Below are 144,179 nucleotides of genomic sequence, written 5' to 3' on the forward strand. Positions count from 1 at the left end.
ACAGAACAAGGAAAGTCCAGTAGCCCAGGGCCTAGCCGAGCTCCATGATTGTTCCGCAACTACGCCTGCTATGGAGGTGTCAGGGCAGGAACGATGGAATGGGCAGGCAGGCCTATGGTACGGTCACGCTGCGACTGACGACAACCACTACCCACAGACCAGAGTCCCTCAGGGCGCGGAGTCTAAGCCCCAGGCTACCCTTCACCAGGGCCCCTGATGGTGGGGATGGACTTGACGCAGCCTGAGACCAGGTCGCGGCCCCCGAGTGACCCCAGCTGCGATAACGACTGCCGCCAATGGCGTACAGCTGGTGGGAGCTAGATGGGATCACGAGTAGAGTAGTCAGACAAGCCGGGTCAATAACAATGGAGCAGACAGTACTAGACGGTAGGCAAAGAAGACTCAGGTCACGGGCCGGGTTCAACAACGGGAGGTCAGATAAAGGGTTAACGCAGAGAGTAGTCTTGTCCAAGCCGAGTCGGTTACCAGGAGAGCAATGAGAACAACACAAGAGCTTGCAACAGGGCAACATACAGGACACAAGTGCAGAGCACACTTGCAGACAGCAGGTTTAAATGTGCTCAACCACACCCTTCTGAGGAGGAGCCGCAGAAGCCTGAAGGCATAAAGGTTCCCACCATGCTTTGCAGAAACCCAAGATGGAGGCCAGCTCATGGAGATGCACAAGCTCTGAAGAAAGGTAGGACCTTGACAGGAGGCCCCGGACACTGACTTTTTGGAAGAACAACTGTTCTCTCCCTACAAGGTTTATGATGAAGAATACTGTAAACAGCTGCCGTGTGTATATGTAGATGGTTGTGCTTTTCATCATAAGGATGGGGAACAGCTCCAACTAGTGGCAGGTATTGGAATCGTTTGGACCCAAGGTGTCACCCCAATTTCTGTGGGATACAAACTTGGACCAAAAAGCAGTCAGGTTGCTGAACTCACTGCAATCCTTAGAGCAGTTGAGATGGCTATAGAGTTCAACATTAAAGAATGTGCCATCATAACCGATTCCAATTATGTCAGGAATAGTTTTGTGGAGTATTTCCCTAGGTGGAAGCGAAACAACATGACCAAGAGTAATCACAAACCCGTGAAACATGGTAAGCTCTTTTGTCACATCGATGAACTGGTAAGGTCCAATGATATCACCCTACACTTCAAGAAGACCAAAGGCCACTCCAAGGTTCTAGGTGCCGAGAAAGAAAGGAATGATCTGGCCGATTCTTTAGCCAAGGAAGGGGCAATCACCGGTAAATTGTTAGACATCGATCAATTTTTAGGTACCGTACAGGTTGAAGCCATCACCAGGCAACAGGCCAGAACAGCTGGTGATCCAAATACATTACAGTGGAGTCACGAATCTCCTAGTGAGGATTTAATTACTGCCCAAAAAGAAGACCCAATAATTGGCTTGTTTTATAGTCATATAGAAGATCCCAACCAAAATCCCATAAATAAGGAAGTATGTAGTGGGAAGGAGGATTTACGTATCTTAATGAAATCCAAATCCCAATTCACTTTGTACCAGGGATTGTTGATACGAACCTCAAAGGGTGGCGTACAACAATGGGTCGTCCCACTTAAATTTAGAGGTTTAATGCTACAGCATGCCCATGATGCTCCTACTTCCGGGCATCGTGGAGAGAAAATCACGTATGAGATCCTGCGGGATTATGCCTACTGGCCTCATATGTTACGTGATGTGAAGGAGTACTGCCAAGGTTGCCTAATATGTCCCCAATTTCAACCTACCAAACCAACTCACAGAGCACCTCTCCAGAAAAGGGGGATATGTATGCCTTGGTCAGACCTTCAAATGGATTTTATTGGGCCTGTAACAAAATCTTCACGAGGAAATCGGTATATGTGAACAGTTACATGTTTATTCACCAAGTATGTCGAATGTATACCAGCACCGAATAATAGCTCCGAGACATGTGCTGCATTATTAATAAATCATGTCTTTTCACGTTTTGGTCTCCCACAGAGGATAGAGTCTGACAGAGGATCACACTTCACTAGCGAAGTGATGGCCAAATTGTGGAAAATTTTGGGGGTTAAAAGGAAATTGCATATCGCCTATCGGCCAGCCTCTAGTGGTGGTGTAGAATGATACAATCAGACCATCGTTAACGTCCTTAAGAAATTTGTTAAGGAAACAGGCAAGGATTGGGATGTCAAACTTCCGCTGGTCCTGATGGCGTTGAGGGCTACTCCGAATACAGTTACAAAAATGTCATCCTTTGAACTGATGACAGGTAGACGGATGGTACTGCCCCAGCACTTATTGTATCACACTACAGATCAAAATTTGATCAATGCCACCACCACACACCAGTACATAGAGGATTTACGTAAACATTTGCAATATGCTTTTGCTTTTGCCCAGCGAAATTTGGAAAGAGCTGCAACTAGTGCTAAGACATACTATGATCTCAAAACCTCTAAGAAGGAATATGAGATTGGTGACAAGGTCTATCTATACAACTTCGCAAGAGACCAGATCAAGGAACGGAAATTCCTTCCATCTTGGAAAGGTCCGTTCTCTATCATTGATAAAATCTCTCCGGTCGCATATAAATTACAGATTCCCCGGTATGGTGAAATCAGTGATAGATGGGTGCACATCAATCAATTACGTGCTTGCCATCCGAAGTCTCAATTGCAGTTGTTGGAAGACTAACCCACCAGTTCCTATCTGGAGATATTGAGATCATTATTAAATTTCTTTTGAACATATATTATTTATCTTTTGCCTTACAGGATCCAGTAATATAATTTTATATATATCCAATACTTAAACTGTTCATTTTAATAATTTAGAAATGAAGGCCCAGACGATGACCAGACCGGCGATCGGAGGTGTCAATGACCAGACCCTAGAAGGAAGCTATAATGTCCTGTGGGAAAGACCAGATGCCAGAGATCGATCCGGAGACGATAACCTGATGTCCCAGGCCACCAAGGGCCAGTCCAGAGGAAAGGACCCGCCTAGGAGACCGTCTAAGAGACCTGTCGTGCGGAGGACCCATGGATCCCAAGGTGGATGTGCCAGGCCAGGCCGGCCTCATCGCAAAACCAGGATCGTGATCAGAAGTGTCCGTCTGAGAACGCCGAGTCAAGTTGAGGACCAAACCAGCATCACCGCTGCCACTTTTTCTATTAAAAATTCTTTATTTTCATTCACCCCATATGAGAAGACGAACGGTCACCCTAGTCAAAAGTCCCACTCATGGTTTGCAATACAGACACCCATCTATACGTGCCTGTACCCCAAAAAAGGGGGATTTTGTAGTGACTTTTGAAATTATGTATCAAAAACATAACTTTATTTCAAAAACAAACCAGCCTAGCTGCCCGTTAAGGGTTAACTCTTTTTGGTTGAAAATTCAAAGGACCCTCCAACTAAGACATGCAAATAATGGGTGAAGTGAGCTTTTTCCAAGACAATAGACTGTTTGACTATCCACAGGTGGTCTAAGACTAGGTTTATAAAAAGTTTAAATTGGAGACTATGAGAATAGCTAAAGTGTGGATATGTCAACAAATACTGTTTATATATTGGGGTTGAGTTGAAGACGTCTACAAAAGTTAAATAGACAGTCAAATAGGACTTAGACCTTCAAACATTAAGTCATAACAAGTGAACAATAATGAGACGGAAACTCAACTGGTTGAAAGTTTACCCAAAACCTTGCAGAGTGTGATGAACCAACAAACTTCTCGAACTGTCACAATATGCTATTATCCACTAAGGTTGAAAGTATAAATGGTTGTTTACTCTGACTCCAACACAATAGACAGGTAAACAGAGGGTCTTTTCTCCTCATGGGAATTTTGGTTCTAAAACAAAAAGGTTAAATTCAGGACATATAAGGCTAAGAACTGGATATATCTACCCACAGAGATATTACCAAAAAAGCATATTATCAATGGATGTTATAAAGAATATGTTTCACACACCACAAAATATTCAGCAGAATGGGGATTGTATATCACTAAATTGAGTATTGAGATGAGGAAAAGGAAGATATATTGTGAATTAGCAGCAGTTGTATGTCTTACCAGGAAACAAATGCTTTCACACAAGTTTGTATATCAGGGAGATGAATAACTGAATATACACATATATTCCATGGTTCCTATTTAGAACATTATAGCTATGATCACCTATATATATCTGGATAAGACGTATATTTAATACCTGAAATCACCTTGAGTTCCACCCGAGGTATGAGTCATCATAAATACTCAAATTGTTCTATGAGCTCTGACTGCCACTTAGTGGACAGGTGAGAGATAGCTTAAATACATACATTTCTCAACCAGCCAATCAAAAAGCCTGGTGGGAGGGTCTCTTAGAACAATAGTTTAGATGGTATAAAAACCCATGCACCTGATTTGAAGAAAAAACCTCATTGAAAAAAAACTCACTGAAGAACCTCACTGAAAAACAGCAAAGAGAGACAAGCTGAAGGAAATCTGACGAGGCTGAAATCCATCTGAAGAGCTACCGATTAACTCTTTTCAAACTTCTAAAACTTTACTAAATTTCTAAATCTCTGTACCTCTAACTTCCTACATTTTCCTACACTATTGAACTATATCTCACTTCCCCCTGTGGTCATCCCTGAAGGCGTTCCATTGCCAGCTGAATCCATTGGGAAAGTGTCATAGTCTGAATTCCGGGTGTGGTGAGACTGTCCATTTAATTTTGCATTGCATATTTTCTCTGTTGTGTAGAGTAATAAGAATTACCTTAGAGTGATCACAACTGTATTGGGTGGTTATATATAAATATAGAGAGATCCCGTATTATTGTTAGATATTGTCGGTGTCATATTACAAATTTTTCACATTTCATAAATTATTAAATATTAGTAATTAGAGTATAATTTATCAGGGAATATCTTCTTCCATTGCTATGGCCACGTGATGAGAGAAAATAACCTCTGAAATACTCTAAAATTATTAGTTATTACTAGATTTAAATTTTTATAATCATTATCATCTAGAAGATTGTTATATTGTTTCCCATTATTTAGAAACATTATATTGTGTATGATATTGGTATAGTATATCTTTGACCGTGTGTATCAGTATTCATTCATCACCAGTCTTTTGCGTTTTGTGTTAATATATATATAATTTTTGTACATAAATAAATTTTTATATTTATCTATTATAAGGCAAATTTTGTGTGTATGGTACGAAATCATACTGACTAAAAGAATTCAAGGTCTAATAATAAGTGGTGATCAAATTATCAAGGTGTCCAAATTATTGGTTTACTAAATATTTGCCGTATTTTAACGGCTGGAGGCACTATAATATTTCATCTAAGGGAAAGGGACACCGCCCTTTACAAGTAGAATAAATCCTTACATAAACCACCACAGTACAGTGAGCGGGGAAGGGGGGGGGGAGTCTTGCTGCTCCTCCTTCACTGTCCAATCACAGGCCAAGGGAAAAGACCATATGTACAGTGTACAGTCTGGCAGGTCTGTTTAAAGCTCAGGAATGGATGGACAGAATCCAAACCCGTCATATATGACTCTCATATACAATATCTCACAGACGTGAGTGCACCCCTTACATTTTTGTAAATATTTTATTATCTTTTCATGTGACAACACTGAAGAAATTACACTTTGCTACAATGTAATGTAATGAGTGTACAGCTTGTATAACAGTGTAAATTTGCTGTCTCCTCAAAATAATTCAACACACAGCCATTAATGTCTAAACCGCTGGCAACAAAAGTGAGTACACCCCTAAGTGAAAATGTCCAAATTTGTCCCAAAGTGTCAATATTTTGTGTGGCCACCATTATTTTCCAGCACCGACTTAACCCTCTTGGGCATGGAGTTCACCAGAGCGTCACAGGTTGCCACTGGAGTCCTCTTCCACTCCTCCATGATGACATCACGGAGCTGGTGGATGTTAGAGACCTTGCGCTCCTCCACCTTCTGTTTGAGGATGCCGCACAAATGCTTTAATAGGGTTTAGGTCTGGAGACATGCTTGGCCAGTCCATCTCCTTTACCCTCAGCTTCTTTAGCAAGGCAGTGGTTGTCTTGAAGGTGTGTTTGGGATCATTATGTTGGAATACTGCCCTGTGGCCCAGTCTCCGAAGGGAGGGGATCATGCTCTGCTTCAGTATGTCACAGTATATGTTGGCATTCATGGTTCCCTCAATGAACTGTAGCTCCCCAGTGCCGGCAGCCCCTGACCATGACACTCCCACCACCATGCTTGTCTGTAGGCAAGACACTTGTCTTTGTACTCCTCACCTGGTTGCCGCCACACACACTTGACACCATCTAAACCAAATAAGTTGATCTTGGTGTCATCAGACCACAGGACATGGTTCCAGTAATCCATATCCTTAGTCTGCTTGTCTTCAGCAAACTGTTTGCAGGCTTTCTTGTGCATCATCTTTAGAAGAGGCTTCCTTCTGGGACGACAGCCATGCAGACCAATTGATGCAGTGTGCGGCGTATGATCTGAGCACTGACAGGCTGATCCCCCTCCCCTTCAAACTCTGCAGCAATGCTGGCAGCACTCATATGCAGAGGCATCCCTAGGGTTGGTGTCACCTGGTGCGGTAACACATGGTGTCACCCCTCCAGAGGTGGGCGGTCCCTTTCATGCACAAACAGCCTGGCTGGGCTCTTCCCCTCCCTGTGTCCCCGTTGCACCTCCTGGAGTCCCAATCCAGTAGTTGCAACTTGCAAAATCAGTTAACACTTCCTAACATCCTTCCTAACAGCATTTAAGAACTGCAATAAAATAATGTTATTTTTTATTTTTCTATAAATCTTCAGTGAAGCTGATTGGCTCTGACTCTGAGCCTCCAAGGCTCCGACTCATGACATGCGTAGTTTGGAACTGCCAGTTCCTTACCGTTCCTTAATCCCGGCGCCAGCACATGCTCTTATTATTCGTTTGAAATTAATTTGGTGCCATTGCCTTGCAAAAGCTCACGGAGAGGGCCAAAATATAATTTCTGCTATTTTTTTAATTTTGGTGTCAGTAAAACCGTGGGTGTCACCCCGTGCGATTGGTGTCACCCAGTGCGGCTCGCAGCCCCCGCACCCACCTAGAAACACCACTGCTCATATGTTTATTTTCCAAAGACAACCTCTGGATATGACTCTGAGCACGTGCACTCAACTTCTTTGGTCGACCTTGGCGAGGCCTGTTATGAGTGAAACCTGTCTTGTTAAACTGCTGTATGGTCTTGATCACAGTGCTGCAGCTCAGTTTCAGGGTCTTGGCAAACTTCTTATAGCCTAGGCCATTTTTATGTAGAGCAGCATTACTTTTTTTCAGATCCTCAGAGAGTTCTTTGCCATGAGGTGCCATGTTGAACTTCCAGTGACCAGTATGACAGAGTGAGAGCGATAACACCAAATTTAACACACCTGCTCCCCATTCACACCTGAGACCTTGTAACACTTACGAGTCAAATGACACCTGGGAGGGAAAATGGCTAATTGGGCCCAATTTGGACATTGTCACTTAGGGGAGTACTCACTTTTGTTTCCAGCGGTTTAGACATTAATGGCTGTGTGTTGAGTTATTTTGAGAGGACAGCAAATTTACAGTTATACAAGCTGTACACTGACTACTTTCCATTGTAGCAAAGTGTCATTTCTTCAGTGTTGTCACATGAAAAGATATAATAAAATATTTATAAAAATGTGAGGGGTGTACTCACTTCTGTGAGATACTGTATGTATTTCAAATGTGTGGTTAGCTGTTTGCCAAGAGCAGAGCTGTAATATGTCAACTAACATCGTGCATAGAGATCAATAGCAAATGCCTCATTGTTTATGTTAAAAAGATTTAATCATAGATGAAAATGATTCGTCTTTTGACCCCTCTGTGTAAAAAGATAAAGCAAATTCTACTCCCGCAAATATTTATTTTTCCAGTTAGGTGCTAAGCCATAATTACAATTTTACCTTTAGCACCACCTACTGGTAAAATCTGGGACTATTACTAGTTTGGTCAGATGAAAATATGTCCTAAGAACATATTATATAGGATAGGGACACATTTTTGAGCACTGGGTTGAGAGTTTTACTTTCTTAGAAATAGGCTGATGGAAATGTGTATTTATGTTCCCTATATGGAAGGGACCTTTAGCAAAAGAAATATTACAAAAAATAATTTGATTGTTTCCTTTAGAACTCAATTGAGCCTTTGGTTTAAATCCACTAAATACATTCCAGGTGAATCAAAACAGAAGATCTTTAAAGTCTTACAGTTCATTTTCCTTGGGAGTAGCCACAGCTTGAGTAGTAAAGCCAGTCCCTTGCCAGCATGCTGCAGAAGAAGGACCCTTGATCTCTGCGTGGAAGCAATGATCTCTCTGCAGAGTTCCAACACATCCCCTTACATAGTCACACCGAGAGCCCTCCAGGTAGCAAGTCTTATGAACCTTGCTGACTGGACAGCTCTAGGTCTAACTTAGAAGGGGATGTGTTAGACCTCTGCAGAGAGACCTCTGCTTCCACACAGAGGACAGACTTTTCTTCTAAGGTTGTTCCTGCTTTGTAAAGAAAATTGCTTTGTAAAGCAAAACAAAACCCTCCTATCCTTTACAGCCAAGAAAGTTGATTCTGTTTGATCTGCAAATGCCGTGATGCTGCACATGTGATCAGTTATGACACCAGCCATTTGATGGTTTGACAGTTTGGTTGGGAGCAGAAGCAAATTTGGCATTCCTGGTATGCCTTGAATGTAACTGTTAAATGGATGGGTTTAGTTCCACTTTTACCGTAAGACTCTGCGCACCATTTTTTACATACTTGGAATATACAGTATTTAGCTGATTTTAACTGAAAGTTCAGTTGAGCTTTAAACATGGCAGAAAGTTCTATTCAAAATCTAATTCAAGAGGAAGGTTTCAATTCAGTCCATGACTGCTAAAAGAAATACACAAAATACAAGCATCACCAAAATCTTACCTGCCCTCACTGTCATTCCTAGTCATATTGTGAAACAAATGAAACAGAAAAAAATAAATGAAGTTAATAATTAGATATTCGTTTGTATTCTCATCCTGCTTCTATAGAACATCTCAGTACAAAAGTGGAATGACTATGAATGTAATGAATTTAGCATTTGTACATGAACAATACTACTGAATTCAAATGATACTGTTTTAACAAATTTTAGACACATAATAAGGGCTCGGTTCACCCTATTGCGAGCTGTGTTTTGTGCGTAAGCAGCCCCTTCAATGCAGTGGTGTAAAGCACGCTGCCACTTAACTCTAGAGCAGTGGAGACATGTTCTCTGGAGTGACAAATCACGTCTCTCTGTCTGGCAATCTGATGGACCAAGTGGAAAGTTTGGTGGAGGGGGGATTATAGTGTGGGGTTGTTTTTCAGGGGTTGGGCTTGGCCCCTTAGTTCCAGTGAAGGGAACACTTAAGGCGGCAGCATACCAAGACATTTTAGACAATTTCATGCTCTCAACTTTGTGAGAACAGTTTGGGGATGGCCCTTTCCTGTTCCAACATGACTGCACACCAGTGAACAAAGCAAGGTCCATAAAGACATGGATGAGTGAGTTTGGGTAGAGCAGTGCTTCTCAAATAGTGGGGCGCGAGGCTCTGTCAAGGGGGGCGCGTTTGACCTCGGGGAACATACCGTATTTTCCGGCGTATAAGACGACTTTTTGACCCTTGAAAATCTTCTCAAAAGTCGGGGGTCGTCTTATACGCCGGTATACGTTAGGATGGAACTTTTTAGGGGGGCGGCACTGTGCCGCCGCCGCCCCCCCCCCCTTCCGACAGAAGGGACACTAAGTACAGGGGTGGGCAGAGGGCTGCTGTCTCTTACCTGGCTCCCACGATGATCCATCCAGGAAGCGCTGCTCCTTCCGTCACTCCGGCCACTCCCTCACTCCTGCCGCTCGGCTTTGCCTCCTCACCGGTGATTGGCTGCCAGAACTGTAGCTCAGGAAAGGTACACAAGCGGCCAATCACGGGCGAGGAGGCGGAGCCGAGCGGACCCGCGAAAATCGAGTGAGGGAAAAGCTGGTAAGTGTGCAGTGCAGAGGTGCTGCTGCAACCACATATGCTGGCTGCAGCAGCACCATACTGCAACAGGGGTCAGCAAGTGTCATTGGTGTCAGTGGGAAGAATAGTGCCGCATCATTGGTGTCACTGATACTAATGATGGGGCATTATTCCTCCCACTGACACCAACGATGGGGCACTATTCCTCCCACTGACACAAACGATGGGGCACTATTCCCCCCCCCCCACTGACACCAACAATGGGGCACTATTCCTCTCCCCACTGATAGGGTACTATTCCTCCCACTGACACCAATGTTGGGACACTATTCCTCCCACTGACACCAATGTTGGGACACTATTCCACTGACACCAATGATGGGGCGCTATTCCTCCCACTGACACCAATGATGGGGCGCTATTCCTCCCACTGACACCAATGTTGGGACACTATTCCTGCCACTGACACCAATGATGGGACGCTATTCCTCCCACTGACACCAATGTTGGGACACTATTCCTCCCACTGACACCAATAATGAGGCACTATTCCTCCCACTGACACCAATGATGGGGCGCCAATGATTAGGTCCTAAGTAAATGTTGGTGATCGGTTTGAATTCATTATTATTTATTGATTTTATGTATTTTTTCAGTATCATATGGTTTGACATGTCCAATCAAAAAATGTTTATAGTTTAATTAAGGATTTAATTTTTTTTGAATTTCTAATGCACTTTAAATCTTTTCTGCTACAGTTAATAAAGCTATTCTTTGTTGTAAATTGATCTACATTTCTTTCTTTTTTTATTCTCTTATACGTTAATAAGGATACAGTGTTATGCAGAGGTGTACTTATAACAATTTTATAGACAAATGATACTATTTACAGTCGCGCGGGGGGCGCAAAATGTTTTCTTCTTCCTAGGGGGGGCATGACAGAAAATAATTGAGAAGCACTGGGGTAGAGGAACATGACTGACCTGCACAGAGTCCTGACCTCAACCCCATAGAACTCCCTTTGGGATGAATTAGAGCGCAGACTGCGAGCCAGGCCTTCTCATCGGACATCAGTGCCTGACCTCACAAATGCATTTCTGGAAGAATGGGCAAACATTCCTATGGACACACTCCTAAACCTTGTGGACGGCCTTCCCAGAAGAGTTGAAGCTGTTATAGCTGCAAAGGGTGGGCCAACTCAATATTGAACCCTACGGACTAAGACTGGCATGGCATTAAAGTTCATGTGCGTGTAAAGGCAGGCGTCCCAATACTTTTGGCAATATAGTATATGTGAACCTAGCCTTGAGAAAACCTCAATTTTGGCTAAAAAAAACGAATTGCAACACAATCAAGTAGTTATATATTCTATTATATTTTTGGGTCCATGCACACTGGCTTACAAAAAGGCTGCTCCTAGAGGAATTTAGTGTTTTGCCTGTAGAAGCAACTAATGTGATCCTATAGGGTAGATTTACTAACACTGGTTCCCTCAGATTCTGGTATAGCTGTGCATGGCAGCCAATCAGCTTCTAACTTCAGCTTCTTCAATGAAGCTTTGGCAATAAAACCTGGAAGCTGACTGGTTTGTATGCAGAAGTGCAACTAATTTTGTACTCTCCAGCTTTAGTAAATAAACCCCTATGTGTCCATGCACGTTAGGTCGTTTTACAGGCATATTTTAAGCTCAGCGTTTAGAGGCAGAAAAAAAAACTTCTGTTTTTCGTTTTTGAGAGCAGTTTTCTGGCAGAAACAATGCTGAACGCTCCTAAACGCTAGTATAAAAAATGCTCAAAATTAGAGATTTATTTCTGCCAAGAGCACTGGCGTTTTTTTTTTAAGACAGTGTGTATGGACCCTTAATCTTTACAGACCCTAATCTACCAAGGTTGCTTCTTTGTGATACTGTAACCAAGAGATGTTCTATGCATTGTTGGTGTACACAATGGCCCCAGAACTCTCATTTCCTGCTTGTGTGATTGGCTCACTGCTTTTGCCAGAAGCCTTCACAAATTTTAGGCATCTCACACTGTAAAGAGAGGGTTTCATTTAAAAAAAAATTGCTGCCTAAATATACAGCATTTGAATAGAAGTCAAATAAAATAAAATAATAAAAATAAATATAAATTAGAAATAATGGAATTTTTTAAAAAATAAATACAAATAAATATATACTTAATATATAATAATATATTATTTAATGAAATATAAGCGAATGCATATAATGAGATCTAATAGTTAGTGTTATACCTAGTAGTCGTTAGTACTGTAAGGTATAGGTAATAATTTAGATATTCATAAATTCACACAAAAAGAGAGTATAAAAGCAAGTTCTAAAAAAATATATGTAAAATTATGTAAATAAATTAATTACGGATAAATTAAATAGCTGCTAGCAGTTAAGGTATCGGTAACTGTCCCAATGTAAACGTATATCATAAAAGTGCAGCGCTGTAAACTCATGAAACATAAATAACTTATATCATACTCGAATATATAAAGTGCAAACAAGTGTGTAAATAGTGCAATCAAATAAATAAATGAATTACTGAGAGTCCGTGACAACCACAAATATTATAGAGCAGGCAGTGAAAACTGCTAATGTCATTTATCCAAGTATGAGATAAGATGTTTATGTTTCATGAGTTTACAGCGCTGCACGTTTATGATATACAACAATATATTATTAAATATTATAAAAAATAATAATAGAATATATAATATTAAAATATATAAAATATAAATAAAAAATGACCATAAAAAAATAATAAAGGTATTACCTTTGCAAATGTTTTTCATTTATGCTATTTTTTTTTTAACTTAACTTGTCTTGTCTTTGGGCTAAAAAAAGCCTAAAACAGTAGCTACAGTTCATTTGACCAGAAGAGAAAATACCTTTTGACCGCAGCCTAAGAACATTCAAGCAGAAATGACAATACCTTAAGAACATTCGATTTTGTCTCATTTGCAGAACAGGCACAGCTTTATACATTGTACAAAAAATCCCTAAAACTAATGATCCAATGCAGGTTAATTCACACAGAACATATGTACAGTACATGCAGTTTCAATGGACTACTCTTTTTTTTGATACACGCCTTCTGAGTGATGTCCAATGCCACCCACAGGTGTCAAACTGTGTCCCTCCAGCTGTTGAGCAACTACAAATCCCATCATGCCTCTGCCTTTGGGAGTCATGGTTTCCACTGTCAGCCCTGAAATGCCTCATGGGATTTGTAGTTCTGCAAAAGCTGGAGGGCTGCAGTTTGACACCAAAACCACTAGCATGATATAGAAGAAAATGGTCTTACCAGTCTCTACAGTCTCGTACAGCTAAGGGAGAGAAGGAATTGTTACATGATGGTATGTAAGAATAACATAAAATTTATTTTATGGATTATTTTCATTATTGTCTGCCTGTGTCCCTGTTGGGGAGCTTTTCCCTCACTTCCTGGCCATACCCAGCCCAGCATTATTGCTTGCAGAAATTCTTGCAAGAATCCAACCCTTAGGAATGTTACTAGACTAGAAATAATAATACATTTGTATTTGTAATAATTGAAGGTCTACATTACCAGCATCCATAGAGGGTCCACAGCCCATGGCTGCAGAGAATAATGGTCACTCTTTGAGTCACCTCCCAGCGGCTGCTATTTCATTTAGAAGATTGGAAGATTATTTTCACAAAATAATTAATCTTCAAGGATTATGAATGGTTGGTATGATAAGAAGGCAGAAGCTGATGGTTTAGTGTTCTCATAAAAAGAAGGTTTAATTCTTGGGTCAGTCTGTCCAGAACTGATATTTCAGTTTTGTGTAGATGCTCCATACAAGATGCTTATTGTTGGAATACAGAGTTCATGTATTTTGTGCAATAACTACATCAGTATTCAGTAGAGATATGCTCTTCAACCAGCAGATGGCAGTGTTTATACATTTGTAGCTGCATCTATGGTATACTCTATGTCTTTTCTCTGAATAAAGTTTCCTGCTTCCTTGTTGCAGTGAAGCACAAAAGCACATGTGCACTGTCTGTTCTGTAGGGCTATATACAGATTTATAACACCTATACAAGGTGGAGTGATAACCAACTTGGTCCTGGAAGCTTCTTGTCTCCTCTGTATCACCAGGTATAGTACAATTAGATTGCTCAGTGAGATACCAAGGCTGTGCTGAAAACATTGCAAAAGTGCTAACGGGAGAAAGTCACTTCATCCACATTCCAGAGAGAACCTCATATGTAGGGTGGGTGGGTCTGCTGGGTGAATCAGTGCTGTGTAAGGCTCCATTCACACCTATGCAGTTTGCTTTTTGTCCATTTTGCAGTGCTTTTCGAAGCTTGTTTTGCGTTTTTCTACAAGCTTTTTTGATGTGTTTTTACAGCATTTTGCATTTTTTTTCTCTGTTTTTTTAAAGTGGATTTTTTGTTTAGCTGGGCAGAATATTTATTTATTTCAGGTACTTATATAGCGCTGTAAATTTACGCAGCGCTTTACATATATATTGTACATTCACATCAGTCCCTAACCCTCAAGGGGTGTACAATCTAAGGTCCCTAACTCACATTCATACATACACATACTAGGGCCAATTTAGACAGGAGCCAATTAACCTACTAGCATGTCTTTGGAGTGTGGGAGGAAACCAGAGTACCCGGAGGAAACCCACGCAGGCACAGGGAGAACATGCAAACTTCAGGCAGTTGGGGCCGTGGTTGGGATTCAAACCAACGACCCTAGTACTGCCAGGCAGAAGTGCTAATCATTTAGCCACTGAGCTGCCCATATAAATGCAAAATGCAAAACACAAAACGTGGCAAAAAAGCACTACCATGCATTTCAGAAGATTCTCCATTGAACTCTACTGTAGCAAAAATTCTGCATTTTGCTTTTGAAAAATTCCCTGACCCTTTCCAAAAATGCAGCAGCTCAAAAAAGCGTAGATGTGAACATGTTCCACAGGAAACTATGTTAAATGGACTGCAGTGCGTTTCTGCAAAAAGCACTAAAAAACGCATTGGTGTGAACGGAGCCTAATGCAGGCCATAGACGGGGAGAAAACCGGACTTTTTTTAACAAAAAAACAAAAAATCGGTCGTTCAATAGGCTGACGTTACCACCAACAGTAAAAAAAAATCGGCCGATTTTCGTCCCATCTACGGCTGGCATTTAATTACTTCTGTCCCTGAAGAGAGCCCCGCTATTATATTTGACATTAAAAAGTATTGTGGTTGCAACATTGTATCTATTTATATCCATTTCAGATACAGATGGGGTTTTTTTCAGATACAAATAGATACATTGTTGCAACTGCAATATTTTTTAATGTCAAATATAATAGCGGACTGGAATTCTTCTTTCTCTTCTTCTTCTTTCTCTTCTTATTTTTTTCTTATTCTTCTTTTTCTTATTCTTCTTTTTCTTCTTTCTTTATATTTTTCTTCTTCTTTTTCTTGCAGGTCACGGCTCATGATCAAATTTTTTATCGGTAAAAAGATCGGCCGATTTGCCCATCATTGCCGCGAAAATCGGCCGATCGGCAAAATTGGCCAATTTTTTTCCAAATTAACCGATCAAAAAAATCTGACAAAATCCAGAAAAACAGCCGACCAATTAACCCATTAACGGAGCGAAAATCGGCCGATTTTCAACCCATCTATGGCCTGCATATCTCTATATCTCTTACTCAATGACTGCTGTACAAAAGGAGCTGAGAATATTCGCACAACAAATCGAGTGAATTTTCTCTTCAGCATATCCCTGTTCACATATTGCACCTGATTGGACCAGCATTTCTCATCCTTTTCTCAGTCAGGGACCTTTAGATACAAGTATGCAAAATGCCGCAGCACCCCAGTCTAAAATGTAAAAAAAATAAATGTTACCAATCAAAGGGTAACCTGAGCCTGGAACAATGCACACAACCACCTCGATGAAAGTACCTTCACATCAGAAGCCCCATCATGGTGATTCACCAATCACATCAGAGCCCCCTCTCCCCCCCCCATCATATCATCAGTGTTCTCCATATGTATTAAAGTAACCCTTAAATGTTAGAGTCCCCCCCATCATATGAGAGTGCTCTGCATGTCAGAGTTCCCCCATCATGTCGGAGTACTCCCATAACGTCAGAGTCCCCCCATCTCATCAGAGTTATCCCCATATATCAGAGCCCCCCCTATAAATCAGAGTCCCGCCATCAATCCCCTCATCTCATCAGAGCTTTCCCTATTTGTCAGAGTCCCCCCTATATGTCAGCGTCCCTCCATCACGTCAGAATACCCCCATAAGTCCCCAGTCATATCAGAGTTTACCCCCATAACATAAGAGTGCCACGTCTCATCAGAGTTCTCCCTATTTGTCAGAGTCCTCCCTATATGTCCAAATCCCCCTGTATATTAGAGTACCCCCATAACACCAGAGTCTCCCCATCTCATCAGAGTCCTCTCCATTATTCAGAGTCCACCTTATACGTCAGAGTTCACCCTATACATCAGAGTCCCCCACATCATGCCGGAGTCCCCACATCTCATCAGAGTTCTCCCTATATATCAGAGTCCCCCCTATATGTTTAGAGTCCCCCATCATGTCAGAGTACCCCTATAATACTAGAGTCTCCCCATTTCATCAGAGTTCTCCCTATTTGTCAGAGTACCTCCATAAAGTCAGTGTACCCCCATCTGATTAGACTTCACCCTATAAGTCAGAGTCCCCCATCTCATCAGAGTTTTCCCTATATATCACAGTCCCCCCTATATGTTTAGAGTCCCCTATAATGTCATAGTACCCCCATAACATCTGTGTCCCCCATCTCAACAGAGTTTTTGTATACTTCAGATTTGCCCCTTCATGTCAGATTCCCCCATCACTTCTTAGTATCCCCATCACGTCAGAGTACCCCCATAGCTTCAGAGTCTTCCCATCTCATCAGAGTTCTCCCTATACGTCAGAGCCCCGCATCACATCAGATTCACCTCATCATTGAGTCTTCTCATCACATCAGAGTCCCCCCATCACAAATCCCCCCATCACACAATCCCCCCATCACACAATCCCCTCTCCCCAGCAGAGCACTACCATTTGGCTCCAGCAGGGCAAGCAGAGGGCAGAAGGTGGAACAGGTCTGGGGGAACCAGACTTCTATCCTCGCCTGAGTGCTGGGAGTTGGTCCTGTATGCCGCCTGCTCTGGATGAGTGTCATGAGTAGCCATGGAGCGGGTGGGTTGGTCACCTTAGCACCATATAACACTGTGTGTACTGTCCTAGATCATCATTGGTTGCTATGGTGCTGGTGGTGGGCCCCGTTTGCACCATGGCAACTCATTCCACTGTTCCAGGGCAAACTGCTTACGGCACCCAAGGGAACGTAAACAGCACCCCAGGGTGCCATGGCAGCCCAGTTGAGGAACACTGGATTGCATTGCATAACTCCAGAATAAGAAAATATTGTCTAAATATGAAATACATGTGTATTATTACTTGAATTGTGGTGTGTTTCGTGTATTTCTTCCGGATCTGTGCAGTAATTCAGTGTGACACTTTACCTCTGTGCAGGACCTTCCTGTAATAAAGACCAGTCACTGCTGCTCTTTCCTTGTGCAGGGTGACTGGTCTTGTCTCCGCCCCTCCTGTAGTTTTCTGCAGGCAGCCTGTAGTGGGTGGGTTGTGCTGAACCCCACCCACAGCTCTGTTCTCCGCACAAGCTATGTACAGCACAGTGATAATGTCACCGCTACATTTACAAGGTAATACCTGGGTTTGTAAAGGCATTTGGTGCACAAAAAGTATATAACCTTTATGGCTATTGATGAATTTATTTACATAGAAAGTGTTCCGGATTTCAGCTTTAAATCAAGATGATTATTGTGTGTTTTGTAAAAAGAAAAGTGCTTTTAACATATAATTGAATAAAAGGTTTTCTTTGGATATTATGAAATATTGTTATTGCATGACAGAAAAACAAAATTCTAATGCCACCTTTAACCCGCTAACAATATATGTGTAATAAACACTTGTCTTGGCTGCACACTCTGTAATATTGGTCAACATGTCCCACAAAGCTATTCTTGTAGTAGTTATTGCAGCATGAGATCCCAATCTCCAGTATGGGAAGTTACAAAAATAATAAAAAAAATTAATCATTTGCACAGTCTGTGTAGGATTCAACGCGAAAGAACAAATTCTGTGGAGGTCTTCTCTGCTCCCTGGGGCTCTAGCAGGAAGACCCTCCACCCCCTACCTATAGCACCATGATGGGCAGAAAACGTAGGCTATCTGGAAAAATGATTGTAATTATAACAAAGGCCCTGTGCATATTTTTTGCATATGAAACAAATAACCACTTGACTACCGGGCACTTCTACCCCCTTCCTGCCCAGGCCAATTTTCAGCTTTTAGCACTGTCGCACTTTGAGTGACAATTGCTTGGTCATGCAACACTGTACCCATATGAAATATTTATCATTTCTTTTCACACAAATAGAGCTTTCTTTTGGTGGTATGTACTCACCACTGGGTGTTTTATTTTTTGCACTATAAACAAAAAAAGAGCAAAAATTTTGAAAAAATAATGTTTTTCTCTTTGTTTCTATTATAAAATTTTGCAAACAGGTAATTTTTCTCCTTCACTGATGTGCGGTGATGAGGCTGCACTGATAGGCAGCACCGACGGGCACTGATAGGCGGCACTGATGAGGTGGCACTGAAAGGCGCAACTTATATTATATGGTTTTTGGTAAATCTATAGCAAAATTCTCAAGAAAATTGTATTGTCTTAGACTGGCCATACATTATACAATTTTCTTGAGATTTGTGCTATAGATTTACCAAAAACCATATAATATGAGGTCAAACCTAAACGACACTTTCAATTGTATATAATTAGGCAGGCCCTTGCATTACTAGTTGAAGGTAAATCTAAAGGAAATTGTAAGAAAATTGTATAGTGATAGAACTAAAGGTTTGTTGGGTAACGTTTGTCTTTTTGCTGATGACACAAAGGTGTGTGATAGGGTTGATATCCCTGGAGGTGTTTAACATGGAACATGATTTGGCATTGCTGGAAGATTGATCAAAAAAGTGGAAATTGCAGATGAATGTTTCTAAATGTAAAATAATGCATCTAGGGAGAAAGAATCCCTAGAGAGAGTACAACATGGGCCAGCACTACAGAGGAAAATAACTTGGGGGTACTTATTTCAGATGATTGCAAAATGAGCAAACAGTGTAGCCAGGCAGTGGGGAAAGCAAATATAATTCTAGAATTCATCACTAGAGGGGTCACCAGCAGGAGGAAAGAGGTCCTGATTCCCCTACATAGCTCTTTAATTAGACCTCATTTAGAATGCTGCGTCCAGTTCTGGAGACCTCACTTACATAAATATATTGATAAAATCAAGAGAACAAGTCCAGAGGGCAGCATTTTCACCAGGAAATCAAAATCAAGAACACGGGGACATGACCCTAAACTAACTGGAGGAAAGTTCAAAACTAATCTCAGAAAGTATTATTTTACTGAAAGAATAGTTGAGGCTTGGAATAAACTTCCAGCAGATGGAGTGAGCCAGTCAACAGTAAATAGCTTCAAACATGCTTGGGACAAACATATGTTTCTATCTAATCCTCACTGTGGTGGTGGGTGACAATGATGTTAGCGGATGAAGAGAGATGTTGTGGAGAACTAATACTTTTGATTCACTCAATGTGGACTAAATTTGTTTATAATAGTTTATAATACTATATTTGTTTTTTTTCAGAGGAGGCTTACATCCTTTTCATTTTCTGTGGACTTTCCTTTATGCACAATTTTTTTTAAATATTTCTGTTAACAATTATTGATCATTTTATTAGTTTTATCAGCGCAAAACGTATTATTGTATTGCATGTAATTAGAGAGGATATGCTCTTATGTGTTCGCTGCTGTCTTTTAATTTATGTACAGTTTTGCATAGTTTCCACCTTGTTTTATTGACTAACAAATAGTAGACCCTTTAAGATGACCCGCTTTATATAGTACAAAATAATTTGCCCTTAAACATCTGTCATTGAACTACTGCAAAGGGTCAACTGTCATTTGATTTAATTTCCCTCAATGTAAGGCTGCACAGAGTCTGCTATAACTGTCAGTTGACTTTTTTTCCTCAGCAGGGGCGGACTGACAACTCATGGGGCCCCTAGGCAATAGGGGATCATGGGGCCCCTGTGTCCTTGCCAGGGGTGTATTTACCACAAGGCAAACAAGGCAGTTGTCTAGGGTGGCATTTTTCAGGGGGGCAACAACATTTTTCAGGGGGGCAGTGGCATTTCTCAGTGGGGCAGTGCCATCCCCTGAAAGAAGGAAAGGAAGAAGGGACACGCGCAGCACGGGGACCAGGTGGGATCTGAGAGAGGCTGCGGGCTGCTTGATGGTGTCTGCAGAGCATGACTCTTGTTCCCAGGGAGCTGTGAAGGTGGGTGTCTTATCTCTTGCCAGGGTGGGGGGGGGGGGTTTGCCAGTGTATGGGGGGCGGTGGTAGTGGAAGGCTCTCTCACGTGGGGATGGGCGGGGGACTGGGGTGTTGTTGGTCAATGTCAGGCTCTCTTCGTGGGGAAGGGGGGTGTTGGCTGGTGTCAGGGTCTCTCCATGGGGGTTGTGTTGCCTAGGGCAGCACTAAACTTAAATACACCACTGGTCCTTGCCCAAACTCAAAAAAGCCTATGAAAAAGGTACCAGGGGCATCTCATGGGGCCCCCTACTGACCCCGGGCCCTCGGGCACTGCCCGAGTTTCCAAATGGTCAGTACGCCCCTGTTCCTCAGTGATCTCTTGTAAAGAGTCTGTCAGTTGAGGTTAGTGGAACTATAGGCAAATTAAAAAATGACGCATGCTGCAGTCTAGCATTAGGCTCTGTTCACAACAACGCATTTTTTAGTGCTTTTTGCAGAAACGCACTGCAGTTCATTCAACATGGTTTCCTATGGAACATGTTCACATCTATGCTTTTTTGAGCTGCTGCATTTTTGGAAAGGGTCAGGGACTTTTTTAAAAGCAAAAAGCAGCATTTTTGCTGCAATAGAGTTCAATGGAGAAGCTGCTGAAATGCATGGTAGTGCTTTTTTGCCGCATTTTGCATTTTAATTCTGCCCAGCAACAAAACAAATTCCACTTCAAAAAAAAAATAAAGAGCTGGCTTGTAAGCAAGGATTAGTACCTCTTTTAGCGAGACACCACCCCTGGGTGGGTACTGTGGATTGGGCCAGCTTATCTCTTTATAAGCAGGGTCCCGGAAGAACCATAGTGGGTTGACTGGAAGTCTGCAAAACAACACCATGTAGGTACACAGTCTGAGTGGAGCATGCCCCTCAGGGTAGGCCTAATATAGGCCCCAATGAGAACCCATCTCAGGAAACCAAAGGATGAGATAAATGGAAGCATTGTTAACTTTGAGTTTGAACTGAACAGTAATGCTAATGTCTGATGAAAAGAGGAAGTGGTGTACGTGTGTATGGGGAAGAACTGAGCATAGTAAAGCATTCAAAAGGCTGATTGTGTGGACATTCTTCTATTCCTGGAGGAGGGTATTTTGGCTGGGAGCATGTAGTTAATCAAAATGGCTGAACACATTTGTTGTACAGGTGAACGATACCCCATCTCGTTCGTGTTGCAGGAGTATGATGAGAGGTGCCCTGAGCCAACATGATTGTTGCTGGTGGCGAATCCGGTCCTTGATTATAAGCTAGGTACATTTGGCTCTGTCCTGGCTGCCTTGAGTTCTGGCCTGACTGGTTGGGCTGAGATTTGCTCTGGTTGGCTAGGATCGGCCCATCAGAGCAATATATTATTTAGTTAGGATAGCACAGCGGTCAGGAGTAAGTAATGCAGAGTGCAGAGCAGGGGCGGCTGACAACTCACGGGGCCCCCGGGCAATAGGGGATCATAGGGCCCCTGTGTCCTTGCCCACACTCAAAAAAAGCCTATAAAAGGTACCAGGGGAATTTCTTGGGCAGTGCCAGAGTACTCAAATGGTCAGTCCGCCCCTGGTGCAGAGTTGAGTAACAAGTAATGCAGAGTGCAGAGGTCAGTAGGAAGTAATACAAAGTGCAGAGGACAATAGGAAGTAATACCGTGTGCAGAGGTTTTCAAATCTGACAGATAGTACAGGGGGGACTTCTCCCCATATTATGTCAGAGAAATGGGGGGGGGGCAGCGGGCGCAGCTACACTATAGGAACATGTTACATGTTTCACCCTAAAAACAGGTGGAACATGTAACAAGTAAAAGGTGAACCTATCCATTAAGCTCAATGCTACCTTTTTAACAACTACTTTCCTTTGCTTCAGCAGGCAAAACATTTAGTATAGTGTGACCTTTTTGTTAGATAAAGTGGATGTGAACTAGGTGCAAAAGCTGGCGTCCAGGGAGACCAGATATAGTGAATGCAGGGTCTGGGGAGACCGGATATAGTGAATGCGGGGTCCGGGGAGAACGGATATAGTGAATGCAGGGTCCGGGGAGAACGGATATAGTGAATGCAGGGTCTGGGGAGACCGGATATAGTGAATGCGGGGTCCGGGGAGAACGGATATAGTGAATGCGGGGTCCGGGGAGACCGGATATAGTGAATGCGGGGTCCGGGCAGACCGGATATAGTGAATGCGGGGTCCGGGGAGACCAGATATAGTGAATGCGGGGTCCGGGGAGAACGGATATAGTGAATGCGGGGTGCGGGGAGACCGGATATAGTGAATGCGGGGTCCGGGGAGACCGGATATAGTGAATGCGGGGTCCGGGGAGACCGGATATAGTGAATGCGGGGTCCGGGGAGACCGGATATAGTGAATGCGGGGTCTGGGGAGACCGGATATAGTGAATGCGGGGTCCGGGGAGACCGGATATAGTGAATGCGGGGTCCGGGGAGACGAAGCCGACCCTGATTCCTTTTTTCCTCGTTGCTACAGACTGGGGGCTGAAGATGAGAAGAGGACTTTCATTGGTAAGGCCTTTTATCACCTCTAAGACTTTGTGTACATGGGAAGTACAAGGAGGTTATATACATGTGGATGCAGTGCTACAAAACATCTCCTCCATATGTGATATATGATGGGTATGCAAAAAAATTATAAACTATAAAATTAACGCACAAAAACAAAACAAATAAAGATAAAAATCCACATGGTGTTAAAATTACCAAAATATATGTACTATTAAATCCTAATGTTTCACCATCCTCAGAACATATTTATTCAGTGTAAATCCAACCAAATATCATTAGTCATGCAACAACAAACAGTTAATAAACACAATTTTGTGTGGAACTACAACACACCTCCCCCCATTACAATATATGACATTATAAAAGTCCTATATGGTGTTAATTAAAAGTCCAATAAAGTGCTTAATAGTGACACGTTTGTTATGTTGATCTGTTTTGTTTTTGTGGGTTTATTTTATAGCTTAGAATTTTTTGCATACCCATCATATATCACATATGGGGGAGGTGTTTTGTAGCACATCCATGTGTACATAACTTTGATTGGTTGTATCTCTTTTTGGATATGATTTTTAGGTGCTGGCAGCCACATGTTAGGAGTTTGTACACCATAGCGCTGGACCTATTGCTATTTATCAATAAAAGGGGGTGCCCAAATTCCATTCTCTATGCCCTTTGAGCGCCCCTTCTACTTCTCCATGTCATAAGGATGGATCTCAGCAATTCTTAGTAGAGTGTTACATTTTGCAGTCTTCAATGTTACCTGTAATATGTGGCCAGAGAGAGAAGTCCCTTAAATATCATGTCTACCCTATTAAAGTGTTACTAAACCAACAACAGTAAAATCAGTCTGTATATGCAGTAAAGCATGCTTGTTATACTCACTGTGGAACCCAAGGGGTTAATCCTCCGCATTGCTTACAAAGGATGTTTGATCCTGTCTTCTCTGATCCTCCCCTTCTTCTACTGTCCCCAATCCATCTGCTGATAGAGATACAGATCCTTGGGGGCATGCTGCACATGCTCAGTTTGGTGAGTTTTATTTTCTCTGGGAGAGTGCATGTGATTAGCACAGGGCCAATCAGCACTCTCCAAACAGAGGGTTAGGGGTCATGCAGCCTCATAGGACAATCAAGGGTGAACTAAAACTCCTCCTACAAGCTTTAACCAGTGCTCAGTCGGACACTGATAGAAGTCACAAGACTGCTCTAACTACTGATGAGAAAAGGTATTTAGCAGTTTATATTTATTAAAATAATTGCATTTCTATGTTGTGTGTACTGTGGGAGACCAGATATAGTGAATGCAGGGTCTGGGAAGACCAGATATAGTGAATGTAGGGTCCTGGGAGACCAGATATAGTGAATGCAGGGTCCGGGAAGACCAGATATAGTGAATGCAGGGTCCGGGTAGAGCGGATATAGTGAATGCGGGGTCCGGGGAGACCAGATATAGTGAATGCAGGGTCCGGGGAGACCAGATATAGTGAATGTAGGGTCCTGGGAGACCAGATATAGTGAATGCAGGGTCCGGGAAGACCAGATATAGTGAATGCAGGGTCTGGGGAAACCAGATATAGTAAATGCAGGTTTCGGGGGAGACCAGATATAGTGAATGTAGGGTCCTGGGAGACCAGATATAGTGAATGCAGAGTCCAGGGAGACCAGATATAGTGAATGCAGGGTCCGTGGAGAGCGGATATAGTGAATGCGGGGTCCGGGGAGACCAGATATAGTGAATGCAGGGTCCGGGGAGACCAGATATAGTGAATGTAGGGTCCTGGGAGACCAGATATAGTGAATGCAGGGTCCGGGAAGACCAGATATAGTGAATGCAGGGTCTGGGGAAACCAGATATAGTAAATGCAGGTTCCGGGGGAGACCAGATATAGTGAATGTAGGGTCCTGGGAGACCAGATATAGTGAATGCAGAGTCCGGGGGAGACCAGATATAGTGAATGCAGGGTCCGGGGAGACCAGATATAGTGAATGCAGGGTCCGGGGAGACCAGATATAGTGAATGCAGGGTCCGGGGAGAGCGGATATAGTGAATGCAGGATCCGGGGAGACAGGATATACTGAATACAGGGTCTGGGGAAACCAGATATAGTGGATGCAGGTTCCAGGGAGACCAGATATAGTGAATGCAGGGTCCGGGGAGACCAGATAAAGTGAATGCAGGTGTTGGGTTTAGTAACACTTTAAGAGAGTGTTAGAAAGCCAGGTGGAATATTTCCACAAGCCACACAAGTGTTGAGGGGTTCTTGAGTCCAGCATAAGGTCTAGTTGCTGTGATATCCATTGTCCTCTGGGATGGACACCATCAGTCAGTAAACTCTGAGACAAACCCTAAATGGGTGACCATCAAGGCCCCTTATGTATAGTCCTTCTTTTTTCTTCAGCTGTCACTCTGTTTGGTCCAAAGTCAGGATCTGTAGACGTAATGGTCTGTTCTACAGCACAATACTACAGTATATGGGAAATATTTCTGTGTAAGATTTTATAACTACCAAATTACAAATAAAATAATTATAAAATCACAACACATTCTTTCTAAAATTTCACTTTGCACAATAAATATATCCATTTCCGTGGGAATTTTAACCTTTAGAAGATTTCTGGCTTACGGCTGCTCGGAGTATTCTCAAGAGAGTGTCGGGAAGAAGAAGCATTTCGGCTACAGATACAGAGATCATCGCGTTGATCCCGGAGAATGCAACTAATCCAAAGAATGAACTAGGTAAAAACAGATCCCAACATGTTGGCATTGGACTGATGTAAAACGTACCTGTCACCAGATAAATAAAAACAGAAGAACATATAAAAATAAAGAAGATGGTGGCCAAAAACAAGTGTTTTTCCGTACATTGCCTGAGAATAGACATGTTTATCTCGAGTATGGGAACTGCTGGGCCTGTTTTGAAAATATTGGTTCCTGGTGTCATTGAAGGGTCTCATTTATCCAGGCCATGGTATAACTAGTAGTAGTCACATTGCACCTGAATTGTTCTGTAATGTTGAAGACATTTGTAGCTTCTACAAGCCACTTCTTCAGTTCTACCGGATGTTAGGAAGATAACCCAGCATCCATACGCACAGACATATTAATCCAGGTAACAAAATCAAAACAGGGCACACTCTCTTAGTGCATTGACGTAGTACACCAAGAATTTAATATAAAGCATAAAAATGCATACTCACAAACCGATGGGGGATAAAAACAGACAAGAAGAGTCCATAATAACAGTCCAAAGTGACGATAGACCCTTAGTGAGGTAAGCTAACGCATTTCAGGAGACGAACTCCCTTCATCAGAGCCAGTTACCATGAAACGTGTAGATGTTGATTGACCAAGAACAGGATGGGAGGTGAGAAAAGATGTGATACTTAACTAGAACTTGGTGGTACCACAACTTTCCCATCTCCGATCCAGTTCTTGGACAATCAACATCTATATATTTCTTGGTAATTGGATTAAGGTGTCTGTGCTACTGATGTAGGATTAAATGTTGGGGTATCTTCCTGCTAACCATTGGAGCTGAAGAAGTGGCTTGTAGACGCTACGAAATGTCTTCAACATTGAAGTTCAGCTGAATATGACTTACTACTACTAGTTGTAGTTCCCTGGCTGTACCTGGTTCTAATACCTTTGAGTCACTGACCTGCTGTATAATGTTGGAATTCCTTATCTCTTGTTCCAGATCAGTGATTCAGAAAGTATTAAAATGCTTGTAAACCACAGACATGAACTATGAACAAAGCATATCCTTCTATAGTGTGTACTCATTTCAGAGCACTAAGTGTCATTTCTGTCTTCTGCATTGTTTTCTGCTATCAGCATGAATCGCTTCTGACAAATTTTCCTGACACCAAAAGAAAAATGGTGACAGGGGAGGGACCTTCAGTTGACAGCCTCAGCTCTGTTCCTTTGAGTTTTCTGGAGGGTGGTGTCTTTTCCGTCCAATCAGTTCTACAGAGCTCTCCTCACTGAGCTCTGCAGAGTGTAACTTCAACTCTGCACCCCCTTTTTTTATTTTTTTTTTAACTCAGGCTTTAAAAAAACTGGACTTTGAACTGATACAGAGAAGAGAATACTGCAGATAAACAGGTACAACTTATGTACAACATATGTAGGAGGATTTGTATCACCAGAGGCCAGTCACTTCACTGGGTATATGGAAGGGTTTACAACCACTTTAAAGATAATGTATCAACATGACAACTATTCTCAAGGAGATAGTCAACAAGGGGAGCCCCCATACTTTTCCCCTAACGAGGTCACTTTAGATTCACTTGCAGTTCAAACTCACAATTGACCTAAACACTGCATGCATATTTCTATTATGTTGCCATTCTGAATGAGGTAATTGAATTGTACTATAAACCATGTGATGACCCAGGTGGGACTTGAACCCACAATCTCCAGCTCTGGAGGCTGATGCCTTCTCCCAGGGGCGTATATACAAGGCAAACAAGGCATTTACCTAGGGCAGCATTTTTCAGGGGGGCAGCACTGTCCCCTGGAAGAAGGGACTGAAGAAGGGACACATGCGGCATGGGGATCAGGTGGGATCTGAAAGAGGCTGCGGGCTGGTTGACAGTATATGCAAAGCCCAACTCTCATTCTCAAGGATGTCCAGAGCTGTGAAGGCGAGCGTCTTTCTCTCTCTTGCCAGGTGGGGAAGGCGGTGTATGGGGGGCAATGGTAGTAGAAGGCTCTTTCAGGTAGGGGGGGCAGGGGTGTTGTTGGTCAAGGTCTCAGGCTCTCTCCACCACGGTGGTGGGGAAGTGGTGTTGGTTGGTGTCAGGCTCTCTATACAGGGGGGGGGGCGATTTTTGTGTTGCCTAGGGCAGTACAAAACCTACATACACCACTGCCTTCTCCATTAGGCCACTGGGCCAACTATAGGGAAGCTATGTAACGCCGCAGTATCTTTCTGCAGTTTCTGTGGACCCCTTGACGTGCTATAGGTAATCTAGGTCTATTGAGATTCTTGCTGTTAGGGAGATTGCTGAAAGATACCCTCTAAAAAAAATTGGAGCAAACAAAAAAAATGTCCTTTTGCCCATAGCAGCCAGAGAGGTTTCATCTCTTTTATCGTAGATAAGAAAATGAAAAGAGGAACTTGATTGGTTATTATCTTTCACACCCCTGCCCAAGCTCTACTTGTATTTTTCTCTAATGGAGAAAGCATGAGCTCTGGAGGCTCTTTTAGGCCACTGGGCCCACTATAGGGAACCTATGTAACTCAGCAGTATCTTTCTGCAGTTTCTGTGCACCCCCTGATGTGCTATAGGTAAGCTAGGTCCATTGAGTTTCTTGCTATGAGGGAGATTGCTGAAAGATACCCTCTAGAAAATGAAAGAAGGAACTTGATTGGTTATTATCGTTCACACCACTGCCCAAGCTCTACTTGTATTTTTCTCTAATGGAGAAAGCATGAGCTCTGGAGGCTGATGCCATCTCCATTAGGCCACTGTGCCCACTATAGGGAACCTATGTAACTCCGCAGTATCTTTCTGCAGTTTCTGTGGACCCCTTGACATGCTTTAGGTAAGCTAGGTCCATTGAGATTCATGCTATTAGGGAGATTTCTGAAAGATACCCTCTAGAAAATGAAAGAAGGAACTTGATTGGTTATTATCATTCATACCACTGCCCAAGCTCTACTTGTATTTTTCTTGTTTTCTTTTTGTCTGCAGATGCCAAAAGAACAAATAAACATGGAGGACGTTTGTCAGCTCAGGTGATCAGTACCGCCATCCAGGCCTGTGAGGCCTACCTGAACAGCCTGGAACATGATGACATTGACATGGAAACATGCTCAGCTTCCATCATGACAGATACAGCGTGGGAAGAATTTCTGCGTCATTATTATCAGGTCATCCAGTAAGTGAACACCCAAGGAATCATTTATGATGTAATTTTTTTTTTTACATCCAAACATGATGTCATTTTTATATTATCAGACATCTGGCGTGAACTCAAAATTCCAGGCAGATATAAAAAAAAACATTCAAAATAAAAATTATATTATTAATGAATAATAATATTTAGTGCTGTGCTCCCGTGCTAAATTAATTATATAAAAAAATTTGCAACAGTGATTATCAGTTCATAATCAAACTATATACTCAAAAACATATTAAAATAACAAAAACAATATAATATAATAGCCTTGATGCAAACAATTTGTGTGCTAAATGAACAGTCCTCTTGATAAATCCAAAAACTCGTGTCACCAAATGGGGAAAAACACCGATGAATATTAATATATATTGCGCTCACCTCCAATTTTTCCCTGATATATAAATAGGCAAAAAACACTTTTTGTCCTGACAGGACAGATGAAAACTACTCCTGCTCCAGATCTCTCACTCAGCTGGTTGCATGTTGTTGTATGCTAATGATCCACCTGGTGTCTCTCCACAATGCTGCTTAACCTCCCTGGCGGTTTTCCCGAGTGTAGCTCGGGGTAAAATTTCAGTACCACAAGCGTTATCCCCGAGCTACACTCGGGCTTACCATGCGGCGCTGCATAGGGAGTCCGTGCAGCACTTACCTTGTCCTTCGTTCCCTCGATGTGTCCCCTGTAGCGTCCCCGGCCATCTCCTCCGGCCGATGCCGGCATCCGGCTTCTGTGTTCCGGTTCCCGTGACGTCGGGACATACGGGCGCCGCCAGCGGAGGGAAATTTAAAAAATTTAAAAAACGTCATTTTATTTTTTTCAATTTTACATAGTAAAACATTGCTGTTTCATCCCATTTCACATACATATTGTCCCTAGTGCTTTGTCCTGTGCCCTGCCTGCATTTTCTCTGTTCTTTCTGCCTGGAAACTGAGAAACGTCCATGGCGTCCAAAAAGTGTCCCTTTACGTCAAAAGCGGTTTTAGATCAGCTAGAGAACAGCGATAGTAAATCAGAACCACTTGCAGAATTGAATGATAATGATTTGTGAGGAAATTTTCCTAAAAATTACAGCCTACAATAAAAAACTATTTCCATGCGAAAAAATGGTACCGCTTTCAGCACAAAAAATCGGAAAGAATCATACCGCTAGGGAGGTTAATAAGATGGATATGGAAGGATTCCTCACTCGCACCTCCAGGGCTCTATTTGTCTATATATCCCCTCCAGAATATTCTGATCACTGGAGCTGGGTGTAAGGTGCCACCATAGCATGACTTCTGTAGTACTGAAATGGAGCTGAGTAACTTCACCAAAAAAAAAAATATCACTTGATTTTTATAAAAAAAACATTGTTTAATTCTGGGAGGTATTCATTAATAAGTTAATACATTTTTTAAAATGCAACTAGTGTAACAACCTGAATATGACTTGGTAGCGGCCTCTTGCGGTCCTTGTTCAAACCTAGAGGTAGGAATAGCCGTAGGAACACTTCAGGTGTGCTGCATGCAAATATACTAAAAGGGAACAAGATGAGAGGAAGAGCAAGCAGGAGGATGATCTCAACAGTCTGCTGCTATCTTTATCCAATCAGTGGGATAGGAGTAGAAAGAGGACATCACTGTATTTCTGAACTGTAAGTGGCATATTCACCTGGCTGTGATGTATGATGGGGCTGTGTCAATCTTTGGACTGGACAGACAGATAATAAAAATGCATCAGAATGGAAGAGCAGGTTGAAGTGTTTCTTGACTAAATAAAGTTGTTTAGGAGATGAAGGTTTGCAGTATGTTGTCTTGCCTCGTAGAATATGCTAGCAGAACAAGGTAACAAGCCCCAATGCTTGGTCATGACTGGAATGTGTAGCTTGGGGGGATGGGTGAATGGAATCATGGAACCGGAAATACCTACCGTAACATTATAATAGTACAGTATGTTCTGGCTGTTAAATAATCACTTCCTATCTCATTGCAGTGATGGAGCTGTGATAGACCAATCGTCCTCCTATGTGGACCAGTGTGATCATGTTTTAAGACGATTGGCAGACATGAACCCACAGCTGGACATTGAAGGAGACAGAAACATCTGGATTGTTAAACCGGGTGCCAAATCCAGAGGTAGAGGTGAGAGAACAAGAATCACATGGCCTTATGTCCTACCATACCTTGCCATACTGGCGTACCCAATCCATTTTGTCTGGAAGTTTCGTTTTCTCTGCCACAATTCATTACATCAAAAGAGTCAGCCCACCTAAGACTAATTTATTGGTTAGGAATGGAGAGTGGTTGATGTTGGAGTATTATATGCAGCCAATTATTATCTAGCACCTCACAGACCCTGAAGAGCTAGTAGTCAACATGTGTCAAGCGCCTATGAATCTACTTTAGAGATACACTCACCAGCTACTTTATTACGTACACCTTGCTAGAACCAGGTTGGACTCCCTTTTGCCTTCAGATCTACCTCCATTCTTTGTGGCATAGATTTAACAAGATGTTGGAAACATTCCTCAGAGATTTTGGCCCATATTGACATGATAGCATTACGCAGTTGCTGCAGATTTGGCGGCTGCCCTTCCATGATGCGAATCTCCCGGTCCACCACATCCCCAAAGGTGCTTTATTGGATTGAGATTTGGTGATTGTGGAGGTCATTGGAGTACAGTGAACTCATTTTCATGTTCAAGAAACCAGTTTGAGATGATTTGAGCTTTGTGACGCGGTGCATTATCCTGCTGGAGATAGCCATCAGAAGATGGGGACACTGTAGTCATAAAGGGATGGACATGGTCAGCAACAATACTCGGGTAGGCCATGGCTTTTAAACGATGCACAGTTGGTACTAAGGGGCCCAAAGTGTGTGAAGAATATATCCCTCACACCATTACACCACCACCAACAGCCTGAACTGTTGATACAAGGCAGGATGGATCCATACTTTCATGTTATTTACACCAAATTCTGACCCTACCATCTGAATGTCGCAGCTGAAATCGAGACTCATTAGAACAGGCAACATTTTTCCAATCTTCGTTTGTCCAATTTTGGTGAGCCTGTGCGAATTGTAACCTCCGTTTCCTGTTCTTAGTTGACAGGAGTGGCACCCGGTGTGGTCACCTGCTGCTGTAGCGCATCCGTTTTAAGGTTCAACGTATTGTGCATTCAGAGATGGTCTTCTGCATACCTTGGTTGTAACGAGTGGTTATCTTAGTTACTGTTGCCTTTCTATGATCTCAAACCCCAGTCTACCCATTCTCCTCAGACCTCTAACATCAACAAGGCATTTTCGTCCACACAACATCCGCTCACTGGATATTTTCTCTTTTTCGGACCATTCTCTGTAAACCCTAGAGATGGTTGTGCGTGATAATCCCAGTAGATCAGCAGTTATGAAATTCTCAGACCAGCTTGTCTGACACCAACAACCAGGCCACATCCAGAGTCACTTAAATCCCCTTTCTTCCCTATTCTGATGCTCGGTTTGAACTTCAGCAAATTGTCTTCACCACATCTAGATGCCTAAATGCATTGAGTTACTGCCATGTGATTGGCTGATTAGTAGTTTGTGTTACCACACAATTGAACAGGTGTACCTAATAAAGAGGCCGGTGGAGCACATGGAAGAAACACAGGAGCACATGGAAGAAAACTGTGCAAACACAGAGAGCAGATACAGACTCCATGCAGATGATTGGGACCTGATAAGAACTGCACCCTAGACCCTAGCATTGCAATACTGTACAACAAAATAGTTCTAGTTGTTCCATATGTGTTGAGATCATCCAAGTTACAGGCAGATGGATGCGGTTGGCGGAATCTCTAACATGGTTGAACTTCCTTGTCCTGTCATAATTATGAAATACCATCTTGACCTAAGGGCCAGGAACCCACCGCATGCTATGACAGAGAAAGAAAAAGCAGCCATGGAACAGGGTCCAGACCATGGCCCCTTCAGGCCTCATGCACACAGGGGCTTTTTGCAGCTACTTTTAGGGGCGTTTTCAGCCCTCCATGTTATCCTATGTATCCATGCACACAAACATTAGGAGCTTTTAGTGGCAGTAGTGTTTACCAGCAGGAAAAAAAACCCATGGCCAGTGCGTCCAGGAGCAGCAGCGTTTTGTCAGAAAAATGCTTGATGTGTCTAAACGCGTATTAATGATAGGCGCTTATAATTCTCGCCAATGAAATGGGTTATCGCCAAAGCACTTGACACCTGTAAACGCGCCTAAATGCCTGTAAAACTGTTAGACACTTTGATAAGAGTCAGGCGTTTTTTTTGCCAAAACGCAGCTGCCAAGAGGAGGAGCTTTTTTAAAACGTCCTGTGTGCATGAGGCCTTAACGTGTAATTTTAGATATACATAATGAGATGGCACCACTCCCACCCTGCTAAATTCCAGAAAGTTTTCAGGCCATCTAGGAGATTCAGTCACATACGTGAGTTTTTGGTCTTCCTCAGGATGTCATCCCCAGTGGAGTTGACTAGTAGTTACCTGATCTAGTTCCAAGAGAAACCTCCCACCTACAGTTCCTTGAAAAAGAATTCATACCCCTTGAAATTTTCCACATTTTGTCATGTTACAACCAAAAACGTAAATGTATTTTTAATTGGGATTTTATGTGATAGACCAACACAAAGTGGCACATAATTGTGAAGTGGAAGGAAAATGATAAATGGTTTTCACACTTTTTTACCTTTACTCTGATAACCCTAACTAAAATCTAGTGGAATCAATTGTCTTCAGAAGTCACCTAATTAGTAAATAGAGTCCACTTGTGTGTGATTTAATCTCAGTGTAAATACAGCTGTTCTGTGAAGCCCTCAGAAGTTTGTTAGAGAACATTAGTGAACAAACAGCATCATGAAGGCCAAGGAACACATCACACAGGTCAGGGATAAAGTTGTGGAGAAGTTTAAAGCAGGGTTAGGTTATAAAAAAATATCCCCAGCTTTGAACATCTCACGGAACACTGTTCAATCCATCATCCAAAAATGGAAAGAGTATGGCACAACTGCCAACCTACCAAGACATGGAAGTCCACCTAAACTGAAAGGCTGGGCAAGGAGAGTAATAATCATAGAAGCAGCCAAGAAGCCTATGGTAACTCTGGTGGAGCTGCAGGGATCCACAGCTCAGGTGGGAGAATCTGTCCACAGGACAACTAATAATCGTGCACTCCACAAATCTGGTCTTTATGGATGAGTGGAAAGAAGAAAGCCATTGTTGAAAGAAAGCCATAAGTCCCATTTGCTGTTTGCGAGAAGGCATGTGGGGGGGGGGGGGGCACAGCAAACATGCGGAAGAAGGTGCTCTGGTCAGATGAGAACAAAATTGAACTTTTTGGCCTAAAAGCAAAACGCTATGTGTGGCGGAAAACTAACTCCGCACATCACCCTGAACACACCACCCCCATCGTGAAACATGGTGGTGGCAGCATCATGTTGTGAGGATGCTTTTCTTCATCAGGGACAGGGAAGCTGGTCAGAGTTGATGGGAAGATGGATGAAGCTAAATGCAGAGCAATCTTGGAAGAAAACCTGTTAGAGTCTGCAAAAGACTTGTGACTGGGGCGGAGGTTCAGCTTCCAGCAGGACAACGACCCGAAACAACCAGCCAGAGCTACAATGGAATTGTTCCGATCAAAGCATATTTATTATTATTATAATACATGATTTCTATAGCGCCAATAGTTTGCACAGTGCTTTAGAAAATGAAGGTAGACTATACAGTTACAATACAATTTTATTCAAGAGGGAAACAGATGTGTTAGAATGGCCCAGTCAAAGTCCAGACCTAAATCCAATGGAGAATCTGTGGCAAGACTTGAAAATTGCTGTTCAAAGACGCTCTCCATCCAATCTGACAGAGCTTGAGCTATTTTGCAAAGAAGAACGGGCAAAAATGTTCCTTTCTGAATGTGCAAAGCTGGTAGAGACATCCTCAAAAAGACTTGCAGCTGTAATTGCAGTGATAGGTGGTCCTACAAAGTATTGACTCTGGGGGGCTGAATACAAATGCACGCCACACTTTTCACATATTTATTTGTAAAACATTTGGAAAACCATTTCTCATTTTCCTTCCACTTCACAATTACCGTATTTTTCGCTCCATAAGACGCACCTGACCATAAGACGCACCTAGGTTTTAGAGGCAGAAAACAGGAAAAAAAAATTCTGAACTAATGGACTGCAGACATAGTACAGGAGATGACCAGAGACTGCGGACACAGTACAGGAGATGACCAGAGACTGCAGACACAGTACAGGAGATGACCAGAGACTGCAGACACAGTACAGGAGATGACCAGAGACTGCAGACACAGTACAGGAGATGACCAGAGACTGCAGACACAGTACAGGAGATGACCAGAGACTGCAGACACAGTACAGGAGATGACCAGAGACTGCAAACATAGTACAGGAGATGACCAGAGACTGCGGACACAGTACAGGAGATGACCAGAGACTGCGGACACAGTACAGGAGATGACCAGAGACTGCGGACACAGTACAGGAGATGACCAGAGACTGCGGACACAGTACAGGGATGACCAGAGACTGCGGACACAGTACAGGGATAACCAGAGACTGCGGACACAGTACAGGGATGACCAGAGACTGCGGACACAGTACAGGGATGACCAGAGACTGCGGACACAGTACAGGGATGACCAGAGACTGCGGACACAGTACAGGAGATGACCAGAGACTGCGGACACAGTACAGGAGATGACCAGAGACTGCGGACAGCACAGGGGATGACCAGAGACTGCGGGCATAGTACAGGAGATGACCAGAGACTGCGGACAGCACAGGGATGACCAGAGACTGTGGATAGTACAGGGGATGACCAGAGACTGTGGACAGTACAGATGACTGCTGACCTTTGGGGAGGGGGGGAGCGGGTACCTGAATTTGACAGATACCCGCCCCCACTTCCGCGGAGTTGTTCTTTCATCTTACCTGTTTCTCTATCCAGCCGCGCGCTGTCTTCCCGGCTTCTGTAATGGTGCTCGGCATGACAGCCGGGTGCCCAGTGCGCATGAGCGAGAAGCACTTGCGCTTTGTGATTGGTCCGGCGGCTTTGGGATCTGTCATGTGTCCCAGGTGCCGCCTTACCATTCACAAAAAGCACCGCTTCTTGCGCATGCGCACTTGGCACCCGGCTGTCATGCCCACACTACAGAAGCCAGGAAGACCGCGCCGCTGGATAGAGGAACGGGTAAGATGAAAGAACAACTCCACGGAAGTGGGAGCGGGTACCTGTCAAATTCAGGTACCCGCTCCCCCTCCCTCTCCAAAGGTCAGCAGTCATCTCTATAAGGTCCCGCTGTAGAGCTGAGCGGCCGGCCCGGTATTCTGACACGGCGGCAGTGGAAATACCGAACCGGCCGCTCCATATTCGCTCCATAAGACGCACTGACATTTTCCCCCCTTTTTTGGGGGGAAAAAAGTGCGTCTTATGGAGCGAAAAATACGGTATGTGCCACTTTGTGTTGGTCTATCACATAAAATACCAATCAGACACATTTACATTTTTGGTTGGAACATAACAAAATGTGGAAAATTTCAAGAGATATGAATACTTTTTCAAGGCACTGTGTATAAGTGGACCACCACTTCTGAAAGCTATCAATAACATCAGTTACTTTTCACTTCTTGCACTATAAAAGACCAGCAATGGAGAACTGTGGTAACATCTTGATTGTGTTACAGGCTGCAGTAGACATCCCTCAATACATTGGGATAAATTTGCTGGTTGAAGGAGCCATGGTGAAAAATCCACGTGTCCCTCTTCCAAGACAACCCACTAACCTTGTCAACCCAGGCATGACTCACCTGATCAACCACCAAAGATCTCTCTCCATGGTGCAAGCCAAGGTGTCAACAGCAACAAGCTTTGTTGGGCCTCATGATACCACCAGACACCCACCCGCCATCCCATATTCAACATTCAAAGCAAATTATCGTACCAAAACACTGCACACCTTGAACAGGGCAAAAACCACAGTCATAGATAAAGAAAACAAAGCAACGACAGAAGCTCGGTGCGGATCAGAGAGCGTAGAGTTGGTCAGGCTTTCTGAGAAGTTTGGTGTTGATCACAAGAACACAAAATCGCTCATGCAAGGAGTAAGCACAGCAAAAGTCATACAGCTTCACCAACGTTTGCTTGCCACTCCTAAGCTGTGTGTTTCGGAAAAGCCTTCTTTAACAAAACACCTGATTGGGCAGAAAGATGCATCACGTTTGGATCTGAAGATTACAAGCCTTGACTCAGGAGAAATACAGCTTCTTAAGAGGGTGACGAGGGCAGGTAAAGAGATCTGTCATTTATAAAACATACACTCATAATTTGTCCAAGAAGGAGTTTAATTGGTTGATTGCTTCTAGTTTTTAAAGCGGAGCTCCACCCAAAAGGTAAGTTCCGCTTTAAGGACTGCTTCCCCGCTCCCTATTAAGGATTAGTACCTTTGGGGGGTGGGGGGGAGCGGGTACCCGAATTTGACAGGTACCCGCTCCCATTTCCGGTCCGATTGCCTAGGCGATCGAAAGCGGAAGGTGTCCTCCCTCCCTGTAGTCTTTTGGGACATGTGACAGGTCCCAGAAGACTACAGGACCATTCAGGAAGCGCAGTGCTACTCGCACATGCGCAGTGGGTACTCGGCTGTAAAGCCGCAAGCTGTCACAGCCGGGTGCCCACACTGAAGATGCCGGCCTCCTGGAATACAGGACAGCCGGTGAAACGGGCTACGGGGGACACACCGCGGGACCGAGGGACAGGTAAGTGGCTGTTTTTTATTAAAAGTCAGGAGCTACAGTTTTTGTACCTGCTGACTTTTATTTTTTGACAGGGTGAACTTTAACTGGATAGTACACTTTTAATGGCGATCGCTTTTCCATTTGACGTATAAGGGCTACCCAAGGGCTGTGGTAAAGCCAATATCTCCAACTAGACATGTATGAATCATTTCATTACAAATTGAAATTCCGACAAAATTTTTGTTATTCAGAGATTCAGATGTATCAGAATCTCTGAATCACAATAGCAAATTTCAACAAATGTGAAAGAATTATAATGAAAACAACGAATGCTTTCGTATTCATTTGTTTAACCCCTCGCCCTCCAGAGGATTTACCCCCCCTTCCTGACCAGGCCATTTTTTCCGATACGGCGCTGCATTACTTTAACTGACAATTGCGCGGTCATTCAACACTGCACCCAAATGAAATTTATGTCCTTTTTTCCCACAAATAGAGCTTTTTTCCGGTGGTATTTGATCACCTGTGCGTTTTTAGTTTTTTGCACTTTAAACAAAAAGACCAACAATTTTGAGAAAAACAATATTTTTCACTTTTAGCTATTAAACATGTCCAGTAAAAAAATAAAAAAAATCAAATTTCGTCATAAATTTAAGCCAAAATGTATTCTGCTACATGTCTGGGTGGTGATCAGCAACTTATAGCGGGACTGCAGCGAGCATTCTGGGGGGGGACTGATTAACTATAGTAAATGTAGATCACTAATTCTCCCCAACTCTTTTTAAGCACACTTCACCTCTACCCTTAGAGGTGTACAAATATAAACATAAATATGCTCAGTGAAAATTAATAAATGAAACCCTTCATTAGATAATAATTTCAAATTAAAGTCCAAAATCTATATGAAAATAATTAAAAAATTGAAAACCGAAATGTCCAAAAAAAAAAAAATATATATATCCAATATCCCAATAAAATAAATAAATAAATACGTGTAGTCCAAAAATTGATTCAAGTGTAAAAACTCTCCGCTGCTTGCAAAAACTTGATTACCTCAAAAAAAAAATATACACAGTGCATTATCCTTTATAAATCAAAAATTTACATGTGAAATCACTCCAGTAATATTCACCCAAGTGAAAACAAGTGTATATATCAAACCACATACACATGCAATATACAGTGCAAAACCATGCATGTGAAACACTCTACTGTGCTCAAAAACTCATAACACAGTGCACACTTCTATCAGGGTAAGGAGTGAATACCCTTACCAATATTCAAAACAATTTATGCTTTGATCTCAATCCACAGAAATTGCCTGATGATATAAATCCTCTTGCAGATGTCCTCAGGGTTTGCTTTGATCCTATAACACTGTATGGATCCTTCCACCCTAGCAACTCAGATATGTTTTCACCATATACGCCAGTCAGATACCCATATATAAGGAACAAATCATAGTGTAATACTGCCACATACTAAGATCCAAACTTTTAATCATACTGCTTACATTAAAAACATCTTTCCATCGCATAAAGCATATAGAAACCTTTCTGCCATCCAGGATCCAGGAGAGTCCTAATCGCAAGTACTTTAACTGACAATTGCGCGGTCATTCAACACTGCACCCAAATGAAATTTATGTCCTTTTTTCCCACAAATAGAGCTTTTTTCCGGTGGTATTTGATCACCTGTGCGTTTTTAGTTTTTTGCACTTTAAACAAAAAGACCAACAATTTTGAGAAAAACAATATTTTTCACTTTTAGCTATTAAACATGTCCAGTAAAAAAATTAAAAAAATCAAATTTCGTCATAAATTTAAGCCAAAATGTATTTTGCTACATGTCTGGGTGGTGATCAGCAACTTATAGCGGGACTGCAGCAAGCATTCTGGGGGGGAACTGATTAACTGCCACTGATATCCCCAGTGAGACTAATACAGTAGTTAGTGCTAATAAAAAAAGCACTGATACTGCACTAAAGGCACTGGGCAGGAAGGGGTCATTATATGGGGCGATCAAAGGGTTAACTGTGTGCTGTTTCATATTATGTGCTGTGTGGGTGCTTTCAACTGTAAGCACACTGCTTTGCATGGCTCTGCACAGACATTTCCCCCCATTTTTTTTTAGCTAAAAATATGGTATTTAATGAATGAATCCAACATGAAACAAAATAAAAGAAAAAATTCCTTTCTTCTGAGTACTCTACACTAAACTGAGCATGCTAGGTGAGGTTGATTATCTACCTCACGGGTGTCAAACTGGTGGCCGTCCAGCTGTTGCCAAACTACAAGTCCCATGAGGCATTGCAAGATTGACAGTTACAAGCATGACTCCCAAAGGCAGAGGCATGATGGGACTTGTAGTTTCGCAACAGCTGGAGGGCCGCCAGTTTGACACCCCTGATCTACCTATAGTGTACTGACATCTTTAACAGTCCAATCTTTAACAAACTCGTGCAGACTCCACCTCCACAACATCGCCAAAATACGCGCGTTCCTAACCCCAGAAACCACTAAACAGCTCATCCACTTCCTCATCATATCACGACTCGACTACTGCAACTCCCTCCTCACTGGCCTGCCTCGCCGCTGGCTATCCCCGCTTCAGTCCATCCTGAATACGGCTGCCAGACTCATTCACCTTTCCAACCGCTCCATTTCCGCCACCCCCCTCTGCCAATCCCTCCACTGGCTTCCGATTGCGCAATGGATCAAATTCAAAATCCTAACAGTGACGTACAAAGCTGTCCACCATACTGCCCTGAACTACATCACTGACCTAATATCCAAGTACCACCCAGCACGCACTCTCCGCTCGTCACAAGACCTCCTTCTCTCTAGTTCCCTGGTCTCCTCCTCCCATGCCCGCCTCCAGGACTTCTCCAGGGTGTCACCCATCCTCTGGAACTCCCTGCCCCAACCCATCAGATTATCACGTACTCTCCTCTCCTTTAGGTGCACCCTGAAAACCCATCTCTTCAGGGAAGCCTACCCCACCCCCTGCTAACTTGCCGACCTCCTCCACTCTTCCTACCACTCCATCCCCCACAGCTATCTCCTCCTGTACCACCATCCCCTCCCTCCTAGATTGTAAGCTCGAAAGAGCAGGGCCCTCGATCCTCTCATGTTTTGCATTGTATTGTTATTGTTCTGTCCCCCTTTGTAATGTACAGCACTGAGCGAACTATCGGCGCTTTATAAATACTGTATAATAATAATAATAATCTTGAATGTTAGTGTCCAGATCCTCCTGTAGGTGGCAGTATAGCCATAACATGGAATTTAGAGCTGTGTCCCTAATAGAACATATAGAAAATGATGCTGGTATCCCCTATATGTAAAATAGACCTTGTTACTAAACTAACCTTCTTTATCATGCAGGACTTGACTCCCATCGGATGCCCTGCCTGTTCTGTAAGGGAATCTCCTCTCTGCAAGCCACATGTAGCTGTTGTAAGAGCACCAAACTCCCCCCTAAACCAATCCGCTTCCAGCTATCCAAAGGGACGCATCTCAGCAGGTTCCACGGAGGAGCACAACAGCTCTCGGCACGAGGAACCGCCATCATCACATCCTTGCTGCTGTGATCTCACCTGTCAGTCCATGCATCGACCTTTGGTTTTAAAGAGACTCTGTCACCTTAAAAACATGAAAGCTGCAGGTATACAGTGCCTATATTTTTTTTTTTAAGGTGACAGAGTCTCTCTAAAGTCAACCTATCACCAACTCAGACCTTACCAATGCAGACTAGACAGTATTGAAAGGTATCTCTTGCATTAGAATCTGTCGCTGCGGCATGATACTGTAAAACATGCAATATGCAAACACTGACTTTTTCAAAAGTCAGCAGTTGGAATCGCTTCCTGCACCTCCCTATATACACATTGCATTGTGGGATGTTTGGGGACATTTTCAGCCTCAACATCTCCAAAGACAGAAAGTTGAATATTGTAGGCCACGGAGTTGTTGAGGCTCCTCGGGGGCCCTGCAGTGGAAGACTCATGTAACCAATCAGAACCCGGTGCTGTCTTATCTTCATTGGTAAACATAGCCATATCAGTTGGGGGAGTGGCAGGTTTGTTTTAGAGAAACATGGAGGCTGCCATTGTTGATGGGTCTATCTGAAAATGTTGGCTGCCTGGCTGTTTCTTGCTTCAATAACTTGTGACCTGGAAAAAGCACTCAGGATTTGACTCTTCTGTGACTTTCTCTACATTCTTGATCCAAGGGGTGACTCAAAGTATTGAACTAGTAGCTTCTCTGCACCAAAAAAAATTAGCACTTTAAACTGAGTCATCCAATGTCTTCTAATACTGCTGCTGTTGCTGTCTTTACAATCAGCCTCTAAGAAGCCCAGGACCCTGGGTGTTTGGGCCATTCCACAGTCTTCACTGGTGTCTTCACTGGTGCTACCTTCTCCGAGCTTCCCTCTTTAAAAACATATTCAACATATTTCTGCCATAAATGCAAATTTCACTGTTTTATCTCTTTAAAAATGCTGAAAGTACAGAAAAAAACCAATCAAATCTGCCAGAAATCCAATGAGCTCCCAACTTTCTGTAGTGAGGTGACAACGCTGCCTCTGCTGCACTGAACTCCCAAACAGTGTTGTCAGCTCTTCCAAGCTCTTCTCTGCTGGATTACAAAACACCTTCCCCTCTCCATAACCCTAGGGAAAAGTGTACTGTAGTCAAGCAGAGGAAAACTCAGACAGGACTGACAACACTGCTTGGGATTTCAGCAAAATATATCGGTATTTTGGTGTTGGAGGGGTATAGCCAAAGTAACTTAAAAGTCCAATAAAAATCCAGCGAAATGTTCAATAACAAGTCCGTAAATAAAGTCAAACTTATAGCCAGGGGAATTAAAGGGAGAGGGATTGTTGGACAGGCTGTGGTTAATCAGGGGGGGTAGTGGGCAATAAATGGTAGCATCAGCGGCAGCACCCTTAGAGTAAAGCTGAACTCTGTAAACAGGGAAAGAGAAAATGGGGGCGCCAATCTAAGTGCAGCATTAAAAGTCATTTATTGCAAGGTTAAAAATATTAGCAACTCACTAGACATAAGTTGATAAAAGGCACCCTTGTACAAGGTCCTGAAGGATCGAGAAGCCGGTATGCGGCACAGCGAGTCTGGGCGTCCCGTTGGTAGCTGAGAGCAGGTTCTCTGAGGCACAGGAAGCGTCCGACCACGATGAAGGAACGAGCCTGGAGCGGAGATGGCGCTGGAGTAGACATGACGTCAGAGCGTGATGGCGTGAAACGGGGCAGTAATGCGTTTCGAAGCGTAGCTTCTTCTTCAGACCTCCTAAAGGCCTGAAGAATAAGCTGTGCTTGGAAACGCGTTACGTCATGTCCACTTCAGTGCCATTTGTGCTCCAGGCTGGTTCCTTCATCGTGGCCGGCCGCTTCCTGAGCCTCAGAGAACCTGCTCTCAGCTACCATCCGGACGCCCAGACTCGCTGTGCTGCATATCGGCTCCTGGATCCTTCAGGACCCCGTTCGAGGGTGACATGCCTTTTAACAACTTATGTCTAGTGAGTTGCTAATATTTTTAACCTTGCAATAAAATTACTTCTAATGCTGCACTTAGATTGGCGCCCCTATTTTCTCTTTCCTTGGGATTTCAGTGCAGCAGAGGCAGCGGTGTCAGTTCACTAAAAGAAGTCATGAGCACACTGGATTTCGGACAGGTTCAACAGGTATTTTTTGGTACTTTTTTAAAGAGAAAGAAAATATAGGGAACTGTGCACATATTGAAGAGATGTACTGAATACTTTTTTTTTTATAACTTTGACCAGACATACGCCCTCAGAGACTATATGACCCGTGCTGTTTGTGAGGCCCCCTACAGGCTAAACATGGTGCATACACTGTGCTTTACTATTGCATACATGAGACTGTGATATATACTTTTTCTGTACTGATTGATGTAAAACTGTTTGGAAAATGAACAATCACTGCAGAAAAATGCACTCTTCTCTCACTATCTACCTTTATCTCCCTGGAGAAATGTGATGGTGCTGGTTGTCCCAGCTCTGTGCAAATAAAGTTTTATAACTGCTTATCATGTGTTTTCTTCTGGCTATTTCATTCATATTCCCTGTAAGGCCTCTGTCCTGGTTCAGACTTGAGTCGCACAGAATTGCATGATGATGGAAATCACATTGTTCTCAATGATGTCTATTTACATGAATGCAACTCAGCATGGAGCAATTTTGGAACTTTGATGCGATTCCAGAACAATTTTGGCCCCATAGAGTTCAAAGGAATCACATAGAAATTGCACGTATATTCGATTCTGATGCGATCTGGAAAGTGATTTCATGTTTTTTAACCTTCAACTCTCCATCCAGGTAAAGCAGCAACACCTTGACTACTAGGGATGAAACTGCATGAAATCCACAGGAGTAAAATCATGTCAAAATCACTCACAAGTTGCACTTCAAATTTATTTATTTCAGGTACTTATATAGCGCTATCAATTTACGCAGCGCTTTACATATATATTGTACATTCACATCGGTCCCTAACCCTCAAGGGGTGTACAATCTAAGGTCCCTAACTCACATTCATTCATACACATACTAGGGCGAATTTAGACAGGAGCCAATTAACCTACCAGCATGTCTTTGGAGTGTGGGAAGAAACCAGAGTACCCGGAGGAAACCCAGGCAGGCACAGGGAGAACATGCAAACTCCAGGCAGGTGGTGCCGAGGTTGGCATACGAACCAATGACCCTAGTTCTGCCAGGTGGAAGTGCTAACCATTTAGGCACAATCTCCTCAAAAACGCATTGCACTTGTTTGAACCAGGCCTTAGAGTCCAGGATCGGGATCCTTGATCCAGCTGGTTACAGTCAGATCAGGAAACTTCATGGGGTTGATTTACTAAAGGTAAAGAGGCTGTTCATTTTGCCCATCAGTTGAATCAGTGCCACCTAACAGTGCAGCCTCATCAGTGGCTCCTCATCAGTGCAGCCTATCTGTGCCAATCAGTGAAGGAGACAAATTAATTTTTTAAAAACTTTATAACAAAACTAAAAAAGCTAAAAAACTAAAACAATGTTTGGTCTTTTTTGGTTTGTTTAGCAAAAAATAAAAACCCCACTGGTGATTAAATACCACCAAAAGAAAGCTCTATTTATCTAAAAAAAAAAAAAAAAAAAAAAAAAAAAAGATAAAAATTTAGTTTGGGTACAATGTTGCATGACCGCACAATTGTCATTCAAAGTATAAGACTGCTGAAAGCTGAAAATTGGTCTGGACAGGAAGGGGGTAAAAGTGCCCGGTAGGTTAAACCGGATACAGTGAAGGAAATGCGTTCAGCAGGATTTCTGGCTACCAGATGTCTTTTATGCAGGTAGCAAGTTGAGATTAGAAGCAGTCTCTTAAAGGGAGTTCTGCTAATCTCATTTAATTACCTGTATAAAAGACACCTGTCCACAGGAGCAATCAAACAATTAGATTCCAAACTCTCCACCATGGCAAAGACCAAAGAGCAGTCCAAGGATGTCAGGGACAAGATTGTAGACCTACACAAGGCTGGACTGGGCTACCAAAGTAACACCAAGCAGTTGGTGTAATCATTTGTGAAATGGAAGAAACGCAAAACAACTGTAAGTCTCCCTAGGTCTGTTGCACCATGCAAGATCTCACCTCGTGGAGTGTCAATGATCATGAGAACAGTGAGGAATCATCCCAGAACTACATGTGAGGATCTTGTCAATGATCTTCAGCCACCAAGAAAACAATTGGTAACACACTATGCTGACAAGGATTGAAATCCTGCAGTGCCCACAAGGTCCCTCTGCTCAAGAAAGCACATGTCTGAAGTTTGCCACTAAACATCTGAATGATGCAGAGGAGGACTGGTTGAAAGTGTTGTGGTCAGATGAGACCAAAATCGAGCTCTTTGGCATCAACTCAACAAATTTGGAGGAAGAGGAATGCTGCCTATAACCCCAAGAACACCATCCCAACTGTCAAACATGGTGGTGGAAACATTCTGCTTTGGGGGTGTTTTTTTTGCTAAGGGGACAGGATAACTGCACTGCATCAAAGGGATGATGGACGGGGCAATGTACCATCAAATCTTGGGTGAGAACCTTCTTCCCTCAGCCAGGGCATTGAAAATGGGTCTTGGATTGGTGTTCCAGCATGACAATGACCCAAAACACACAGCCAAGGCAACAAAGGAGTGGCTCAAGAAGAGTGGTCTAGCCAGTCTCCACCCCTTAATCCCATTAAAAATCTGTAGAGGGAGCTGAAAGTTTGAGTTGACAAACGTCAGCCACCAAACCTTAAGGACTTGGAGAGGATCTGCCAGGAGGAGTGGGCCAAAATCCCTCCTGAGATGTGTGCAAACCTGGTGGCCAACTACAGGAAACGTCTGACCTCTGTGATTGCCAACAAGGGATTTGCCACCAAGCACTAAGTCATGTTTTGTGAAGGGGATCAAATACTTATTTCCCTCGTGAACATGCAAATCAGTGCATCATTTGTTAGCCATGCATTTCTTTCGAATTTTTTGTTACTATTCTCTCTCTCAGTGTTACAATACACCATTTGATTTTTAGACTGATCATTTCTTTGTGAGTGGGCAAACATTCAAAATCAGCAGGGGATCAAATTTCTATTTCCTTCACTGTATAACCAAAAATGATCATTTATTTTAATTATGTATAATTTATTATTTTTTAATATTTTTATTAGTTTTTTTTTTAAATATACTGCCTGATGAAGATTTTTTTTGAATACACCATAAAGGCTGTAAAAGCAATCATTTCTCCTACTGCGAGAGCTGCAATTGGTCACAGCTTGTCACATGGTACAAGGCTGTTGTGAATAGCCTTGTAGCGTGTGATCTCTGTGATCATTCACAGATTTCACTAGTAGTAAGCAATGATGTCAGGAAGTGACATCTTGCTTACTACTATTCATGTGATCACTGAGGTCCCGTACAGCGATCAGTGTTCCGCTGTGTCCGGAGGACAAAGCAGACACCAGATTGCGGTGCTGCACGCTCCCATGGAGCACAGACAGGCTCAAAATGCGGGCGCCATTTATGAACGGCAACCCGCTCCTGCACTGCTCCCGCCCGGCCGTTTATGGACATGTGCTGGACGGGAAGTGGTTAAAATGGTGACAACACTGTTCATTCTGCAGTGAAATCACACATGTAGACAGGAGATGGATATTGTCCATACCTCTGTTATTGCATGGTCCACGGTTCAGATTTTAGGTCCTTCTCAGCCCTGACAAAGGGGGACTCTTACAGCACCTGAAACACGTTGACTTTCCTATGAAGATTTTTAAATAAAATCCCATTCTGAACTTTTAGTGGAGGAGTGGTACTTCTATTACTTTATCTATATGGTATTGCACATCTTTTTATTGTATTTTGCCCACAGTCACATCAACCTATGCTTGGAGGCCAACATTAGAAAAGGTGATGTTTTATCATTACATGTGTTTATGTGTTAAAAAAACAATGAAGTCATAATTAAGAGCATGAAGTGACACTGTCATTTTAAGTTGCATTACAGTTAAAAAAAACAAAACAAAAAAACTATTTTGTAAATCCAGAAACGAGGCTACTTATTGTATGTGTTTTGGGATCACTCAAATTGTCCCCAAAAAATATATTCTGCAGGGAGCTACAGTTAAAAGTCCACAGTGAAATCATGATACAGTTGGAAATGGCTTAGACCAGGGGTGGGCAAAGTTTTTGACTTGAGGGCCGCAATGGGTTCATATATTGGACCTGGGGGCCAGACCAAGAGTAGATGAATGATGTGTATGTGTCATCCATAGTAAGTATAGTAATATTCCCCCATAGTAAGCATAGTAATTCATCCCCCATATAGTAATTCATCCCCCATATAGTAATTCATCCCCCATATAGTAATTCATTCCCCATATTAATTCATCCCCCATATTAAGTCCCCAAGTCCCCCGTGTCAATTCACTTACCTTTGCTTCGCGCGTTCCTATCGCCGTATTCTCGCGCCGTTCCGGTGTAGCATGAAAATCTGTCTCCTATGAGGATCTGTCCCCCTCAACGTATCTGCGCATGTGCCAGTTTCAGGCATTAGCAGCCGATCGGCGATCTCCGGCACATGCGCAGATACGTCGAGGGGGACAGATCCTCATAGGAGACAGATTTTCATGCTACACCGGTCTTCAGGGCAGACTGTGAGAGGAGCCTAGCGGGAGCCTAGCTCCGCGGGCCGGATTAAAAGGTCCGCCGGGCTGTATACGGCCCGCGGGCCGTAGTTTACCCATTGCTGGCTTAGACAATCCTGAAATCCATCTGCAGATGAAACCATGCTTAATGCAAGCAGGTTAATTTTGCATCCTAAGTCCCAAGAGTTCCATTGTCCGCTGGAAGAAGGGCAGGGGTGGAGCCTGGATATGTGCAGGGTACCTCCCTCGAGGATCCTTTGGCATTAACAGCTGGTGAAGGTGGAGGTGAAGAGGCATCCGATGCATCAGCTGGCTTGAAAAATGCATCTTACGAAGAATCCTCTCTTCTACCCGCTGGAGAAAACCAAGACAAACATGAATCGGTTTGTTACCACAATGTTCAGTAAACTTCTCTGGTGTTGGATAAATACAATGGATAGGTTTTCCTATTGAGATGATTTATTAGGATGGGAAATGTCTCCAATAGGGACACAAACAACAATACAATTTAAGCCGTGAAGAGGGGTTAGAACATCTGAAATGGTTTACTATCTGCGCCTTTCTGTCACGGTGATAATCCCTTTTATTTGGTGAACAGGAATTAAGGGGGAAGTCTATCAAACAGGTTCACAGGCAGAAATAAAAGCCTGACAGAAATGCAATTCTTCCTCAAGCCATCTAAAGCTAGAGATACATTTTGGTTGGAGTTTAAAGCCCAGGCTCACCCCTGCAGCCCGAGTTGTTTTGTTTACTTTTGCCCTGACTGGGTGACCATTTGCCTAGAGTTGAGCTTTCATTTTGGCTGTCTGAAGTGAAATTATGTCTCCCAATGAGTCTGGAATGCCAACAGGGTCTAAATGATTATCATCACTTTTTGCTCTTCAATGCCGTAGTATGTTATTAAATAAAAATAAATTTTCTTGTGTTTATTTTTTATTATAGGTCTCGTCATAAACATAATTTTAAACAAATATTAAAGCAGAACTCTAGGCATATACCTACAGCTACAATACAGATGAGATGGTATCAAAAGGTTTGGCGACTACCACTGTTTACAAGAAAGTACTTTATCTACGTTCACACACTTCCACCTTCAACATAGTCCCCTTGCACAGCAATACAGCGCTCCCAGTGTTCCGGTCACTTCTGGAATGTGTCCTGGAGGTCTTCTTTTCAAAGCGCATCAAGCACCTTCTGCTATTCTTGGATCTCTTCTTTACAAAGAGGGTAAAGTCTGCAGGAGCCAGATTTGGTGAGTGCAGAAGTGAGATAATTGCAGCCTGGGGTCGAACTTGGCAGCAACATGTTGTTGGGAATGCAACACAATGTACTATAATGTACTATATATAGTGTTGTATGTTAATATCACTTGACCAGTAGATGGCACTGTACACTAAGGTTATTAGTTGTGCATATGTGTAAAACTTGTTGGTTCTCTATTCTTCTCTCTCATCTCAAACCAAGATGTCTGCTGTCACAGTTTGCTGAAATGTGTTCTGTATGTTTGTAACTTAAGCCACACAAGTAAAGGCAGAGTTCTGCCTCATCACAAGCTACCAGTGTCTTCTCTAACACATAACCAACACATGTCACATGTTCAAATCACACATGAGGATAGCCTGGACTGCCTTCATGTTTCTTCAGGGGTGCCTTGGCCAAATGCCCAAAACTTGTATACAAGCCTGCCTTTTAGTTACACAAAGCCACAGGGTTTTCATTGTGCAACATTATGACCTTCTAGGTGCCAGCATCCTGACAACCAATGACATCATCAGTTGAAAAGCAGGATGTCAGCTGCCTGCACAGCATCCTAGTTTGACCCTTCCCTGCCCCCCTCCATCAGTGCTGGGGTCACATTAGCTCAGTGATGGAGAAAAACTGAGGGAGAGGAGAAACATGGGAATACTAGTCAGTACCAGTGTGCAAAAGTGTATTTGCTTTGGAAGAATGAATCCCCTCTAATGTTGGGTGTCCTACATGTGTGGATGTTGCTGCGTTATATAAAACATTTCACTTTTAGAATGGGGTGCCTCAAGACTGTCCATTTTAAAAGGGTGCCTCGGGATTGTCCATCATTTTTAAGGGTGCCTCGGGATTGTCCATTTTTAAGGGTGCCTAAACTGTAAAAAAGGTTGAGAAACGCTGCCGTATGATATACCGACAATGGCAGCAATGTTGTGGATTGTTCTCCAATGATCATCATGCACAAATTGCCGATTGGTTTCGACATTTTCGAGGGTTGAGCTTGTTGAAGGTCTTCCTGATCTCTCCTCGTCTTCCAGTGATGTTCTTCTGCTCTTGAAGCACATGTGCTACTCAAAACACTTCAACCAACTCATTGCAGCATTGCCATAAACTTTCTGAATCATGTCAAATGTCTCTGTGGCAGATTTGTCCAGTTTCAAACAGAATTTCACGTTTGCCCTTTGTTTTTTTTATTGCAGTAGTTAATACTTACAGACCTTATTCCCCTACACCCCCTGTGACTGAAAAGTGAATAGAAAAGCAGTAGGTTTGATAGGCTGAACTCTGGCACTTCACTCTCTCCTCCTATCGGGATACGCCACAGCAAAAGGAAATGCAGCAAACATTACTGCCTCCTTTATGCTGTTTCTCTTACTCCCAGTCTGAGCTCTGCTGTTTGAGGAACTACAAGATGCTGATACTGAGTCACATTCAGGCACTTACACTGCTTACATTAACCTCTTGCCGTTCACGTAATGCAAAATGAGTGGGCTTTAGAACCCACACATCTCATATATGCGTCCGTGGAAGGCAGAGCTTTATGAATTGAAGGCGTGCTCACGTCGTATACCCAGCACAGTGACCAAGCTGTCAAAGACAGCCTTTGGTCTCTATAAGGGCTCATGTACACGGGGTGTTTGGAAAACTCTTCTGAACTATGGAAACTGACTGCTGTAAAACGTAGGTTAAAAAAACATCAGTTTAGCTGCGTTTGCATACCGTGTTTATGCACGTTTGTGTTTAGAAGCATTTTTAAAAGATAACCTCAGGAGACCTTCCCAAACGCCCAGAATGCACTGAAAAACAGTAAAAAAGTGAAAACACTTTGCATGCATTTCTGATGATGAAAAAAGGCTCTGGACAGCATCTGGATATGGACCAGTTAAAAAAATGCTTCTAAACGCAAATGCTTATAAACGCAGTTAACCACGTTTACAAGCGTTTGAAACGCTGGTAAAATCTACTCCAGTTTGGTGCGTTCAAAAAAACAACTGTAAACTCAACTGCCTGTAAATGACTGTAAACGACTCTGTGTACATGGACACATAGGAAAACATAAAGGAGAGTTCAGGGGCTGCAGAAAAAAATGCTGAATGGCTCCTGAACGTCAGTTTATCAGCTGCAGTGTACATGAGCCCTTAATGATTGGAAGCTGGCAGGACTGGCTCACAATCACATAACCACTGATAGGCAATTGCAATGATCACACGATCGGCTGGTCTTTCCCACCCACCAGGCATAAAGACCCTGATACAGAGACCCTGGGCTGGGCTGGAAGGGGTTACAAAATACACGGAATGATAACAGAGCTGCATTCAATTGTGTCTTATATCTGCCTGGAGTTCACATTTCGGCAAAGAGCAGCAACGCTTCACGTTGTAAGATTTTGTATACTGGCTCTAGAACATTATTTATACTGGAAATGTGACAGGTACTCTTTAAGAAAATCAGCCAAGCATCTACCTGAGTTTGTGGAAGAGCCACATCAAAGGGGATATAGATGTCCTTTCCCAAAATCTTTACTACCCGCATGCTGTACGTGTGATCGCCAAGTACTGGACAAAACTTCAGGGTGCATTGAACCAGCAGCTGGTCTTTAAAGACTGCAAATAAAAAGTAGTAAAAAATATAAAATAATGATAAATGCAAATAATCCTCCCCAAAAGGAGCAATTCCATTTTTAGGTGACTGTAAGACAGTGGTCTCCCAACTGCGGCCCGGGGGCCAGATGTGGCCTTTTTCTTGGCTTTATCCGGCCCTTGGGACACTATTTCCCTTCACTGTCAGGAACAGTGGGGGATACTGTAGTTCCTGACAGACAACGGGACACCCACATTCTCCTCACTGACACCAATGATGGGACACTATTCTTCTCATTAACAATGACAGGGCACTACTCCTCCCGCTGACACCAATGACGGGGCACTACTCCTCCCGCTGACACCAATGACGGGGCACTACTCCTCCCGCTGGCACCAAAGACGGGGCACTACTCCTCCCGCTGGCACCAAAGACGGGGCACGACTCCTCCCGCTGGCACCAAAGACGGGGCACTACTCCTCCCGCTGGCACCAAAGACGGGGCACTACTCCTCCCGCTGGCACCAAAGACGGGGCACTACTCCTCCCGCTGGCACCAAAGACGGGGCACTACTCCTCCCGCTGACACCAATGACGGGGCACTACTCCTCCCGCTGACACCAATGACGGGGCACTACTCCTCCCGCTGACACCAATGACGGGGCACTACTCCTCCCGCTGACACCAATGACGGGGCACTACTCCTCCCGCTGACACCAATGACGGGGCACTACTCCTCCCGCTGACACCAATGACGGGGCACTACTCCTCCCGCTGACACCAATGACGGGGCACTACTCCTCCCGCTGACACCAATGACGGGGCACTACTCCTCCCGCTGACACCAATGACGGGGCACTACCCTTCCCGCTGACACCAATGACGGGGCACTACCCTTCCCGCTGACACCAAAGACGGGGCACTACTCCTCCCGCTGGCACCAAAGACGGGGCACTACTCCTCCCGCTGGCACCAAAGACGGGGCACTACTCCTCCCGCTGGCACCAAAGACGGGGCACTACTCCTCCCGCTGGCACCAAAGACGGGGCACTACTCCTCCCGCTGGCACCAAAGACGGGGCACTACTCCTCCCGCTGGCACCAATGACGGGGCACTACTCCTCCCGCTGACACCAATGACGGGGCACTACTCCTCCCGCTGACACCAATGACGGGGCACTATTCCTCCCGCTGACACCAATGACGGGGCACTATTCCTCCCGCTGACACCAATGACGGGGCACTATTCCTCCCGCTGACACCAATGACGGGGCACTATTCCTCCCGCTGACACCAATGACGGGGCACTATTCCTCCCGCTGACACCAATGACGGGGCACTATTCCTCCCGCTGACACCAATGACGGGGCACTATTCCTCCCGCTGACACCAATGACGGGGTACTATTCCTCCCGCTGACACCAATGACGGGGCACTACTCCTCCCGCTGGCACCAAAGACGGGGCACTACTCCTCCCGCTGGCACCAAAGACGGGGCACTACTCCTCCCGCTGGCACCAAAGACGGGGCACTACTCCTCCCGCTGGCACCAAAGACGGGGCACTACTCCTCCCGCTGGCACCAATGACGGGGCACTATTCCTCCCGCTGACACCAATGACGGGGCACTATTCCTCCCGCTGACACCAATGACGGGGCACTACTCCTCCCGCTGACACCAATGACGGGGCACTACTCCTCCCGCTGACACCAATGACGGGGCACTACTCCTACCGCTAACACCAATGACGGGGCACTACTCCTACCGCTGACACCAATGACGGGGCACTACTCCTCCCGCTGACACCAATGACGGGGCACTACTCCTCCCGCTGACACCAATGACGGGGCACTACTCCTCCCGCTGACACCAATGACGGGGCACTACTCCTCCCGCTGACACCAATGACGGGGCACTACTCCTCCCGCTGACACCAATGACGGGGCACCCTTCCTCTCGCTGACACCAATAACGGGGCACTATTCCTCTCGCTGACACCAATAACGGGGCACTATGCCTCCCGCTGACACCAATGACGGGGCACCCTTCCTCTCGCTGACACCAATGACGGGGCACTATTCCTCCCATTGACACCAAAGATGGGACACTATTCCTCCCATTGACACCAATGATGGGGCACTATTCCTCCCACTGATACCAATGATGGGGCACTATTCCTCCCACTGACACCAATGATGGGACACTATTCCTCTCACTGATACCAATGATGGAGCACTGTTCCCCCCACTGATACCAATGATGGGGCACTATTCCTCTCACTGATACCAATGATGGGGCACTATTCCTCCCATTGACACCAATGATGGGGCACCATTCCTCTCACTGATACCTCCGATGGGGCACTATTTCTCTTACGAATACCAATAATGAGGCACTATTGCTTCAACTGACACCAATGAAGGACCACTATTACTCTCCCAATACTAACAGTGTAGCATTTACTCCACTGACACCAGGACGCCTGTTTCTCCTACCGGCTACAGTCTAGCCCCCCTAAAGTCTGAAGGACAGTAATCTTGCCCTTTATTTAGAAATTGTGGACACCGCTGCTGTAAATTATGTTCAACACATTGGGGGGGGGAATAAAAAAAAAAAATGAAATGCACATCTTTTACCTGCTAAATAATGTGCATTTACTATTTTTTTGTAAACGTTAGTAAACTGGATAAAACAATCTTTATGTATCCTTTGTTACTTCTGATCTCCTGCAGCTTCTTCCTGTCTACATGCACTCCAGTGATGGCTGCATAACATTTCTCAGGGTGGGTTTCCTGATGACAGCAGTAGACCATGCCTGTGTGATGTGGGTTCAAACAGCCACTTGTAATCTCTGTAAGAGGTCGTGTTACAGTGTGACAACATAGGAGCACAACTGGTAGACAAAGACAGAGCGTTGTCGCCCTGTAACAGGAAGTGCCTGCACAAGTACATTCATGGCAGGATCAGCAGGAATTATTAGAATGAAAAGTTGCAGATTTGAAAAGCTTGTATGTGATTTTAGCAATTGGATTTACATTTAACCTCTTCATGCCGGCCGAACCCAAATGTCCGGCCTGCCGGCGTTTGGGCCTAGACGCCGAGCGGCCACACATTTGCGTTCTATTAAAAAAGAACATATGTGCTGAGAGTGCCCGCCCTGCACGCTCCCAGGACACATGTCTGGTACTCACGGAAATATCCCGATCTCCACTTTCGATCGAGACCTTTCCCGATCATGTGACCGCCGTGACAACGTGTCACGGCGGTCACATGATCCTAAACCCCGCCTCCCAGTTTTCTGAAACCCTTAAAAGGGCCGGGAGGCGCCAGCACCAAGAGGTTAGAGCACTACGCACTCATTGAAAATATACTGTACATGGCCTTCCACCACAGGTGCGCTGCCTTTGCCCTCTGGCCTTGTTACATAGAGCAGTACAGGGGTTCCAGGACATGCAAACGTCTCACCACTGACTATCATTGAGCCTACAGAGCATTTATGATGTACCTTTCATGGGCTGCAGCTGTAACAAAGAACAACCATCCACAGAGTCCAGAACCTTATAGAATGTACGTCTCCTTCAATTCTCTTCTCTCCAGGCTCCCTTTGGATGGGTCAGTCACTAGAATGACCTGTACAAAAATCATAAACTGCATCTACACAGAAAAATAACTCAACACATCTGCTTATTTCATACCTCCTTCCCCCAGCAACATGCTAATGACATTTTTAAATAAAATCTTTTCATTGCATACCTTATTTTAGACCCAGTGACACTATCACTGGGTGTCTGTGCTTCTCTATGCAGTGCAGGCAGATCATGGCTATTGTGAGGGGCCAACAAGGTGCTGTACATACAGTAGTTTCCTAAATACACCACAGCCCCCTGCTTTAGTACTCCTTTCAAGAGCCCTCAGTGCCTAAGAAAACAATGAGCTGGTTCTTGGGAGGAGTTATGCAAATATTAAAGTGTCTTGATTAGTGGGAGCAGTGGGCATTCCGAGTCAGGCTTTATTTGTATGCAGACCCCCCTAGGTAACACCCCCAAGTGATCCTGAGCCTGCATGATTGGAAAAAACTGAAATCCAATGAATGAAAGGGTTGGGCCAGGGACAGTCAGGCTGGGGAGGAAAGGCCTAGAGCAGTGGTTCTCAACCTTTCTAACGCCGCGACCCTTTAATACAGTTCCTCATGTTGTGGTGACCCCCAACCATAAAATTATTTTCGTTGCTACTTCATAACTGTAATTTTGCAGGAGGAATAGTGCCCCGTCATTGGTGTCAGTGGGAGGAATAGTGCCCCGTCATTGGTGTCCGTGGGAGGAACAGCGCCCCGTCCTTGGTGTCAGTGGGGGGAGGAACAGCGCCCCGTCCTTGGTGTCAGTGGGGGGAGGAACAGCGCCCCGTCCTTGGTGTCAGTGGGGGGAGGAACAGCGCCCCGTCCTTGGTGTCAGTGGGGGGAGGAACAGCGCCCCGTCCTTGGTGTCAGTGGGGGGAGGAACAGCGCCCCGTCCTTGGTGTCAGTGGGGGGAGGAACAGCGCCCCGTCCTTGGTGTCAGTGGGGGGAGGAACAGCGCCCCGTCCTTGGTGTCAGTGGGGGGAGGAACAGCGCCCCGTCCTTGGTGTCAGTGGGGGGAGGAACAGCGCCCCGTCCTTGGTGTCAGTGGGGGGAGGAACAGCGCCCCGTCCTTGGTGTCAGTGGGGGGAGGAACAGCGCCCCGTCCTTGGTGTCAGTGGGGGGAGGAACAGCGCCCCGTCCTTGGTGTCAGTGGGGGGAGGAACAGCGCCCCGTCCTTGGTGTCAGTGGGGGGAGGAACAGCGCCCCGTCCTTGGTGTCAGTGGGGGGAGGAACAGCGCCCCGTCCTTGGTGTCAGTGGGGGGAGGAACAGCGCCCCGTCCTTGGTGTCAGTGGGGGGAGGAACAGCGCCCCGTCCTTGGTGTCAGTGGGGGGAGGAACAGCGCCCCGTCCTTGGTGTCAGTGGGGGGAGGAACAGCGCCCCGTCCTTGGTGTCAGTGGGGGGAGGAACAGCGCCCCGTCCTTGGTGTCAGTGGGGGGAGGAACAGCGCCCCGTCCTTGGTGTCAGTGGGGGGAGGAACAGCGCCCCGTCCTTGGTGTCAGTGGGGGGAGGAACAGCGCCCCGTCCTTGGTGTCAGTGGGGGGAGGAACAGCGCCCCGTCCTTGGTGTCAGTGGGGGGAGGAACAGCGCCCCGTCCTTGGTGTCAGTGGGGGGAGGAACAGCGCCCCGTCCTTGGTGTCAGTGGGGGGAGGAACAGCGCCCCGTCCTTGGTGTCAGTGGGGGGAGGAACAGCGCCCCGTCCTTGGTGTCAGTGGGGGGAGGAACAGCGCCCCGTCCTTGGTGTCAGTGGGGGGAGGAACAGCGCCCCGTCCTTGGTGTCAGTGGGGGGAGGAACAGCGCCCCGTCCTTGGTGTCAGTGGGGGGAGGAACAGCGCCCCGTCCTTGGTGTCAGTGGGGGGAGGAACAGCGCCCCGTCCTTGGTGTCAGTGGGGGGAGGAACAGCGCCCCGTCCTTGGTGTCAGTGGGGGGAGGAACAGCGCCCCGTCCTTGGTGTCAGTGGGGGGAGGAACAGCGCCCCGTCCTTGGTGTCAGTGGGGGGAGGAACAGCGCCCCGTCCTTGGTGTCAGTGGGGGGAGGAACAGCGCCCCGTCCTTGGTGTCAGTGGGGGGAGGAACAGCGCCCCGTCCTTGGTGTCAGTGGGGGGAGGAACAGCGCCCCGTCCTTGGTGTCAGTGGGGGGAGGAACAGCGCCCCGTCCTTGGTGTCAGTGGGGGGAGGAACAGCGCCCCGTCCTTGGTGTCAGTGGGGGGAGGAACAGCGCCCCGTCCTTGGTGTCAGTGGGGGGAGGAACAGCGCCCCGTCCTTGGTGTCAGTGGGGGGAGGAACAGCGCCCCGTCCTTGGTGTCAGTGGGGGGAGGAACAGCGCCCCGTCCTTGGTGTCAGTGGGGGGAGGAACAGCGCCCCGTCCTTGGTGTCAGTGGGGGGAGGAACAGCGCCCCGTCCTTGGTGTCAGTGGGGGGAGGAACAGCGCCCCGTCCTTGGTGTCAGTGGGGGGAGGAACAGCGCCCCGTCCTTGGTGTCAGTGGGGGGAGGAACAGCGCCCCGTCCTTGGTGTCAGTGGGGGGAGGAACAGCGCCCCGTCCTTGGTGTCAGTGGGGGGAGGAACAGCGCCCCGTCCTTGGTGTCAGTGGGGGGAGGAACAGCGCCCCGTCCTTGGTGTCAGTGGGGGGAGGAACAGCGCCCCGTCCTTGGTGTCAGTGGGGGGAGGAACAGCGCCCCGTCCTTGGTGTCAGTGGGGGGAGGAACAGCGCCCCGTCCTTGGTGTCAGTGGGGGGAGGAACAGCGCCCCGTCCTTGGTGTCAGTGGGGGGAGGAACAGCGCCCCGTCCTTGGTGTCAGTGGGGGGAGGAACAGCGCCCCGTCCTTGGTGTCAGTGGGGGGAGGAACAGCGCCCCGTCCTTGGTGTCAGTGGGGGGAGGAACAGCGCCCCGTCCTTGGTGTCAGTGGGGGGAGGAACAGCGCCCCGTCCTTGGTGTCAGTGGGGGGAGGAACAGCGCCCCGTCCTTGGTGTCAGTGGGGGGAGGAACAGCGCCCCGTCCTTGGTGTCAGTGGGGGGAGGAACAGCGCCCCGTCCTTGGTGTCAGTGGGGGGAGGAACAGCGCCCCGTCCTTGGTGTCAGTGGGGGGAGGAACAGCGCCCCGTCCTTGGTGTCAGTGGGGGGAGGAACAGCGCCCCGTCCTTGGTGTCAGTGGGGGGAGGAACAGCGCCCCGTCCTTGGTGTCAGTGGGGGGAGGAACAGCGCCCCGTCCTTGGTGTCAGTGGGGGGAGGAACAGCGCCCCATCCTTGGTGTCAGTGGGGGGAGGAACAGCGCCCCATCCTTGGTGTCAGTGGGGGGAGGAACAGCGCCCCATCCTTGGTGTCAGTGGGGGGAGGAACAGCGCCCCATCCTTGGTGTCAGTGGGGGGAGGAACAGCGCCCCATCCTTGGTGTCAGTGGGGGGAGGAACAGCGCCCCATCCTTGGTGTCAGTGGGGGGAGGAATAGCGCCCCATCCTTGGTGTCAGTGGGGGGAGGAATAGCGCCCCATCCTTGGTGTCAGTGGGGGGAGGAATAGCGCCCCATCCTTGGTGTCAGTGGGGGGAGGAATAGCGCCCCATCCTTGGTGTCAGTGGGGGGAGGAATAGCGCCCCATCCTTGGTGTCAGTGGGGGGAGGAATAGCGCCCCATCCTTGGTGTCAGTGGGGGGAGGAATAGCGCCCCATCCTTGGTGTCAGTGGGGGGAGGAATAGCGCCCCATCCTTGGTGTCAGTGGGGGGAGGAATAGCGCCCCATCCTTGGTGTCAGTGGGGGGAGGAATAGCGCCCCATCCTTGGTGTCAGTGGGGGGAGGAATAGCGCCCCAACCTTGGTGTCAGTGGGGGGAGGAATAGCGCCCCAACCTTGGTGTCAGTGGGGGGAGGAATAGCGCCCCGTCCTTGGTGTCCAAGAGGAGAGGAATAGCGCCCCGTCCTTGGTGTCCAAGAGGAGAGGAATAGCGCCCCGTCCTTGGTGTCAGTGGGGGGAGGAATAGTGCCCCGTCCTTGGTGTCAGTGGGGGGAGGAATAGCGCCCCGTCCTTGGTGTCAGTGGGGGGAGGAATAGCGCCCCGTCATTGGTGTCCGTGGGAGGAATAGCGCCCCGTCATTGGTGTCCGTGGGAGGAATAGCGCCCCGTCATTGGTGTCCGTGGGAGGAATAGCGCCCCGTCATTGGTGTCCGTGGGAGGAATAGCGCCCCGTCATTGGTGTCCGTGGGAGGAATAGCGCCCCGTCATTGGTGTCCGTGGGAGGAATAGCGCCCCGTCATTGGTGTCCGTGGGAGGAATAGCGCCCCGTCATTGGTGTCCGTGGGAGGAATAGCGCCCCGTCATTGGTGTCCGTGGGAGGAATAGCGCCCCGTCATTGGTGTCCGTGGGAGGAATAGCGCCCCGTCATTGGTGTCCGTGGGAGGAATAGCGCCCCGTCATTGGTGTCCGTGGGAGGAATAGCGCCCCGTCATTGGTGTCCGTGGGAGGAATAGCGCCCCGTCATTGGTGTCCGTGGGAGGAATAGCGCCCCGTCATTGGTGTCAGTGGGAGGAATAGCGCCCCGTCATTGGTGTCAGTGGGAGGAATAGCGCCCCGTCATTGGTGTCAGTGGGGGGAGGAATAGCGCCCCGTCCTTGGTGTCAGTGGGGGGAGGAATAGCGCCCCATCCTTGGTGTCAGTGGGGGGAGGAATAGCGCCCCATCCTTGGTGTCAGTGGGGGGAGGAATAGCGCCCCATCCTTGGTGTCAGTGGGGGGAGGAATAGCGCCCCATCCTTGGTGTCAGTGGGGGGAGGAATAGCGCCCCATCCTTGGTGTCAGTGGGGGGAGGAATAGCGCCCCATCCTTGGTGTCAGTGGGGGGAGGAATAGCGCCCCATCCTTGGTGTCAGTGGGGGGAGGAATAGCGCCCCATCCTTGGTGTCAGTGGGGGGAGGAATAGCGCCCCATCCTTGGTGTCAGTGGGGGGAGGAATAGCGCCCCATCCTTGGTGTCAGTGGGGGGAGGAATAGCGCCCCATCCTTGGTGTCAGTGGGGGGAGGAATAGCGCCCCATCCTTGGTGTCAGTGGGGGGAGGAATAGCGCCCCATCCTTGGTGTCAGTGGGGGGAGGAATAGCGCCCCATCCTTGGTGTCAGTGGGGGGAGGAATAGCGCCCCATCCTTGGTGTCAGTGGGGGGAGGAATAGCGCCCCATCCTTGGTGTCAGTGGGGGGAGGAATAGCGCCCCATCCTTGGTGTCAGTGGGGGGAGGAATAGCGCCCCATCCTTGGTGTCAGTGGGGGGAGGAATAGCGCCCCATCCTTGGTGTCAGTGGGGGGAGGAATAGCGCCCCATCCTTGGTGTCAGTGGGGGAGGAATAGCGCCCCATCCTTGGTGTCAGTGGGGGGAGGAATAGCGCCCCATCCTTGGTGTCAGTGGGGGGAGGAATAGCGCCCCATCCTTGGTGTCAGTGGGGGGAGGAATAGTGCCCCATCCTTGGTGTCAGTGGGGGGAGGAATAGTGCCCCATCCTTGGTGTCAGTGGGGGGAGGAATAGTGCCCCATCCTTGGTGTCAGTGGGGGGAGGAATAGTGCCCCATCCTTGGTGTCCAAGAGGGGAGGAATAGTGCCCCATCCTTGGTGTCCAAGAGGGGAGGAATAGTGCCCCATCCTTGGTGTCCAAGAGGAGAGGAATAGTGCCCCATCCTTGGTGTCCAAGAGGGGAGGAATAGTGCCCCATCCTTGGTGTCAGTGGGGGGAGGAATAGTGCCCCATCCTTGGTGTCAGTGGGGGGAGGAATAGTGCCCCATCCTTGGTGTCAGTGGGGGGAGGAATAGTGCCCCATCCTTGGTGTCAGTGGGGGGAGGAATAGTGCCCCATCCTTGGTGTCAGTGGGGGGAGGAATAGTGCCCCATCCTTGGTGTCAGTGGGGGGAGGAATAGTGCCCCAACCTTGGTGTTAGTGGGGGGAGGAATAGTGCCCCATCCTTGGTGTCCAAGAGGGGAGGAATAGTGCCCCATCCTTGGTGTCCAAGAGGAGAGGAATAGTGCCCCATCCTTGGTGTCCAAGAGGGGAGGAATAGTGCCCCATCCTTGGTGTCCAAGAGGGGAGGAATAGTGCCCCATCCTTGGTGTCAGTGGGGGGAGGAATAGTGCCCCATCCTTGGTGTCAGTGGGGGGAGGAATAGTGCCCCATCCTTGGTGTCAGTGGGGGGAGGAATAGTGCCCCATCCTTGGTGTCAGTGGGGGGAAGGAATTGTGCCCCATCCTTGGTGTCAGTGGGGGGAGGAATAGTGCCCCATCCTTGGTGTCAGTGGGGGGAGGAATAGTGCCCCATCCTTGGTGTCAGTGGGGGGAGGAATAGTGCCCCATCCTTGGTGTCAGTGGGGGGAGGAATAGTGCCCCATCCTTGGTGTCAGTGGGGGGAGGAATAGTGCCCCATCCTTGGTGTCAGTGGGGGGAGGAATAGTGCCCCATCCTTGGTGTCAGTGGGGGGAGGAATAGTGCCCCATCCTTGGTGTCAGTGGGGGGAGGAATAGTGCCCCATCCTTGGTGTCAGTGGGGGGAGGAATAGTGCCCCATCCTTGGTGTCAGTGGGGGGAGGAATAGTGCCCCATCCTTGGTGTCAGTGGGGGGAGGAATAGTGCCCCATCCTTGGTGTCAGTGGGGGGAGGAATAGTGCCCCATCCTTGGTGTCAGTGGGGGGAGGAATTGTGCCCCATCCTTGGTGTCAGTGGGGGGAGGAATTGTGCCCCATCCTTGGTGTCAGTGGGGGAGGAATAGTGCCACATCATTGGTGTCAGTGGGAGGAATAGTGTCCCATCGTTGGTGTCAGTGGGAGGAATAGTGCCCCATCATTGGTATTAGTAACACCAATGATGGGGCACTATTCCCACTGACACCAATGATACTTACCTTGCTGATCCCTGCTCCAGCCTGGGCTCGCTCGCTCCCTCCCTCTCCCATGGTATCGACACTTACCTGTCAGCTGTCTTCCTTCTCCGGCCGCTCTCCTCCTCTTCACTCGCTCGATCTTCGCGGTGCCGCTTGGCTCCTCCTCTCCAAGCTCCACCTCCTCGCCGGTGATTGGCCGCCTGTGTGCCTCTCCTGAGCTATAGTTCCAGCGGCCAATCACAGACGAGGATTGATCCCGGGGTGTGTCCAGATGACAGGGGCGGCATGTCATCCCGCCCACACCTGGAGACGGCTAGAGGAGCGGTGTCTCGGTTCCTAAGACCATCGGAAATATGTGTTTTCTGATGGTCTTAGGCGACACCTGTGGAAGCGTCGTTCGTCCCCCAAAGGGGTCGCGACCCCCAGGTTGAGAACCGCTGGCCTAGAGGGTGCTGAATGTCCTCCAGCCAGAAAACGAGACAGGCCCCATGTGATCTGCTTCTAATGAACAATGGGAGAAGCCAGGGACGTCCCTAGGGTTGGTGTCACCCGGTGCGGTAACACTTGGTGAGACCCCCTCCGACGATCCCCACAGAATAGATCGGATCTGCAGATTGAGCATAATGGATCGGACTACAATCTATTATGCTCAATCCGCAGATATGATCCATCCTGCGGGGATCGTCAGCTTTCTTTACAACTTACCTTTTCTTGGAGCGGGTCCGGTACAACTGCGCATGTCCCGGTTTCAGGCACGATCAATAGATGATAGCAGTAGCCCTATCATCGATTGATCGTGCCTGAAACCAGGACATGCACAGTTGCTTTAGGGGGACATATCTACATGGGAGACACATCTTGCCAATACACCGGTGTCACACCGCAGGATCGTCCGCATGCAACCTATACGGGGTGACACCGGATCCGCTCCAAGAAAAAGTTGTAAAGAAAGCAGACAATTGTCGGCTTGTTTTACAACTTACCTTTTTGTGGAGTGGGTCCGGTGTCACCCCTTGCAGTCGGTGTCACCCGGTGCGGACCGCACCCCCCGCACCTGCCTCGGGACGCCACTAGGAGAAGCTCACAGTGTGCAGTGAAATCAGAGTAAGCAATTACAGTACAGGAGAGGAGCTGTACAACAAGACTGAAGGGAAGGCTGGAGTTCAGCTTCAATCCCCAAAGGGCCACAAGCTGCTCAAATCCAATGAGACATCAAATCAACTTACCAGCCTTAGATCTTTAATACTTTCCTCCTTTAGAGATACTTTTACATCCCCTTCCGCTGGGTCTGGCACTCCCAAAGTGATCACACTGAAAAATAAGGGGCCATTATTCATAAGAAGTCTTTATTCAAATCCCAGCCACGACACTAACTACATGGAGTATGCATGTTCCCTATTGGGGCACTATTCCTCCCCCCACTGACACCAAGGATGGGGCACTATTCCTCCCCCCACTGACACCAAGGATGGGGCACTATTCCTCCCACTGATACCAATGATGGGGCATTATTCCTCCTCCCACTGATACCAATGATGGGGCACTATTCCTCCTCCCACTGATACCAATGATGGGGCACTATTCCTCCTCCCACTGATACCAATGATGGGGCACTATACACCAGCACAATGGATTTGAAATTAAACTAACAAGATGTGCTTTATTTGCAGACTGCCAGCTTTAATTTGAGGGTATTTACATCCAAATCAGGTGAACGGTGTAGGAATTACAACAGTTTGCATATGTGCCTCCCACTTATTATGGGACCAAACGTAATGGGACAGAATAAAAATCATAAATCAAACTTTCACTTTTTAATACTTGGTTGCAAATCCTTTGCAATCAATTACAGCCTGAAGTCTGGAACGCATAGACATCACCAGACGCTGGGTTTCATCCCTGGTGATGCTCTGCCAGGCCTCTACTGCAACCGTCTTCAGTTCCTGCTTGTTCTTGGGGCATTTTCCCTTCAGTTTTGTCTTCAGCAAGTGAAATGCATGCTCAATCGGATTCAGGTCAGGTGATTGACTTGGCCATTACATAACATTCCACTTCTTTCCCTTAAAAAACTCTTTGGTTGCTTTTACAGTATGCTTTGGGTCATTGTCCATCTGCACTGTGAAGCGGCGTCCAATGAGTTGTGAAGCATTTGGCTGAATATGAGCAGATAATATTGCCCGAAACACTTCAGAATTCATCCTGCTGCTTTTGTCAGCAGTCACATCATCAATAAATACAAGAGAACCAGTTCCATTGGCAGCCATACATGCCCACGCCATGACACTACCACCACCATGCTTCACTGATGAGGTGGTATGCTTAGGATCATGAGCAGTTCCTTTCCTTCTCCATACTCTTCTCTTCCCATCACTCTGGTACAAGTTGATCTCGGTCTCATCTGTCCATAGGATGTTGTTCCAGAACTGTGAAGGCTTTTTTAGATGTCGTTTGGCAAACTCTAATCTGGCCTTCCTGTTTTTGAGGCTCACCAATGGTTTACATCTTGTGGTGAACCCTCTGTATTCAATCTGGTGAAGTTTTCTCTTGATTGTTGACTTTGACACACATACACCTACCTCCTGGAGAGTGTTCTTGATTTGGCCAACTGTTGTGAAGGGTCTTTTCTTCACCAGGGAAAGAATTCGGTCATCCACCACAGTTGTTTTCCATGGTCTTCCTGGTCTTTTTGTGTTGTTCCAAACAGTTGTTTTGGCCATGCCTAATGTTTTTGCTATCTCTCTGATGGGTTTTTTTTGTTTTTTCAGCCTAATGATGGCTTGTTTCACTGATAGTGACAGCTCTTTGGATCTCATCTTGAGAGTTGACAGCAACAGATTCCAAATGCAAATAGCACACTTGAAATGAACTCTGGACCTTTTATCTGCTCATTGTAATTGGGATAATGAGGGAATAACACACACCTGGCCGTGGAACAGCTGAGAAGCCAATTGTCCCATTACTTTTGGTCCCTTAACAAGTGGGAGGCACATATGTAAACTGTTGTAATTCCTACACCGTTCACCAGATTTGGATGTAAATACCCTCAAATTAAAGCTGACAGTCTGCAGTTAAAGCACATCTTGTTTGTTTCATTTCAAATCCATTGTGGTGGTGTATAGAGCCAAAAATGTTACAATTGTGTCGATGTCCCAATATTTATGGACCTGACTGTATATGTAAAGTGCTGCATAAATTGATGGCGCTATATAAGTACGAGCAGGATGTGTTAAACGATAACGATATTGTGAACAAAAAATGTTGTCGTTTTGCATACGAATGGCCGATTTTCTATGCGGTGGTATGACGGTCGTACGAAACAAATCAATCAAGCGCTATCACGCATGAGCGGAAACAGAAGATGACCCGGATGTTTATGTCCAAGGAATCTTCGTAAACACCAAGGAAAAATCCAAATGTTAAAAGTAGATTGTGCTAATGAGATAATGAAACCAGAATTCTGCAGATTATATATTATGTATCACTATTTATGTATGTAGGTCATGTAATAAACGATATTATACTCATTGCTGGTAATTGTTGTGTATATCGCTCGTTCTGGCCTGAAGGGAGTGGCTACAAGGTCACACGCACACCGCATCACTTGCACTTGTACAGAAGACGTCAACAGTACGCATTGCCCGATGAACGATTTTTTTTAGATAATTAATGTGGGCCACGATTTCGACCAACGAACAAACGCCTCTTGGTCGTCGGATGACCGATCGGTCGATTTTCTAATCGTGTATTCCCACCTTAAGGCTCATCCTTGCCATTAACAGCAGCGTTGTCAGCCTGCTGTGTTCACTCCTTCAGATGGTCATTGGGTTGTCTAACAGTTCTATCAGATAAGCAGCCTAATGGCCAACTAAAGCCCAGTACACATGTACCAAAAGTTGGCCAGTTCAGCAGGAACTGGTCAACTTTCAGCATGTGTATTGCTGTCTTCAACAGAATCTGGGCTAACAAGAGTACACAGCATGCTGACAATGCTTCTGCTAACTGAGGAACCAAAAAAAAAATCTAAAACCTTAAAGAGATCCCATGCAAAGCAAAGCAACAGCTTCATCTAGCTGCCCCCTCAACTGTTCTATTTGGCTGCCAGAAACAAAGAAATGAAGCCCTGTGTTAGAGTCTAAGCCCTGTATAAGCTCTAGACTCACTGTCTGCCTCCATGTCACATCATTGGTGGCTGTGCGACCAATCACCATTGCTGCAGGTCACATGCTCCCTGTATCTGGAAGTATTATTATTATAATACAGGATTTATGGTGCCAACAGTTTGCTCGGCGCTTTACAATATAAAGGGAGACAATACAGCAACAATACAGTTCAATACAAGAGGGTCCTGGGAGCAGGGGCGGACTGACCATTTGGAACCTCGGGCACTGCCCGAGGGCCCGGGGTCAGTAGGGGGCCCCATGAGATGCCCCTGGTACCTTTTTCATAGGCTTTTTTCAGTTTGCCCAAGGCCCTATGATCCCCTATTGCCCAGGGGCCCCATGAGTTGTCACTCTACCCCTGCCTGGGAGCTTACAATCTAAGAGGTAGGTGTTATTTATGCTTCTTCGCAGAACGGCAGTACAAGACGCTGAGTAGACTGGCACAAAAACCTTCATTCAAATATATTCCTCAGTAGCAATGGACTATATAAAACCACTATGTGTACTAAATGTCAGATATTACTTTGTAAAAGTAGCAGTGACATCATCACTGTGCTGTGCAATTCCTATGCATAGAGCAGAGCTGTGGGAAGGGTCCAGCAGGCTCCACCCATTACAGGCTGCCTGCAATAAACTACAGGAGGAGGCGGAGACAAGACCAGCCACCCTGCACAAGGAGAGAGCAGCAGTGACAGGTCTTTATTACAGGAAGCCAACGTTTCACACTGGAATACTGCAGAGATCTTGAAGAAATGCACAAAGCGCGCCAAAATACAAGGAAAAATAAACATGACGAATGTATTTAGGCAATATTTACTTATGCCCGAGTTCAGTTGTTGCTTTGCCCTATACGGGCTCACTTGGATTCTTTTGGCATCGTACATAATGCTCACACATCTTGGGTATAACTTACAGGACTTGAAGACACAAACTCACCAGAACGCTGTAAATGGTTTCTTTGCTTTCCGACACCGAGAATAAAAATCTTCAAAGTGCTTGGTTGTCACATGGCAGGTGGAGAGGAGGACGAGCCCGGAGCTCTCCCTACAGGACAGACAAGGAGAACCAGGGTGGATTTGATTTAAATCAAACTGATTTAAATCACGATTTAAATCACTAGTCAGTAAGGCTTGATTTAAATCCTAGTTTTCTACATAAAGACTAATTCTTGCTGGTATAACTTTAATATGCAAGTAGATGAAGATTTTTAGAATAACAACTTTTCCTATTAGTTTTTTTATCCCCAGTTTAATAGGTTAATCTTTCATATTTGGACAACTTTTCTGTTGTACTTAGGAAGGAGAAAAATAATCATTACCTTAATAATAACAATTTAAATAGATTTATTCAACTGAAACAATAACATTCCAGCATATGTTATTTGCTTAACCACTTGCCTACCGGGCACTTATACCCCCTTATTTACCAGGCCAATTTTCAGCTTTCAGCGCTGCCGCACTTTGATTGACAATTGCGCGGTCATGCAACATATTACCCATATGAAATTTTGATCATTTTTTTCTCACAAATAGAGCTTTCCTTTGGTGGTATTTAATCGCCGCTGGGCACTTTACTTTTTGCGCTATAAATAAAAAAAGTGCAAAAAATTTGAAAACAAAAAAGTTTCTTTGTTTCTATTATAAAATTTTTCAAACAGGTATTTTTTCTCCTTCACTGATGTACGTTGATGAGGCAGCACTGATAGGCGGCACTGATAGGCAGCACTAAAGGGCACTGATAGGCAGTACTAATGAGGTGTCACGGATAGGCGGCACTGATAGACAGCACTAATGAGGTGTCACGGATAGGCGGCACTAATATGCAGCACTGATATGTGACACTGATGATGGGTACTGACTGGCGGCACTGACTGGCATCACTGCTGGGCACTGACTGGCGGTACTGACTGGCACAACCCCTGGGCACTGACTGGTGGCACTGACTGGCAGCACTGCTGGGCTGCACTGCTGGGTGGGCACAGGTGGGTGGCACTGGTGGGCACAGGTGGGTGGCACTGGTGGGCACAGGTAGGTGGCACTGCAGAGTGGCACAGGTGGGTGCACTGCTGGGCACAGGTGGGTGCACTGCTGGGCACAGGTGGGTGATCTGCTGGGCACAGGTGGGCGGAGCTAGTGGGCGCACTGCTGGGCACAGGTGGGCGAAACTTGCGGGTGGCACTGCTGGGCACCGATCATCAGTGCCCTGATGATCGGTGCCGATCCCCGCTCTGACAACTGCCGGTTCTCGGCAGTACTTTCCTCACGATCTGACAGCGTGAGGAAAGTGCAGCCGAGAACCGACACTTGCATTTCCCTCTGATCAGCGTGTCATTGGACACCGCTGATCACGTGGTAAAAGGCCGCTGTGATTGGCCTTTTACCACATCACGTGATCAGCTGTGTCCGTAGGACACAGCGATCACGGAGATCGCCGGGTGCGCGCCCCCTGGGGCGCGCAGGAGAGCGCGTTCTGGGAGGCCGTTATATGACGTCCACCCAGAACTGGCCGGCCGCAGTGCAGCCGTCATTCGACTATCTGCGGTCGGCAGCTAGTTAAACAAACATCCATGTTTGTCAACTAATTTGGCTAAACAAAATATATATATTTTAAGAAACTTAGACTGTCAGCCCTTCCTCCTCACACTTAGTTTCACTTTCTTCTTGTGCAGATCTATTCCACTCCAAACAATCAGAAAAATATTGTTTCTATTCTATTCACTGAACTTCTTGAAACTTAGCACTGAAGGGGTTGATTCTGTATTCATAGGTTTGTAGAAGTTAGGATTGAGGTCTTTTTCTTAACTCTGTTCATGTTATAACATTTTTGCTGTGAAGAAGAGGCATGTGATCTCCGCTGAGTCAAATTCAGTTTTGAGAACTGCAAAAGTAAACCAAGCATCTGTGATAATATCTTGTAGGCAGAGAAACTGCCCAATAATCTTACAAAAACCTCTGGAAGAGCATGACATTGTGAATGGATTCATGGAATTTATTTACCAAAAAAATTAAACATATACAGCCTTATTCTACATAGATTAAAAACTAATCTTTATTTCATGATGGAATAACCTTTGGATGGTAATATATTTTCCTCAAAAAGCATTTTATTCAAAAAAATCCGATTCAAATCAAAAAAATCCGATTTAAATAAAAAAAAAAATCCGATTTTTTTTGATTTTTAAAAAAAAATCATTGATTTTTATCCACCCTGAGGAGAACAGATGACAGCCATCCTACAGAAGTGCACTCATATGGGTTACATGTCTGGTGGGGTGGGACATAAAGATGGCCATACATCACTAGAATGCCTTTTGAAAAGGTTATTTCTTTGGCACATTTGTTTCATTTTCTAATGGTTAGTGGAGTCAAGTCGATGTTCGTTTGTGACATTACTGATGAGAAACTTTGAAGGAGGCTCTTGGGAGGAGTTATGCAAATATCAAAATACCTTGATGGGTGTTGCTAGGTGGGCTGTGTTTGCATGCAGATCACCCTAGGTAATGCCTACATGTAATGCTGAGGCTCCATGATTATAAAAACTGAATTCCAGAGATTGAAGGGGTGGGCCAGGGACAGTCAGGCTGGGGAGAAAAGTGCTAGATGATGCTGGATGTCCTCCACTCAGAAAATGAGGCAGGCTCTATTTGAATTGCTGCAGCTTCTAATACGAGAAGCTCACAGTGTGCAGTGAAATCAGAAGAAGTGATTTCAGTCCAGACGAGGAGGTAATCTGGAGCCTAGGGCAGGGGTGTCAAACTGGCGGCCCTCCAGCTGTTGAGAAACTACAAGTCCCATCATGCCTCTGCCTTTGGGAGTTATTCTTGTAATTGTCAATATTGCAATGCCTCCTGGGACTTGTAGTTTGGCAACAGCTGGAGGGCCACCAGTTTGACACCCGTGGCCTAGGTGAAACATGCCAAACTGCACCCCCCCTCCAAGATGTATAACCATTATGTGTCAGCAAGAATCCCCCCCCCCCCCAAAAAAAAAGTAAAAAAAAAAAAAACTGAGCACTAATCTGCATGCTTACTAGCTATGCATGACCACAGTGCCCAGGGCAGCTGCCCCTCCTGCCCACCCCTTGTCCCGGCCCTGTATACAACTGTGCAAGACTGCATGGAAAGCCGGAGTTCTGGCTGGAGGCTGTAAGAATGTGACTACCATACACAGAAAATAATAATATCGCATATGTACTTAGGTGCTGCTTTCACAACATGCAGTTCAGGTTTGACCTCCAACAACTGCTGTAGATCCGGTAGTAGAGACACCAGAGAGATCTCCTCTGAAGTTCCTGCAGATAAAGGAAACATTGTTAACAGGAAATGAGACTAGATGACACCACCGCCATACAGGGAAGGATCTGATTGGCCAATACAGACACTGCTCTAACTCCAGTCTAATACATTGCTACATGCTGGATGACAGCTGACATCACACACGTCCCTTTGGGGAGATTTCTCTTCACTTCCTGTCCCAAGGAGACAAAGGAAGTAAGAGGAAATCACCTGGTGTCTCCATTGGAAGAGGTCTTCACTATTCCTGTTTCGGTGACAGCTGTAAAAATTTCCCATTACTTTCTGTCCAAGTGTAGATGGTCATCAGGACAAATAGAGAGGGTGAATTTCCCCAGTATTCTGCACTCCATCTAAAAAAAGAAAAATAAAACAAAAAAAACAAACAATTGGCTTTAGATCCTTTGAAGGTTTAGTTCAACTTCTCAGAAAAAAAAAAAATAAAGGGTGACCAAACACCCTACCTCCCGTTCCCCGTTGTACTGATGAGCTGTCAGTACACACACAGCCGGTGTAGTGTTCCAGAGATTCTCCCTCTTCTCTCTGCAGGGCTTCCAGGATGGATGCTTTGTGCTGGTGCTGACCAATCAGAACCATTCTGATCCATCCTGGAAGTGATGCACAGAGAAGAGCAGAGATTTCAAATCACCAGACTGCTATACTGGCTGCCTGGGCACTGATGGCTCATCACACAAAGAGGTAAGTACAGAGGGGACCAGGGGGAAGGTGGGGAGGCTGTACGGTGTAAGTTCACCTTTTCATTGTCTCTTAAAAGGTTGAACTTACACTTTAGGCTCCGTTCACACTGGGAGTTTTGAGTCGCAGGCAGAATCAGCGTGATTCCGCTCATGATTTTCACAGCTCTCTGCTTAACTGACAATAACTATATTCCCTTCGCACACATTCCTGGCAGTACGGCTCATCAATAGAGGGCGCTGTACTGACTGCCAGCTGGGACTGGAAACACCATAGGAAAACGTACATATTCAGTGCATTATTGTTTAAAATAATTTATTAAAGAAACAAAAATAGGTATCATACTCACAAAGGTTGGCTCTGAGGAAGAGGTTGTGTCCTCGAAACACATTAGCCAGTTGGTCATCCAGGGTTCCATCGTGTTGTTTGGATCATACATCTTGTTCAGTTTGACATGCCTGTGTTATTATGTCCATTGTGAGTATGATACCTATTTTTGTTTCTTTAATAAATTATTTTAAACGATAATGCACTAGGTCGGTGCGCCCTTTTTCTGTTTCTCCATTTGTATCCAGTGTATTCGGACCCCGGTCTGTTGAGGGCAGCAAGCAGTGCATATTCCAGAAAATTCCAGAACATTCCTATTGGGTCTACTGAGTCCTTTCCTAGCGCAGGAGTAAAGTGTTTGCTGTGTTAAACGTACATATTCGCCAGCACAGCACGGATCTCGATATGGTCCAAAAAGGTTTTCATTCCAAAAAGATCACATCGCAAAGAAAAGTGCAACGTTTCGGAGTCGTTCAGGACCCCTTCGTCACCCCTTCAAATGCCTGATGAAGGGGTCCTGCTAGGCTCCGAAACGTTGCACTTCACTTTGTGACGTGATCTTTCTTTGTGATGCGATCTTTTAGATGCCATTCATTTTACTGGCACCCAAAAGCGTGGTGCGGTTCTGCCATAAATGTAGAGCAGAAATTCGCGCTACAATCACAGCGAAGCTTGTCGCCCAAAAGAAGCTCCTTTTTGGGCAATGTCATGGAAATTTTGTATTGTTGGTTGAACTTTAAATGTGTCATATATGAGTGTTATTCATATGTCTCTCATGTGGCTTAATCAAAGCTCTGAAGGCTGCAATTGGGCCATGCGCATGTACAATGTATGTATTACAGTACTCAGCTCGGTAATGGATGAGATGACGGATCTGCGCTTATAGACCGGCATGTATACCACCACGGCATTCGATGCGAATGCCGCTGGCAGTAGACCGCGGGCCTGTATCCACATATCAGCAGCATAGTACCACATGGACTTCGTAACGCAAGGCGCCAAGCGGTACGAACTCCACGTGTAGGCTTATGTATATCTTACAACCCATTACCGACCTGAACTGTATCCGGATGGATGTGTTTTAATAAAGATCGTATCGGGCCCATCCAGGTACAGACTGATGTTCCTAGGGGATGCTTGTACAGGGAATGGACATACTGCTAGGAGCTGGGAAATATGCTCTCCATAGAGGGCTCATGGGGGGAAGGGGAGGAGATATGCTCTCCATAGAGGGCTCATGGGGGGAAGGGGAGGAAGTCTGCTGACCTCAGAAGGCTCATGGGGGAGGACCAGTGATAGATAATAAGAAAGGCTATGCTCCAATCGGAATGTACATCCTGTGTATAGGCACTCCCCATTGCATTGTTCGGTGGGAGGGGTTTGACCTTATTCATGTGGGGGGGCGTGTGTGTATTTGTAATAAAACCAAAGGGGAGAATGAAAACTTCCTCTATGTGAATTCCAACAGCAGCCTTAGAGTGTCGTGTGATCATTCCTGGGTAACGGAGCTCCAATCACTCACATATCAACAGAAGCTAACCCAGTTGGATGGGCAGGAATTGTGTAGTTTAGCTGCAGTCGTGGTAAGCGAGATTCGCACAGCTTTATGGGGGATTTCTGCGCATCCAACTGCGAGTACTCACGGTAAGGAGAAATTCGTTAAAGCGAATTTCCAAGACAGGCAACGAGCTTTACGTGATGCAATTGCAGCACGATTTATTGCATGACAATCATCGCAGAACCCCACTGCGTTTTTAGGTGCCTTTAAAATGAATGGCATCTGAAATTCGTGTTGTGCGATTTGTCATTTTAGCAGGGCGCTTTGAAATTGCAAAAACTCCCAGACGTGAACGAAGCCTTAAAGTTGGCAGAAAAAAAAAATACATTTTAATATATTCCTCAATAGCCACATTGAATAAAAATCCATTTGTGTGCACCAAACGCCTTTAAAAACCGGGATATTACTGTGGAAATGTAGTGGTGACATCATCAGTGTGTTGTAGATAGCCCGTGTAGAGAGCAGAGCTGTGGGAGGGACCCAGCAAGCCCCACCCACTACAGGCTGCTTGCAGAAAACAGGAGGGGGCGGAGTCGAGACCAGTCACCCTGCACAAGGAGAGAGAGCAGCAGTGACTGGTCTTTATTACAGGAAGCCAAAGTTTCACTCTGGAATACTGCACAGATGTGAAAAAAATACACAAAAGCACAGCAAGATTCCAGGAAGAATACACAGGGCGAACGTATTTAGACCATATTTGCTAATCCCGGAGTTCAGCTTTAAAGGTTCATGATCCGATCTCTGGTTTACATCAATGTGGAGTGGGGACAGGCTGTCATTAATGTTGTATACAATGGGTGTGTACCTGTGATCGACAGTCCTTGTGGTTTGTTAATGGCAAGGATCGGACCTAAAAAAACAGAATAATGCTGTAGTCAGTAAAATAAAAAGGGTATTCTAGATCTAAAATATTCAAAAGAGAAAAACTCAACACCTGGACTTTCAAAAAGGTGCCTCAAAGAGTAACACACAAGATGCCAATTGTAAAAATAGCAGGGGGGGGGGGGGTTACCTCCCCAATTACTCTTTATTAATACTCTCCTAATCATTCTACATCTTTATTCTAGATCTAAATAGAAGAACATTAAGGGCTGCTGGATCACACCAATCACGGTGTGGGAACATACGTGGAAGTGCGTGTTTTCCCACACTGCACAGGGACGTGCTGCTGGCTACAGATTTGCCCCCGTGCATCTTGGAAACGTGGGTGTATTCACTGCCACCAAAACACATGGTACCACAGTGATTTGGTGCGAAGCGATCTTAACCCCTTCCCGCCGGCACCTCCCGGCCCTTTAAGAGTTTCAGAAGACGGGAGGCGGGGCGTGTTTTAGGGATCATGTGACTGGCGTGACGCGTCGTCACGGCGGTCACATGATTAGGAAAGGTTCCGATCGAAAGAGCAGACCAGGACCTTTCCGTGAGTACCAGACGTGTGCTGAGAGCGTGCAGGGCTCACATTTGTGTGCGGCCGGAGTGAAGGGGTTAAAAGTCGCACCTGCCATACCTTTTTTTTTTTTGCATGGAAACGTGCAGAACCATGGGAACCGGTCCTAAAGTCGAAGTTTAGTTAATCATTTGAGCACCGGAAGATTTTACCCCTTTCATGACCGGGCCATTTTTTTTTTTTTGCTATTCAGCACTGTGCTAATTTAAACTGGCAATTGTGTCATCATGCAACACTGTACCCAGATAAAATTTATATAATTTTTGTTCACACAAATTGGGCTTTCTTTTGGTGGCATTTGATCACCACTGGGGTTTTTGATTATATAAACAAAAAAAGACAGACATTTAAGAAGAAGAAGAAAAAAATATATATATATACACACACACAGCTGTGCTCAAAAGTTTGCATACCCTGGCAGAAATTGTGAAATTTTTGCATTGATATTGAAAATATGACTGATCATGCCAAAAAATGCCCTTTTACTGAAGGATGATGATCATATGAAGCTATTTATTATCACAGAGTTGTTTGGCTCCTTTTTAAATCATAATGATAACAGAAATCACACAAACGGCCCGGATCAAAAGTTTCCCTCCCCTGGAATGTTGGCCTTGGTACAAACACACAAGGTGACACACACACGGGCTAAAATGCCAATTAGAGGTAATGTCCAACATCTGTGGCTTTTTAAATTGCAGTTAGTGTCAGTGTATAAATAGTCAATGAGTTTGTTAGCTCTTACGTGGAAGAACTGACTAGGCTAAATACTGAGCCATGGGGATCAGAAAAGAACTGTCAAAAGTCCTGCGTAACAAGGTAATGGAACTTTATAAAGATGGAAAAGGACATATAAAGATGTCCAAAGTCTTGCCTATGCCAATCAGTACTGATAAATCACCTAGTAAGAAGGGGAAAGTTCGGGGATCTCTTGATACCAAGCTAAGGTCAGGTAGACCAAGAAAGATTGCAGCAATAACTGCCAGAAGAATTCTTCGGGATATAAAGAAAAACCCACAGGAAACCTCAAAAGAAAAACAGGCTGCTCTGGAAAAATTAAAATTAAATTTAATCCTTAAAGCGGAACTTCCCCTTTTGGGTGGAGCTCCGCTTTAAAGCGGTTATCCTCCCACAGCGCTGGAAGTTCAGCAACAGGAAGAGGACAGGGCAGCCCTTCACTGAAGACTTCGAAGGAATCCAGCAGCCTGCACATGGATGTCAGTGAGTGCTCCCAGGTCCGGTAGAGCGCCATCCTTTGTGGTTTGGTTTACCTTCCTTGTAGACAACATTCTGAGCCAGATGCTGGCACAGCTCCTCCTTGCTGTGTCTACTGACGGTGACGACCCCCGGGTTCCTCAGGATGCTTTGCCGGTCTCGGTCTTCCTTCTTAACCTTCTTTGTTTTATCCTGTGTTTGCAGAATCTCCTGGTATCTACCGCAAGGGAAACAACACCGTGATACATATTTCCCAATGTAACCCTAGAACCTAATAGGGATGCACCAGTGCCGATACAGGTGTCAGTGCCGATACAGAGAACTCGTACTGGTGAAAATGCTCCCAATACCGGACACCAATACTTTGTGGCACAAAATTACTGAGTGCAAATCCCAATGCAAAGAACCGTATGCAATTTGAACAGGAATGCAATGCAATGCGATTCCTGTCCAAATCACATGCGGTTTCCCCACTGCTCCTGCATGAAGCCAAGCTTGTCATAGTAACTTTGAGCTTGAGTTCACATAGGAGGGGTGGGGGAAACCTCCCTGCATGGCGGGTTCCACCAGCTCCTGATCTGACTGTTGACATCAGTGGCTGCGGCTTTGGCTTCTCCTGCCTCTCCCATGGCTCTCTCCCCAGCCTCCAACAGTTCCAGCCATCCACTGGACCTCCTCCTCACCCCCCCCCCCCCAGTCCCGCTGTACCAGATTGCCGATCCCTGCTGTCAGGAGCAGTGCGGGAAACCTCCCTGCACCGATCCCCGTTGTCAAGCAACGAAAAGCTGCTTCACAGGTCTGGGGATTTGCAATCCCTGCAGCTTTCTCGCCTCTCCTTGCAGGGATGACTGTATGGGCTAGGTGGCTTCAGATTGGTCAGCACTGTCACATGGACAGTGCTGACCAATCAGTAGCTGTCTAGCCTGTACTGTTATCCCTGCAAAGGGAGAAGAGTAGCCCCCAAGGATTGCAAATCCCCAGACCTGTGAAGCAGCTTTTCGTTGATTGATAGCGGGGATCGGTGCAGGGAGGTTTCCCCCACCCCTCCTATGTGAACTCAGGCTCAAAGTAACTATGACAAGCCTGGCTGTGTGGGAAACCGCATGCAGTTTGGACAAGGAATCGCACCACATTCCTGATCAAGTCACATGCGGTTCTTTGCAGTGCGATTTGCGCCCATTTATATTGTATGGATGCAAATCGCAGTGCAAAGTATCGGTATCTACCAATAAAAAAAAAAGGGTATCAGTGCGTCAATAGAACCTACCTGACCTATAGACGTCCTATGCAGTGATGGAGTCGGAGGGCCCGATGAGACCCCCGGGGCATAACAGGGATTCCAGAACAATCATCCATTTATAATTTCTTATACACTTCCAGTTCCCAATAGGGTCAGTTGACGTTAATGTGATTAATGGGCACAGTGGGTGTACAGACCCGGGAACTCAGCACAGAGACGGTGGGAACCCCTCATAATGGGCAGAGCAGGCGTACAGACCCGGGTACTCAGCACAGGGATGGTGGGAACCCCTCATAATGGGCACAGCGGGTGTACAGACCCGGGAACTCAGCACAGGGATGGTGGGAACCCCTCATAATGGGCACAGAGGGTGTACAGACCCGGGACTCAGCACAGAGACGGTGGGAACCCCTCATAATGGGCACAGCAGGTGTACAGACCCGGGAACTCAGCACAGGGATGGTGGGAACACCTCATAATGGGCACAGCGGGTGTACAGACCCGGGAACTCAGCACAGGGATGGTGGGAACCCCTCATAATGGGCAGAGCAGTCATACAGACCCGAGAACTCAGCACAGGGATGGTGGGAACCCCTCATAATGGGCACAGCGGGTGTACAGATCCGGGAACTCAGCACAGGGATGGTGGGAACCCCTCATAATGGGCAGAGCAGGCATACAGACCCGAGAACTCAGCACAGGGATGGTGAGAACCCCTCATAATGGGCACAGAAGGTGTACAGACCCGGGAACTCAGCACAGAGATGGTGGGAACCCCTCATAATGGGCACAGCAGGTGTACAGACCTGGGAACTCAGCACAGGAGTGGTGTGAACCCCTTATAATGGGCACAGCAGGTGTACAGACCCGGGAACTCAGCACAGGGATGGTGGGAACCCCTCATAATGGGCACAGCGGGTGTACAGACCAGGGAACTCAGCACAGGGATGGTGGGAACCCCTCATAATGGGCACAGCGGGTGCCCAGACCCAGGACCTCAGCACAGGGATGGTGGGAACCCTTCATAATGGGCACAGCGGGTGTACAGACCCAGGAACTCAGCACGTGGATGGTGTGAACCCCTCATAATGGGCACAGCGGGTGTACAGACCCAGGAACTCAGCACAGGGATGGTGGGAACCCCTCATAATGAGCACAGCAGGTGTACAGACCCGGGTACTCAACGTAGAGATCTCACTAATGTCTACCAAACTCTGAACTCTCAGTTTAGGGTGGAAGAACACATGCTTCACCTGCTATCCATGCAGGATTTACAGGCGGTGCACTCCCTGTCCTCTCATGTCACCTTCATGTCCCCATAATTATCTACATAAAGGACTCACCAGGGCACTGAGTGCCTCCTCCCTGCAGAGGGGATGTGGAGGCCAGTAATGTGACAGATGAGCCCACACACAAGCAGACAGGTCCTCTTCCAGGGCAGAGCCATCACCTCCCTCTACCCATCAGATGTCAGCACAGCCCTGCACATGCTGAGGGGGGTAGCTGCAGAACGGAACTCTGTTTTCTACAGGAAACACGTGACCTCCACTTTTTTTTTTTTTTTAATGAACTTTAATGTAAACACTGGCAAAGTCTACAGCGTGGAGCTCCACTCGACAGAACACGTGTCCTCCACTTCAACTTTTTTTGAATTTATTGAACTTTAATGTAACAAACAACTCATAGACACAAGGCAAGGAAGTGGAGGTCACGTGTTTCCTGTCACATCTTTCCTGTGTATATTTTTTAAAGGGGCCTAGCCGCAGACTGGAGCTCCACTCTGGACAGGAAACATGTGACCTCCACTCCAACTTTGTTTTAGTGGACTCCACCTTTATTCTTTATTTAATGAACTTTACCCACTTGCCCTGCAGATGATTTGCCCCCTTTCCTGACCAGGCCATTTATTGCGATACGGCGCTGCATTACTTTAACTGACAATTGTGCAGTCATGCAACGCTGCACCCAAATTAAATTTACAGCCTTTTTTTCCCACAAATAGAGCTCTCTTTCGGTGGTATTTGATCTCCTCTGTGTTTTTTATTTTTTTGCGCTATAAACAAAGAAAGACCGTGAATTTTGAGAAAAAAGCAATATTTTTTACTTTTGGTTATTAACCGCTAGCCTACAGGGCACTTATACCCCCTTCCTGCCCAGGCCAATTTTCAGCTTTCAGCGGTGTCACACTTTGAATGTCAATTGCGCGGTCATGCAACACTGTACCCATATGAAATTTTTATAATTTTTTTGTGACAGAGCTTTATTTTGGTGGCATTTAATCACCTCTGGGTTTTTTTATTTTTTCTTAAACAAACCAAAAACCACTGAAAATTAAAAAAAAAAAGTTTTTCTTAGTTTTTGTTATAAAATGTTGTAAATAAGTGATTTTTCTCCTTTACTGATGTGTGCTAATGAGGCTGCAGTGATGGGCACTGATAGGTGGCACTGATGGGGAGGCACTGGTAGGTGGCACTGATGGGCATTGACAGGCATCACTGATGGGCACTGAAAGGCAGCACTCATATAAGGCACTGATAGGCGGCACTGATAGGCGGCACTGACTGGCACTGTTAGGTGGCACTGACTGGCACTGTTAGGTGGCACTGATGCACACTGATAAGCGGCACTAACTGGCACTGATAGATGGCACTGATTGGCAGCACTTATAGGTGGCACTGATGCACTGATGGGTGACACTGAAAGGCAGCTCAGAATGGCACTGATATGTGGCATTGATGTGGCACTGACGGGCACTGGCAGGTGGCATGGATGAGCACTGACAGCTCACAGTGATGGACACTGACAGGTGGCACTGCTGGGGCTACACAGATCATCAGGGCACACTGATCATCAGTGCCTTGATGATCAGTGCACATGTCCCCTCCGAGGAATGCCGATTACCGGCTCTGCTCTCCTCTGGAGCTGTCAGCGTGAAAGCTCGTGAGGAATGCCGATAACCGGCATTTCCCTATTTACATGTGATCAGCTGTGATTGGACACAGCTGATCACATGACCAAGCCGACATATACGGCTCTTTCCATTGATCGGTGATCTGCTGTATCCGAAGGGACACAGCGCACCACCGATCGCCGCGCTGCGCGCTCCCGGAGCCGCGCATGCACAGTTAGAATGGGAGGACGTCATATGACGTCCTCCCTGAACGAGAGAACCGCCTTGCGCCCATCATTGTACTATATGGCAGGCGGGAGGCGGTTAAACATATCTAGTAAAACAAATTTAAAAATCAAATTTCGGCATAAATTTAGGCCAAAATGTATACTGCTCCATATTTTTGCTGGAGAAAAAATCCCATTACGTGTAAATTAATTGGTTTATGTGAAGGTTCTAGCGTTTAGATACAGGTCTCTCCCCAGTCAGTGTTCCTCAGCGATCGCTGGGTCCCGGCAGGGAATCACTGGCTGGGACCCAATGATCAACAGCTGTCAATGCACGTGTGCCCCCTACCCGGAAGTGCAAAATCATGTATATATACGTGATTTTGCACAGCCTTGCCGCCCTGTAGCTGTATTTCTACTATAGGGCGGCGGAAAAGTGCTTAATATAACAAACAACCAATAGACACAACTCAAGGAAGTGGAGGTCACGTTTCCTGTGTAAATGTTTACAAAAACACTGTGGTCTGTATTTTGGCAAACACCCAGAAGTGCGTTTCAATATACAGGACACTGCAAAGGTAAGTATAGTGCCTGTCCTATTACAGTGCTGTTTATTTTTTGCAAGCTAACCTGTGGTGACAGATCACTTTAATCGGCTCAATACCCTGCCGTATTGTAAAAAAAAAAATGGTGGGGAGATGGACGCTATTTTCTAATGGGCTGGAATAAATGGCTCTTCAAAAAACACACATGGGTGGCCAGCGCTTCCATAAATGGCTGCCATTGAACAGCTCAGATCACATGCACAATGTACAGAGCCAATCAGAGTGGCTCAGTACCTTGTGATCACTGTGAACTAATCAAAGTCATCACAGGTGTAAATACTGCTAGTGTTTACAAACATTCAGCCAATTCACAGTTGCTGAAGGAGAGTAAAGGGAGCACTAAATATTTGTAAACACAGTAGGAAGAAGGATCAGCAGATGGAAGGTGAAGGTAGGGGGTCTTAAAGTGTTAAAGTGCTACTGACCACCAATGATGGTGGAATTTGTTTCTCCAGGGTCAGAGCTGGGGTTAAAGTGCTACTAATCGGCAACGATTTTGGGATTGTTTTGGGGGTTTAAAGTGCCATTGGCCACTGATGAATAGGGACCATGCTGCATGTTGCACACTAAATATACATGGTCTAAGGCAGGCCATACATTTACCATGGGTTGAAGGAAAGGAAATTGCTTGATTTCTCTATCAACACAGTCTGTGTTTGGGGAATCCCTCCCACTGTGCTATTGTATTCTGATGGCGGAAGGTTTCACCGCTGTCAGAATACATTGATCAATGCTGGTGCCTATAGTGATCGAACAAAAGAAAAAAAAAAAAAAGAAAAAACACAGTCTGGTTGCACTGAAGTCAATCAATAGATAGCTCGACTTCAGTTCTACCAGTCTGATCATAGAAGGATTGAAATTCGTCCGGTTCCTGCTGAATCAGCCAGGTTTAGATTTGTCTATGGCTGGCTTAAATGCGGCCTATAAACTGTTCAGAGGTCATGACAGTGTCTCAGTCTATAATTATATAAATTTTAAAACTAAAAAAAAAACCCCTTGTGTATGGACTTGTAACCGATACCAAAGTAAAAAAGAAAAACGACTGGGAATTTTAGGGCCGGTTCACACCTGAATCGCACACATTCCTACGCCATTCAGAACGGTGCGAGTTTCAGCCCATTCATTTGAATAGGCTGCACTTGCACTAGATTGCACATAAAGTAAAGCACGCACTAATTTTCAAAAACACACAGCACCAAATCACATGGTACTGCGATCTGGGGGTGGGCAAATGCACTGTGTTTGCAATCTGTTTGGGGTGCCATTAACAAATTATTGGCACCCACAGCAGATCAGTGGGTTTTGGATGCGGTGCGAGAAACGTGCACGGAACGAGAAAGCAAGGGGCTTTATGAGGAGAAAGAGGAAAACGGACAGCTAGGAGACCCAGATTATGGACCTGTCAGCATACCCATCAACTTGAGTGTATGGTTGTACCTACACTGTGTCAAACAAAACACCCAAGATTCTGGGTCAGAGCAGCTGACGTCTAGTAAATTCCTGCAAGCCAAAGGCGTAACTACAACCTTCAGGGCCCTGGTGCAAAAAACCATGAAGGATCCCCCTGATCCGAGCCTGGGGCCCTTTATTATGGTACTGCAGAGGGGCCCTCTCACATGTTCTGCAGCGTGCCCCCTTCCTGTCATTACATTAGAATCCCCTCATACATCAGAGTTCCCAGCCTTCCCAGAGACCCCTTTACATCAGAGTTCCCCTTTACAGTACATCAGAGTCTACAGGATTTGCCTTATAGTGCAAGGAGAAACTCTACGGAGCCCGATGTAAAGGGAACTCTGCAGACCCTGATGTAAAGGGGAACTCTCTGGACCCTGATGTAAAGGGGAGCTCTCCGGACCCTGATGTAAAGGGGAACTCTCTGGACCCTGATGTAAAGAGGAACTCTCCAGACCCTGATGTAAAGGGAACTCTCTGGACCCTGATGTAAAGGGGAACTCTCTGGACCCGGATGTAAAGGGGAACTCTCTGGACTCTGATGTAAAGGGGAACTCTGCAGACCCTGATGTAAAGGGGAACTCTCCGGACTCTGATGTAAAGGGGAACTCTCTGGACCCTGATGTAAAGGGGAACTCTCTGGACCCTGATGTAAAGGGGAACTCTCTGGACCCTGATGTAAAGGGGAACTCTCTGGACCCTGATGTAAAGGGGAACTCTGCAGACCCTGATGTAAAGGGGAACTCTCCGGACCCTGATGTAAAGGGGAACTCTGCAGACCCTGATGTAAAGGGGAACTCTCCGGACCCTGATGTAAAGGGGAACTCTCTGGACCCTGATGTAAAGGGGAACTCTCTGGACCCTGATGTAAAGGGGAACTCTCTGGACCCTGATGTAAAGGGGAACTCTGCAGACCCTGATGTAAAGGGGAACTCTCTGGACCCTGATGTAAAGGGGAACTCTCTGGACCATGATGTAAAGGGGAACTCTCTGGACCCTGATGTAAAGGGGAACTCTGCAGACCCTGATGTAAAGGGGAACTCTCCGGACCCTGATGTAAAGGGGAACTCTCCGGACCCTTATGTAAAGGGGAACTCTTTGGACCCTGATGTAAAGGGGAATGTTACTGACTTGGTGTAAAGGGGAACTCTGGTGTAAGAGGTTCCCTGGTCACTAGAGACCCCCCCTTACATAAGAGTTTGCAGAGTTCCTCCTTACCTCAGAGTCTGTAGAGCTCCCCTTTACATCAGTGTCCACAGATTTCGACTAAAGCAGGGGTCTCCGAACCTTTCAGTATGATGGCTATATTGGTTATTTTACAAATATTTGTGGGCCAAAACCAAAAAAATTTAATAAAGAAATGAGTCCACTTTTACATCAGAATCCCCCCTTATATCACAGTCCCCCTTACATTAGAGTATCCACTTATATCAGGGTAATCCTTTCATCTGGGTTCCCATCAGAGTCCCCTCTTACATCAAGTCAAAGCAGAGACCATAGGCAGCCTCTGTTGGGCTGAAACCCAGGTCTGTGCACATTAAGGATAAGTCACTGCCACTAGTCGTTGGCTGGAAAAAATCTTGCAGTAGGCCGGTTATGGTGACCCCATTCTAGACAAAAATTTCTGGAAAAATAGAGGAAATGTTAAGTACAACTCATGTCTCAATCTTTATTGCAATCTTGATTCAAACTGCAAAAAATCTTAATTTAGATATAAGATTCAGACATGTAGATAGATCAGATAGGGAGCTGGGTTATCACTGAGAGAGAATGTGATGGGAAATCTTAGAAAAGGAAGGCCCAATCCTGTGAGCACCCAGGCAAATTGCTAAATGTAGTGTTCCCTCTAAAGCTGGGAGAACAATGCATCTAGTAGGGGTGGTGAGGAGATTACAGGAAGGTCTAAACCAGGCTTTTTCTATCGTAAATCCTCTAACAGTATAAAAAAAAAAATAATTTTCAGGTTTTCGGGAACCTTTACTTACAAGTTTAATCAGGGTCAATTGCAAAAGTGTCCTTCACATTGGTGGTCAGTAGGAAGAATGCACCCCTTACCTAATGTCATGCTGTAGTCTGGTGTCACACATGAAACTAACCAGGCACCATCAAATAGGAGGTCAATTAGAGGAAAATCTGGGGGTTCTCAAAAAACAAACATCCATACTCCCCGCCACAATGCAGCATCAGTCTGAGATGTATTGGGGTACTAAAAAAAAACAAACATACTTACCCACTTCTATGCTGCAGCATCACTGTGATGCTGCAGCTGTCCGCAACCAACTCCTTTGGCTCCTGTTGCTGTCACTCAAGGGACCAGGGGCGAGGCTGAACTGCAGTGTGTGTATTAATAGATGCACACAGCTCAGCTCGGGATCAAACCCGTGCGAGTGCCCCCATAGCAAGCAGCTTGTTGTGGTGGCACTTGGAAGGGAGGAGGAGCCAGGAGTGCTGGCGGGGGACCCCAGAAGAGGAGGATCCTGGGCTGCTGTGCCAGAACAGGTAAGTATAACATGTTTATTATATGAAAAAAATAATCAAACCTTTATAATCACTTTAATTGTATCAGAGAAAAGCCCATCTAGACCGTGTTGTGCTGTGTGTGGGAGCTGTGTAACTATCACCAGTGTACGGACAGAAGCACAAATCCTTTGGCAGGTAAGACGGCTCCCTTGTATGGATCTCATTTGTGGATTTAGCTGTGTTCCCGTAGGTCACTTTTAAATAACTGAAGTAAATCTATGAGTAGCCCATCAATTCTTACCTCTGTGCAGTACACTAGAATGTTGATTACAGATGAAGTATTATTCTGTAAAGGCGATTTATCGATCTGGCCCCTTACTATGTGCTCTGCTGGGAGCTTCACTGGGATACCTGTTTAAAAAATACTTTTAGTAACATTTTTCAAACACAATATATTGGTTAAAAAAGGCATCTTCATTTTTAGGTTTACAGCTGAACTCCGAGCACAAACACTTTAAAATATATAATTCCTAATAGCCACAAAGGATGTCCACTTTGGGAGCACCATATGCCTTTGCAAACCCAGATATTATCTTGTACACGTAGCAGTGACATCTTCACTGTTCTGTACATAGCCTGTGCAGAGAGCAGAGCTGTGGGCGGGACCAGGCAGGACCCATCCATCGCAACCTGCCTTCAGAAAACCACCAGAGGGGCAGAGACAAGACCAGTCACCCTGTGCAAAGAGAGAGAGCAGCAGTGAGCGGTCTTTATTACAGGAAGCTCCTGCACAGAGGGAAAAGTTCACACTGGATTACTACGCAGATCTGGAAGAAATAAACCAAACACATTGAGATTCAAGAAGAATACACAGGACTCTTGTATTTAGACAATATTTGCTTATCCTGGGATTCACCTCTAAACCTTCACAGAACAGCTGCCCCATCTGAGTACCCCCATAGATCAGGTGCTCCCATCTGAGTACCCCCATAGATCAGGTGCTCCCATCTGAGTACCCCCATAGATCAGGTGCTCCCATCTGAGTACCCCAATAGATCAGGTGCTCCCATCTGAGTACCCCAATAGATCAGATGCTCTCATTAGAGTATCCCATAGATCAGAGTACCCCCACAGATCAGTTGCCCCCACCAGAGAACCCCCATAGATGAGGTGCCCAAATCAGAGTACTCCCATAGATCAGAGTACCCCCACAGATCAGGTACCTCAGAGTAACCCCATAGATTAGAGTGTCCCCATAGATTAGAGAACCCCCACAGATCAGTTGCCTTCATCAGAGTACCCTCATAGATCAGAGTGCCCCCATAGATCAGAGTACTCCCACAGATCAGGTGCCTGAGAGTACCCCCATAGATAAGAGTGCCCCCCATAGATTCAAGTACCCCCACAGATCAGTTGCTGTCATCAGAGTATACCCATAGATCAGAGTTCCCTCATAGATCAGAGTAGACCCACAGATCAGGTGCCCCAATCAGAGTACCCACATAGATAAGAGTGCCTACATACATCACAGTACCCCCACAGATCAGTTGCAGTCATCAGAATACCCCTCATAGATCAGAGTTCCCTCATAGATCAGAGTAGCCCCATAGATCAGTAGAGCCCATCACAGTGCCCAGTGCCTATCCGATATGTTCGTGAAGAATGGCAGACAGGAGACGGAAACGGGGAGGAGGTGTGCTACAGGGGACAAGGCATACACATGACATCATTGGTTGCTAAGAAGTTGCTAAGTACGCTGGCGTTCCTAGCAATCATTGACTGCTGCTCAGTGGGGATCCAGCACTGCACACTGGCGGGCTGACGATCCAGGTCTGCCATTTCCTGAAGAGCTTTCAGTAAGTTTGAAGGATTACAGAGCCTGAGTAAGAGGTGGAGCCAAGGATGAGAGGTGGAGCCAAGGATGAGAGGTGGAGCCAAGGATGGGAGGTGGAGCCAAGGATGGGAGGTGGAGCTGAGCACTCCAGCGGCCATCTCTTTTATGGTAAAGTGACCCTTTCATTCCAATGTCTGGTGTTGGCAGCAGGGAATGTGGTGCAGATCAGTAATAGCTGCAATACACCCCAGAGGGACCCCTGATGGCTGTTGCCATCATCCATACACATCCATACATCCATGAATAGCAGTTTTAGTACAAAGCTGTGATAATCTGCCAGCCCAGCACAATGTTGCGGGGTGGAGCCGAGCGCTCAGAGCTCTTTGTTCTGGTAAAAGAATGACTTCCTTTATCATTTTTTGTAAGCTATAAAGTACATTCCATGAACGCATGCAAAATCGCATTCATTTCAGTAGGCGGCCCTACACATGACACACGTGCCAAAGTAGCATGAAGCTTTGTGCGTTTTGACATGTCTGCCACGTGGAACAACACATGTGTGCTTGAGGTGTTTGTGATGTCATTAACAATGAATGGCACCACAACGTTTCATAAATGCACATAAAAACTTACGATTTTGCTGCGCTCACGAAACAGTCAGGTGTTTTGGTACATCATCAAGGGGCCGCTGTCTCTCCCGGGTTCTTGTAGCCGTCCCCCTGATGGCACGCATTGGCCAAAGTGCAGCATCATGGCTACAGCTGCAAGAATCAGGAAGAGACTGCCAGAGCCCTGATGATGCACAGCAGCGCATGCGTTGTACAGGACCCCGAGGCTTCCTGGGATGCATGACATCAGTATTCCAGGAGGATGTCGGAGAGTCCTGCCAGTGGTGGGAGGGGACAAGGAAAATGGTATTACAAAAATTAATAAAGAAATACAAAAAAGGCGAATAATTCATAAAAGAAATACAAAGAAATGTCCATCTGTGACAGTGAGGGGGAGGAGTGCAATGATACAAAGTGTGCGGGGGGGGGGGGGGGGGGGGGAGAGGGTCACTTTAAAAGAAAACTGACAAACAAAAGCAGCAAAGTGTCCATAGAAAGCAGAGTGTGATGTCATGATCACCTGTAAATGTGAGGAGACAATAAAAAAAGATATTACAACAATAAACAAATTTAAGAAAAAATGCCAAAAAAAGTAGAATAATAAATAGAATAATGAAATAAAATGTCCATCTGTGACAGCGGAGGGGGAGGAGTGCAATGATACAAAGTGTGGGGGGAGGGGGAAGGGTCACTTTATATAAAACCTCTGACAACAAAGTAGTAAAGTGTCCATAGAACGCAGAATGTGATGTCATGATCACCTGTACATGAGATGACAGACATTTCTATAGCAATGCTTGTGTATACAGAGCTAGATCCCCTCTGAGGTCCCCCATAGATCACAGTCCCCCTCCCCATAGCTCAATACAGCTCCTATCACAACCCCCATTATACCTGACAAGTTCCAGAAGTCAACCAATCAGGGAGAGGGAAGTGGGAGGAGTCAGGCACAGCAGGGGGCGGAGCAAACCTCGGTTGCTAAGTACTCTGGAGTCCCTAGCAACTATTCATTTGCTGCCTTCTCATCGAGAGGAGTGGACTGCTGGGCTGAAGCTCCACCTCCGTCAGTTATGAGGACACTACAGACTGGGCCATATGAGAGGAGGAGCCAAGGAGAGGCGGAAACGAATACTATGATGGCCATCTTTGTTAAGGTACAGTGACCTATTCTCCTCTATATACAGTGTGGGCAGCCGTGAATGTGATTCAGAGTAGTAATCGCCAGAGTGCACTCTGTAGGGGCAGATCATCCATTTTGTAATGTTTGTACATGTTTGAATGCTGATTTTGATTCAAGTTTCAAAGCCGTCATTAGTTGCTAACCCAACATCTGTGTGGGTGGAAGTGAGGACTTCAACGGCCATCTTTGTTATGGTAAAAGAACTCATTCCTTTCTATGTACAGTGTGGGCAGCCGGGAATGTAATTCAGAGCAGAAATAGTACCCGCACACCCCAGAGTGACATCTCATGGCTTTTCGGCTGATTATTTATGTACCAATGCTGATTTTGTTTCCAGTTTTAAAGCTGTCATTACTTGCTAAGTAGCTAAATGGGGCGGAGCTGAGGACTCCGGCGGCCATGTTTGTTATGGGGAAGGGACCTATTCCCTTCTAGGTGCAGTGTGGGCAGCTGGGGATGTAATTCAGAGCAGTAGTAGCCACAGAACAGCCCAGAGGGGCAGCCAATGGCTTCTGGGCTAATAATACATGTATGAATGGCGATTTTGGGTGCAGTTTTAAAACTGTCATTTGCAGCTAAGCCAGCATGTGAGTGGGCGGAGCTGAGCAGTCCACATCTCTTTATCCTGGTAAAGTGCCCCCTTCCTGCCATGTATGGTGTGGGCAGCTGGGACTGTAGTACAGACAAATAATGACACATACTACACCCCAAAGGCCACCCTCATAATTGTAAAAGATTTTTTTCCTTTGTAATTTTTTTTATCCTGTATCTATAAACTGCATTTTGTGGACGCAGGTAAAAAGAGCACTTTTTTTGTGCGTATTTGTGTACTACACGCATAGGGCAGCCCATTCATTTCAATGGGCTTCCCTACGCACAATACACGCGCCAAAGTAGTGCATGTAGCTTTTTCAGCATTGAACTTTGTGCGTTTTGACACGATTTTTGTGCACTTTTCCACATGCAGAAACATGTCTGCTTACTGCGTTTGAAGTGCCATTACCAGTGAATGGCACCACAAGCGTCACATGCATGTTATGCGCATTTTGTAAATGCATGTAAATACTTGGGATTTTCTGTGCGTTTACAAAACGCTCAGGTGTGAATGGGGCCTACTGAATATGCTGGATACTGAAGATCCTAATGGCTCTGTAACCCTGGAAGAGAGTGGTGATTCCACTCCATCATAAGTATAATATATAGATTTTAACCCCTTGCCTACCGGGCACTTATACCCCCTTCCTGCCCAGGCCAATTTTCAGCTTTCAGCGCTGTCGCACTTTGAATGACAACTGCGCAGTCATGCAACATTGTACCCATATGAAATTTGTATCATTTTTTTCACACAAAAAGAGCTTTCTTTTGGTGGTATTTAATCACCACTGGGTGTTTTATTTTTTGTGCTATAAGCAAAGAAAGAGTAAAAATTTTGGAAAAAAAAGTTTTTCTTTGTTTCTATTATGCAATTTTGCAAACAGGTAATTGTTCTCCTTCACTAATGTGCGTTGATGAGGCTGCACTGATAGGCAGCACTGATAGGTGGCACTGATAGGCAGCACTGATGGGCACTGATAAGCAGCACTGATATGCGGCACTGATGAGGCGGCACTGTTATGCAACAATGATGGGCACAGATAGGCGGCACTAATGAGCAGCACTGACTGGCAGCACTGATGGGCACAGGTGGGTGGAACTGCTAGGCACAGGTGGGTGGCACTGCTAGGCACAGGTGGGTGGCACTGATGGACACTGATCATCCGGGCACTGATGATCAGTGCTGATCCATCCTCTGACAATTGCCAGTTATCGGCAGTACTTTCCTCACACAACTGCATTTACCGGTGATCTGCTGTGTCATTGGACACGGCTAATCTGGTAAAAGGCCACTGTGATTGACCTTTTACCACATCACGTGATCAGCTGTGTCCATAGGCCTCCCTCCCAGAACTGGCCGGCCGCAGTGAAGCCATCATTTGGCTATCTGCGGTCGGAGAGTGGTTAAACAGAACACTTTCTGTGTGTTTCTGTGCGTCATATTAAGGCAGCCCATTCTGTATCGGTTGCCATGAGTGAATCTAGTTTGAGATTGTAGATCGCCGGGTGCGCGCCCCTGGGGGCGTGCGAGAGGGCACGTTCTGAGAGGACGTCATATGACACCCTCCCAGAACTGGCCGGCCGCAGTCTGAGTGTCATGTTTGGGCAGCCCATTAATTTCAATGGACTGCGCTATGCACAAGAAATGTACAAAATAATTCCCTGGCCTCTATTAAAAATTGCACCACATTAAAATGTAATAAAGTACCATATATTTTGGCACACATGAATGTACACACATTAGCGTGGCGCATGGAGGTGCCATTAAAAATTATTAGTAATGCTGTGCACCTGATAAAGGGCTGCAAAGTGCGCAATTGTGCATGTGTTCCCACAATGGACAAGTGAGAACAGAGCCTTTGGATATATGAACACATTTGGACTGCAGGCTTCCCATTTGCACTTGGGAGTAATACATAGATTTCTGTATCGGTTGCCATGAGTGAATCTGGTTTACCTATACAGAGAACTGATATTACTTGTTGAACCATAACTAACAGAGACCCAACCAGATTCGCTGCAATTATTGATGCATGCGATGGCTACTGCCCAGCCGCTGCAGCTCCAAGACACTTGATGCAGATTGCCATAGAGCCTGCTCTTTACACTGCAGAGGGGTTTTCTAATTATACCGCCTCTCCAGCTGCAATTCGCTGCAAGCTGTTCACCATGCCTCCATCTTGTTTACTTACATCGAGGGGCCGCTGTGTCTTCCGGATTCTTGTAGCTGTCCCCCTGATGGCATGCACGTGCCACAGTGTAACATCAGGGATACAGCTGCAAGAACCAGGAAGAGACAGCCAGAGCCCCGATGATGCACAGCAGCGCATGCGTTGTACAGGACCCCAAGGCTTCCTGGAATGCTCCTGGCAGTGGCGGGAAAGGACAAGAAAAAAGGTACTACCACAAAAAATTTTCATACAAAATGCAAAAAAAGTAGACTAAGAAATTAAAAAATATTCAATTGTGACAGTGGAGGGGGTAGGAGTGCAATTATACAGAGTGGGTGGGGAGGGTGAAGGTTCCCTTTAAACAGAACTTTTTTAAAAAAAAGTTACAAACTGTCCATAGAAAGCAGATTTTATTATCATTATCACTTGTAAATGTACATTTCTATAGGAATGCTTGTGCATACAGAGCTAGATTCCCTCTGAGTTCCCCCATAGATCAGAGTCCCCCTCCCCATAGATCAGCACAGCTCCTATCACGGCGCCCATTATACCTGACAAGTCCTTGTAGCCAGCCAGGCAGGGGCAGGAACTAGAGGAGAGAAGCATGCCGCAGGGGGTGGAGCAAATGGGGCTTCATCAATTGCTAAAGAAACCCCTAGCAACCATTCACTGCTGCTTAGCGGGAATCCGGTGCTGCTGATTGGCAGGCTGACAGTCTAGGTCTGCCCTTTATTGAAGAATCTTCAGGAAATGTATTGGTCAACGGAGCCTGAGTGACAGGTGGAGCCAAGGACAACTTACGAGTTTAATCAGGGTCAATTGCAAAAGTGTCCCTCACATTGGTGGTCAGTAGGAAGAATGCACCCCTTACCTAATGTCATGCTGTAGTCTGGTGTCACACATGGAACTAACTAGGCACCATCAAGTAGGAGGTCAATTAAAGGAGAACTTTGGGGTTCTCAAAAAACAAACATTTATACCCCCCGCCACACTGCAGCATCAGTCTGAGATGTATGGGGGTACTAAAAAAAAACATACCCCCTCTATGCTGCAGAATTGCAGGTGCCCCATTCAGAGCACCCCCATAGATCAGAGTACCCCCATAGATCAGGTGCCCCAATCAGAGTACCCCCACAGATCAGGTGCCCCAATCAGAGTACCGCCATAGAGTGCCTCTACAGATCAGAGTACCCCCACAAATCAGAGTACCCACAAAGATCAGTTGCCCTCATCAGAGTACCCCCATAGATCAGGTGCTCCAATCAGAGAACCCCATAGAGTGCATCTACAGATCAGAGTACCCCCACAAATCAGGTACCCCAGTCAGAGTATCCCCATAGATTAGAGTGCCCACATACATCAGAGTACCCCCACAGATCATTTGCATCATCAGAATACCCCCCATAGATCAGAGTTCCCTCATGGATCAAAGTAGCCCCATAGATCAGTAGAGCCCATCACAGTGCCCAGTGCCTGACCAATATGTCCCTGAAGAAGGGCAGACAGGAGACGGGAACTGGGAGGAAGTGTGCTGCAGGGGACAAGGCATATACAAGACACCATTGGTTGTTAAGAAGTTGCTAAGTACGCTGGCGTTCCTAGCAATCATTGACCGCTGCTCAGTGGGGATCCAGCGCTGCAGATTGGCGGGCTGACAGTCCAGGTCTGCCATTTTCTGAAGAACTTTCAGTAAGTTTGAAGGATTACAGAGCCTGAGTGAGAGGTGGAGCCAAGGATGAGAGGTGAAGCCAAGGATGAGAGGTGAAGCCAAGGATGAGAGGTGGAGCCAAGGATGGGAGGTGGAGCCAAGGTTGGGAGGTGGAGCTGAGCACTCCAGCGGCCATCTCTTTTATGGTAAAGTGACCCTTTCACTCCAATGTCTGGTGTTGGCAGCAGGGAATGTGGTGCAGATCAGTAATAGCTGCAATACACCCCAGAGGGACCCCTGATGGCTGTTGCCATCATCCATACACATCCATACATCCATGAATAGCAGTTTTGGTACAAAGCTGTGATAATCTGCCAGCCCAGCACATTGTTGCGGGGTGGAGCCGAGCGCTCAGAGCTCTTTGTTCTGGTAAAAGAATGACTTCCTTTATCATTTTTTGTAAGCTATAAAGTACATTCCATGAACGCATGCAAAATCGCATTCATTTCAGTAGGCGGCCCTACACATGACACACGTGCCAAAGTAGCATGAAGCTTTGTGCGTTTTGACACGTCTGCCAAGTGGAACAACACGTGTGTGCTTGCTGTGTTTGTGATGTCATTAACAATGAATGGCACCACAACGTTTCATAAATACACATAAAAAGTTACAATTTTGCTGCGCTCACGAAACAGTCAGGTGTTTTGGTACATCATTAAGGGGCCGCTGTCTCTCCCGGGTTCTTGTAGCCGTCCCCCTGATGGCACGCATTGGACAAAGTGCAGCATCATGGCTACAGCTGCAAGAATCAGGAAGAGACTGCCAGAGCCCTGATGATGCACAGCAGCGCATGCGTTGTACAGGACCCCGAGGCTTCCTGGGATGCATGACATCAGTATTCCAGGAGGATGTCGGAGAGTCCTGCCAGTGGTGGGAGGGGACAAGGAAAATGGTATTACAAAAATTAATAAAGAAATACAAAAAAGGCGAATAATCCATAAAAGAAATACAAAGAAATGTCCATCTGTGACAGTGAGGGGGAGGAGTGCAATGATACAAAGTGCGCGGGGGGGGGGGGGGGAGGGTCACTTTAAAAGAAAACTGACAAACAAAAGTAGCAAAGTGTCCATAGAAAGCAGAGTGTGATGTCATGATCACCTGTAAATGTGAGGGGACAAGAAAAAAAGATATTACAGCAATAAACAAATTTAAGAAAAAATGCCAAAAAAAGTAGAATAATAAATAGAATAATGAAATAAAATGTCCATCTGTGACAGCGGGGGGGGAGGAGTGCAATGATACAAAGTGTGGGGGGAGGGGGAAGGGTCACTTTATATAAAACCTCTGACAACAAAGTAGTAAAGTGTCCATAGAAAGCAGAGTGTGATGTCATGATCACCTGTACATGAGATGACAGACATTTCTATAGCAATGCTTGTGTATACAGAGCTAGATCCCCTCTGAGGTCCCCCATAGATCACAGTCCCCCTCCCCATAGCTCAATACAGCTCCTATCACAACCCCCATTACACCTGACAAGTTCCAGAAGTCAGCCAATCAGGGAGAGGGAAGTGGGAGGAGTCAGGCACAGCAGGGGGCGGAGCAAACCTCGGTTGCTAAGTACTCTGGAGTCCCTAGCAACTATTCATTTGCTGCCTTCTCATCGAGAGGAGTGGACTGCTGGGCTGAAGCTCCACCTCCGTCAGTTATGAAGACACCACAGACTGGGCCATATGAGAGGAGGAGCCAAGGAAAGGCGGAGACGAGTACTACGATGACCATCTTTTTTAAGGTACAGTGACCTATTCTCCTCTATATACAGTGTGGGCAGCCGTGAATGTCATTCAGAGTAGTAATCGCCACAGTACACTCTGGAGGGGCAGTTCATGCATTTTGTAATGTTTGTACATGTTTGAATGCCGATTTTTATTCAAGTTTCAAAGCTGTCATTAGTTGCTAACCCAGCATCTGTGTGGTTTGAACTGAGGATTTCGGCGGCCATCTTTGTTATGGTAAAAGAACTCATTCCTTTCTATGTACAGTGTGGGCACACCCCAGAGTGACATCTCATGGCTTTTGGGCTGATTATTTATGTACCAATGCTGATTTTGTTTCCTGTTTTAAAGCTGTCATTACTTGCTAAGTAGCTAAATGGGGCGGAGCTGAGGACTCCGGCGGCCATGTTTGTTATGGGGAAGGGACCTATTCCCTTCTAGGTGCAGTGTGGGCAGCTGGGGATGTAATTCAGAGCAGTAGTAGCCACAGAACAGCCCAGAGGGGCAGCCAATGGCTTCTGGGCTGATAATACATGTATGAATGGCGATTTTGGGTGCAGTTTCAAAACTGTCATTAGCAGCTAAGCCAGCATGTGAGTGGGCGGAGCTGAGCAGTCCACATCTCTTTATCCTGGTAAAGTGCCCCCTTCCTGCCATGTATGGTGTGGGCAGCTGGGACTGTAGTACAGACAATAATGACACATACTACACCCCAAAGGCCACCACCATAATTGTAAAAGATTTTTTTCCTTTGTAATTTTTTTTATCCTGTATCTATAAACTGCATTTTGTGGACGCATGTAAAAAGAGCACTTTTTTTGTGTGTATTTGTGTACTACACGCATAGGGCAGCCCATTCATTTCAATGGGCTTCCCTACGCACAACACACGCGCCAAAGTAGTGCATGTAGCTTTTTCAGCATTGAACTTTGTGCGTTTTGACACGATTTTTGTGCACTTTTCCACATGCAGAAACATGTCTGCTTACTGCGTTTGAGGTGCCATTACCAGTGAATGGCACCACAAGCGTCACATGCATGTTATGCGCATTTTGTAAATGCATGTACATACTTGGGATTTTCTGTGCGTTTACAAAACGCTCAGGTGTGAATGGGGCCTACTGAATATGATGGATACTGAAGATCCTAATGGCTCTGTAACCCTGGAAGAGAGTGGTGATTCCACTCCATCATAAGTACAATACATAGATTTTAACCCCTTGCCTACCGGGCACTTATACCCCCTTCCTGCCCAGGCCAATTTTCAGCTTTCAGCGCTGTCGCACTTTGAATGACAACTGCGCAGTCATGCAACATTGTACCCATATGAAATTTGTATCGTTTTTTTCACACAAATAGAGCTTTCTTTTGGTGGTATTTAATCACCACTGGGTGTTTTATTTTTTGTGCTATAAACAAAGAAAGAGTAAAAATTTTGAATGTACACACATTAGCGTGGCGCATGGAGGTGCCATTAAAAATTATTAGTAATGCTGTGCACCTGATAAAGGGCTGCAAAGTGCGCAATTGTGCATGTGTTCCCACAATGGACAAGTGAGAACAGAGCCTTTGGATATATGAACACATTTGGACTGCAGGCTTCCCATTTGCACTTGGGAGTAATACATAGATTTCTGTATCGGTTGCCATGAGTGAATCTGGTTTACCTATACAGAGAACTGATATTACTTGTTGAACCATAACTAACAGAGACCCAACCAGATTCGCTGCAATCATTGATGCATGCGATGGCTACTGCCCAGCCGCTGCAGCTCCAAGACACTTGATGCAGATTGCCATAGAGCCTGCTCTTTACACTGCAGAGGGGTTTTCTAATTATACCGCCTCTCCAGCTGAAATTCGCTGCAAGCTGTTCACCATGCCTCCATCTTGTTTACTTACATCGAGGGGCCGATGTGTCTTCCGGATTCTTGTAGCTGTCCCCCTGATGGCATGCACGTGCCACAGTGTAACATCAGGGATACAGCTGCAAGAACCAGGAAGAGACAGCCAGAGCCGATGATGCACAGCAGCGCATGCGTTGTACAGGACCCCAAGGCTTCCTGGAATGCTCCTGGCAGTGGCGGGAAAGGACAAGAAAAAAGGTATTACCACAAAAAAGTTTCATACAAAATGCAAAAAAGTAGAATAAGAAATTAAAAAATATTCAATTGTGACAGTGGAGGGGGTAGGAGTGCAATTATACAAAGTGGGTGGGGAGGGTGAAGGTTCCCTTTAAACAGAACTTTTTTAAAAAAACGTTACAAACTGTCCATAGAAAGCAGATTTTATTATCATTATCACTTGTAAATGTACATTTCTATAGGAATGCTTGTGCATACAGAGCTAGATTCCCTCTGAGTTCCCCCATAGATCAGAGTCCCCCTCCCCATAGATCAGCACAGCTCCTATCACGGCACCCATTATACCTGACAAGTCCTTGTAGCCAGCCAGGCAGGGGCAGGAACTAGAGGAGAGAAGCATGCCGCAGGGGGTGGAGCAAATGGGGCTTCATCAATTGCTAAAGAAACCCCTAGCAACCATTCACTGCTGCTTAGCGGGAATCCGGTGCTGCTGATTGGCAGGCTGACAGTCTAGGTCTGCCCTTTATTGAAGAATCTTCAGGAAATGTATTGGTCAACGGAGCCTGAGTGACAGGTGGAGCCAAGGACAACTTACGAGTTTAATCAGGGTCAATTGCAAAAGTGTCCCTCACATTGGTGGTCAGTAGGAAGAATGCACCCCTTACCTAATGTCATGCTGTAGTCTGGTGTCACACATGGAACTAACTAGGCACCATCAAGTAGGAGGTCAATTAAAGGAGAACTTTGGGGTTCTCAAAAAACAAACATTTATACCCCCGCCACACTGCAGCATCAGTCTGAGATGTATGGGGGTACTAAAAAAAAACATACCCCCTCTATGCTGCAGAATTGCAGGTGCCCCATTCAGAGCACCCCCATAGATCAGAGCACCCCCATAGATCAGAGTACCCCCATAGATCAGGTGCCCCAATCAGAGTACCCCCACAGATCAGGTGCCCCAATCAGAGAACCCCCACAGATCAGGTGCCCCAATCAGAGTACCCCCACAGATCAGGTGCCCCAATCAGAGTACCCCCACAGATCAGGTGCCCCAATCAGAGTACCCCCACAGATCAGGTGCCCCAATCAGAGTACCGCCATAGAGTGCCTCTACAGATCAGAGTACCCCCACAAATCAGAGTACCCACAAAGATCAGTTGCCCTCATCAGAGTACCCCCATAGATCAGGTGCTCCAATCAGAGAACCCCATAGAGTGCATCTACAGATCAGAGTACCCCCACAAATCAGGTACCCCAGTCAGAGTATCCCCATAGATCAGAGTGCCCACATACATCAGAGTACCCCCACAGATCATTTGCATCATCAGAATACCCCCCATAGATCAGAGTTCCCTCATGGATCAAAGTAGCCCCATAGATCAGTAGAGCCCATCACAGTGCCCAGTGCCTGACCAATATGTCCCTGAAGAAGGGCAGACAGGAGACGGGAACTGGGAGGAAGTGTGCTGCAGGGGACAAGGCATATACAAGACACCATTGGTTGTTAAGAAGTTGCTAAGTACGCTGGCGTTCCTAGCAATCATTGACCGCTGCTCAGTGGGGATCCAGCGCTGCAGATTGGTGGGCTGACAGTCCAGGTCTGCCATTTTCTGAAGAGCTTTCAGTAAGTTTGAAGGATTACAGAGACTGAGTGAGAGGTGGAGCCAAGGATGAGAGGTGGAGCCAAGGATGAGAGGTGAAGCCAAGGATGAGAGGTGAAGCCAAGGATGGGAGGTGGAGCCAAGGATGGGAGGTGGAGCCAAGGATGGGAGGTGGAGCTGAGCACTCCAGCGGCCATCTCTTTTATGGTAAAGTGACCCTTTCACTCCAATGTCTGGTGTTGGCAGCAGGGAATGTGGTGCAGATCAGTAATAGCTGCAATACACCCCAGAGGGACCCCTGATGGCTGTTGCCATCATCCATACACATCCATACATCCATGAATAGCAGTTTTGGTACAAAGCTGTGATAATCTGCCAGCCCAGCACAATGTTGCGGGGTGGAGCCGAGCGCTCAGAGCTCTTTGTTCTGGTAAAAGAATGACTTCCTTTATCATTTTTTGTAAGCTATAAAGTACATTCCATGAACGCATGCAAAATCGCATTCATTTCAGTAGGCGGCCCTACACATGACACACGTGCCAAAGTAGCATGAAGCTTTGTGCGTTTTGACACGTCTGCCAAGTGGAACAACACGCGTGTGCTTGCTGTGTTTGTGATGTCATTAACAATGAATGGCACCACAACGTTTCATAAATACACATAAAAAGTTACAATTTTGCTGCGCTCACGAAACAGTCAGGTGTTTTGGTACATCATCAAGGGGCCGCTGTCTCTCCCGGGTTCTTGTAGCCGTCCCCCTGATGGCACGCATTGGACAAAGTGCAGCATCATGGCTACAGCTGCAAGAATCAGGAAGAGACTGCCAGAGCCCTGATGATGCACAGCAGCGCATGCGTTGTACAGGACCCCGAGGCTTCCTGGGATGCATGACATCAGTATTCCAGGAGGATGTCGGAGAGTCCTGCCAGTGGTGGGAGGGGACAAGGAAAATGGTATTACAAAAATTAATAAAGAAATACAAAAAAGGCGAATAATCCATAAAAGAAATACAAAGAAATGTCCATCTGTGACAGTGAGGGGGAGGAGTGCAATGATACAAAGTGCGCGGGGGGGGGGGGGGGAGAGGGTCACTTTAAAAGAAAACTGACAAACAAAAGTAGCAAAGTGTCCATAGAAAGCAGAGTGTGATGTCATGATCACCTGTAAATGTGAGGGGACAAGAAAAAAAGATATTACAGCAATAAACAAATTTAAGAAAAAATGCCAAAAAAAGTAGAATAATAAATAGAATAATGAAATAAAATGTCCATCTGTGACAGCGGGGGGGGAGGAGTGCAATGATACAAAGTGTGGGGGGAGGGGGAAGGGTCACTTTATATAAAACCTCTGACAACAAAGTAGTAAAGTGTCCATAGAACGCAGAGTGTGATGTCATGATCACCTCTACATGAGATGACAGACATTTCTATAGCAATGCTTGTGTATACAGAGCTAGATCCCCTCTGAGGTCCCCCATAGATCACAGTCCCCCTCCCCATAGCTCAATACAGCTCCTATCACAACCCCCATTACACCTGACAAGTTCCAGAAGTCAGCCAATCAGGGAGAGGGAAGTGGGAGGAGTCAGGCACAGCAGGGGGCGGAGCAAACCTCGGTTGCTAAGTACTCTGGAGTCCCTAGCAACTATTCATTTGCTGCCTTCTCATCGAGAGGAGTGGACTGCTGGGCTGAAGCTCCACCTCCGTCAGTTATGAAGACACCACAGACTGGGCCATATGAGAGGAGGAGCCAAGGAGAGGCGGAGACGAGTACTACGATGACCATCTTTGTTAAGGTACAGTGACCTATTCTCCTCTATATACAGTGTGGGCAGCCGTGAATGTCATTCAGAGTAGTAATCGCCACAGTACACTCTGGAGGGGCAGTTCATGCATTTTGTAATGTTTGTACATGTTTGAATGCCGATTTTTATTCAAGTTTCAAAGCTGTCATTAGTTGCTAACCCAGCATCTGTGTGATTTGAACTGAGGACTTCGGCGGCCATCTTTGTTATGGTAAAAGAACTCATTCCTTTCTATGTACAGTGTGGGCACACCCCAGAGGGACATCTCATGGCTTTTGGGCTGATTATTTATGTACCAATGCTGATTTTGTTTCCTGTTTTAAAGCTGTCATTACTTGCTAAGTAGCTAAATGGGGCGGAGCTGAGGACTCCGGCGGCCATGTTTGTTACGGTGAAGGGACCTATTCCCTTCTAGGTGCAGTGTGGGCAGCTGGGGATGTAATTCAGAGCAGTAGTAGCCACAGAACAGCCCAGAGGGGCAGCCAATGGCTTCTGGGCTGATAATACATGTATGAATGGCGATTTTGGGTGCAGTTTCAAAACTGTCATTAGCAGCTAAGCCAGCATGTGAGTGGGCGGAGCTGAGCAGTCCACATCTCTTTATCCTGGTAAAGTGCCCCCTTCCTGCCATGTATGGTGTGGGCAGCTGGGACTGTAGTACAGACAAATAATGACACATACTACACCCCAAAGGCCACCACCATAATTGTAAAAGATTTTTTTCCTTTGTAATTTTTTTTATCCTGTATCTATAAACTGCATTTTGTGGACGCATGTAAAAAGAGCACTTTTTTTGTGTGTATTTGTGTACTACACGCATAGGGCAGCCCATTCATTTCAATGGGCTTCCCTACGCACAACACACGCGCCAAAGTAGTGCATGTAGCTTTTTCAGCATTGAACTTTGTGCGTTTTGACACGATTTTTGTGCACTTTTCCACATGCAGAAACATGTCTGCTTACTGCGTTTGAGGTGCCATTACCAGTGAATGGCACCACAAGCGTCACATGCATGTTATGCGCATTTTGTAAATGCATGTACATACTTGGGATTTTCTGTGCGTTTACAAAACGCTCAGGTGTGAATGGGGCCTACTGAATATGATGGATACTGAAGATCCTAATGGCTCTGTAACCCTGGAAGAGAGTGGTGATTCCACTCCATCATAAGTACAATACATAGATTTTAACCCCTTGCCTACCGGGCACTTATACCCCCTTCCTGCCCAGGCCAATTTTCAGCTTTCAGCGCTGTCGCACTTTGAATGACAACTGCGCAGTCATGCAACATTGTACCCATATGAAATTTGTATCGTTTTTTTCACACAAATAGAGCTTTCTTTTGGTGGTATTTAATCACCACTGGGTGTTTTATTTTTTGTGCTATAAACAAAGAAAGAGTAAAAATTTTGAATGTACACACATTAGCGTGGCGCATGGAGGTGCCATTAAAAATTATTAGTAATGCTGTGCACCTGATAAAGGGCTGCAAAGTGCGCAATTGTGCATGTGTTCCCACAATGGACAAGTGAGAACAGAGCCTTTGGATATATGAACACATTTGGACTGCAGGCTTCCCATTTGCACTTGGGAGTAATACATAGATTTCTGTATCGGTTGCCATGAGTGAATCTGGTTTACCTATACAGAGAACTGATATTACTTGTTGAACCATAACTAACAGAGACCCAACCAGATTCGCTGCAATCATTGATGCATGCGATGGCTACTGCCCAGCCGCTGCAGCTCCAAGACACTTGATGCAGATTGCCATAGAGCCTGCTCTTTACACTGCAGAGGGGTTTTCTAATTATACCGCCTCTCCAGCTGAAATTCGCTGCAAGCTGTTCACCATGCCTCCATCTTGTTTACTTACATCGAGGGGCCGATGTGTCTTCCGGATTCTTGTAGCTGTCCCCCTGATGGCATGCACGTGCCACAGTGTAACATCAGGGATACAGCTGCAAGAACCAGGAAGAGACAGCCAGAGCCGATGATGCACAGCAGCGCATGCGTTGTACAGGACCCCAAGGCTTCCTGGAATGCTCCTGGCAGTGGCGGGAAAGGACAAGAAAAAAGGTATTACCACAAAAAAGTTTCATACAAAATGCAAAAAAGTAGAATAAGAAATTAAAAAATATTCAATTGTGACAGTGGAGGGGGTAGGAGTGCAATTATACAAAGTGGGTGGGGAGGGTGAAGGTTCCCTTTAAACAGAACTTTTTTAAAAAAACGTTACAAACTGTCCATAGAAAGCAGATTTTATTATCATTATCACTTGTAAATGTACATTTCTATAGGAATGCTTGTGCATACAGAGCTAGATTCCCTCTGAGTTCCCCCATAGATCAGAGTCCCCCTCCCCATAGATCAGCACAGCTCCTATCACGGCACCCATTATACCTGACAAGTCCTTGTAGCCAGCCAGGCAGGGGCAGGAACTAGAGGAGAGAAGCATGCCGCAGGGGGTGGAGCAAATGGGGCTTCATCAATTGCTAAAGAAACCCCTAGCAACCATTCACTGCTGCTTAGCGGGAATCCGGTGCTGCTGATTGGCAGGCTGACAGTCTAGGTCTGCCCTTTATTGAAGAATCTTCAGGAAATGTATTGGTCAACGGAGCCTGAGTGACAGGTGGAGCCAAGGACAACTTACGAGTTTAATCAGGGTCAATTGCAAAAGTGTCCCTCACATTGGTGGTCAGTAGGAAGAATGCACCCCTTACCTAATGTCATGCTGTAGTCTGGTGTCACACATGGAACTAACTAGGCACCATCAAGTAGGAGGTCAATTAAAGGAGAACTTTGGGGTTCTCAAAAAACAAACATTTATACCCCCGCCACACTGCAGCATCAGTCTGAGATGTATGGGGGTACTAAAAAAAAACATACCCCCTCTATGCTGCAGAATTGCAGGTGCCCCATTCAGAGCACCCCCATAGATCAGAGCACCCCCATAGATCAGAGTACCCCCATAGATCAGGTGCCCCAATCAGAGTACCCCCACAGATCAGGTGCCCCAATCAGAGAACCCCCACAGATCAGGTGCCCCAATCAGAGTACCCCCACAGATCAGGTGCCCCAATCAGAGTACCCCCACAGATCAGGTGCCCCAATCAGAGTACCCCCACAGATCAGGTGCCCCAATCAGAGTACCGCCATAGAGTGCCTCTACAGATCAGAGTACCCCCACAAATCAGAGTACCCACAAAGATCAGTTGCCCTCATCAGAGTACCCCCATAGATCAGGTGCTCCAATCAGAGAACCCCATAGAGTGCATCTACAGATCAGAGTACCCCCACAAATCAGGTACCCCAGTCAGAGTATCCCCATAGATCAGAGTGCCCACATACATCAGAGTACCCCCACAGATCATTTGCATCATCAGAATACCCCCCATAGATCAGAGTTCCCTCATGGATCAAAGTAGCCCCATAGATCAGTAGAGCCCATCACAGTGCCCAGTGCCTGACCAATATGTCCCTGAAGAAGGGCAGACAGGAGACGGGAACTGGGAGGAAGTGTGCTGCAGGGGACAAGGCATATACAAGACACCATTGGTTGTTAAGAAGTTGCTAAGTACGCTGGCGTTCCTAGCAATCATTGACCGCTGCTCAGTGGGGATCCAGCGCTGCAGATTGGTGGGCTGACAGTCCAGGTCTGCCATTTTCTGAAGAGCTTTCAGTAAGTTTGAAGGATTACAGAGACTGAGTGAGAGGTGGAGCCAAGGATGAGAGGTGGAGCCAAGGATGAGAGGTGAAGCCAAGGATGAGAGGTGAAGCCAAGGATGGGAGGTGGAGCCAAGGATGGGAGGTGGAGCCAAGGATGGGAGGTGGAGCTGAGCACTCCAGCGGCCATCTCTTTTATGGTAAAGTGACCCTTTCACTCCAATGTCTGGTGTTGGCAGCAGGGAATGTGGTGCAGATCAGTAATAGCTGCAATACACCCCAGAGGGACCCCTGATGGCTGTTGCCATCATCCATACACATCCATACATCAATGAATAGCAGTTTTGGTACAAAGCTGTGATAATCTGCCAGCCCAGCACAATGTTGCGGGGTGGAGCCGAGCGCTCAGAGCTCTTTGTTCTGGTAAAAGAATGACTTCCTTTATCATTTTTTGTAAGCTATAAAGTACATTCCATGAACGCATGCAAAATCGCATTCATTTCAGTAGGCGGCCCTACACATGACACACGTGCCAAAGTAGCATGAAGCTTTGTGCGTTTTGACACGTCTGCCAAGTGGAACAACACGCGTGTGCTTGCTGTGTTTGTGATGTCATTAACAATGAATGGCACCACAACGTTTCATAAATACACATAAAAAGTTACAATTTTGCTGCGCTCACGAAACAGTCAGGTGTTTTGGTACATCATCAAGGGGCCGCTGTCTCTCCCGGGTTCTTGTAGCCGTCCCCCTGATGGCACGCATTGGACAAAGTGCAGCATCATGGCTACAGCTGCAAGAATCAGGAAGAGACTGCCAGAGCCCTGATGATGCACAGCAGCGCATGCGTTGTACAGGACCCCGAGGCTTCCTGGGATGCATGACATCAGTATTCCAGGAGGATGTCGGAGAGTCCTGCCAGTGGTGGGAGGGGACAAGGAAAATGGTATTACAAAAATTAATAAAGAAATACAAAAAAGGCGAATAATCCATAAAAGAAATACAAAGAAATGTCCATCTGTGACAGTGAGGGGGAGGAGTGCAATGATACAAAGTGCGCGGGGGGGGGGGGGGGGAGAGGGTCACTTTAAAAGAAAACTGACAAACAAAAGTAGCAAAGTGTCCATAGAAAGCAGAGTGTGATGTCATGATCACCTGTAAATGTGAGGGGACAAGAAAAAAAGATATTACAGCAATAAACAAATTTAAGAAAAAATGCCAAAAAAAGTAGAATAATAAATAGAATAATGAAATAAAATGTCCATCTGTGACAGCGGAGGGGGAGGAGTGCAATGATACAAAGTGTGGGGGGAGGGGGAAGGGTCACTTTATATAAAACCTCTGACAACAAAGTAGTAAAGTGTCCATAGAACGCAGAGTGTGATGTCATGATCACCTCTACATGAGATGACAGACATTTCTATAGCAATGCTTGTGTATACAGAGCTAGATCCCCTCTGAGGTCCCCCATAGATCACAGTCCCCCTCCCCATAGCTCAATACAGCTCCTATCACAACCCCCATTACACCTGACAAGTTCCAGAAGTCAGCCAATCAGGGAGAGGGAAGTGGGAGGAGTCAGGCACAGCAGGGGGCGGAGCAAACCTCGGTTGCTAAGTACTCTGGAGTCCCTAGCAACTATTCATTTGCTGCCTTCTCATCGAGAGGAGTGGACTGCTGGGCTGAAGCTCCACCTCCGTCAGTTATGAAGACACCACAGACTGGGCCATATGAGAGGAGGAGCCAAGGAGAGGCGGAGACGAGTACTACGATGACCATCTTTGTTAAGGTACAGTGACCTATTCTCCTCTATATACAGTGTGGGCAGCCGTGAATGTCATTCAGAGTAGTAATCGCCACAGTACACTCTGGAGGGGCAGTTCATGCATTTTGTAATGTTTGTACATGTTTGAATGCCGATTTTTATTCAAGTTTCAAAGCTGTCATTAGTTGCTAACCCAGCATCTGTGTGATTTGAACTGAGGACTTCGGCGGCCATCTTTGTTATGGTAAAAGAACTCATTCCTTTCTATGTACAGTGTGGGCACACCCCAGAGGGACATCTCATGGCTTTTGGGCTGATTATTTATGTACCAATGCTGATTTTGTTTCCTGTTTTAAAGCTGTCATTACTTGCTAAGTAGCTAAATGGGGCGGAGCTGAGGACTCCGGCGGCCATGTTTGTTACGGTGAAGGGACCTATTCCCTTCTAGGTGCAGTGTGGGCAGCTGGGGATGTAATTCAGAGCAGTAGTAGCCACAGAACAGCCCAGAGGGGCAGCCAATGGCTTCTGGGCTGATAATACATGTATGAATGGCGATTTTGGGTGCAGTTTCAAAACTGTCATTAGCAGCTAAGCCAGCATGTGAGTGGGCGGAGCTGAGCAGTCCACATCTCTTTATCCTGGTAAAGTGCCCCCTTCCTGCCATGTATGGTGTGGGCAGCTGGGACTGTAGTACAGACAAATAATGACACATACTACACCCCAAAGGCCACCACCATAATTGTAAAAGATTTTTTTCCTTTGTAATTTTTTTTATCCTGTATCTATAAACTGCATTTTGTGGACGCAGGTAAAAAGAGCACTTTTTTGTGTGTATTTGTGTACTACACGCATAGGGCAGCCCATTCATTTCAATGGGCTTCCCTACGCACAACACACGCGCCAAAGTAGTGCATGTAGCTTTTTCAGCATTGAACTTTGTGCGTTTTGACACGATTTTTGTGCACTTTTCCACATGCAGAAACATGTCTGCTTACTGCGTTTGAGGTGCCATTACCAGTGAATGGCACCACAAGCGTCACATGCATGTTATGCGCATTTTGTAAATGCATGTACATACTTGGGATTTTCTGTGCTTTTTCAAAACGCTTAGGTGTGAATGGGGCCTACTGAATATGCTGGATACTGAAGATCCTAATGGCTCTGTAACCCTGGAAGAGAGTGGTGATTCCACTCCATCATAAGTATAATACATAGATTTTAACCCCTTGCCTACTGGGCAATTATACCCCCTTCCTGCCCAGGCCAATTTTCAGCTTTCAGCGCTGTCGCACTTTGAATGACAACTGCGCAGTCATGCAACATTGTACCCATATGAAATTTGTATCGTTTTTTTCACACAAATAGAGCTTTCTTTTGGTGGTATTTAATCACCACTGGGTGTTTTATTTTTTGTGCTATAAACAAAAAAAGAGTAAAAATTTTGGAAAAAAAAATGTTTCTTTGTTTCTATTATACAATTTTGCAAACAGGTAATTGTTCTCCTTCACTAATGTGCGTTGATGAGGCTGCACTGATAGGCAGCACTGATAGGTGGCACTGATAGGCAGCACTGATGGGCACTGATAAGCAGCACTGATATGCGGCACTGATGAGGCGGCACTGTTATGCAACAATGATGGGCACAGATAGGCGGCACTAATGAGCAGCACTGACTGGCAGCACTGATGGGCACAGGTGGGTGGCACTGCTAGGCACAGGTGGGTGGCACTGCTAGGCACGGGTGGGTGGCACTGATGGACACTGATCATCAGGGCACTGATGATCAGTGCTGATTCATCCTCTGACAATTGCCAGTTATCGGCAGTATTTTCCTCACACAACTGCATTTACCAGTGATCTGCTCTGTCATTGAACAGGGCTAATCTGGTAAAAGGCCACTATGATTGACCTTTTACCACATCACGTGATCAGCTGTGTCCATAGGACGCCCTCCCAGAACTGGCCGGCCGCAGTGAAGCCATCAATTGGCTATCTGCAGTCGGCGAGTGGTTAAACAAAAACTTTCTGTGTGTTTCTGTGCGTCATATTTGGGCAGCCCATTCTGTATCGGTTGCCACGAGTGAATCTAGTTTGAGATTGTAGATCGCCGGGTGCGCGCCCCTGGGGGCGTGCGGGAGGGCACGTTCTGAGAGGACGTCATATGACGCCCTCCCAGAACTGGCCGGCCGCAGTCTGCGTGTCATGTTTGGGCAGCCCATTAATTTCAATGGACTGCGCTATGCACAAGAAATGTACAAAATAATTCCCTGGCCTCTATTAAAAATCGCACCACATTAAAATGTAATAAAGTACCATATGTTTTGGCACACATGAATGTACACACATTAGCATGGCGTATGGAGGTGCCATTAAAAATTATTAGTAATGCTGTGCACCTGATAAAGGGCTGCACAGTGTGCAATTGTGCATGTGTACCCACAATGGACAAGTGAGAACAGAGCCTTTGGATATATGAACACATTTGGACTGCAGGCTTCCCATTTGCACTTGGGAGTAATACATAGATTTCTGTATCGGTTGCCATGAGTGAATCTGGTTTACCTCACTGTGTACTCTAAACAGTATATGTTACTCCTGGCCCCTTCTCTGCACTGTTTATGCTGTGCATTAAACTCCTCTCTTATCTTTCTATAGTCTGTGTTACACTGTACATTATGCTTTTGACCCATTCTCTGTGTAGTGTATGTTGTACGTTGCACTCCTGACCTTTTTTCTGTATAGTCTTTATTGTACATTAAAAAGCTGTTTCACATTACACTTCTGACCTCTTCTCAACATATTCTGATTCTTTGATATGAAGGGCTTATGGAGCTTCTATACTGTTCGCAAGTACGTCTTTTTGAGGCTGATCCCTCTTTACACTGTGATCGACCTAGGAGAGGGATCTGCAAAGAGGTAGATCGCTTCTTAGGGTTCGGAAACAAAGAGTTCGAACTCTGCACTGCTGTCTCGTCGGTGTGTCCAGTCTCGACTGTAAAAGGGGGAAGAAGGTATACCCCTTTACGGAGGATAGACAGCAGGACCATTTTGTTCGGAGTATCAGCTTTATAGCCAAGCAGTCATTTTATCTTTGATCCATAGTATAATAGACAGACAAATATATAGATAGATAAACCCCCACTGGGCATCCGCTTTTACCACAGAGTAAACTCAGACCAAATAATGTGCAGGAAAAGTAATCCACTCTGGCCAGAGCATAACACATGTAAAAAGGACACAATACTGACAAGAACATTAGACGCCACACGCTCAACATGTTTTTGGCTTACATATTTTTCATTGCTTATTCACAATCAAAGTAATAAACGTAAGACCGACAATCACTGTGTACTCTAAACAGTATATATTACTCCTGGCCCCTTCTCTGCATTGTCTATGCTGTGCATTAAACTCCTCTCTTATCTTTCTATAGTCTGTGTTACACTGTACATTATACTTTTGACCCATTCTCTGGGTAGTGTATGTTGTACGTTGTACTCCTGACCCTTTTTCTGTATAGTCTTTATTGTACATTAAAAAGCTATCTTTCACATTAGACTTCTGACCTCTTCTCAGCATATTCTGATTCTTTGATATGAAGGGCTTATAGAGCTTCTATACTGTTCGCAAGTACGTCTCTTAGAGGCTGATCCCTCTTTGCAGATCTCTCTCCTAGGTCGATCACTGTGTAAAGAGGTAAATCGCATCTTAGAGTTCGGAAACGAAGAGTTGGAACTCTGCACTGCTGTCCTGTCGGCGTGCCCAGTCTCGACTGTAAAAGTGGGAAGAAGGTATACCCTTTTACAGAGGATAGACAGCAGGACCTTTTTGCCTGGAGTATCAGTTTTACAGCCAATCAGCCCTTTTATCTTTGATCCATAGAAAAATAGACAGACAAATAGATAGATAAATAGACCCCCACCGGGCATCCGCTTTTACCACAGAGTAAACTCAGACCAAATAATGTGCCAGAAAAGTAATTCACTCTGGCCAGAGCACAACACATGTAAAAAACACACAATACTGAGAAGAACATTAGACGCCACACGCTCAACATGTTTCTGGCTGACATATTTTTCATTGCTTATTCACAATCAAACTAAAAAACGTAAGACCGACAAACACTAACTGTGTATTCTAAACAGTATACGTTACTCCTGGCCCCTTCTCTGCATTGTCTATGCTGTGCATTCAACTCCTCTCTTATCTTTCTATAGTCTGTGTTACACTGTACATTATACTTTTGACCCATTCTCTGTGTAGTGTATGTTGTACGTTGCACTCCTGACCTTTTTTCTGTATAGTCTTTATTGTACATTAAAAAGCTGTTTCACATTACACTTCTGACCTCTTCTCAACATATTCTGATTCTTTGATTTGAAGGGCTTATGGAGCTTCTATACTGTTCACAAGTACGTCTTTTAGAGGCTGATCCCTCCTAACACTGTGATCGACCTAGGAGAGGGATCTGCAAAGAGGTAGATCGCTTCTTAGAGTTTGGAAATGAAGAGTTGGAACTCTGCACTGCTGTCCCGTCGGCGTGCCCAGTCTCGACTGTAAAAGGGGGAAGAAGGTATACCCCTTTACAGAGGATAGACAGCAGGACCTTTTTTTTTTGAAAACGAGCTTTAGCTCGAAACATGTTAGGGGATCCACCCTATTGACGCCTTTTGCTACTAGGGACCCACTAGCCACCAGGGAACTACCTCACCAGACCTGGATGAGTATATTTGCATTACTACTCACTATACTCTATGGCTTTGTACTTGTGATACCACTAGCCACCAGGGTTCTGTACATTGGACTTTGATTTGTATGCGTTGCATGTTGAGTGAACCACTGACCACCAGGGAGCCTATTTATGTGGGCCTGTATTTATATTATGTCGATGTGAGTTCTGGTTGCTTTGTTTATGTCTTGTGTTCTTAAATAAACGTACTTCACTATTAGCGCTTTCTTGCTTCCCGGCTCGTTTTGTAATGAGCTTATGCAAGGTGGCGTTTTGGATTTGAAAGCCAGAGGGGGCCTGGACAGCGGTGTACCTGTGACCCAGATGTCCATATATGACCAGATGGTGCCCAGGCTGTTGACCAGACCATGATGCCCGGTTGCTGTTAATTACATACAATGCTCATATTGTGTGTACTTGTGGTAAGCGCACAACCTACATTATACTTTTGACCCATTCTCTGGGTAGTGTATGTTGTACTCCTGACCTTTTTTCTGTATAGTCTTTATTGTACATTAAAAAGCTATGTTTCACATTACACTTCTGACCTCTTCTCAGCATATTCTGATTCTTTGATATGAAGGGCTTATGGAGCTTCTTTTTTTTTTTTTTATAAATATTTATTTATTTTCAAGTCTTATACATGTCATTTCAACATTTGTATTATTCTAATTATCAAAACAGTAATTTATATGATTTATTTGACCATATATATAAACTTCCTTTGCTTACCATCCCCCCTCCCAAAACTCCCCCTCCCCTCCCCCCCTTCCCTCTCCCACCCACGCTCCACTTTCCTTTTTCTCTCATTAACTCCATATCTTTCTATTCTTCCTAAACCCTATTCTAATTCCACTTCCAGGAATATTATCTCCTCATATATTTCATCTTTACTTTATATTCTTCCCAGACTTTCCATTTTTTATTATACAACTCCAACTTGTCCTCATATGTATAATACAATCTTTCTGTCCCGGATAGCTGATTTACTCTACTTATCCAATCCTCCTCAGTTGGCACCTCTCTTTTCTTCCAGAACCTGGGGATCAGACTCTTTGCTGCGGTCAAGTATTGCCATATCCCGAGACTCTTGTATACTTTCGTAGAGAGCTTCGAGATATGGAGGAGACATAGTTCTGGATCCAATCCTATATTGATTTTAGTCATTTTCCCTATTACATAAACTATCTTCCGCCAAAACACCTGTATTTCTGAACACTCCCACCACATGTGATACCACGTGCCAACCTCACCACATCCTCTCCAACACATCCATGACATCTCCGTATTCATCTTGTGCTCTACATTAGGGGTAATGTGCCATCTATTCAAACACTTATAATTTACTTCTACTTCCCTCATACTAATATTTTCATGAATTAATGTGAACATTTTCCTCTTCTCCTCCTCCTCTATTTTCCTTCCTATATCTCTTTCCCATTTCTCTATGTGCATTAATTTTGTGTCAGTGTCAATCTCCAATAATATCTTGTGTATTTTTGCCATTCCGTGTCTACCATTTCCCCGTGTCTCAAATAATCTCTCAAATGGGTTCCAATCCTTTCTAGTTCTTATGGGCTTAGGGAGACTCTCAAAAAAATACTTCAGTTGGTAATATTTTAATCTATCCATCTTATTAAAAACTTCTCCCTTTCTGTCTTCCATATCCTTATATGACCCAATTTCCTCCCCTACCAATATATCTCTCAATTGCGCCTCTTGTTTTATAATCCATTTCCCTGCTATACTATCCATACCTGGGTCAAATATTTTGTGTTCCTAAGTGGTATTAATTGTGAATTAAAAACCCACCCTTTTTGTCTGTGTAATAAATCCCATTCTTTTAGAACATTCAAAGTATACTTACTAGTGCTCTCCTCTAATTCCCTATATTGTGCTGGTACCCAAATACTTTTACTTAAACTTATTCCACTCAGTGCTTTCTCAATTTTAACCCAACTTTTCTCCGGATTATGGATCCAGTCAAAAATTCTCGCAATAATCCCCGCTCTATAATATCTCCTGAAATCTGGTACTCCCAATCCTCCTTTCTCTTTACTTCTAGTCAATATCTCATAAAATAAACTTATATATAAATATATATATAAAATCGAGCGCAGTATGAGGATGTAGATAGGGTAGCTGCTGGCACTAAAAGGCACCTCGTGAACCTCCAGAGTAATGGTAAAATATGAAAGTGCAGCGCTAACTTAAACAATGATTACACATAAGATAGATCCCATATGAATGTGGATCGGCAAAAAAGACGGCGTCAGTTCATCAGATGTGCTAAATACGTATACAGTCTCCAACACTTGAAGAGCCAGGGATAGTAGATATCAGAAATGATAAAGAAAAGCCAAGTAATGCACTGACCAGATAGCGCAAGTTAAAGCGCATGGGACATTTAAGACCTGTCCCTGGTACTCAGCCACTGTATCACTGGAGCAAGGCGGTGTCATCTATAGGGTGACCACTAGATGTCATCTGTCCGGATGGAAGCTGTGTCCAGCCACTGTGTTGATGGATCAGGTGGGTGTTGTCTGTAGGGTGACCACTAGATGTCATCGGTTCCAGGAGAAGCTGTATCACGGATCCAGGGATGTCACTGCAGATGTGTTCTTGTTAGGCACAATCCCAGGACCTACTGGATTTACAGGCTCCCCAGAAATAAAGAGCCCGTGGAAAAAGGCCTCAAATAGTGTGATAACGTTTATTTAAAATTGAACAATCAGAAAAGAACTTACTTAGCAAAGGTACAGCTGCTTATAAACGGCCAGACCGGAGGTACATGTACATAAGATAAACATAGCTTGGCACTTCCCTAACGCGTATCGTGTAAGTACACATCATCAGAGGGGACTGTGCCAGTGTTAAGTGTGGTGTTTTAAACCTAAAAAGGCGCCAAAAACACCGCAATGCGGCGGCACCGTTATTGCCGGTTCGCGCATGCGCAGTAGCGATCGGCCGTTCGCGCATGCGCAGTAGCGTCCGCGGCGGCCATTTTAAAGAAGACCGACATGAATGTATGGACATACAGGTGTTGGTTCTGCAGTGATCTTACTGGGAATAAGATACTGCAATCCTAAAAACGCACGGGGCAAGTATAGTAATGCGTGGACCATACTGTGTGCCCCCTTGTAGCAAAAAACGGCCTGGTGAAAGGCAAGGTTATAAAAATATAAATGAGTGGGATCTCATATATGAAGTGATTCTGGCACTGAATAAAAACCAAATACATCAAATATGACAAACATGTGGATTAAAAAACATCTGGTTAAAAGTAATACCCATGAAATATACAATTATAAAACCAAATGTACTGAGATTATGGTGCATCGAATATGTTAAAGCGATCAAGAGATAAAGGTGCATCGACTTTTTTAGAAACGATCTAAACACTCAAATGGAAATACAGATAAAGGCAAAGTAAAAGTAATCTGATTAAGAAGTGAGATCATGAAAAGTGCTTAAAGATCGATCAGCTGGTATCGATAAAACAATTGATATCTAATTCTACATTTAGTCCTTGTGGAGCTTGGGACTGTAGAAGATAAATCCACTTGGTCTCAAGCATAGAGACCGCGCGTTTTTTGTGGGTACCTCTCCAGTTACTTTTGATGATATCTATACCCACAAATCGCAGGGAGTGTGGATTCTTATTGTGTCGCTGGCGGTAATGCATAGACAGGGAGTGCTCCTTGTAACCTTTCTTAATATTGACCAGGTGTTCCCTCAGCCTGTCCCGCAGTCTCCTTGTCGTTCTACCGACATATTGCTTCCCGCAACTACATTCCAGAAGGTAGACAACATAGGAGCTGTAGCACGTAATAGTAGACTGAATGTCAAATGATCTACCGGTAGCATTTGAACAAAAACTTTTTATCGGGTTCTTGTGAATGCCATTACAAATGCATATCATACATCTGTTGCAAGGAAAAAACCCTTTTCTATTCAGAAAATCAAACGTCAATTGCTTAGGAGGATTGACAACGTTGGGGGCTAGTCTGTTTCTTAATGCTGGTGCTTTTTTATAGATGATTTCTGGGTGTTCCGGTAGGGCTTTACACATCACCGGATCGTTCTTAAGAATGTTCCAGTTCTTCCTAATGATAGTGGCAACTTCTTTATATTGCATCGAGAAGGCAGTTGTAAAAGGACAGAAAATCTCTTTATTGGTCTTATGTTGGGTAGTTAACAGATTGGCCCTGTCCAAACTAGCCACTCGGTCAATCTCCATATCCAATAGTTGGCTGTCATAGCCCTTTTCTATGAATCTAGTTCTAAGAATGTTGGATTGTGCAATGTAGTCTTGCATAGCACCACAGTTCCGCCTTATCCGAAGGAATTGTCCCCTAGGAATGTTATCCAGCCACCTAGGCAGGTGGCAACTGTCTTTTGGGATGTACCCATTCCTGTCTGTACCTTTAAAAAAGGTTTTGGTGGTAATTCTAGTACCGTCATTAATGAGGGTGAGATCCAGAAAATCAATACTACTGTAACTATAATTGAAAGTGAGCTTAATATTTAGGTTGTTATAGTTTAGAGTGGTAAAAAAATTGAGTAGTGAAGAGTCATCGCCATCCCATAGCAACACTATATCGTCTATGTAGCGTCGGTAAAAACGCAAATGTGGCCACTCCATGGAATATATCACCTCCTCCTCCCATCTTGCCATAAAGATGTTTGCTAGGCTAGGAGCGAATTTCGCGCCCATTGCTACGCCTGTGGTCTGCAGGTAATACTTATTATCAAACCAAAAGTAATTGTGCTTCATTGCGAAGCTTAATAGTTCCAATAAATATTGCTTCTGAATGTGTGGTATGTCTATGGCCTCATTCAGATAATATTCTGCCGCCTCTAAACCATCTGCATGCTTGATATTACTGTAGAGAGAAGCAACGTCCGCCGTTACCAGAAAGGTAGGCTTCTCTATTTTAATGTCCATGATCTCAACCAGGATTTGTTTTGAATCCCTCAGGAAAGATGGCGTGTTGCGCACTATTGGCTGTAGGAAACAGTCAATATATTCACCAACCCGGGAGCACAAGGACCCTATGCCACTCACAATGGGGCGACCTGGAGGGTTAATTGGGTCCTTGTGGATCTTGGGCAGGCAGTACAAGACCGGAAGTCTGGGTACCGTAGGGCACAAAAAATCACGCTCTTTTTTATTCAGGATTCCCGAATCGGATCCCCTTTTTATCAGAACCTTCAAAGCTTTTTTGTATGACAAAAGAGGGTTACTCGGAAGCTCTAAATAGGTGTCTTTATCCTGGAGGATATTCTGCACTTGCATTAAATAGTCTGATTTATTCATGACCACAACTCCTCCCCCTTTGTCCGCTGGTCTGATTACCAACTCCTTTTCCTTTAATAATACATTGGTCATCATGTTAATCTTGTCTTGGTTAAATGACTTATTGTACCGTTTTTTTACCCGTATATTATCAAGATCTTTAAGGACCATATTTTTAAATACATTGATATATGATTGTGCCTGGGGGTTAAACAAGGACGCATTCTTGAGATTGGTGTTCTTGAAATTAGGGTTACTCACATTGGATGTTACACTTGTGATAGGTTTATTTAGAAAATGTCTCTTCATCGCAAGTCTCCTTACAAACTTGTGGATGTCTATAAAAGTATTAAATTTGTTTAGTTTAGCCGGTGGAGCAAATTTTAGTCCTTTGTTTAGAAGATTTAGTTCTTCATTAGTGAGGATCTTATTGCTGAGGTTAAAAATGCCTGAGCTATTTAGGTTTTCCTTCTTTTGTCGGTTAACCCTTGCTCCTCCTCGTTTTCCTCTCGTCCTAGACCCCTTTTTCGTCCTGAGCCCTCCCCTAAAAAATGATGTTGGTTTAGGGTATTGGGTGGTTGTAAGTTAGCTCCATATTGTGAGTATCTGTAATTGGAGGAGGGGGACAGTCTATGTTGATTTGGGAACTGTCTACCCTGTTGTGTCTGGTAACCCCTTCCATGGGGTGTCCGATAATTAGGACTGTTATAATGGTCATAAGTATGTCTGTCATTGCGTTGATTCCATCCGTCATCATAGTCATCCCTAGAGTGAATATAGGACGGAACTCTTGGACGGAAATTACTTTTTTGTTGCTGATGAGGTCTGGATATGGCATATTGTTCCTGATGATTCAAGGGATGTGACCTCATATCCCTGTTGCCTATATTAGGACTTGGGTGATGTCTAATGGCATCAAACCTATTATGAGTAGAAATGTTATACTCATAATTGGGTACATTCTCCGAATGATGTCTATAGTTGTTATTAGGAGTATGGGGAGGTTTGGCAACTTTTTTGCGTTTTGCATTATTTTTTGTTGTATTGTTTTTAGTGGGAATGGTTACAGTTTCCATCTGAGTGGAATCTACATAATCATAGTTCTTGGCTTCCCATCTAAATACTGTTTTGTCCTTATAGTCATGGAGATCTCTGAGATATTTTTTCTTTTTCTTATATCTTTGCTCTTTATCTGTTTTTTCCAATAGCTGTTTCAGTTTTTCAGACTCATTCATGTAATCTTCCCTGCCCATGTAAGGCACTAATAATTCCTTGGTTTTATTGATTTCTCTATCTAAATGTGCAAGTTTCTTTCTTTTTCTAATAATGAGGAATTTGAGCAGGTCAATCCCCATGTTATTGAAAAAGAGATACCACTCTGTTTCACTGTTTGTATCCTCCGTTTCCGGTGGTACATCCCACCTTAGAGATCGGGGTACCATCCCTTCCTTGATATATTTCTCAAGAAACGAAATGTCCCATAGCGTCCGTATCTCAGAGGTGGTATGATTCGAGAGATGTATGAAGAGACCATGTAAATTATCTGGTTCATCCTCACATGTAAATACATCATCAGAAATGATAGCTCTTTTGGATCTATACTCAAAAATATCCATGAGGATCCAGGTAAAAAATATATTATTGCTGCTCAGATGTAAGAGGTAATGAATAGATAAAATAAACTTATATATAAATATATATATAAAATCGAGCGCAGTATGAGGATGTAGATAGGGTAGCTGCTGGCACTAAAAGGCACCTCGTGAACCTCCAGAGTAATGGTAAAATATGAAAGTGCAGCGCTAACTTAAACAATGATTACACATAAGATAGATCCCATATGAATGTGGATCGGCAAAAAAGACGGCGTCAGTTCATCAGATGTGCTAAATACGTATACAGTCTCCAACACTTGAAGAGCCAGGGATAGTAGATATCAGAAATGATAAAGAAAAGCCAAGTAATGCACTGACCAGATAGCGCAAGTTAAAGCGCATGGGACATTTAAGACCTGTCCCTGGTACTCAGCCACTGTATCACTGGAGCAAGGCGGTGTCATCTATAGGGTGACCACTAGATGTCATCTGTCCGGATGGAAGCTGTGTCCAGCCACTGTGTTGATGGATCAGGTGGGTGTTGTCTGTAGGGTGACCACTAGATGTCATCGGTTCCAGGAGAAGCTGTATCACGGATCCAGGGATGTCACTGCAGATGTGTTCTTGTTAGGCACAATCCCAGGACCTACTGGATTTACAGGCTCCCCAGAAATAAAGAGCCCGTGGAAAAAGGCCTCAAATAGTGTGATAACGTTTATTTAAAATTGAACAATCAGAAAAGAACTTACTTAGCAAAGGTACAGCTGCTTATAAACGGCCAGACCGGAGGTACATGTACATAAGATAAACATAGCTTGGCACTTCCCTAACGCGTATCGTGTAAGTACACATCATCAGAGGGGACTGTGCCAGTGTTAAGTGTGGTGTTTTAAACCTAAAAAGGCGCCAAAAACACCGCAATGCGGCGGCACCGTTATTGCCGGTTCGCGCATGCGCAGTAGCGATCGGCCGTTCGCGCATGCGCAGTAGCGTCCGCGGCGGCCATTTTAAAGAAGACCGACATGAATGTATGGACATACAGGTGTTGGTTCTGCAGTGATCTTACTGGGAATAAGATACTGCAATCCTAAAAACGCACGGGGCAAGTATAGTAATGCGTGGACCATACTGTGTGCCCCCTTGTAGCAAAAAACGGCCTGGTGAAAGGCAAGGTTATAAAAATATAAATGAGTGGGATCTCATATATGAAGTGATTCTGGCACTGAATAAAAACCAAATACATCAAATATGACAAACATGTGGATTAAAAAACATCTGGTTAAAAGTAATACCCATGAAATATACAATTATAAAACCAAATGTACTGAGATTATGGTGCATCGAATATGTTAAAGCGATCAAGAGATAAAGGTGCATCGACTTTTTTAGAAACGATCTAAACACTCAAATGGAAATACAGATAAAGGCAAAGTAAAAGTAATCTGATTAAGAAGTGAGATCATGAAAAGTGCTTAAAGATCGATCAGCTGGTATCGATAAAACAATTGATATCTAATTCTACATTTAGTCCTTGTGGAGCTTGGGACTGTAGAAGATAAATCCACTTGGTCTCAAGCATAGAGACCGCGCGTTTTTTGTGGGTACCTCTCCAGTTACTTTTGATGGGACATTTCGTTTCTTGAGAAATATATCAAGGAAGGGATGGTACCCCGATCTCTAAGGTGGGATGTACCACCGGAAACGGAGGATACAAACAGTGAAACAGAGTGGTATCTCTTTTTCAATAACATGGGGATTGACCTGCTCAAATTCCTCATTATTAGAAAAAGAAAGAAACTTGCACATTTAGATAGAGAAATCAATAAAACCAAGGAATTATTAGTGCCTTACATGGGCAGGGAAGATTACATGAATGAGTCTGAAAAACTGAAACAGCTATTGGAAAAAACAGATAAAGAGCAAAGATATAAGAAAAAGAAAAAATATCTCAGAGATCTCCATGACTATAAGGACAAAACAGTATTTAGATGGGAAGCCAAGAACTATGATTATGTAGATTCCACTCAGATGGAAACTGTAACCATTCCCACTAAAAACAATACAACAAAAAATAATGCAAAACGCAAAAAAGTTGCCAAACCTCCCCATACTCCTAATAACAACTATAGACATCATTCGGAGAATGTACCCAATTATGAGTATAACATTTCTACTCATAATAGGTTTGATGCCATTAGACATCACCCAAGTCCTAATATAGGCAACAGGGATATGAGGTCACATCCCTTGAATCATCAGGAACAATATGCCATATCCAGACCTCATCAGCAACAAAAAAGTAATTTCCGTCCAAGAGTTCCGTCCTATATTCACTCTAGGGATGACTATGATGACGGATGGAATCAACGCAATGACAGACATACTTATGACCATTATAACAGTCCTAATTATCGGACACCCCATGGAAGGGGTTACCAGACACAACAGGGTAGACAGTTCCCAAATCAACATAGACTGTCCCCCTCCTCCAATTACAGATACTCACAATATGGAACTAACTTACAACCACCCAATACCCTAAACCAACATCATTTTTTAGGGGAGGGCTCAGGACGAAAAAGGGGTCTAGGACGAGAGGAAAACGAGGAGGAGCAAGGGTTAACCGACAAAAGAAGGAAAACCTAAATAGCTCAGGCATTTTTAACCTCAGCAATAAGATCCTCACTAATGAAGAACTAAATCTTCTAAACAAAGGACTAAAATTTGCTCCACCGGCTAAACTAAACAAATTTAATACTTTTATAGACATCCACAAGTTTGTAAGGAGACTTGCGATGAAGAGACATTTTCTAAATAAACCTATCACAAGTGTAACATCCAATGTGAGTAACCCTAATTTCAAGAACACCAATCTCAAGAATGCGTCCTTGTTTAACCCCCAGGCACAATCATATATCAATGTATTTAAAAATATGGTCCTTAAAGATCTTGATAATATACGGGTAAAAAAACGGTACAATAAGTCATTTAACCAAGACAAGATTAACATGATGACCAATGTATTATTAAAGGAAAAGGAGTTGGTAATCAGACCAGCGGACAAAGGGGGAGGAGTTGTGGTCATGAATAAATCAGACTATTTAATGCAAGTGCAGAATATCCTCCAGGATAAAGACACCTATTTAGAGCTTCCGAGTAACCCTCTTTTGTCATACAAAAAAGCTTTGAAGGTTCTGATAAAAAGGGGATCCGATTCGGGAATCCTGAATAAAAAAGAGCGTGATTTTTTGTGCCCTACGGTACCCAGACTTCCGGTCTTGTACTGCCTGCCCAAGATCCACAAGGACCCAATTAACCCTCCAGGTCGCCCCATTGTGAGTGGCATAGGGTCCTTGTGCTCCCGGGTTGGTGAATATATTGACTGTTTCCTACAGCCAATAGTGCGCAACACGCCATCTTTCCTGAGGGATTCAAAACAAATCCTGGTTGAGATCATGGACATTAAAATAGAGAAGCCTACCTTTCTGGTAACGGCGGACGTTGCTTCTCTCTACAGTAATATCAAGCATGCAGATGGTTTAGAGGCGGCAGAATATTATCTGAATGAGGCCATAGACATACCACACATTCAGAAGCAATATTTATTGGAACTATTAAGCTTCGCAATGAAGCACAATTACTTTTGGTTTGATAATAAGTATTACCTGCAGACCACAGGCGTAGCAATGGGCGCGAAATTCGCTCCTAGCCTAGCAAACATCTTTATGGCAAGATGGGAGGAGGAGGTGATATATTCCATGGAGTGGCCACATTTGCGTTTTTACCGACGCTACATAGACGATATAGTGTTGCTATGGGATGGCGATGACTCTTCACTACTCAATTTTTTTACCACTCTAAACTATAACAACCTAAATATTAAGCTCACTTTCAATTATAGTTACAGTAGTATTGATTTTCTGGATCTCACCCTCATTAATGACGGTACTAGAATTACCACCAAAACCTTTTTTAAAGGTACAGACAGGAATGGGTACATCCCAAAAGACAGTTGCCACCTGCCTAGGTGGCTGGATAACATTCCTAGGGGACAATTCCTTCGGATAAGGCGGAACTGTGGTGCTATGCAAGACTACATTGCACAATCCAACATTCTTAGAACTAGATTCATAGAAAAGGGCTATGACAGCCAACTATTGGATATGGAGATTGACCGAGTGGCTAGTTTGGACAGGGCCAATCTGTTAACTACCCAACATAAGACCAATAAAGAGATTTTCTGTCCTTTTACAACTGCCTTCTCGATGCAATATAAAGAAGTTGCCACTATCATTAGGAAGAACTGGAACATTCTTAAGAACGATCCGGTGATGTGTAAAGCCCTACCGGAACACCCAGAAATCATCTATAAAAAAGCACCAGCATTAAGAAACAGACTAGCCCCCAACGTTGTCAATCCTCCTAAGCAATTGACGTTTGATTTTCTGAATAGAAAAGGGTTTTTTCCTTGCAACAGATGTATGATATGCATTTGTAATGGCATTCACAAGAACCCGATAAAAAGTTTTTGTTCAAATGCTACCGGTAGATCATTTGACATTCAGTCTACTATTACGTGCTACAGCTCCTATGTTGTCTACCTTCTGGAATGTAGTTGCGGGAAGCAATATGTCGGTAGAACGACAAGGAGACTGCGGGACAGGCTGAGGGAACACCTGGTCAATATTAAGAAAGGTTACAAGGAGCACTCCCTGTCTATGCATTACCGCCAGCGACACAATAAGAATCCACACTCCCTGCGATTTGTGGGTATAGATATCATCAAAAGTAACTGGAGAGGTACCCACAAAAAACGCGCGGTCTCTATGCTTGAGACCAAGTGGATTTATCTTCTACAGTCCCAAGCTCCACAAGGACTAAATGTAGAATTAGATATCAATTGTTTTATCGATACCAGCTGATCGATCTTTAAGCACTTTTCATGATCTCACTTCTTAATCAGATTACTTTTACTTTGCCTTTATCTGTATTTCCATTTGAGTGTTTAGATCGTTTCTAAAAAAGTCGATGCACCTTTATCTCTTGATCGCTTTAACATATTCGATGCACCATAATCTCAGTACATTTGGTTTTATAATTGTATATTTCATGGGTATTACTTTTAACCAGATGTTTTTTAATCCACATGTTTGTCATATTTGATGTATTTGGTTTTTATTCAGTGCCAGAATCACTTCATATATGAGATCCCACTCATTTATATTTTTATAACCTTGCCTTTCACCAGGCCGTTTTTTGCTACAAGGGGGCACACAGTATGGTCCACGCATTACTATACTTGCCCCGTGCGTTTTTAGGATTGCAGTATCTTATTCCCAGTAAGATCACTGCAGAACCAACACCTGTATGTCCATACATTCATGTCGGTCTTCTTTAAAATGGCCGCCGCGGACGCTACTGCGCATGCGCGAACGGCCGATCGCTACTGCGCATGCGCGAACCGGCAATAACGGTGCCGCCGCATTGCGGTGTTTTTGGCGCCTTTTTAGGTTTAAAACACCACACTTAACACTGGCACAGTCCCCTCTGATGATGTGTACTTACACGATACGCGTTAGGGAAGTGCCAAGCTATGTTTATCTTATGTACATGTACCTCCGGTCTGGCCGTTTATAAGCAGCTGTACCTTTGCTAAGTAAGTTCTTTTCTGATTGTTCAATTTTAAATAAACGTTATCACACTATTTGAGGCCTTTTTCCACGGGCTCTTTATTTCTGGGGAGCCTGTAAATCCAGTAGGTCCTGGGATTGTGCCTAACAAGAACACATCTGCAGTGACATCCCTGGATCCGTGATACAGCTTCTCCTGGAACCGATGACATCTAGTGGTCACCCTACAGACAACACCCACCTGATCCATCAACACAGTGGCTGGACACAGCTTCCATCCGGACAGATGACATCTAGTGGTCACCCTATAGATGACACCGCCTTGCTCCAGTGATACAGTGGCTGAGTACCAGGGACAGGTCTTAAATGTCCCATGCGCTTTAACTTGCGCTATCTGGTCAGTGCATTACTTGGCTTTTCTTTATCATTTCTGATATCTACTATCCCTGGCTCTTCAAGTGTTGGAGACTGTATACGTATTTAGCACATCTGATGAACTGACGCCGTCTTTTTTGCCGATCCACATTCATATGGGATCTATCTTATGTGTAATCATTGTTTAAGTTAGCGCTGCACTTTCATATTTTACCATTAGTCAATATCTCATAGCCTATTCTAGGTTTTTTATTTCTCCATATATATTTTATCATCATTTTCCTAAGTTCTTTAAAATATGTCTCTGGGAGCTTAATTAGGATCATTTGAAATTTGTATAATACTTTAGGGACAATTATCATCTTTATCAGGTTTATGCGTGCCATCCACGATGGGTTTCCATTTCCCACCCTTCTCAGCTCCGCCTTTATCTCATTTAATAGTGCTATATAATTGGCTTTATATAAGTTCGTAGTTGAGGCTGATAATTTTATTCCTAGATATTTTAAATCTTTATCTCTCCAAAGGAAAGGGAATTCCTCTTTTAGTTTTTCCTTTTCTTCATTTTTAAGGTTGATATTTAAAATTTCAGTCTTTGTCGGGTTTATTTTCAGATTCGACAGTTCTCCATACTCACTCAGTGCTTTCATTAAATTTGGAAGTGATGTTCTGGGATTTCCTACATAGAACATCAAATCGTCCGCATACGCCGCTACCTTATTTTCTCTATCTCCTATCTGTATTCCTTTTATATCTATATTTTCCTAATCCTAGACAGCAAGGGCTCCAGTGATAATACATATAACAGTGGGGACAATGGACATCCCTGTCTTGTACCATTTGACATCTTAAAATACTCTGATCTTCCTCCATTTACCATTATGGTGGCGGTAGGCCCTCTATCTAACTCTCCAATCCACCCTCTTATTCTATCTCCCATTCCTAATGCTTCCAGGGTGTCCATCATAAAACCCCAACTTACTCTGTCGAATGCCTTCTCGGCATCTATCGACATCAATATCATTGGGGTTTTCCCTTTTTTGCCCTCTTGTGTAAGCAGCAGTGATCTCAGAGCGTTGTCTCTACCCTCTCTTCCTGGAACAAACCCCACTTGATCTCTATGTATCCACTCCGGCATCAGTTCTTTTAATCTATTTGCCAACACCTTTGCAAATATTTTAGTGTCTACATTCAATAGCGCTATTGGTCGATAACTCGCACATTGCGAGGGATCTTTATCTTCCTTCTGAATCAGTACTATATTAGCCTGTAACGATTCTCCCCTCATCTCCATCCCATTCCCCAAGGCGTTCATATAACTCTTCATCTTGGGTATTAAAAGCTCTATATATTTTTTATAGTATTTAACTGTGTATCCGTCTGGACCCGGACTTTTCCCTCCCGCCATGCTTTTTAACGCTATTTTTATTTCCTCTGAAGTTATTTCTTCCTCTAAAGAGTTCAGTTGTATTTCTCTTAATTGCGGTAGACCTGCTTCCTCTAGGTATATCTTTCTTTTCCCCCTATTTACTATTTCCATTTTCTTAAACTTATCCTGGGGTATAATATTATACAACTCATTGTAATACTCTTTAAATATTCTGGCAATATCCTTAGTTGAGTGTAGAAATTCACCCTTGGGGTTTCTTATTTTCTCAATATAATTTCTATTTTTCTTCTTTCTTAAAGTTCTCATTAAATACTTTCCCGGCCTATCTCCCCATCTATACCTTTCACATGTTATTTTATTAAAGACTCTTCTTTTTTCTTCCTCCATTACATTCTCTAATTCTTCTTTCTTCTTTATTAACCCCTGCATTATCTCCTTAGATCTTTCCCTTTTATGCACCTGTTCAAGATCATTTATTTCATTTAATAATCTATTTATCTTTTCTTTCCTTTCTTTATTCTTTTTTGCCCCCATTGCAATGAGCAGACCTCTGATGTAAGCTTTATGAGCTTCCCACACCGTTGCTACCGATACATCCTCTGTCTCGTTCTCTTCAAAAAACCACTCAATTTCCCTCTCAATTCTTCGATTAATCTCTTCATCCATGAGGAGTGCCTCATTCATCCGCCACACATATCCTTCTCTCTCTTCTCTACCCCATCTTAACCTCATTTCTACTGGGGCATGATCCGATAGGGTGCTTTCTCCTATTTTTACTTCTCCCACCCATTCTATCATTTGGTGTTCTACTAATATGTAATCTAGTCTAGAATAAGTCTCATGTACTTGCGAAAAGAAAGTATAATCTCTCTCTTTCATATTCCTAATTCTCCAGATGTCCACCAGTTGACACTCATGCATCCTTTTTTTTAACCTTCTCAAGGACTTGCTTTCCTCTCTCCTCACACAGGAAGTGGTATCCATCTTCAGGTCTATACAGAGGTTAAAATCACCCGCCACTAACATACACCCTTTTTTAAAATCCATCAATCTCTTCAACACTTCTCTCACAATTGTCACTGGCTTCTTATTTGGACTATATATATTTGCTATTGTGCACTCAAAATTCCCTGTAATTTACCTCTCAAAAATAGGAACCTTCCCTCCGCGTCCGTCAATCTCTCCTCAACCTCAAACCTTATATTTTTAGCAAAGCCTATAGCAACTCCTTTTGCTCTTTTAATTGGTGAATCCGCATAAAACCATGTCGGAAAGTATCTGGTTCTCAGTCTAACCTTCGACTCTATCTCTAAGTGTGTTTCTTGCAAGAATATCACTGAGGATTTTCTATGTTGTAGTTCTTTAAATAACCTAAATCTCTTTCCTGGACAATTTGGCCCTTTTACATTATAGGTTATATATTGGATTTCTTCCATCTTACTCTTTTCCTCCTGACTCCTTTTCCTCCTTACTTTCCTCTTTCTTATACCTGTAGAGCGTATTTATCCCGCTAACCTTTTCTCTCCCCTTATCCCCCCCCCCCTCTTCCCACAATCCCTCCCCTCTCCCTCCCCTCCATCCCCTCCCCCCAACCTCACCACCATCCCTCCCCCCCTCCCCCCTCTTTTTAGGCCTTCACTTTGCCTATTCATCATTTGTGGAACTAACATCCACCTTTGATTGGTCTTTAGGGCTACACTCCTCCCATGGCTAGCCTCCCCTCCATCCAGATCTCCCTATTGACCCCTTTCTACTTGTACTTCTTAACAAAAAGGGGAAGAATTAGAGCAAAGCTAGAGGACTGAAGGATGAAACAGGAGGCAAATTAGGGACACGGAGGGGCAGAGAGAAAAAAAAAAAAAAAAAACCATCTCTCCCCTCCACCCCCTTCTTTATGGAGCTTCTATACTGTTCGCAAGTACGTCTCTTAGAGGCTGATCCCTCTTTGCAGATCCCTCTCCTAGGTCGATCACTGTGTAAAGAGGTAAATCGCATCTTAGAGTTCGGAAACGAAGAGTTGGAACTCTGCACTGCTGTCCCGTCGGCGTGCCCAGTCTCGACTGTAAAAGTGGGAAGAAGGTATACCCTTTTACGGAGGATAGACAGCAGGACCTTTTTGCCCTGAATATCAGCTTTACATCCAATCAGCCCTTTTATCTTTGATGCATAGAAAAGTAGACAGACAAATAGATAGATAGATAGATAGATAGATAGATAGATAGATAGACACCAACCGGGCATCCGCTTTTACCACAGAGTAAACTGAGACCAAATATAATGTTCCAGAAAAGTAATCCACTCTGGCCAGAGCACAACACATGTAAAAAGGACACAAAACTGACAAGAACATTAGACGCCCCACGCTCAACATGTTTCTGGCTGACATATTTTTCATTGCTTATTCACAATCAAAGTAAAAAACTTAAGACCGACAAACACTAACTGTTTACTCTAAACAGTATATGTTACTCCTGGCCCCTTCTCTGCACTGTCTATTGTCTTTGCAATAAACTCCTCTCTTATCTTTCTATAGTCTGTGTTACACTGTACATTATACTTTTGACCCATTCTCTGGGTAGTGTATGTTGTATGTTGTACTCCTGACCTTTTTTCTGTATAGTCTTTATTGTACATTAAAAAGCTATGTTTCACATTACACTTCTGACCTCTTCTCAGCATATTTTGATTCTTTGATATGAAGGGCTTATGGAGCTTCTTTTTTTTTTTTTTATAAATATTTATTTATTTTCAAGTCTTATACATGTCATTTCAACATTTGTATTATTATAATTATCAAAACAGTAATTTATATGATTTATTTGACCATATATATAAACTTCCTTTTCTTACCATCCCCCCTCCCAAAACTCCCCCTCCCCCCCTTCCCTCTCCCAGTAATCCACTCTGGCCAGAGCACAACACATGTAAAAAGGACACAAAACTGACAAGAACATTAGACGCCCCACGCTCAACATGTTTCTGGCTGACATATTTTTCATTGCTTATTCACAATCAAAGTAAAAAACTTAAGACCGACAAACACTAACTGTTTACTCTAAACAGTATACGTTACTCCTGGCCCCTTCTCTGCATTGTCTATGCTGTGCATTCAACTCCTCTCTTATCTTTCTATAGTCTGTGTTACACTGTACATTATACTTTTGACCCATTCTCTGTGTAGTGTATGTTGTACGTTGCACTCCTGACCTTTTTTCTGTATAGTCTTTATTGTACATTAAAAAGCTGTTCCACATTACACTTCTGACCTCTTCTCAACATATTCTGATTCTTTGATTTGAAGGGCTTATGGAGCTTCTATACTGTTCACAAGTACGTCTTTTAGAGGCTGATCCCTCCTAACACTGTGATCGACCTAGGAGAGGGATCTGCAAAGAGGTAGATCGCTTCTTAGAGTTTGGAAATGAAGAGTTGGAACTCTGCACTGCTGTCCCGTCGGCGTGCCCAGTCTCGACTGTAAAAGGGGGAAGAAGGTATACCCCTTTACAGAGGATAGACAGCAGGACCTTTTTTTTTTGAAAACGAGCTTTAGCTCGAAACATGTTAGGGGATCCACCCTATTGACGCCTTTTGCTACTAGGGACCCACTAGCCACCAGGGAACTACCTCACCAGACCTGGATGAGTATATTTGCATTACTACTCACTATACTCTATGGCTTTGTACTTGTGATACCACTAGCCACCAGGGTTCTGTACATTGGACTTTGATTTGTATGCGTTGCATGTTGAGTGAACCACTGACCACCAGGGAGCCTATTTATGTGGGCCTGTATTTATATTATGTCGATGTGAGTTCTGGTTGCTTTGTTTATGTCTTGTGTTCTTAAATAAACGTACTTCACTATTAGCGCTTTCTTGCTTCCCGGCTCGTTTTGTAATGAGCTTATGCAAGGTGGCGTTTTGGATTTGAAAGCCAGAGGGGGCCTGGACAGCGGTGTACCTGTGACCCAGATGTCCATATATGACCAGATGGTGCCCAGGCTGTTGACCAGACCATGATGCCCGGTTGCTGTTAATTACATACAATGCTCATATTGTGTGTACTTGTGGTAAGCGCACAACCTACATTATACTTTTGACCCATTCTCTGGGTAGTGTATGTTGTACTCCTGACCTTTTTTCTGTATAGTCTTTATTGTACATTAAAAAGCTATGTTTCACATTACACTTCTGACCTCTTCTCAGCATATTCTGATTCTTTGATATGAAGGGCTCATGGAGCTTCTTTTTTTTTTTTTTTATAAATATTTATTTATTTTCAAGTCTTATACATGTCATTTCAACATTTGTATTATTATAATTATCAAAACAGTAATTTATATGATTTATTTGACCATATATATAAACTTCCTTTTCTTACCATCCCCCCTCCCAAAACTCCCCCTCCCCCCCTTCCCTCTCCCACCCACGCTCCACTTTCCTTTTTCTCTCATTAACTCCATATCTTTCTATTCTTCCTAAACCCTATTCTAATTCCACTTCCAGGAATATTATCTCCTCATATATTTCATCTTTACTTTATATTCTTCCCAGACTTTCCATTTTTTATTATACAACTCCAACTTGTCCTCATATGTATAATACAATCTTTCTGTCCCGGATAGCTGATTTACTCTACTTATCCAATCCTCCTCAGTTGGCACCTCTCTTTTCTTCCAGAACCTGGGGATCAGACTCTTTGCTGCGGTCAAGTATTGCCATATCCCGAGACTCTTGTATACTTTCGTAGAGAGCTTCGAGATATGGAGGAGACATAGTTCTGGATCCAATCCTATATTGATTTTAGTCATTTTCCCTATTACATAAACTATCTTCCGCCAAAACACCTGTATTTCTGAACACTCCCACCACATGTGATACCACGTGCCAACCTCACCACATCCTCTCCAACACATCCATGACATCTCCGTATTCATCTTGTGCTCTACATTAGGGGTAATGTGCCATCTATTCAAACACTTATAATTTACTTCTACTTCCCTCATACTAATATTTTCATGAATTAATGTGAACATTTTCCTCTTCTCCTCCTCCTCTATTTTCCTTCCTATATCTCTTTCCCATTTCTCTATGTGCATTAATTTTGTGTCAGTGTCAATCTCCAATAATATCTTGTGTATTTTTGCCATTCCGTGTCTACCATTTCCCCGTGTCTCAAATAATCTCTCAAATGGGTTCCAATCCTTTCTAGTTCTTATGGGCTTAGGAAGACTCTCAAAAAAATATTTCAGTTGGTAATATTTTAATCTATCCATCTTATTAAAAACTTCTCCCTTTCTGTCTTCCATATCCTTATATGACCCAATTTCCTCCCCTACCAATATATCTCTCAATTGCGCCTCTTGTTTTATAATCCATTTCCCTGCTATACTATCCATACCTGGGTCAAATATTTTGTGTTCCTAAGTGGTATTAATTGTGAATTAAAAACCCACCCTTTTTGTCTGTGTAATAAATCCCATTCTTTTAGAACATTCAAAGTATACTTACTAGTGCTCTCCTCTAATTCCCTATATTGTGCTGGTATCCAAATACTTTTACTTAAACTTATTCCACTCAGTGCTTTCTCAATTTTAACCCAACTTTTCTCCGGATTATGGATCCAGTCAAAAATTCTCGCAATAATCCCCGCTCTATAATATCTCCTGAAATCTGGTACTCCCAATCCTCCTCTCTCTTTACTTCTAGTCAATATCTCATAGCCTATTCTAGGTTTTTTATTTCTCCATATATATTTTATCATCATTTTCCTAAGTTCTTTAAAATATGTCTCTGGGAGCTTAATTAGGATCATTTGAAATTTGTATAATACTTTAGGGACAATTATCATCTTTATCAGGTTTATGCGTGCCATCCACGATGGGTTTACATTTCCCACCCTTCTCAGCTCCGCCTTTATCTCATTTAATTGTGCTATATAATTGGCTTTATATAAGTTCGTAGTTGAGGCTGATAATTTTATTCCTAGATATTTTAAATCTTTATCTCTCCAAAGGAAAGGGAATTCCTCTTTTAGTTTTTCCATTTCTTCATTTTTAAGGTTGATATTTAAAATTTCAGTCTTTGTCGGGTTTATTTTCAGATTCAACAGTTCTCCATACTCACTCAATGCTTTCATTAAATTTGGAAGTGATGTTCTGGGATTTCCTACATAGAACATCAAATCGTCCGCATACGCCGCTACCTTGTTTTATCTATCTCCTATCTGTATTCCTTTTATATCTATATTTTCCTAATCCTAGACAGCAAGGGCTCCAGTGATAATACATATAAAAGTGGGGACAATGGACATCCCTGTCTTGTACCATTTGACATCTTAAAATACTCTGATCTTCCTCCATTTACCATTATGGTGGCGGTAGGCCCTCTATCTAACTCTCCAATCCACCCTCTTATTCTATCTCCCATTCCTAATGCTTCCAGGGTGTCCATCATAAAACCCCAACTTACTCTGTCGAATGCCTTCTCGGCATCTATCGACATCAATATCATTGGGGTTTTCCCTTTCTTGCCCTCTTGTGTAAGCAGCAGTGATCTCAGAGCGTTGTCTCTACCCTCTCTTCCTGGAACAAACCCCACTTGATCTCTATGTATCCACTCCGGCATCAGTTCTTTTAATCTATTTGCCAACACCTTTGCAAATATTTTAGTGTCTACATTCAATAGCGCTATTGGTCGATAACTCGCACATTGCGAGGGATCTTTATCTTCCTTCTGAATCAGTACTATATTAGCCTGTAACGATTCTCCCCTCATCTCCATCCCATTCCCCAAGGTGTTCATATAACTCTTCATCTTGGGTATTAAAAGCTCTATATATTTTTTATAGTATTTAACTGTGTATCCGTCTGGACCCGGACTTTTCCCTCCCGCCATGCTTTTTAACGCTATTTTTATTTCCTCTGAAGTTATTTCTTCCTCTAAAGAGTTCAGTTGTATTTCTCTTAATTGCGGTAGACCTGCTTCCTCTAGGTATATCTTTCTTTTCCCCCTATTTACTATTTCCATTTTCTTAAACTTATCCTGGGGTATAATATTATACAACTCATTGTAATACTCTTTAAATATTCTGGCAATATCCTTAGTTGAGTGTAGAAATTCACCCTTGGGGTTTCTTATTTTCTCAATATAATTTCTATTTTTCTTCTTTCTTAAAGTTCTCATTAAATACTTTCCCGGCCTATCTCCCCATCTTTACCTTTCACATGTTATTTTATTAAAGACTCTTCTTTTTTCTTCCTCCATTACATTCTCTAGTTCTTCTTTCTTCTTTATTAACCCCTGCATTATCTCCTTAGATCTTTCCCTTTTATGCACCTGTTCAAGATCATTTATTTCATTTAATAATCTATTTATCTTTTCTTTCCTTTCTTTATTCTTTTTTGCCCCCATTGCAATGAGCAGACCTCTGATGTAAGCTTTATGAGCTTCCCACACCGTTGCTACCGATACATCCTCTGTCTCGTTCTCTTCAAAAAACCACTCAATTTCCCTCTCAATTCTTCGACTAATCTCTTCATCCATGAGGAGTGCCTCATTCATCCGCCACACATATCCCTCTCTCTCTTCTCTACCCCATCTTAACCTCATTTCTACTGGGGCATGATCCGATAGGGTGCTTTCTCCTATTTTTACTTCTCCCACCCATTCTATCATTTGGTGTTCTACTAATATGTAATCTAGTCTAGAATAAGTCTCATGTACTTGCGAAAAGAAAGTATAATCTCTCTCTTTCATATTCCTAATTCTCCAGATGTCCACCAGTTGACACTCATGCATCCTTTTTTTTAACCTTCTCAAGGACTTGCTTTCCTCTCTCCTCACACAGGAAGTGGTATCCATCTTCAGGTCTATACAGAGGTTAAAATCACCCGCCACTAACATACACCCTTTTTTAAAATCCATCAATCTCTTCAACACTTCTCTCACAATTGTCACTGGCTTCTTATTTGGACTATATATATTTGCTATTGTGCACTCAATTCCCTGTAATTTACCTCTCAAAAATAGGAACCTTCCCTCCAGGTCCGTCAATCTCTCCTCAACCTCAAACCTTATATTTTTAGCAAAGCCTATAGCAACTCCTTTTGCTCTTTTAATTGGTGAATCCGCATAAAACCATGTCGGAAAGTATCTGGTTCTCAGTCTAACCTTCGACTCTATCTCTAAGTGTGTTTCTTGCAAGAATATCACTGAGGATTTTCTATGTTGTAGTTCTTTAAATAACCTAAATCTCTTTCCTGGACAATTTGGCCCTTTCACATTATAGGTTATATATTGGATTTCTTCCATCTTACTCTTTTCCTCCTGACTCCTTTTCCTCCTTACTTTCCTCTTTCTTATACCTGTAGAGCGTATTTATCCCGCTAACCTTTTCTCTCCCCTTATCCCTCCCCCCCCCTCTTCCCACAATCCCTCCCCTCTCCCTCCCCTCCATCCCCTCCCCCCAACCTCACCACCATCCCTCCCCCCCTCCCCCCTCTTTTTAGGCCTTCACTTTGCCTATTCATCATTTGTGGAACTAACATCCACCTTTGATTTGGTCTTTAGGGCTACACTCCTCCCATGGCTAGCCTCCCCTCCATCCAGATCTCCCTATTGACCCCTTTCTACTTGTACTTCTTAACAAAAAGGGGAAGAATTAGAGCAAAGCTAGAGGACTGAAGGATGAAACAGGAGGCAAATTAGGGACACGGAGGGGCAGAGAGAAAAAAAAAAAAAAAACCCATCTCTCCCCTCCACCCCCTTCTTTATGGAGCTTCTATACTGTTCGCAAGTACGTCTCTTAGAGGCTGATCCCTCTTTGCAGATCCCTCTCCTAGGTCGATCACTGTGTAAAGAGGTAAATCGCATCTTAGAGTTCGGAAACGAAGAATTGGAACTCTGCACTGCTGTCCCGTCGGCGTGCCCAGTCTCGACTGTAAAAGTGGGAAGAAGGTATACCCTTTTACGGAGGATAGACAGCAGGACCTTTTTGCCCTGAATATCAGCTTTACATCCAATCAGCCCTTTTATCTTTGATGCATAGAAAAGTAGACAGACAAATAGATAGATAGATAGATAGATAGATAGATAGATAGATAGATACCAACCGGGCATCCGCTTTTACCACAGAGTAAACTCAGACCAAATAATGTTCCAGAAAAGTAATCCACTCTGGCCAGAGCACAACACATGTAAAAAGGACACAATACTGACAAGAACATTAGACGCCCCACGCTCAACATGTTTCTGGCTGACATATTTTTCATTGCTTATTCACAATCAAAGTAAAAAACTTAAGACCGACAAACACTAACTGTTTACTCTAAACAGTATATGTTACTCCTGGCCCCTTCTCTGCACTGTCTATTGTCTTTGCAATAAACTCCTCTCTTATCTTTCTATAGTCTGTGTTACACTGTACATTATACTTTTGACCCATTCTCTGGGTAGTGTATGTTGTATGTTGTACTCCTGACCTTTTTTCTGTATAGTCTTTATTGTACATTAAAAAGCTATGTTTCACATTACACTTCTGACCTCTTCTCAGCATATTCTGATTCTTTGATATGAAGGGCTTATGGAGCTTCTTTTTTTTTTTTTTTATAAATATTTATTTATTTTCAAGTCTTATACATGTCATTTCAACATTTCTATTATTATAATTATCAAAACAGTAATTTATATGATTTATTTGACCATATATATAAACTTCCTTTTCTTACCACCCCCCCTCCCAAAACTCCCCCTCCCCTCCCCCCCTTCCCTCTCCCACCCACGCTCCACTTTCCTTTTTCTCTCATTAACTCCATATCTTTCTATTCTTCCTAAACCCTATTCTAATTCCACTTCCAGGAATATTATCTCCTCATATATTTCATCTTTACTTTATATTCTTCCCAGACTTTCCATTTTTTATTATACAACTCCAACTTGTCCTCATATGTATAATACAATCTTTCTGTCCCGGATAGCTGATTTACTCTACTTATCCAATCCTCCTAAGTTGGCACCTCTCTTTTCTTCCAGAACCTGGGATCAGACTCTTTGCTGCGGTCAAGTATTGCCATATCCTGAGACTCTTGTATACTTTCGTAGAGAGCTTCGAGATATGGAGGAGACATAGTTCTGGATCCAATCCTATATTGATTTTAGTCATTTTCCCTATTACATAAACTATCTTCCGCCAAAACACCTGTATTTCTGAACACTCCCACCACATGTGATACCACGTGCCAACCTCACCACATCCTCTCCAACACATCCGTGACATCTCCGTATTCATCTTGTGCTCTACATTAGGGGTAATGTGCCATCTATTCAAACACTTATAATTTACTTCTACTTCCCTCATACTAATATTTTCATGAATTAATGTGAACATTTTCCTCTTCTCCTCCTCCTCTATTTTCCTTCCTATATCTCTTTCCCATTTCTCTATGTGCATTAATTTTGTGTCAGTGTCAATCTCCAATAATATCTTGTGTATTTTTGCCATTCCGTGTCTACCATTTCCCCGTGTCTCAAATAATCTCTCAAATGGGTTTCAATCCTTTCTAGTTCTTATGGGCTTAGGGAGACTCTCAAAAAAATACTTCAGTTGGTAATATCTTAATCTATCCATCTTAATAAAAACTTCTCCCTTTCTGTCTTCCATATCCTTATATGACCCAATTTCCTCCCCTACCAATATATCTCTCAATTGCGCCTCTTGTTTTATAATCCATTTCCCTGCTATACTATCCATACCCGGGATCAAATATTTTGTGTTCCTAAGTGGTATTAATTGTGAATTAAAAACCCACCCTTTTTGTCTGTGTAATAAATCCCATTCTTTTAGAACATTCAAAGTATACTTACTAGTGCTCTCCTCTAATTCCCTATATTGTGCTGGTACCCAAATACTTTTACTTAAACTTATTCCACTCAGTGCTTTCTCAGTTTTAACCCAACTTTTCTCCGGATTATGGATCCAGTCAAAAATTCTCGCAATAATCCCCGCTCTATAATATCTCCTGAAATCTGGTACTCCCAATCCTCCTCTCTCTTTACTTCTAGTCAATATCTCATAGCCTATTCTAGGTTTTTTATTTCTCCATATATATTTTATCATCATTTTCCTAAGTTCTTTAAAATATGTCTCTGGGAGCTTAATTGGGATCATTTGAAATTTGTATAATACTTTAGGGACAATTATCATCTTTATCAGGTTTATGCGTGCCATCCACGATGGGTTTCCATTTCCCACCCTTCTCAGCTCCACCTTTATCTCATTTAATAGTGCTATATAATTGGCTTTATATAAGTTCGTAGTTGAGGCTGATAATTTTATTCCTAGATATTTTAAATCTTTATCTCTCCAAAGGAAAGGGAATTCCTCTTTTAGTTTTTCCTTTTCTTCATTTTAAAGGTTGATATTTAAAATTTCAGTCTTTGTCGGGTTTATTTTCAGATTCGACAGTTCTCCATACTCACTGAATGCTTTCATTAAATTTGGAAGTGATGTTCTGGGATTTCCTACATAGAACATCAAATCGTCCGCATACGCCGCTACCTTATTTTCTCTATCTCCTATCTTTATTCCTTTTATATCTATATTCTTCCTAATCCTAGACAGCAAGGGCTCCAGTGATATTACATATAACAGTGGGGACAATGGACATCCCTGTCTTGTACCATTTGACATCTTAAAATACTCTGATCTTCCTCCATTTACCATTATGGTGGCGGTAGGCCCTCTATCTAACTCTCCAATCCACCCTCTTATTCTATCTCCCATTCCTAATGCTTCCAGGGTGTCCATCATAAAACCCCAACTTACTCTGTCGAATGCCTTCTCGGCATCTATCGACATCAATATCATTGGGGTTTTCCCTTTCTTGCCCTCTTGTGTAAGCAGCAGTGATCTCAGAGCGTTGTCTCTACCCTCTCTTCCTGGAACAAACCCCACTTGATCTCTATGTATCCACTCCGGCATCAGTTCTTTTAATCTATTTGCCAACACCTTTGCAAATATTTTAGTGTCTACATTCAATAGCGCTATTGGTCGATAACTCGCACATTGCGAGGGATCTTTATCTTCCTTCTGAATCAGTACTATATTAGCCTGTAACGATTCTCCCCTCATCTCCATCCCATTCCCCAAGGCGTTCATATAAGTCTTCATCTTGGGTATTAAAAGCTCTATATATTTTTTATAGTATTTAACTGTGTATCCGTCTGGACCCGGACTTTTCCCTCCCGCCATGCTTTTTAACGCTATTTTTATTTCCTCTGAAGTTATTTCTTCCTCTAAAGAGTTCAGTTGTATTTCTCTTAATTTCGGTAGACCTGCTTCCTCTAGGTATATCTTTCTTTTCCCCCTATTTACTATTTCCATTTTCTTAAACTTATCCTGGGGTATAATATTATACAACTCATTGTAATACTCTTTAAATATTCTGGCAATATCCTTAGCTGAGTGTAGAAATTCACCCTTGGGGTTTCTTATTTTCTCAATATAATTTCTATTTTTCTTCTTTCTTAAAGTTCTCATTAAATACTTTCCCGGCCTATCTCCCCATCTATACCTTTCACATGTTATTTTATTAAAGACTCTTCTTTTTTCTTCCTCCATTACATTCTCTAGTTCTTCTTTCTTCTTTATTAACCCCTGCATTATCTCCTTAGATCTTTCCCTTTTATGCACCTGTTCAAGATCATTTATTTCATTTAATAATCTATTTATCTTTTCTTTCCTTTCTTTATTCTTTTTTGCCCCCATTGCAATGAGCAGACCTCTGATGTAAGCTTTATGAGCTTCCCACACCGTTGCTACCGATACATCCTCTGTCTCGTTCTCTTCAAAAAACCACTCAATTTCCCTCTCAATTCTTCGACTAATCTCTTCATCCATGAGGAGTGCCTCATTCATCCGCCACACATATCCCTCTCTCTCTTCTCTACCCCATCTTAACCTCATTTCTACCGGGGCATGATCCGATAGGGTGCTTACTCCTATTTTTACTTCCCCCACCCATTCTATCATTTGGTGTTCTACTAATATGTAATCTAGTCTAGAATAAGTCTCATGTACTTGCGAAAAGAAAGTATAATCTCTCTCTTTCATATTCCTAATACTCCAGATGTCCACCAGTTGACACTCATGCATCCTTTTTTTTAACCTCAAGGACTTGCTTTCCTCTCTCCTCACACAGGAAGTGGTATCCATCTTCAGGTCTATACAGAGGTTAAAATCACCCGCCACTAACATACACCCTTTTTTAAAGTCCATCAATCTCTTCAACACTTCTCTCACAAATGTCACTGGCTTCTTATTTGGACTATATATATTTGCTATTGTGCACTCAATTCCCTGTAATTTACCTCTCAAAAATAGGAACCTTCCCTCCGGGTCCGTCAATCTCTCCTCAACCACAAACCTTATATTTTTAGCAAAGCCTATAGCAACTCCTTTTGCTCTTTTAATTGGTGAATCCGCATAAAACCATGTCGGAAAGTATCTGGTTCTCAGTCTAACCTTCGACTCTATCTCTAAGTGTGTTTCTTGCAAGAATATCACTGAGGATTTTCTATGTTGTAGTTCTTTAAATAACCTAAATCTCTTTCCTGGACAATTTAGCCCTTTTACATTATAGGTTATATATTGGATTTCTTCCATCTTACTCTTTTCCTCCTGACTCCTTTTCTTCCTTACTTTCCTCTTTCTTATACCTGTAGAGCGTATTTATCCCTCTAACCTTTTCTCTCCCCTTATCCCTCCCCCCCCCTCTTCCCACAATCCCTCCCCTCTCCCTCCCCTCCATCCCCTCCCCCCAACCTCACCACCATCCCTCCCCCCCTCCCCCCTCTTTTTAGGCCTTCACTTTGCCTATTCATCATTTGTGGAACTAACATCCACCTTTGATTTGGTCCTTAGGGCTACACTCCTCCCATGGCTAGCCTCCCCTCCATCCAGATCTCCCTATTGACCCCTTTCTACTTGTACTTCTTAACAAAAAGGGGAAGAATTAGAGCAAAGCTAGAGGACTGAAGGATGAAACAGGAGGCAAATTAGGGAAACGGAGGGGCAGAGAGAAAAAAAAAAAAAAAAAACATCTCTCCCCTCCACCCCCTTCTTTATGGAGCTTCTATACTGTTCGCAAGTACGTCTCTTAGAGGCTGATCCCTCTTTGCAGATCCCTCTCCTAGGTCGATCACTGTGTAAAGAGGTAAATCGCATCTTAGAGTTCGGAAACGAAGAGTTGGAACTCTGCACTGCTGTCCCGTCTGCGTGCCCAGTCTCGACTGTAAAAGTGGGAAGAAGGTATACCCTTTTACGGAGGATAGACAGCAGGACCTTTTTGCCCTGAATATCAGCTTTACATCCAATCAGCCCTTTTATCTTTGATGCATAGAAAAGTAGACAGACAAATATATAGATTGATAGATAGATAGATAGATAGATAGATAGATAGATACCAACCGGGCATCCGCTTTTACCACAGAGTAAACTCAGACCAAATAATGTTCCAGAAAAGTAATCCACTCTGGCCAGAGCACAACACATGTAAAAAGGACACAATACTGACAAGAACATTAGACGCCCCACGCTCAACATGTTTCTGGCTGACATATTTTTCATTGCTTATTCACAATCAAAGTAAAAAACTTAAGACCGACAAACACTAACTGTTTACTCTAAACAGTATATGTTACTCCTGGCCCCTTCTCTGCACTGTCTATTGTCTTTGCAATAAACTCCTCTCTTATCTTTCTATAGTCTGTGTTACACTGTACATTATACTTTTGACCCATTCTCTGGGTAGTGTATGTTGTACTCCTGACCTTTTTTCTGTATAGTCTTTATTGTACATTAAAAAGCTATGTTTCACATTACACTTCTGACCTCTTCTCAGCATATTCTGATTCTTTGATATGAAGGGCTTATGGAGCTTCTTTTTTTTTTTTTTTATAAATATTTATTTATTTTCAAGTCTTATACATGTCATTTCAACATTTCTATTATTATAATTATCAAAACAGTAATTTATATGATTTATTTGACCATATATATAAACTTCCTTTTCTTACCACCCCCCCTCCCAAAACTCCCCCTCCCCTCCCCCCCTTCCCTCTCCCACCCACGCTCCACTTTCCTTTTTCTCTCATTAACTCCATATCTTTCTATTCTTCCTAAACCCTATTCTAATTCCACTTCCAGGAATATTATCTCCTCATATATTTCATCTTTACTTTATATTCTTCCCAGACTTTCCATTTTTTATTATACAACTCCAACTTGTCCTCATATGTATAATACAATCTTTCTGTCCCGGATAGCTGATTTACTCTACTTATCCAATCCTCCTAAGTTGGCACCTCTCTTTTCTTCCAGAACCTGGGATCAGACTCTTTGCTGCGGTCAAGTATTGCCATATCCTGAGACTCTTGTATACTTTCGTAGAGAGCTTCGAGATATGGAGGAGACATAGTTCTGGATCCAATCCTATATTGATTTTAGTCATTTTCCCTATTACATAAACTATCTTCCGCCAAAACACCTGTATTTCTGAACACTCCCACCACATGTGATACCACGTGCCAACCTCACCACATCCTCTCCAACACATCCGTGACATCTCCGTATTCATCTTGTGCTCTACATTAGGGGTAATGTGCCATCTATTCAAACACTTATAATTTACTTCTACTTCCCTCATACTAATATTTTCATGAATTAATGTGAACATTTTCCTCTTCTCCTCCTCCTCTATTTTCCTTCCTATATCTCTTTCCCATTTCTCTATGTGCATTAATTTTGTGTCAGTGTCAATCTCCAATAATATCTTGTGTATTTTTGCCATTCCGTGTCTACCATTTCCCCGTGTCTCAAATAATCTCTCAAATGGGTTTCAATCCTTTCTAGTTCTTATGGGCTTAGGGAGACTCTCAAAAAAATACTTCAGTTGGTAATATCTTAATCTATCCATCTTAATAAAAACTTCTCCCTTTCTGTCTTCCATATCCTTATATGACCCAATTTCCTCCCCTACCAATATATCTCTCAATTGCGCCTCTTGTTTTATAATCCATTTCCCTGCTATACTATCCATACCCGGGATCAAATATTTTGTGTTCCTAAGTGGTATTAATTGTGAATTAAAAACCCACCCTTTTTGTCTGTGTAATAAATCCCATTCTTTTAGAACATTCAAAGTATACTTACTAGTGCTCTCCTCTAATTCCCTATATTGTGCTGGTACCCAAATACTTTTACTTAAACTTATTCCACTCAGTGCTTTCTCAGTTTTAACCCAACTTTTCTCCGGATTATGGATCCAGTCAAAAATTCTCGCAATAATCCCCGCTCTATAATATCTCCTGAAATCTGGTACTCCCAATCCTCCTCTCTCTTTACTTCTAGTCAATATCTCATAGCCTATTCTAGGTTTTTTATTTCTCCATATATATTTTATCATCATTTTCCTAAGTTCTTTAAAATATGTCTCTGGGAGCTTAATTGGGATCATTTGAAATTTGTATAATACTTTAGGGACAATTATCATCTTTATCAGGTTTATGCGTGCCATCCACGATGGGTTTCCATTTCCCACCCTTCTCAGCTCCACCTTTATCTCATTTAATAGTGCTATATAATTGGCTTTATATAAGTTCGTAGTTGAGGCTGATAATTTTATTCCTAGATATTTTAAATCTTTATCTCTCCAAAGGAAAGGGAATTCCTCTTTTAGTTTTTCCTTTTCTTCATTTTAAAGGTTGATATTTAAAATTTCAGTCTTTGTCGGGTTTATTTTCAGATTCGACAGTTCTCCATACTCACTGAATGCTTTCATTAAATTTGGAAGTGATGTTCTGGGATTTCCTACATAGAACATCAAATCATCCGCATACGCCGCTACCTTATTTTCTCTATCTCCTATCTTTATTCCTTTTATATCTATATTCTTCCTAATCCTAGACAGCAAGGGCTCCAGTGATATTACATATAACAGTGGGGACAATGGACATCCCTGTCTTGTACCATTTGACATCTTAAAATACTCTGATCTTCCTCCATTTACCATTATGGTGGCGGTAGGCCCTCTATCTAACTCTCCAATCCACCCTCTTATTCTATCTCCCATTCCTAATGCTTCCAGGGTGTCCATCATAAAACCCCAACTTACTCTGTCGAATGCCTTCTCGGCATCTATCGACATCAATATCATTGGGGTTTTCCCTTTCTTGCCCTCTTGTGTAAGCAGCAGTGATCTCAGAGCGTTGTCTCTACCCTCTCTTCCTGGAACAAACCCCACTTGATCTCTATGTATCCACTCCGGCATCAGTTCTTTTAATCTATTTGCCAACACCTTTGCAAATATTTTAGTGTCTACATTCAATAGCGCTATTGGTCGATAACTCGCACATTGCGAGGGATCTTTATCTTCCTTCTGAATCAGTACTATATTAGCCTGTAACGATTCTCCCCTCATCTCCATCCCATTCCCCAAGGCGTTCATATAAGTCTTCATCTTGGGTATTAAAAGCTCTATATATTTTTTATAGTATTTAACTGTGTATCCGTCTGGACCCGGACTTTTCCCTCCCGCCATGCTTTTTAACGCTATTTTTATTTCCTCTGAAGTTATTTCTTCCTCTAAAGAGTTCAGTTGTATTTCTCTTAATTTCGGTAGACCTGCTTCCTCTAGGTATATCTTTCTTTTCCCCCTATTTACTATTTCCATTTTCTTAAACTTATCCTGGGGTATAATATTATACAACTCATTGTAATACTCTTTAAATATTCTGGCAATATCCTTAGCTGAGTGTAGAATTCACCCTTGGGGTTTCTTATTTTCTCAATATAATTTCTATTTTTCTTCTTTCTTAAAGTTCTCATTAAATACTTTCCCGGCCTATCTCCCCATCTATACCTTTCACATGTTATTTTATTAAAGACTCTTCTTTTTTCTTCCTCCATTACATTCTCTAGTTCTTCTTTCTTCTTTATTAACCCCTGCATTATCTCCTTAGATCTTTCCCTTTTATGCACCTGTTCAAGATCATTTATTTCATTTAATAATCTATTTATCTTTTCTTTCCTTTCTTTATTCTTTTTTGCCCCCATTGCAATGAGCAGACCTCTGATGTAAGCTTTATGAGCTTCCCACACCGTTGCTACCGATACATCCTCTGTCTCGTTCTCTTCAAAAAACCACTCAATTTCCCTCTCAATTCTTCGACTAATCTCTTCATCCATGAGGAGTGCCTCATTCATCCGCCACACATATCCCTCTCTCTCTTCTCTACCCCATCTTAACCTCATTTCTACCGGGGCATGATCCGATAGGGTGCTTACTCCTATTTTTACTTCCCCCACCCATTCTATCATTTGGTGTTCTACTAATATGTAATCTAGTCTAGAATAAGTCTCATGTACTTGCGAAAAGAAAGTATAATCTCTCTCTTTCATATTCCTAATTCTCCAGATGTCCACCAGTTGACACTCATGCATCCTTTTTTTTAACCTCAAGGACTTGCTTTCCTCTCTCCTCACACAGGAAGTGGTATCCATCTTCAGGTCTATACAGAGGTTAAAATCACCCGCCACTAACATACACCCTTTTTTAAAGTCCATCAATCTCTTCAACACTTCTCTCACAAATGTCACTGGCTTCTTATTTGGACTATATATATTTGCTATTGTGCACTCAATTCCCTGTAATTTACCTCTCAAAAATAGGAACCTTCCCTCCGGGTCCGTCAATCTCTCCTCAACCACAAACCTTATATTTTTAGCAAAGCCTATAGCAACTCCTTTTGCTCTTTTAATTGGTGAATCCGCATAAAACCATGTCGGAAAGTATCTGGTTCTCAGTCTAACCTTCGACTCTATCTCTAAGTGTGTTTCTTGCAAGAATATCACTGAGGATTTTCTATGTTGTAGTTCTTTAAATAACCTAAATCTCTTTCCTGGACAATTTAGCCCTTTTACATTATAGGTTATATATTGGATTTCTTCCATCTTACTCTTTTCCTCCTGACTCCTTTTCCTCCTTACTTTCCTCTTTCTTATACCTGTAGAGCGTATTTATCCCTCTAACCTTTTCTCTCCCCTTATCCCTCCCCCCCCCTCTTCCCACAATCCCTCCCCTCTCCCTCCCCTCCATCCCCTCCCCCCAACCTCACCACCATCCCTCCCCCCCTCCCCCCTCTTTTTAGGCCTTCACTTTGCCTATTCATCATTTGTGGAACTAACATCCACCTTTGATTTGGTCCTTAGGGCTACACTCCTCCCATGGCTAGCCTCCCCTCCATCCAGATCTCCCTATTGACCCCTTTCTACTTGTACTTCTTAACAAAAAGGGGAAGAATTAGAGCAAAGCTACAGGACTGAAGGATGAAACAGGAGGCAAATTAGGGAAACGGAGGGGCAGAGAGAAAAAAAAAAAAAAAAAACATCTCTCCCCTCCACCCCCTTCTTTATGGAGCTTCTATACTGTTCGCAAGTACGTCTCTTAGAGGCTGATCCCTCTTTGCAGATCCCTCTCCTAGGTCGATCACTGTGTAAAGAGGTAAATCGCATCTTAGAGTTCGGAAACGAAGAGTTGGAACTCTGCACTGCTGTCCCGTCTGCGTGCCCAGTCTCGACTGTAAAAGTGGGAAGAAGGTATACCCTTTTACGGAGGATAGACAGCAGGACCTTTTTGCCCTGAATATCAGCTTTACATCCAATCAGCC

At 44.4% G+C, this 144,179-nt stretch overlaps 1 protein-coding gene and 1 pseudogene across 1 annotated transcript; one reads left to right on the forward strand and one right to left on the reverse strand.

Moving 5' to 3' along the window:
* The first annotated feature begins 36,600 nt into the window (after positions 1-36,600).
* LOC149436381 (tubulin tyrosine ligase 3-like) lies at positions 36,601-37,260 on the forward strand. The gene has a single exon (XM_089661679.1). It carries the CDS (start codon positions 36,601-36,603, stop codon positions 37,258-37,260), a length of 660 nt encoding a protein of 219 aa, XP_089517805.1.
* A 6,864-nt stretch (positions 37,261-44,124) lies between these two features.
* On the reverse strand, positions 44,125-78,610 carry LOC149436382 (mitochondrial mRNA pseudouridine synthase RPUSD3-like; annotated as a pseudogene).
* Positions 78,611-144,179: the final 65,569 nt, after the last annotated feature.

Source organism: Staurois parvus, unplaced genomic scaffold, assembly GCF_062004578.1.
Source record: "Staurois parvus isolate SC_StPar_1 unplaced genomic scaffold, SC_StPar_1.0 ptg001365l, whole genome shotgun sequence".
Lineage (NCBI taxonomy): Eukaryota > Metazoa > Chordata > Amphibia > Anura > Ranidae > Staurois > Staurois parvus.

Coding starts and splice junctions, on each gene's coding strand:
- LOC149436381 (XM_089661679.1), top strand. CDS start 36,601: ATGGAGAACTGTGGTAACATCTTGATTGTGTTACAGGCTGCAGTAGAC.